This window comes from Oreochromis aureus, linkage group 10 (genome assembly GCF_013358895.1).
Source record: "Oreochromis aureus strain Israel breed Guangdong linkage group 10, ZZ_aureus, whole genome shotgun sequence".
Taxonomy (NCBI): Eukaryota; Metazoa; Chordata; class Actinopteri; order Cichliformes; family Cichlidae; genus Oreochromis; species Oreochromis aureus.
In genome coordinates, this window is record NC_052951.1 from 19,406,892 (window position 1) to 19,551,070 (window position 144,179).

At 39.7% G+C, this 144,179-nt stretch overlaps 9 protein-coding genes, 1 long non-coding RNA gene and 1 pseudogene across 10 annotated transcripts; 3 read left to right on the forward strand and 8 right to left on the reverse strand.

Annotated features, from left to right (window-relative positions):
• Positions 1-4,598: 4,598 nt before the first annotated feature.
• LOC120442216 (claudin-4-like) lies at positions 4,599-5,147 on the reverse strand. The gene has a single exon (XM_039618156.1). The coding sequence runs from the start codon at positions 5,145-5,147 to the stop codon at positions 4,599-4,601; it is 549 nt and encodes a 182-aa protein (XP_039474090.1).
• Positions 5,148-13,345: 8,198 nt separating this feature from the next.
• On the reverse strand, positions 13,346-33,848 carry LOC116326903 (claudin-7-A-like). Its single transcript, XM_039618157.1, has 5 exons — positions 33,553-33,848; positions 33,286-33,419; positions 29,173-29,309; positions 13,864-14,013; positions 13,346-13,519 (listed from the first exon to the last, which is right to left on the reverse strand). Exons 1-5 carry the CDS (start codon positions 33,846-33,848, stop codon positions 13,346-13,348), a joined length of 891 nt encoding a protein of 296 aa, XP_039474091.1.
• Positions 33,849-45,331: 11,483 nt separating this feature from the next.
• On the reverse strand, positions 45,332-45,904 carry LOC116325793 (claudin-4-like). The gene has a single exon (XM_039618158.1). It carries the CDS (start codon positions 45,893-45,895, stop codon positions 45,332-45,334), a length of 564 nt encoding a protein of 187 aa, XP_039474092.1. The 5' UTR covers positions 45,896-45,904.
• Positions 45,905-47,359: 1,455 nt separating this feature from the next.
• Positions 47,360-49,768, forward strand: LOC120442217. Its single transcript, XM_039618159.1, has 5 exons — positions 47,360-47,434; positions 47,511-47,614; positions 47,703-47,847; positions 48,659-48,779; positions 48,948-49,768. Exons 1-5 carry the CDS (start codon positions 47,360-47,362, stop codon positions 49,250-49,252), a joined length of 750 nt encoding a protein of 249 aa, XP_039474093.1. The 3' UTR covers positions 49,253-49,768.
• An 876-nt stretch (positions 49,769-50,644) lies between these two features.
• On the reverse strand, positions 50,645-52,343 carry LOC120442218. Its single transcript, XM_039618160.1, has 5 exons — positions 52,162-52,343; positions 52,025-52,070; positions 51,507-51,598; positions 51,048-51,158; positions 50,645-50,927 (listed from the first exon to the last, which is right to left on the reverse strand). The coding sequence occupies exons 1-5, from the start codon at positions 52,341-52,343 to the stop codon at positions 50,645-50,647; spliced, it is 714 nt and encodes a 237-aa protein (XP_039474094.1).
• A 21,904-nt stretch (positions 52,344-74,247) lies between these two features.
• LOC120442133 (claudin-4-like) lies at positions 74,248-75,059 on the reverse strand. Its single transcript, XM_039617869.1, has one exon. The coding sequence runs from the start codon at positions 75,046-75,048 to the stop codon at positions 74,431-74,433; it is 618 nt and encodes a 205-aa protein (XP_039473803.1). The 5' UTR covers positions 75,049-75,059; the 3' UTR covers positions 74,248-74,430.
• Positions 75,060-91,403: 16,344 nt separating this feature from the next.
• On the reverse strand, positions 91,404-91,986 carry LOC120442172 (claudin-4-like). The gene has a single exon (XM_039618014.1). The coding sequence runs from the start codon at positions 91,875-91,877 to the stop codon at positions 91,500-91,502; it is 378 nt and encodes a 125-aa protein (XP_039473948.1). The 5' UTR covers positions 91,878-91,986; the 3' UTR covers positions 91,404-91,499.
• Positions 91,987-105,720: 13,734 nt separating this feature from the next.
• Positions 105,721-122,615, reverse strand: LOC120442219. The gene is made up of 3 exons (XM_039618162.1): positions 122,362-122,615; positions 110,344-110,446; positions 105,721-106,016 (listed from the first exon to the last, which is right to left on the reverse strand). Exons 1-3 carry the CDS (start codon positions 122,563-122,565, stop codon positions 105,721-105,723), a joined length of 603 nt encoding a protein of 200 aa, XP_039474096.1. The 5' UTR covers positions 122,566-122,615.
• On the forward strand, positions 113,880-120,409 carry LOC120442205. Its single transcript, XR_005614569.1, has 4 exons — positions 113,880-113,981; positions 115,760-115,792; positions 119,699-119,858; positions 120,072-120,409. It is a non-coding gene; the product is annotated as an uncharacterized LOC120442205 (long non-coding RNA).
• A 13,496-nt stretch (positions 122,616-136,111) lies between the features above and the next one.
• On the reverse strand, positions 136,112-137,556 carry LOC116333023 (claudin-4-like). Its single transcript, XM_039618113.1, has one exon. The coding sequence runs from the start codon at positions 137,479-137,481 to the stop codon at positions 136,897-136,899; it is 585 nt and encodes a 194-aa protein (XP_039474047.1). The 5' UTR covers positions 137,482-137,556; the 3' UTR covers positions 136,112-136,896.
• Positions 137,557-142,061: 4,505 nt separating this feature from the next.
• Positions 142,062-144,179, forward strand: part of LOC120432728 — a 3,282-nt pseudogene continuing 1,164 nt past the window's right edge.

The following is a 144,179-nucleotide window of genomic DNA, read 5'->3' on the forward strand; positions in this document are numbered from 1 at the left end:
TTTTCAGTGATTCTGGTTTAGGGTTTTGTGTCTCATGTTTTGCATAATTTGAGTTCCATGTGTTATATTCTGTCTGCCTCTCTGTGTCGAGTCTACATCCTTGTGTGATGGTTTCTTGTTTCCTGTTTTATTTTAATAGTCCCAGTCTGATGTCAGTGTGTTCAGTTTTACTTCCCCCCTGTCTCATTAGTCTAACTTCTCCCAGCTGTGTCTCCCTCCTGTTGCCCATTCCCTGATTACTCCCCTGTGTATATAAGCCCTGTGTTTTTCTGTGCTCTCTGTTGTATTGTACTTTCTCCATGCTTTGTGTTTGTCATGTTCCAGTTTTCCAGCACCTCTGTTCGTGAGTTTTTGTTCTGTTTTTGTGAGTCTTATTTTATGAGAACGTTTTGCCAGTAATAAAGCTGCGATTTTGAGTTCCAGTCCTGTTTGGAGAGTGCTGCATTTTGGGTCCTTTTTCCTGCCTGCCTGCCACACAGCCCCCCATGACATATTGTTTGGCTTTTTTTCAGTGTTTTATTTGTTCCTGAGTAAATCGTTTTGGCTGAGATTAAAGTTATAGTTTTCACACAGCTGAAAAAAACGTTAAACAGAAGTGTGAGACGTTTGAGAATTTATGCCAGTGTCCTGATTTAATTTACATAGTAAGTAGCAGAAGGCTGATTTATTAAACTTCAATGAGACAGCTGGTGACGCAAAACTGAAGGCTAGACCATCCAACTTCAAAGCTGCTCACTTCCGGTCTACCCGGCCTACGTACACCCTGAAGGAGTCCTCAGAAGGATGCAGCCTATGAATTTGGACACCCTCAAAGCCTGGGCTTTTTTCACTGTTGCTATGGTGTTGAGAGCAGTATTGGTCAAGTTACTTGAAGAAAGTAATTAGTAACAGTAACAGACAAAGACCTGATGAAGAAGGGCCATTGAGCCTGTTATTACAGGTCTGATGAAGGTCTGATTGCAATAAATTGGTTTGACAACAAATGTGTCAACCTCTTAAACAATGCCTGTGGGTTCATGCCTCTTTCATTGGCCAAACAGTGGAGCAAAGAGTCCAATGCACAGATCACCATTCCATGCCCATCACTCATCCCTGTATATAATTAGCATTATGGGAGGAATTAAACTTTCTGATATGCTAATACAACTGTATAAGACAAGTTATAAGTTAGAAGTTAAGGAGATGGCATATTCCACTGTTCGGATACATCCTTGACTTGAATACCTAGTCTACAAGAGGGACTGTGCCCCACTGGACCAGAAACCGATGGCTCTCAAAAAGTTTCCACCTTGCTGTGTCTGAACCAAGTTAACAAGCCAGCATCTAGAGTTGGACAACCATGATTCAGCTCCCCAAGACCACAGAATAGATGCTACACCCTAAGACCCCAACGACCGAAACCACAAGCAGATGTGCTTGATTTCCACTGTTTTTTTATTTTTAAAACAAAATGATTTTGCACAGTAGCATTCAATAAGAAGTGGCCTGAATGTGAGTATTTTGTGCTGTTGCACATTTTTCACAATTGCATAATAAAAAATATGCATTTTGTTGTTTGATATAATACTTTCCTTTGATTGAATTAAAACAGCAATGGTCACTGGCATGCTCCTAGAAATAAACTGTATCCAATGCCCTGAATAGTTTTTGTTATTAATTTAGTTATAATTTGGCCCTTTATTTGATTTTTTTCAACTGTATTATCTACTGTACTTGTATTTGCATGACATTTCATACATTTACCATGAAGTGACATCTTAACCATTTGGTAGAGATCAATATTTTAAAAACTACAGGGTCTATTGAAAAATAAAATGATTGTGGTTATTACTCACCCAAGTCAATAAGAAAAGCAAACAACAATTTTTCCATTGCTGTTTTCTTGGTGTGGACCTCAAAGGGTTATTCAAACATTTCATACCTCAGCTGTCTCACTCTTACTATAGCGTTCTGCAACTGTGACTAACGTGAGGAGGCTTGGCTTTGGCTGCAGGTATTCCTGTATCCTTCTCAGCATCACACATGTGGGGACCATATAACAGTTCAATAATACTTCTTCCTGAACTTTGCTTCCTCACAAGACCAAGCTGGCATCCTATGTTACACAATTTTTATCCCCTGGATGAAGAAAAATTTACACCAAACCTTATTTTTGTTTTCTGATCCTGCAAACGACTGAGATGAGCAAAGCCCAGAGAACACAAGATACACAAGATCCAACATTCAGACTCAGACAGCCTTCATAAATGAAGTGCACCATGTTGGTCCAATACCAGATACCATTATACATCATATTACTGTGTATAAATAATAACCACGAAGCAAACTTTGAATATGCTGAGCATGAGGTCCCATCAACAAACTGTAAACAAACATCTACCAGACTTCTGTGTTGGAAGAGGTCATGCCTAAAAATAGGACTGTTTCTCCCATCAAGGATCTGTGAAGTGTGTTAAACTGGCAGCAGTCATTGAAATATTACCGACCAAAGCCAAATGCAGAGGAAAGGGCAGCTCATACGTACCAGGCCCACTGAACTACTCCACCTAGAAAGGAGAGGAGGGCTTCCCAATCCAGCAACAACAGGTGACACATCATGCCAGCAATTTCTACCATGCAAATGGCTCAAGTCAAAGATTAGGTCCAAAACGACCAACACATCAAACATTCAATGCATACCTCTTCTGTTGTATTATGCTCGGCCGGACAGCGAGTGGTAAACCTCACATCCCAGTACAAACAGGAGACACCCCAAGCAAGAGGCCTCTAAGTGCACAAACAAGTTGGATTAAGCAGACGGGAAATGCGACTGCCAGTGAGCACAGAGCAATGACTGTAGAAATCAGATAACGGATTTTCTACAGTCATTGGCATAAAGAGGCAGGTGACAGAGTCTTATATACACAGCGCACCTGCTTGCAATAGGTCAGCAGATTCAAAATGCTGTAGATCACTCATTGAGAGCAGGTTTAAATCATCCTGCTACATTATTAAAACCTTTCCCCCATGAAAGAGAGAATGCTCTTGCTGTGAGTGAAATGCACAACGCTGAACTGTTGCTGCATTTTCAGTATAGTTAAATTTTATGTATAGTCCACCTGGTTAGTACAACCACATGTGTCAGTTCACTTAAGTAGCAGTTTTAACATGTTCATTTCCACAGAAAATGAGCACAGCGGGTAACAATTACAGGTTACCTGGGTTACCTGTGGTTGTTTACATCCTCTGAGCGCCTGCTGATGTTTCTAGTCACAATGGGGGGTATTGAAGATTTGATCTATTTTCAAACAATAAGAAAGCATATAGATGTACAGTATTTTTTGGATATCAAGCACGTGAAGCAGACTTTGTAACCAGTGTCTAATACATGTAGGCTAAGGGAAATTAATAATGTGAATAGAAAACATGCACAGAAAGTGTGAGAATTTAAGTTTCTTTTTTAATAATTAATAGAGAGACCATGCTGTGTGTGCAGTAAACATGAGCATTGGTCAGTTATAAAGGGATGTGCAATGTGTGTAAAACGTAATCCACTAGCTTAGGACTATTGTGCCACTTGGTTTTCTCAGAAATTTACCAAGGAGTCTTTGTCAGGTTGTTGTCATTACGTTTTCTTGTGCTGACCTTTATGCTTTGATTTATTTTATTTGCTCAAAGATTTGTTGTCATTGTGCAGACTCCTCTTTTAGTTCTTCTTCTTCTTCTTATCATTATTATTGTTGTTTTTGAGTTGCCTTTCTGACTGACTGCAAGTACAACCTGATTTTCTTTCGGTGTTTGAGTTGAACAATCTAGTTTAGAAGATACTAAATGTTTATAAGTGTAAATTGTAGATTTCTGTCAGTGTTAATTACATTTAATTACTTATTTAATTAAACAATATTTTTGTTCAAGTGGAAATCTAAACTGAATGTCATGAGCACATATTAACAAATGTACTTAAAAACAATAAACACATCTGTGCTGTACTTGTTCATATTTGTTTTCTTCAGGTCTTCTTCAGTCTTTTAAAGATAGAAAACATGTCCCGAACAAAAATATTTTTTCAGAGTTTTTATTTAGGCTTTTGATATTAAAACAGAGACAATGACATAACGATATTTGCAACATATGATCTCTCATGAGAATCCAATAGAGAATTGAGAAAAATGAATCTTGATTTGACCTATGGTATATAATCAAGCAATAAGAGTTAAAAACAACAACAACAACTCAAAAGAAAAGTATTCAAAGAGTAAATGAAAATCACATTATCATCAATATTGAAGCAGTTTTTCAAAGAAATAGTTATCAGGCTTAGACTTAGACTTAAACCACTTGATACACATTCTATAGGAATATTAGATGCACAGCGTAATAATATCACAGAGATCCGGGGGGTTGGGGGATAAAGGAAGAACGTAAGTTACACACTCAGTGCTAACATTTCTCCTTATTTTCATCACATTTCAGGCTGTATTATTGTACTGAAGGGAAAAACAGAAGATCATAATTATGAAATAATTCTGAAAACATTTCTTTTGTTTCCAATGGGCTGGCGGATGTCTAAAAGCAAGCCTTACACTGAATTACTTAACTGTACATTCAGTATGACAGTATCATTCCTGCCGGTACAGGAGCACGCCTCCTCCCAGGAACAGAAACCCAGTAGTGAACCAGCCAATGTAGAGTGAGGCTCCCAGCTTTATACTCTTGTGCTTGTAGGACTCACGAATGATGATGTTGGCCATCCAGCAGACAGGTATGAACACCAAGAAACCTGCAATGATGAAGACAACTCCGGAAGCAAAGCCCACTTTGCGTTTTTGCCCATCATCCAACATGAAGTTAATGCGCTTGTTCCCGGCCACACCAAGCAGGATTCCAAAGATCCCACTGATGATCGCGATAATCACGAGTGCTCTGATAGCTTTCATGGTGTCATCTACCAGTTCTGGAAATACAACTTCATACCTAACGCATTCGATCTTGCCTGTGACGTATATTGTACAAATTTTCCATAAACCATGCCATGCCCCATAAATTCCATGAAGGTACTCAGTATTAATGAAGACTTTCCAGGCAGGGAGAGCACAGATCATGATGGTCCCCAATACACCGTTGATGGCTAAAGCCAAACCCAAAATCTGTCTTCTACCACCATCCATAATGAAGCTCTTAATCTCTTCAAAACAGTAAGTTGGTGTGTGCTTCAGAGCTGCAGTAATTGATCTTGTTAGTAACTGCTGATCAGGCAGAGTTTTTATGCGTCCTAAACACTCAGCGCAAATGGGTTGTGGCTTTCTCACCCACTTGGGGGTGTGTCCATATGAAGCCTGTGTTGAGGCCCTTATCATTATCATACATCTCTCTCTCTCTCTCTCTCTCACTCTCTCTCTCTCCATCCATCTGGTGGAAGGAGGCGATACTGCAGGTCACTCCCAGCCCCTGGTGCACACAGGGGAGCTGATAATAGATAATAAGATAAGATAAACTTTGATTAATGGGAAATTTCTTTGGTCACGGCGGAAAGTGGACAGTACAAAGTTAAGAGCACCAAAAATTAAGAAAAAAAACTGAATAGAAGATAAGATAGAATAATATACTATACTGGAGCAGCTACCGACCTATTTCTAAATTACCGTTAATTGCTAAGCTTCTAGAAAAGGTTGTGGCTAAGCAGCTTAGGGCAGCTCTAGATAAACATAGCATTTATGATAAGTTTCAGTCCGGTTTTCGTCAATTTCACTCCACGGAGACAGCTCTTCTTAGGGTCTCAAGTGACATCTTGGTGAATAATGATGCAGGAAAATGCTCTGTTCTACTTATGTTGGACCTCAGATCAGCTTTCGACACAGTTGACCATCACATCCTCATTGAAAGGCTAAAAAATTGGGTTGGTGTATCTGGAACTGCTTTAGATTGGTTCTCCTCGTATCTCCATCACCGATCCTTTTCTGTGGCAGTTTCTGATTATAGGTCATCCTCTACTTCCCTTGCTTATGGTGTCCCTCAAGGGTCAGTTTTGGGGCCTTTATTGTTTTAATTTATCTTCTCCCCTCCAGCATATAATGGGCTCTTTTGAGGATATTTCTTATCATTGCTATGCTGATGATATTCAGTTGTACGTTTCTTTTATGCCTGAGGATTTGTCTAAGCTTCAGCGGCTGAATGATTGCTTAGATTCGATCAAACGTTGGATGGCTGCAAATTTCCTCCAACTCAACGAGGGAAAACCGAAGTCCTCGTATGCGCCCTGATAGATTTCTATCGCAGATAGTGAAAGCCCTGGGTCCTCTCTCACTCTATGTTAAATCCTCTATCAGGAATCTAGGTGTCACCTTTGACTCCAGTCTCACATTGGATGGGCATGTCAATTCTCTGGTTCGGTCTTGTTTTTATCATTTAAGAAATGTGGCTAGGCTAAGCCCGATTTTATCTCGTTCTGAACTGGAGATTGCTATACATGCATTTATTTTCGTCACGGTTGGATTATTGTAATTCGCTGTTCATGTGTCTTAGCAAAGGTTCTCTGGATCGTCTGCAGGTTGTGCAAAACGCTGCAGCGAGGCTTCTGACTAAATCCTCCAAGTACTGCATGTGACACCATTGTTATCTCAGTTACACTGGCTTCCTGTTAAATTTAGAGTTGATTTTAAGATCCTGGTCTTGACCTACAGAGCTGTGCATGGACTAGCACCTGCCTACATCTTTGATCTGCTACAGCCCTATGTCCCTTGCAGGTCTTTGAGGTCATCTGATCAGGGCTTACTTGCTATAAAAAATACTAAGAGGAGGACTAAGGGTGACAGAGCCTTTGCCAATGTGGCCCCGAGACTGTGGAACTCTCTCCCCAAGCATTAAGAACTGTGGACTCAGTAGCTGTTTTTAAAAACAACTCAAAACGTACCTTTTTAAAACTGCTTTTGGTTAATTATTTGCCTGTTTTATTTTCTCTTTTTAAATCTTCTTATGACTTTTAATCTTATGTGCAGCACTTTGTGATTCTGTCTTGAAAGGTGCTATATAAATAAAAATTTATTTATTTATTTATAAAATAGAATAAAACACTGTTGCATCAGAAAAAAATGCACTACTAGAAGGAATAAAAAAAAAACTAAATAAATTTACATTTAAATTTAAATTAAATTTTAAGAAAATAATTTGGGGATAGGACTTAAAAGACTTAACATTTTTTAAATTAATTGATTAACAAAGACCAGAGTAATAGTAAGGTATAAATAAATACAGAGTATAAAAAACAACAGTAATGAGTGAACAGGATTATTATTAATAATAATAATAATAATAATAATAATAATAATAATAATAATAATGACAATAATAATTAAACAACAAATGAAGTTGAAATAAATAAAAACAAATTAAAAGCAGTAAATAAAAGGGTTCAGGGAGGTCTGTACACAATGAGAGAAGTCAATGTTCAAAAAGAGAACAAGGAAACACAAAGAAATCACTAAGCAAGCTGGGGTTATACTGACAGAGGTTAGCACAACAATCCAGCAAAGAACTCCACTGAGGCCTTAAGCAGGGCAGGAGGAATCAACGGTGATAGATGGCAGGTGAACAATTAGCAACGATGGAAAACAGGTGAGTTTGAATTTAATTCTGGATTTAACAGGAAGCCAATGAAGGGAAGCCAATATAGGAGAAATATGCTCTCTCTTTCTAGTCCCTGTCAGTACTCTTGCTGCATCATTTTGGATTAACTGAAGCCTTTTCAGGGAGTTTTAGGACATCCTGATAATAATGAATTACAGTAGTCCAGCCTAGAAGTAATAAATGCATGAACTAGTTTTATCTCAGTTGTTCTTCTGGCTGAAGTTTAGTCCGTTTACAGCATCCTGACATGTGATTGCATTTGTTCCTAATCACTGGGAACCAGGGGCGTTTTAGCCCATTTTGGGTGTGCTGAAGCATCCCCAAAATGAATCAAAAGCACCCCAAAGATTTCTTACTCTTTTTTTGGACAATATTTACTGTTTGCGTGACACACTACTAAAAATATAAAACCATAAGTTCATACAGATTGAGACGTAATATTTTAACAACAAGAGTATAGATATCCCCCCAAAAAAAAAAAAAAAAAGAATGGTTTGTTCCAGCTTGCTCTCCCTGCTCTGGCTCTATCGCCCTTTCTGCCACAGCGATGGTGGCTGAGACGCAGCGGAGCGGAGGTGTGAGTGCCTGGCTTAAAACAGGACATATTAGCTGTATTTAACCTTCAGTTACTCTTTATATAGTTAGGTAGGAGTCAGACCATGTTTCTTTTTAGCTGAAAGAAATTACACCCAGGTAACCTGCAATGTTGAAAACGTGTTTTCCGACGATGGTGGAGGTGGTGGTGGTCAATGGTAACTTTATTGTCCTGAATGGGAAATTGATTTGCAGTATGTCCATACAGTGATATAAAAAAAACCAACAACAAACAAACACAACACATACACACAAAAAATATAAGCCCCAACAAAACAACCTAAATTTTATTATCAAAAAAAAGTGCAGTGTGCAATGGCAACAACACTTATGGTTTAGTGTTATCAACCATGATAATAGCAGTAGGTACGAAAGACAATCTATGTCTCTTTGTCTTCACTGCAGGCACTTTAGAACGACGACCTGATGGAAGCAGTTGAAAATCATTAAAGAGGGAGATTATTGGATGATGGGGTGGGCGCAGTCTTCTCTGCGGTGGGGTCGGGTGGGCTGCTCTGGACTCTGTGGGGCGGTGCTGCTGCTGTGGGCCCCGGTCCGGATGGGCCTGGGCCCCCTTGCCCTGGTGGGTTCCAGAGTGTGGGGGTGCCTACTGGAGTCAGGAGGGGAGCTGGCCCCAGGGAGGGGCCGTTTGCCCCTCCCTTTCTTCCCATCCTCAGCTACCTCCCTCTTCCCGCTCCACCACACCCACACACACAGGGCTTGGGGTGCAGGTGTGTCACCAGGTTGCAGAAGAGGCACTCCCCCTCTGTCCCTTTTTGGTCGCCTGTGCCTCAATTTTATTCCGCAACCTAGACAACCACATTACTCATCCTCTCATAACCAGTGTTGGGAAGGTTACTTTTAAAATGTATTCCATTACAGAATACCGAATAAATGCCTCAAAATGTATTCTGTAACGTATTCCGTTACGTTACTCAATGACAGTAACGTATTCTGAATACTTTGGATTACTTAATATATTATCATGCTTTTTACAACTACATGAATGCACTATTGCTGTGTGATTTATTACTATTACTGAAGGTCCGCGGCTCCGAACCATAGTAAAGGGACCTCTGGCTAATACGTCGGGTTCGTGTCAAGCTCGTAGCCGAAAACTAGCTTTACTTTGTTGTCTGGGTCACTTTGCTAGTGAGAGAGAGAGCGAGGCGTTGAAAGACTGCTCCAACGGAACTTATTGTTTCGGAGGAAAACACGAACACAGTGTACAGTCTAGTCTTAATAGCTTACTTACAGCTGGGCTCGTCAGGCACTCTTCTTGGCTGCAGTGGTTATTATTATATTTACATGCTTCCAGCTCCCGTTTCTGCTCGATGACAGCTCGTACTTTTCCTTTTTCTCCCTCCCTCGCTCACAGACACATAACGGGTATGGTAGTCCATTCTCCCTGCAGCACGGACTAAACTGCCCATCAGGCTACATTCTTTAGAGCTATACCTGTAGCATTCTGCCTATTAGCTTAGCACAACAACAACAAAAAGGCGCTCTCTCCCCCAGGAAACATGCAGAAAGAGAGCGTCACCCCGTAACCATGGCAACCGTGACGCTGCCGCCTGGAACAACAGAACATAGCTGTCAAACAAAACCCAAACAGTCCTGACCCGCCACAATATGAAACAGGGAAGTACCGCCGTGTAATCCATTTATTTCAACAAAGTAACTGTATTCTAAATACCACCTTTTTAAACGGTAACTGTAACGGAATACAGTTACTCATATTTTGTATTTTAAATATGTAACGGCGGTACATGTATTCCGTTACTCCCCAACACTGCTCATAACACATACATATAGGGCCTTGGGGGTGGGCACGTTATTAGAGATGGGTATCGTTTAGGTTTTATCCAATACCAGTACCAAACCGGTACTTTTGAAACGGTGCGGGTGCTTAAACGGTGCTCGAACCGGTGCTTAAAGAATGGAGAACACAAAATTTGTCCAAAAACCTCTCATGTTCAGCTGTTTTTTTGTAAAAAGATAACAATGTTAGCCTTTTCTGCAGCTATAGGGCATATATGGTATCACTCTTGGCTGGAAGCAGTGCTTAATCAATATGTCTGGGGCTGGGCGCTCATATGTACCGACTCACTCCTGGTGGCCGATTGGCGGGGCCTTGCGCCTGTGGCCCGGCTGGGACCCTTCCGGGGGGTGAGGTGCCCTCTGGGCCTGAGGCACGGTCCTCTCTGGCACAGCTGGCTGCCGGCAGAGCCCGCGGGCACGCCACTGCAACCCCTCTGGCCTCTGCTCCGTGGCTGCTGGGTGACCTCTCGTTTGGGGCTCTCCTCAGCTCTTTCCAGGAGGGTGGCACAGTTGCCCCTTTGGTGGTCCTCCTTGGGTCCTCGTACTCTGGGGCCTCTGGATGTCTGGACCACACAAAGGCAAATGTGTCCAACAGTTAGAGGTATAAGAATATGGAATTCTCTTCAAGATAATCTCAATCTCAAATATGCACAGTTTTAAAATGTGTTAGATACTTAAAACGATAAATCAATATGAAGAACACAAAAGTAATTTGGGCTAAATGTGGAAGGAACAATATTTCTTTGCCTTCTAGTAGTGTTGTATATTGTTGATTATAGTGATTTGTTGTTTAGTTTAACATGTCTCGATATGTAACAATGCAAGAGTGTTTTTGGGGTTGTTGGTGCCCTCTTGTAAGAATAATTAGATTTCAGATAGGGGGCAGGTGCTAATAAGAATTTATTCTTCTTCCTGTTCCTTTTTCACCCATGGGTGCAGTGTTATATTAATGGGAAAGAAGATTTGTATGTAGGAAATGAAATTCTGTTGAACCATGTGTGAAACAAATAAATAAATGAAATATATATTTAGTTTTATAACAGAGAGTTGGACACATGTTTTAGTATGTTTAGTAATTTATTTTTTTTATTATTTTAGTAACTTTGATTAAGACTGGATCCAAGTTGTTTTACATATTTAAACATTTTTTAAAGTAATACAGTTACTTTTCCTAGTAATTAATTACTTTTATAATACTGTAACTCAGTTACTAACTCAGTTACTTTTTTGAAGAACTAGTAACTGTAACTAATTACTTTTGTTTTTACAACACATGTAAAAACAAACACACACATTTAGTTTTGTTTTTTTTAATTATACTGCACTATAATTATACTGCTAGATAGATAAATGTCATTCCTCTCAATGGCCTCAGAGCAGTGAAAGGCAGCTTATACCGGTAAATACCAGAGTTTCATCCACAATGCGCATGTGCAAACCACGGTGGGGGGGAGAAGCTGCTGGTCTCTCAGCTTGCCCAGCTCAGTCAGTGTAATCGGGAGATGGACACGCCCACATTAAAGTGACAGTCAGACTGTGGCCACAAGATGGCAATAATGTAAAGGTTAGATGTATCTAAGGAGAAAGATTGCTATACTTTGGTCATTTCTTCTCTCTGCCCCTGAAGGAAATATTGTTTTTCCTACTTTGTTCTTCCTGTCTGGATGCGCACTGCACGCCTGGTTGCACACATTATTTCAGCAGTACTTTAGGCTTGGAGCGGAAAGGCAGTATGTTTTTTGGGAGGAAAGGTTTTATTCATTTGATAATATAGGAATCATCACACACATACATAAAGCAATCAAATAAATCAGCAAATGAATCACTTTGGCTGCTTTATTGCTGCTTTGATTATGGGTGAGATTGTGTTATATTATAAAAACTAGGATATGACATGTAAAACTTAGTTATTTCATAGTATTTCCTTAACTCTTGAGCCACCATGATTTTATTGGCTCAGTTTGCATTTACCATACTAATTCTTTAAAATTTGATAAAAATCTAGCTGCACGGTAATGAGCAGTAAGCATAGGGACCACTTAAGGACGTTGGGCATTCTTACAAAGTCTGTTTATGATCACTGTTTAAAGACATTCACATCAGTGACCTGCTGGGGAAAATTATCTCCACCTCCGTCATTCCTGTTCCTCTTTACACAAAGGAGCAGATACCGGCCCTGCCGATGAGTTAAGGACCTTCTACAGCCCTGCCCAGCTCTCATAGAGTAACTGTCTATCTCCTTGAAACTCCACCATTTTCTTTAGGTGCTGGGAGACACAGCAAACCTTTTGGCAATGGCACATATTGAAGTGGCATCCTGAAGGAGCTGGACTAACTGTGCAACCTCCTGTAGGCTCCAGGTATTCCTTCATGCTACCAGTAATGACACTGACCTTAGCTGAATGCAAAACTAGTGAAAAAACAAACAAACGTAAAAGTTGAGGAAGGAAAAATATCAGAGGCCTCCACCTGAAAAACTGTTTGCTGTTTTAGGGTTGCGGCTTGAGGAGGAACAAATAGTGCAGCAGACGTCATCAAGTCATGATGCCATGCGTTTGCTATTTAGTTTAATTTAATAATGAAAAACACACTGTTAAGACAAGTAAAAGACGCTTGATGCATACTGACACAGAATCATATAGGGTCATTTGGCTTGTACTTCACAATAATCACTACAGTAACTGGATAGTGTTAATTACTGCATGTGTTATGTTTTCTATGTGTTAAAGTATACAAGCTTTGGCTTGGTTCAGAATAATTTAAATAATTTCATCAAAAGTTGAAACATGAGGCTTTGAGCAGATGTCCATGAGCCCGCCAGGGAATTTTTTTTTTATGACACAGCACTACCATGCACCTACTTTGAATTGTTCAGGTAAACTCAAAGCAAAAATGAAAATAGTCCCTCCCTCTTCCCGCTCCACCACAACCACCCACACATGCGGGGCCTTGGGGTGCAAGTGTATCACTAGGGTGCAGGGGGAGGCACTCTCCCTCTGTCCCCTTTTGTGCCTCAATTTCATTCCACAACCTAGACGTCCACATTACTCACACTATGATTACACATACATATAGGGCCTTGGGGGTGGGCACGTTATACGGTGCCCAGAGGACAGTGTGTGTATTCAACCTCACCTCTGGTGCCCACTTTTCAATTTTAAATGCACAGACCTTGAGGGCCCTCGGTAGGGGCCATGCTACACCTGCTGCTCTCTGGCAGGAAGCACCATGCCCTCCCGTGTTTAAAATGCACTTTAGAACAGCATGCAGCAACACTACATGAGTGGGCAGAGGGAAGTTTGGGGTCTTTACACACCCCCGTTCTCTGTTAGCCATTGGGGCAGAGGGGCGGAGAGGAGGAGTTGGCCGTCCGATTGTCTGGGATGCGGGGCCTCCCTTCTACTGCGAGGCCGGGGGAGTCTCCACCCCGGGGAAATGGGTAGCATCTCCTGGATCTAGGTGTGTTTCCCCCCCTGGGGGTGGTGGTACCTGGACCTGGGGGCTAGAGTATGTTCAGGGAGTGTAATTGTGTGTACAGTTTCTTTTTGTGTCTGTCTCCATGTTGGGTGAGTGCCGAGTATTTGTTTATGTGTGCATGAGGGTGGGAATGCACGTCTGTGTCTATATGTCAGGTTGGGTCCACCTCAGGCCCTCCAAGGTATGGAGGCCTATCTCCCACCACCACACCCCCTGCTGGTGGCTGATGCCCTCAGGTGTCGGTGCGTTGGTGGTTCTTGGTGTCCGGAGCTGGGCGCTCAGGTATGTACCGGCTCACTCCTGCTGGCTGCTTGGGGCTCAGTACACTCTGGCACAGCTGGCTGTCGGCAGAGCCCGCGGGCACGTCACTGCAGACCCCTGTGGCTTCTGCTCCGTGGCTGCTGGGTGACCCCTCGATGGGGCTCTACTCAGCTCCTCAACCGAGGGTGACACGGTTGCCCCTCCGATGGTCCTCCTTGGACTCTTGCACTCTGGGGCCTGGATCTGCTGCTTCATGCGCTGGGGGACGGGGGACGGGGTGTATGAATAAATTATGCTAGCTTGGACTGTGTTTGGTTTTTTTAGTTTTTTTTTTTATAAATGGTGCTCCCACACAAACGCAAAGCAGAAGATGAAGCATCACCAAATATGTTTCCAAACCAACTTACTTCCAAGCCAAATACTAGAAAATATGATTAAGTAGGGGAATTAGTTTCCCCTGCCCCAAAAAAGGCAGACACCTTTGACGTTGCATGACGAACACCGTATTCCTCGTCCACATGTAAACGCAAAAACTCAGTTTTCGAATATCTCCAACCTGACTGGAGTGTAGGGATGGGTATTGATAAGATTTTCACGATTCCGATTCCGATTCCATTTTCGATTCTGTTTAACGATTCGATTCTTTATCGATTCTCTTATCGATTCTTTTTAAAAAAGGAGAACACTAAGGTCGATTAGCTTAGAACTTTGTTTTATATCTTCTCTTTGAACAAGATAGAAATTTAGGAGTAACATGGCCTTACAAACCCAACAGTGAGATCTTAAGAGATCCAGCCAACGGCTCTTCAATGGGGTGTCACAGGGTCCCCAGGAAAAAAAATTGTAAATGTAAAATAATAAAATAAATATTCTTCTGTAGCAATAACAAAGTATAACATAAATTATTCTGTAGCAATTACACAAGAATATCCAGTAATGTCCCTGCCTACAATTAAACACATTCACTTACCGAAAATCGAGGGCATCTGCTGTGGCAGCCTTTTACCACAAACTTAGTCACTGCTCGGTGACATTCGTCTATCCCGGCCTGAAAGGAGACGCTACCGGTAGACTGCAGCGACAACTGCCAGCATCTGAGCCAGCCAGACTCTGTCTGTCTCTCTCATCATGGTCACCTAAATGCAGCGCACAGTAATGGCAGGTTTTGTAATGAGGCAGATCGCGCTAACATAATATGCACTGTTAGTTGATTATTTACCTGCCGACAACGGGAGAGGACGCATAAGCGTTACCGCTGCTGCTGGGTTGAGATTCACGAGTCCGAGTGGAATTAAAAACACGACATTCATTTGAGGTTATCGCGTGTTTTGTGAGCAAATGCTTTTGCATATTTGTAGTGTTTCCTCCCTTAAATGAAATATCTACTTTGCAAGTATTGCAAGTTGCCCTGTTGTCATCCGTTCTCGTAAAGTATAATCAAACTTTTGAGCGTTTGAGCTGCCATGTTTCCTGCCAGGTAAATGACGCTCCACAACGTGGTGACGTCATTCGGGGCGACTGGAATCGATAAGGGAATCGATTGCAAAAATGGCAAACAATTCCAAGGAATTGAAACAGTGGGAACCGGTTCTCAACAAGAACCGGTTTTCGATACCCATCCCTACTGGAGTGTTTTTAAAGTCTCTGTTTTCGGTGAATCAAAACGCAGTTTTTTGTGGACGAAAGGCCCAAACGCATAAAGAAAGCTGCGTTTTCAAAAATACCCATGTAGGTGTGGATGTAGTGTAAAAGAGTTAGTAGTTTACCTGTAATTTGTTGCAGTTTACTTTTATTTGTTTAATTGTTTACTAAATGTTTGAGGTGTGAAATAAATTGGAATCGAGTTAGCTGCTTTCTCACTATGTTTCAGTATTATTTTTACACATCCACAATGGCTGACAAGTTAATGTCACAGGCGGTCAAGTTTCTGCAAAACCTCAATAGGCTGTACATTTGACGTAACAATCAAATTAACTTCCAAGAGCTCCCATGCTTTTCTGATTACAGAATACTACTGGATTTTTAAAATACAGCCTTATTACCTTAAAACTGTGCTGCAGTTTTTACAGAAATTTGTTGCAGTGCTCCTTTTTTCAGAGGAAAGAACAGGACCCATATTAATACACTAGCACAGAAAAAGAAAGCGGAACAGGAGCTGAAGTGATTCATTTCCATTCTTTGGAAGTGAATCACTTCAGCTTTCAGGAGGTGATAATCACTCACCTCCTGAAAGCTGCACTTGCTGGATGCCTTGAACTTCCTGATGTCAGTATACCAACTCCTCCTTCAGAAAACTCCAACATGATAATGGCAACTATACCAGCACGAACAAGTCCAAGGGAGCGTACTCCACTCTACATTTAATATGTAGTTGTAAGGGTGTAATAGAGTGCTGTGCAAAATTCTGGAGCCACATCTCATTTTTCTGTTTTTTATGAAAACAGTAAACAGGTACAACAATTTAGCCAGAGGGTCCTTTTCATAACAGTCCCTGCCTCCACTGCAGGCTACCTGCCAAGCCACTAAAGGACCATCGCCAACCTGCAGGTCTTTTTTGTCACTGGCTGACAGTCAGACCTCCAGAGGGGCTCAGATCTCTTTGTCATTGCCAGTCTCCTTCTTAGACTCCTGCAAAGCTCCATTCTAACTGCCAGCTTCCAGGAAAGTCATTTGAGACTCTCGAGCTGCTGTACATGCTATTAAAAAGGGTATTGCTCACTCATGATATTACACGAGCAAGAATTTAGTCAATATGAGCAAGTGTTCATGACCACAGAAAGGTATAGCATGCAGGCAACCAATGTTCAAATGTTAAAGTTGTCAATTAGTTTTGCAGCTGGTATAAAATAGTGATTGCATGCTCCTACTTAACATTCTGGGAGGCTAAACAGTTGTAATTTAATTTTGCCATTAGTGTTAAAGAAGTTGTTTGGTTTGTGAACCACAGTAGTGAGATCTTTAACCAGGTCTTCCCATTAACACCTGACCTGTCCAGAGGTTCAGTCAATGAGCTCGTCACCAGCTTCAATGCTAAAATGTTAAATGTAATGGACACTATTGCTCCCATTAAGGTGAAGGTTATCTCTGGAAGGAAGAAGTCTCCATGGAGAAACTCCACACTGGTGAAAAATGAAAAAAGAGAGTGTAGGAAAGCTGAGCGCAGATGGAGAAAAACAAACCTCCAGGTTCATTATGACATCTATAAAGAGAAACTTCACAATTATAATTTACAACTGAGGAGTGCAAGGAGGTCCTACTTCTCTGACATCATCACTAAAAACAGTCATAACGCTCGGGTCTTATTTTCTACAGTTGACAGGCTAACAAACCCTCCTGTGTCAGTGGCAGCTGAACTTCATTCGACCATGGCCTGCAATGACTTTGCCAAATTCTTCACAGAAAAAATCCAAAAAGATTAGACAAGCAATTGGTACATCAACAGCAGATCCAGGATATGTACTGTGTCCACCGCAAAACTGTCTAAATACCATGAAACAGTTTCACCCTATTAACAGCAAAGACCTGGAGGACATCTTAGGTCAACTGAATTCCTCCTCTTGCTGTTTAGATGTCCTGCCAACAAGTTTTTTCAAAAAGGTCTCAAAGACTTTGGAGTCAGACCTGTTACAGATCGTCAACTTTTCTTTAATATCAGGTGTGTTTCCAGAATCACTAAAAACTGCTGTAATTAAACCTATACTGAAAAGGACAATCTTGACAAGACACAAATGAATAACTACAGGCCGATCTCAAATCTCCCATTTTTAAGTAAGATCATTGAAAAAGCAGTTTCTCAACAGCTCAATTACTTCTTAAAACAGAATAACTGCTATGATGCCTTCCAGTCAGGTTTTAGACAGAACCACAGCACTGAAACCGCTCTGACCAAAGTGTTTAATGACATATGTCTGAATACAGACAGTGGAAAAATGTCAGTCTTAGTTTTACTGGATCTCAGTGCAGCATTTGACACAGTTGACCACAACATATTACTCAAACGACTGGAGAACTGGGCAGGTCTTTCAGGAACTGTACTAAACTGGTTCAAAACATACTTAGAAAACAGGAAATACTTTGTATCAATAGGTAACTTTACATCTGAGCAGACAAGTATCACATGCGGAGTTCCCCAAGGTTCCATCTTGGGACCCCTTCTGTTCAATATTTACATACTCCCACTGGCACAGATTATAAAGAACAACAAAATAAACTACCATAGCTATGCAGATGACACACAAATATATATCACAATGTCACCAGGAGACCGAGGCCCTGTACAGGCTCTTGGTAAATGCATTGAGGAAATTAATGACTGGCTGTGTCACAATTTTCTCCAGCTAAACAAAAACAAAACTGAAGTAATAGTCTTTGGAGCCAAAGAAAAACGATTACAGGTCACCAGAGAACTTCAATCTATACACCTAAAACCACAAACCAGGCGAGAAATTTGGGTGTAGTGATGGATGCAGACCTAAACTTAGAAAAACACATTAAGACAATAACAAAATCAGCTTACTATCACCTCAAGAATATTTCAAGGATAAAAGATCTGATGTCTCAACAGGACCTGGAAAAACTAGTCCATGCATTCATCTTTAGTAGGCTTGATTACTGTAACAGCATCTTTACAGGTCTACCTAAAAATCAGTCAGACAACTACAGCTCATTCAGAACTCTGCTGCTAGAGTCCTCACTAAGACCAAAAAGTGGACCACATCAGTCCAGCTCTGAGGTCTTTACACTGGCTGCCTGTCCGTCAGAGGATAGACTTTAAAGTTCTGATGCTAGTCTATAAAGCTCTGAATGGTTTAGGACCAAAATACATCAGTGACCTCCTGACCCAGTATGAACCTTCCAGATCTCTCAGGTCATCTGGATCCGGTCTTTTATCAGTTTCCAGAGTCAGAACCAGACACGGAGAAGCTGCATTCAGCTTTTATGCTCCTTATATCTGGAACAAACTCCCAGAAAGCCTCAGATCAGCTGAAACACTCAGTTTATTTAAATCCAGGTTGAAGACTCACCTGTTCTCAGCTGCTTTTGAATAAAGCACCAAATCCACACTTTTAAGCTTAAATTCCAAAACTTACATTTTAACTACTGATTTTATCTACTGTTCTGATTTTATCTCCTGTTTTGATTTTTGATTTTATATACTGTTTTGTTTGTTTGTTTGTTTGTTTGTCTTAATCAATTTTAAATCATGCTTTTTATCTATTTTGTTTTTAATGTCTCTGTAAAGCACTTTGAATCACCTTGTTGTTGAATTGTGCTATATAAATAAACTTGCCTTGCCTTGCCTTGCCTTGTGGAAGCTGTCCAACTCAGCTTTCAAGTCTGGACAGACAAAGGTCAAATGAAAGTTAATGTGTAGGTTTTCTGTACCTGTTTACTTTATTAGGCAAGTCTGTTTCCTCTATCAGGGAAATTTTATCAAAAAACCACTATATACGATTCAGCTTTGACAAACTAATCAGTATCCCTAATAAAGCAGGGCATTAAGTCAGCTCCATTGTCCAGGAAAAATTATTTAACTCCAAGGCCTTTCAGCTTTTCAGGCACTTCTGATCCCATTTATGTGTTATTTACATTTTTTAAAGCAAATTCAACAAATGCAGCTCCAGTTTCTGATTCATTCGGTGTTATCTTCAGCATCTCATTCTGCTTTTACATTAATGCATGGTACATGTTTTCATAATGCAATGCAGTTGAGCTGGGTCAATAAAATAAAGCTTCAGACATTTCAAATGTTTAAAGCAATGGCAGGCAACAACCTTCAAGCTTTCAGCATTGAAGTTTTTAATAATTATGTATGCCTGTGTGCCCAGCCACTATATTAGATACATCAGTTGCAGCTTTGGCACCTATCTCCTCACATACTATTAGTCATAGGGACATCATTCAAATACTAAAATGATTAACTTAGTTTTGTGACATATGCTTCTGTAGACACAGTTTATTTTAAATCTCAAAGATCACAAATGCCTGCAGAAAATGAAAGACTTCATATGTCAGTCACAGCAAGTGGTATGATAACTCAACTTTGGGTTTCAAGCCAAGCTGTTCTTTCTGCCAAGTTTCTCTTTTACATCACAGTGGGTTCTAAGGAAACTTAAGGATGTGTCTTATCTAACACGTCCTTTAGTTTCCATAGAACTGAAGAATGTTTAAAGAGGTTTTATCTCAGTAAACCTGTGAGAAGCGTGTTATTCAATAGGCTGTATTTGACTTTTGATGGTGTTTTGGCACATGCCTGAATTACTTTACTAATGTTTTGAATTTAGTTTTTTTATTGACGTTTTTTCCTATTTAGAATTGTTTGTTTGTTTTTAGTTCCCTTGGTCTTTTCTATTTAGGTTTCACACGCTGTTGCTGGTATTTTGGCTCATTCCTCCATGCAGATCTCCTCTAGAGCAGTGATGTTTTGGGGCTGTTGCTGGGCAACATGGACTTTCAACTCCCTCCAAAGATTTTCTATGGGGTTGAGATCTGGAGACTGGTTAGGCCACTCCAGGACCCCGAAATACTTCTTATGAAGACACTCCTTCGTTACCCAGGAGGTGTGTTTGGGATCATTGTCATGCTGAAAGACCCAGCCATTTTATTTTCAGTGCCCTTGCTGATGGAAGTTTTCACTTAAAATCTCATGATGCATGGCCCCAGTCATTCTTTCCTTTACACATCAGTCATCCTGGTCCCCTTGCAGAAAAACAGCCCCAAAGCATGACGTTTCCATCCCCCATGCTACAAAGTAGATATGGTGTTCTTTAGATGCAACTCAGCATTCTTTCTCCTCCAAACACAGCAAGTAGAGTTTTAGCCAAAGCGTTCTATTTTGATTTCATCTGACTATATGACATTCTCCCAATCCTCTTCTGAATCATCCAAATGCTCTTTAGCAGACGGGCTCGGACATGTACTGGCTTAAGTAGGGGGACACGTCTGGCACTGCAGGATTTGAGTCCCTGGCGGTGTAGTGTGTTATTGGTAACCTTGGTTACTTTGGTCCCAGCTCTCTGTAGGTCATTCACTGTGTGGTTCTGGGATTTTTGCTCACCATTCTTGTGATCTTTTTGACCCTCTGGGGTGAGATCTTGTGTGGAGCCCCAGATTGAGGAGATTATAAGTTGTCTTGTATGTCTTCCATTTTTTAATAATTGCTCCCAGAGTTTACCTATTGCAGATTCAGTCTTCCCAGCCTGGTACAGGTCTACAATTTAGTTTCTTGTGTCCTTCGACAGCTCTTTGGTCTTGGCCATAATGGAGTTTGGAGTGTTACTAAGCTTGTGGACAGGTGTCTTTTATACTGATAATGAGTTCAAACAGGTGCCATTAATACAGGTAACGAGTGGAGGACAGAGGATCCTCCGACAGAAGAAGTTAGGTCTGTGAGAGCCAAAAATCTTGCTTGTTTGTAAGTGACCAAATACTTATTTTACACCATAATTTGCAAATAAATTCTTTAAAAATCATAATAATTTAAAGATGAATATGTTACAGAAAGATGGATTAACCTATTCAACAAACAAACAAACAAAAACAAAACAAACAACAACAAAAATCAACAATAAAGTGCTAGTACTTATCCTTATAGATTAATATTACCATTAATCAACATTAGTTAATATTAACTATTGACTGCTTGCTCCTCGGTCGAAGCAAATTAATAATGCTGGAATATCTTAAATGAAGTACTCTTATGAGGCGGTACTGCCAGCAATAGCAGGAAAATTTGTGCACGGTCATGTGTTGGACTACAAAAACAACTTTTCTAAGTATTTAAGTAATGGTTTCCAGTAAGTAAAAAACCTATACGACGTGCATCTGAGGGAGAATTGTTTGTATCTTCTCCAATTTTAGAAGTCCTAGGAAGTCGTGTAACCAGACTTTGTTTAATGGTGGCTGAGATGATTTCCACAACAACAAAATTCTTTTTCGGGCAATAAGAGAAGCAAAGGCAATAAGGTTATTTTGGATAGCTGTAATACGAAGGTTATTTGGTGGTTTGCCAAAAATAGCAATATGTGGAGTTGGAGTTAGATTTATACCTAATATATTTGAAATTGTTTTGAAGAATTGATGCCAAAATTAAGACAGCCTGGGACACGCTCAAAACATATGAGTAAGGTTGCAAGGTGTCTGTGAGCATCTATTACATTTATCATCAAATTTTTCTGGATATAATTTTAACATTTTTTTCTTTACTGTAGTGTAGTCTGTGGAAAACGTTAAATTGTATTAATGAAAGTCTGGCACAACTAGAAGACGAATTAATGGCCCCTACAGCTTCCTCTCAGAAAGACGCATGTGGAGTTCTGACTCCCATTTCATCTTGGTCCTATGGTAAAGAGATTCGCTAGGTGGAGAAACTAGTTTGTAAAGGTAGGAAATATGGCCCTTTGACAAAGTCATCTCTCTCTCATCTTTTTAAGTGGGAGAACTTGCACAATTGGTGGCTGACTAAATACTTTTTTGCCCCACTGTATCTATAGAGTAACTTCTTATTATGCTCATAGATTTAAATTACTCAAGTATTATAAGTCGTTATAAAGTATTATAAGTCGTTTTGCCAGAGTGCCAAGCATGTTTCAGAGAAATTCTAACAGTTGCATCCTTCCAGTTCCACAAAATGCCATTACCATGGTGACTCACAGCTATGCAATTGAAACAGCTGGGAAGAACTGATAGTTGACAGCTGACTCTCTGGGATTTTGACAATGGATATACAGTATGGGATATACAAACATGCCTATATTTTTGAGTCAATTATCTATGCTTCAGCAAACTGGCATACACCTTTGGTTAAATTTATAAGGCACACTTATGTCGCTAATAAAGTGGACGCCCATTTTATTAGGTATGCCATTGTGCCTAGCCACTACAGCTGTTAACCTGTGTACCCAGCCAAATTATTAGGTACACCCATGGACAATTTATCAGGTACAGGCCTTGCTACTTTTTTAAGTGCCAATTCTCCTCGGCTTTTTTAGCTAACCTATTTACTTTCAACCTTTTAGCACCAAGCCACGGTCCTATGGAAGTAACAAACCCATTGCAGTTTCTCCAGAAATTGCATTGAGTAATATTTCTGCTTTTGTATGTACACACAGTTGTGGAAGGAGTGTTTACCAGTGGCTTTACTAGAATCATTTAGTGAAAATCCAAGTAAACATAGTCCACAAAGTCACAGTATCAAAGTGAAATGTTGCGAGGCCATAGTATAGGCTGTCTGTTGGCTGCCCACACTAAGCAGATCTAGCCCCACAGTGGGTCCAGCAGTGCAGGGCATGGATGTGCCCTACATTTCACATCGGTACCAAGGCCCACAGTGGGCTGCCCAGAAAGTTGTTAAAAAACAAAAACAAACCAACTAAAAAACAAGAAGAGCTACTTTCAGCTATTCCCTCATTCACAAGGGGTTATAACAGGTAACCCAGCTGCCTGCATATTTTCTTTGAAGTATACTATTTCTTGCACAACCCCCAAGGGTTTTATGTCTGCTTCCAGGGAAAGAGACTTCAAACAGTTCTTTCACATATTATGCAAGGTTCTATACCACTGCACTATGAGCTCACTATTAAAAACAAATGACAAATTTTATCTTATCAAACGAGTTTGTCTTAGTAAATGGAATGCAGCCTGATAACTTTAACTTAAGTTCTTCTACAGTATATCATAAGTATCCAGGTTAACTTCCTTTTACTAAGGTTTTGAATCAGCTCCCTTTGCTCAGCTTCATATTCCAGGAAATGTAGTGATGTGGTTTGGTGTGTTTTCATTTTCTCTACAATAGTCAACTTCATTTGGCCAATAGCAGTTTTTCCCCTTTCAGGGCCCTATGAGGGTTTTCTGTGAGCAAGCCCTCTATGGGTTGCCCATAGAAAACCCTCATGGAGATCCAAGTGGTAGAAATATCGTCTTCTAACCCACAGAGGGGGCAATGAGAGTTTTCTGTGGGCAAGTCCATTATGAGGTGCCACATAATTCCCCTTTGGGGAGTATTCTGGAAAAACAAAAACACAACAGAGATTTTTGGGTAAGTTGTGAACTGTTGTTTTTCTTTTGACTAGTGATTTGAGTTACTGACCTTTTAAAAAAAAAAAAAAAAAAAATATATATATATATATATATATTTCTTTGTGGAATAATATAGTAAATTACCATGGAAAAAATATGAATATCTGATTCCTCATGCTCCCCAGCAAATGTTAATCCCATCTAAATAGGGCTTGATTCATTTTAATTTTACTTTCTCTGTGTCATGGCCCGGGGTCTGTGGTCCAGTGAGTTGAATTATTTGTTATTTATTTGCCACATTATTGCTGTCGGTGTTTTGGTTTTGAATTTCTAGGTCCTAGGTTTTGGTCCCTTTGCCCCCTCATGTTACTCTGTGCTCCCTCTGTTCTGTGCCTAGTCTACCCTGCCTGTGTGTTCCCTCTGTTCCAGTGTAGTCAGGTCTCTGTATAAAGTCCGTGTCTCTGAGTCTGTGTCTTTGCATGTGTGTTCAGTTTCCTGTTTTATTGTGAAGGTTTGTGTCTTATGTTAGTGTGTGTTGTTTCCTTCTGCTTGTTGCTGGTTCGTCTGTATTGTCTCCGCGAGTCTGTTTCCTCTGCGTTCCTTCCTGTGTTCCTCTGCATGTCATCCCGTGAGTTTTGGCTTCAGTTTCATTTGTTAGGTTTTTCCAGTTTAGGTTATTTCTTAGTTCCTTTCCTCGCCATCTCCACTTTTGTCAGTAGTTTCTTCACTCATAATTAAAAGCTCACTTGTCTCATCAATGTCAGTGCCTGTATCTTGGGTCCTGATTTTCACACCCCACACGGCTTGCCCTGGCAAACTGTGAAACTGTAAATATCAGATTGCCTAAATGTCTACCCCCCTGTCTGCTAGATGATGCAACACTAGAAACTGTCAGTATAATTTAATCAGCAGCCACATCCATTAACATTCGCTCCCCCCGAATGATCTATGGTTTGCCAGGTTTTACTTTTGTGGCCTGGAAAATAGGCCCCAGAACCCTGAAATGATGTTAGTACTCATTCACAAGTTTTACCTTTACTTTTAAAAAAGAACCCAAAAAAGGGAATGTTCACAAAATTAACTTTAATTGCAGATAAGCTATTTTAATTAAGCAGCTTTAGCTGGAGTAAAACAAACAGCTCAACAAGATAATAACAATGAAAACATCTTAATCATCTTAAAATGTATAAAAGATTATAAAATTTAAAAATAATCAAGTCTAAAATGTTTCTAAATAGCTACTACTGGTCTTGATGTTGTTGTAGAAGAGAAGAGAGAGAACACCTTAGCAGCAGATGGAGTCTCTTCCTCACCATGCAGAATGACGCACATTCAAAGAGAGAGAACTCTGTACAAAGTTCCCAAAACTTCCTCGAAGTTCCAATCCAACATGGTGGCAGTGAGCAGAGAAAATCCCCAAAATAGTCAATCCAATTTATAATCCATGGTTGTTTGGAAAAATAAGGTTAAATCTTCTGGGTTTCTTGCAGAAAATCCTAACTGTGAATTCCAAGGTCTTCTAATTCTCCACTCAACAGCACTCTCCAACAAAAAACAACTTATTCCATCTGCATGGGATTTTTATACATGTTGTTGTTCTCATCTCTGCTTCCCCTCTTTGACACCACCATCAGCCCACATGACATTCACATTGTCCCAAAGTTAAGCCACACCCTCTTGTTCTCTCTATAACCTTTCAGACAGATTAACTAAAGAAAAGTTTAATCATTCATTTCAGTGGTTACATTTTCTCATACATATACTGTATTTAACTGTACATTTATATGCTGTAGCTCAGCCACACATGAATATGTTCTTCATCATGTCTCATTCAGTTTATATGCTGTTTTATTTCAACATGATTTCTCATTAGCTCAATCACACATGAACATACTTTTTCTCTTTATGACTGTGTTATGACTCTGTCTTTGACAATCTTACACACTCACTCACAAAGAAAGAGCAAAGGATGCACTATAGTCATAACAATACTCCCACAATCTAGGTGAAAAAGCAAGGCATCAAAATTATTTCATTACTCAAACAACATAATCTTACTCCTCATATTGATTAGATTTATTCTTGATTATACTATGATTAGAATTAAGCATGATTAACTATTAGCAAAAACACAAGTAAATAAACTCAGTTTTAACACTTTTCCGTTACAAAGGCCGAATGTTGAGTCCTTCTATTCAACTTTTGGGTAAAGATAAGCTGGGGGATTTCAATCTTTCAATCAATTTTTTTGGCTGCTCTTCTTTTTTTTTCAATTTTATTCCCCCCTTCAACTTTGGCCAGGATTTCAACTTGCTCCTCAAGGCCAGCAATTTTCCCGACCAGCCTGGAAGCAAGCAAGCCACCATGACTCTCAGCAGCTTTAGCATGAGTCTCAGCAGCCGTACAAGCAACCAACACATCAACTGGAAGGCATGAGAAATTAAGCAGTACCAAAAAATAACCTTGAGAAGCCACTGTGCAATAAAGATCAGTCCTTCTGGGGTGACTTTGCTGATGGGGAGATCAACTGTGGACAACAAACACAAGCAATGACATTTAATATAATAATCCTTTATTGTGTGTTTATTAACAGCTTTCCTATAAAGCACATCGCACTATGATTTGAATTGAATCAATTATTTATTGGGAATAATCATCTGAATGCGAGTCTGGTAGGTCCGATCAGCAGGTGGAGTGAAACACAAACACCAAGACTTTTCTTTAGTTTTACATTGAACAGAACATCTTACTATAGATCAGTTTCTACATTTAATATTACTTTTTGTTGTTGTTTGCTTATGATTTGTTTTGAGACTGTATGGCAACAGCACCGCTTACAACCGCAAAGCTCTCCAGAGAGTAGTGCGGATAATTGAACGGATAATTGGAGGTGAGCTTCCCTCCCTGCAAGACATCTACAGGAAGCGGTGCCTGAGGAAAGCGGGGAGTAGGGATGGGTATCGTTTAGGTTTTATCCGATACCGGTGCCAAACCGGTACTTTTGAAACGGTGCTGGTGCTTAAACGGTGCTCAAACCGGTGCTTAAAGAATGAAGAACACAAACTTTGTCCAAAAACCTCTCATGTTTAGCTGTTTTTTTGTAAAAAGATAACAATGTTAGCCTTTTCTGCAGCTATAGGGGATTTATGGCATCACTCTGGGCTGGAAGCAGTGCTTAAACAATGGAAAAAACACAAACTTTGTCCAAAAACCTCTCATGTTTAGCTGTTTTCCACTTTTTCTTTGCTCATTTTAGCCTTTTTGGCCAGGGTGAAGGGAGTATCTGCCATCAAACAAGAAGACAGCCGCATGTAACTACGACGGTGTTTGCTAGTTCACCTTACATGCATTAATTTAATAACATGGTTAGCCTACTCAATGTAAATTACACACGAACAACATTAAGCTACTCACGCAGAGAAGAACGGCTGCTGCTGCCATCATCATCCGTCATCATTTCTGCTACGCTGGCAGGGCTAGGGGCCAGGACTCTCCTCTTCGGGTTTTTGGGGGATGTTGCTAACTCCGGGTCCGATAACAGGCAACCCACCCGCAGTAGATGTACTCGATGTGAGGTCTCGCAGCAAGCTATCAAATACGGTGCATTTCTCGGCTTTTAAAAAAACGCTATGTGTCGCCAGGTGTTTCATCGGATTCGAGGTGTTACATCCTTTGCACAGTATCACCTTAAAGCACTTGTTGCAGGCTGCTGAGTTTGCATCTTTTGCTGTGAAGTACAGCCAGACTTTTGACCGCTTCGCCTTGGGCATTTTTAATCTGTAGCTCTGCTCTAAAAGAAGGTACGTACCTGGGCCCGCCTACTACGCTTGCAAAGGTAAAATGATTGGCTGGAATCCAAAGTGTATGACATCTCAGGAAAAAAAAAGCACCGAAATAAAGCACCGAAATGTGCGCTGCTTTTCGGTCTGGTTACTACCGTTTATGTCAGATGGCACCGGATACCGGTACCCATCCCTAGCGGGGAGGATCATCAAAGACTCCAGTCACCCCAGCCATAAACTGTTCAGACTGCTTCCATCAGGAAGGAGGTTCTGCAGCATCCGGTCCCAAACCAGCAGACTGAGAGACAGGTTTTTCCATCAGGCCATCAGACTGCTGAACACTTCATAGACACCTCACCCTTACTACTGGAACTTCAACATTATGCACTCCACACTGCATATAAATGCCACTTTTTTTGCACATGTCCAACTACCAACCTCTGTATATTTTATACATTTTATTTATTGTTTACTCTATTTAATTTGTAAAATATGTATACACACACACACACGTAGAAAAACATATTTAGTACACACATCCAGTAATGCATACACTCTTATATTGTACATATATTTATTACTGTCAGATTTAGCCATTCTTATATTTTGCTTGTTTTATGTTATTGTATTTTTTGCACACCTCTGTTGCTTGTGAAGCTCGCACACAACAATTTCACTCGCATGTACTGTACCAGTGTACCTGCACATGTGATGTGACAATAAAAGTGATTTGATTTGATTTGATTTGATTTGAGACTCATTCTTACATCCTCACCCCCTGCTGACGTTCACCCGCACCAGTTTGAATATCGAGCATAGAGACTGACAGAGGATGCAGTCATCACAGCTCTCCATCAGCTCTTACAAAACTAGACCAGGATGAATCAATCAATTGAAAAACAATCCAAGGCCTTTTTGTTTCCATTCTTGGTAACAATTATTACCATGCTGACACCACCCAAGACGCAAAAACCTTAAATGACATTACAGGTTTTTTCCAGCTGGGCGGTTTGTTTGATATACCTTTATTAGTCCCACAAGGGGAAATTTGTGTGCACATGTGAAGCCTTGAGAAATGAAAATCTTCCTGAACCAATTTGATGGAAGGACCCAACATTTCACAAGGCTTCACCTGGCCATCTCTACTAGACCCAAACAGCAACATTCAGAAGCAAAAGGTAAACTAGAAAGCAGCTGTATTGCTCAGTAAAGTAACAATGCAGGTCAAAACAACAAAATTTTAAACTATAACTGTTCTTAGAAAAACACATGAGGGACACAGTACATGTCAAAGTGCAAGTGAACACTCTGCTGAAGTTGCTTACTAGCACAAAGCACCAGAGACAAAAGACGGCCAAAATAAAACAGGAAGAAACAACACGCTGGAACAGACACGAAGAGAGAAAGATAAACAAACACGGAGACAAATCAAAACTTGATTCTCAGAATAAAGAATTAAAAACAAAAATAATTTCAACTACAATGAGAAAAAAATAATACAGAATCATAGCCTGAAGAAAAACTATACTAAATCAATGAATGAATGAATAAATAAATAAATAAATATATAGAGATAGTTTTTCTTTAAGATAGATAGATATAGATAGATAGCAGCTACCTTCTCCACCGACAGCAACGTCTGCTCCCCTACCAGCCTGCCCAGGTAGGTCCTTCCCTGCCAGGTCAAATCAGCCACGGTTGCCCGAATCTCCCGCATCTTCTGGGGTCGACCCTCAAACTCTGTTGCCTCCAAAACTGCAAGCACGAAGAAAACCAACGCAAAAATTCTGCTAAAACGCCCTCGTAGGCAACGGAAGAACATTGTCGATATTGGCTTTATCGCTGACAGCTAGTAAATAAAATACACCTCTTAACAAAAAAGGATGCGATGCGCGACACTGACGTTAAGGTGCCGTTCTGACTGTAAAGCACTTTGAGGTACAACACAGGTGTTTGGAAACCCTCCTCCTAACTGTAAAAAAACTCTGAATGCCCGCCTCTTTTTATCTTCATTTTCCATGAGTGTAATCACCTAACGTTTATTCGACCAATTTGAGTTAGGAGAGATATCTGCCATCTGCTGGACCGAGTCTGAAACTTCCTTTTGTCTCTCTCTCTCTCTCTCTCTCTCTCTCTCTCTCTCTCTCTCTCACACACACACACACACACACACACATCTATCTATCTATCTATCTATCTATCTATCTATCTATAGATATAGATATAGACATATATAGATATATATTTATTTATGTATAGTTCCTATTTTTTTGCTGTGGTCAAGTGCTGGTACAAATATTAATAATAATCCATCCTCAAAAACGGTTCTATTTAGCTTAAGCCCAGGCACATGCACAAATTCACTCTACCCAACACAGAGACACTGCTGACATTCTTGCACTGAAGGATTATGTAGCGCTGATCCTGATTGTGCACCAAATTCCTGTTTAATAATGCAGAAAAGGGGACCTGCCAAATGATCAATCCTGAAAAAAATACTACTGCACTTTCAGTTTGATTACAAGTTGTTTATTTATTCAAGATTTTGTGATAAAATACAAAGTGAATCACGAAGCTTTTCCAGTATAAATGAAAGGATCCAGAAATTTCTTCAGAATCCCTGAAATATGTGAGATTTATTCATCGCATGTTATTATTATAGAGTTGCCAGGAAGAACGCACACTTTCAGAGTGACTTTACTAATAGTTGACAGTTGTAGCTCATGGAAGTGTTTGAGTGATACAAAGTTCATCTTCTTCACTGGATCCTCTATTTGCAGTTTGTTGCCTGCTCGGCTAGTGACAGTTTTCATTTAGCTCAAGCTGTCACTTTTTATTCACTTTACTGAACATGCAGATGCTGTGACACTTAATGGAGTTTCCTCATTTGTTGGTATATATAATCCATAATCCACAGTGACCCAGACACTTCTGTGTCCATAAATAATAATAATAAAATATTAAGGTGCATTCTTGAAAAGTACAGTAATTTGTAGAGATGGCTGAGCAGGAAGTGGTTTTCATACCGAGACGAGAAGTTAACTGAGGTTTGCTTGTTTACTTGTTACTCTGCTCAACAAGACATACAGTAAAATGATACTGATTGCACAATATTAAAATATGAACTGAGATGTGATGTAAATGAATAACTTAATTAAAAATGAAAAAAATCAAAGTTTGATAAATAATGTAAATCAGTGCCATTAGTGTTAATGTTACTAAATAATTGGACATTAAGACATAACATTATGCACACATACTGATGAGCTGCTGCTCATCATAAAAAAAATGTAATGAGTGAAATATATTTTTCTTTGAAGATATTGTATTCAAATCTTTTCTCACTCACCATCAGCAGAACACATGTGAAAAACAAACCTGACCTGAAATGTCCAGTGTGACTCCAGATGAGAAAAAAAAGAGGACTGTGTTTCTGTTTCTCTTGTTCTCTTGTGTGGTTACTTCAAAGAGACAAAGCTGTTCCCATAACATATTATCTCATTTTAGTAATAAATTTTAAGTTAAACAAAATGGTCAAAAATAACAGTATTATCTGTAAATACAAACATCATAACAATAATTATATTATCTTTCAGGCTTTTATGGTTCTTAAAATGAAGTCTGTCATGTTCTGACACAAAGTCATGAAAGGACTAATCAGTTTATTTGTAAAACAGGAGTACAGTGATGAAAGACAAATGATCACATTGGGTGGTAGCTCATGAGGTAGAGCAGGTCAAGTATTAATCCGAAGACTGATGGTTTGATTCCTGGGTGCATGTTAAGCATCCTTGGTTAGATCTCATGTGAGAGATGTGTGTGAATGAGAGAAGTTGTATGAAGTGCTTTGAGTGTTCAGGTACTGTAGAAAAGTGATATGAGAAACAGTCCATGTGAAAACCAGTTTTACTCCAGCAACATGTACCCATTTAACCAAAGCACATTCTTCACTCGCAGTCACACACTGATGAAAAAACAAAGTAAACATTTGTAATCAGGTCTAAAAATCTTTAATATTTTTGGTCCTTTTAAAGTTTATGTTGACAGTTGTCATAATCTTTGGATGATCCATGGTTCTGTTGATGTTATCATTAGTTTATTCTCCTTTACTCTTACTCTGTTATAAAATATTGATTCTTAGATTGATTTTTAAATAAGTCTTGTCTGTTCCCCTTTCTTTGAGTTTGGCCTCCTTCCCCCTTTCTGGCTTACTTTGCAGGTTGTGTAGTTTTCTATATTTTCACTTTTCTCCTTTGTTCTTTTCGAGTCATCACTGATGTCTGATTAAGTTTACATGTTGTTATAGATGCTTTCTTTTCCACATATGTATTAAATCTGTGTCTTTGTGCTCAGTATTTTCATACTTTTGACTCATTAGGTTGAATTATGCTAAGTACACCATTAGTTTTTGGTTGCATCTACTTTGTATCAGAGTAATTAAACATTTTTAAGTACTGTGTATTTGATTTCATTCAGGATCATACAAATTCAACAGAATTGTAAAAAAAAAAATGCTTGAAATTTAAACCTGGTTTAAATGAGTAGTTTTAATCAGAAATGTGAACAATTACTTTAACCCTATAAAATCTGAACAATGACATAATTGCTAGAATATTTTTGGGAGTGGTGTGTCTATTAAACCTTGTGACAGAATTTTAAAAAGAAATTCATTTTTCATTTCCATATATTGTATTAGGTTTGATACATTTAAACACAAAAATTACTATTGAGTCTTTTTTAACAAGTATGTTCTAATAAAACTTAGTAGTAAAGTAAAGTAAGAGCTAAGTGTGGTAGCGTTGTCTTTCATCTCATTCTTGATTAAAAAAAAGTCTGCAAAACTCATTAGTCTTTCAAAAAAGAGAGAAGTCTATATAAACAGAGTTGTTCACTCATTTTTTTCACCTTTTGACAAAAAACCCCCCACTGTGATAAAAAAAAAAAACACATGAACTCACCTGCTTGTAAAAATGCTTGCTAATATCATCTATATATGCATTACAACAAACGCAAAACAAATACAATCTGAAAACTATTCAACTACAAAATGCAAATCTGTGACATGATCATTAATATTGAACCAGTGTAATAAAGAAAGACTAGTTCATATACAAAAAATCAAGTACAATAACAAACAAAAAAACCCCAGAAAGAATATAATTAAAACTGATTTAAATTTAATTCGCATATAGAGTTAGTTCTAGACCCATAAATATAACAACAAAAAAGACTTGTCAAAAATGAGGCCTAGATTTCTAGGCCTGAATCACTGACTACACACAAAAAAATTCAGTGTGAATAACCTATATAATATATATTACACAGCGTAAACAAAAAGAAATGTGAACTAAATCTCTATCATGGTCTAAAATATATTAGAAAATTTATTGTAATATGTTCTATTTGAATCTCTTTGAGCACATAAAGAGATTCAAAACACTGAACTGTGTTCCCTCAATATATTCTGGATGCAAAAGTAAAAACTTAGATTAAACACTTGCACTGCAAACATGGCTGCTTATTTGAATCATGTTACTTTCCTGATTGACAGAAATTGATGTGATTTCTGCTGCAATACAATTTTCCTAAAGCATACAAATAAAATATCTAATTTGTTGTTTTACCCGGGGCACACAAAGGAGGTGAAAATCTTTTTTCTTGTTCTCAATAGCGGATTGTGCATTTAAATGTAGGACTTACACAGGGCGGCTGTTGGAGTACCTAACCTCACAGTCATTGTCATTCATACGAGGACGGAAGCTGCAGAGGAGGCCTCCTCCCAGGAACAGCAGTCCTGCAGAGCCCCAGCCGATGGTAAAGCGATGATCCCAGCTCCCTCCTCTGAGGACTTGGGTTGTAGGAATTCTGATTGATAATGTGGGATGTCCAAGTTACAGGGATTAGGAGCAAGACACCTGCAATGATGATGATAACCCCAGAAGCTATAGTCACATTGCTATTTTGTCTTTGATCCATCATACAGTTACTGCAGCTGTACCCAACTACACCAAACAGGATCCCAAAGAACCCTAACAAGATGGTGATGATGATGAGCGCTCTGCTAGCCTGCAGTTCTTGAGGTAAGGCCAACATCGAATCATAGCCCTTACACTGCTTCTGGCTCGTACTCTGGACCACACAACTCACCCACAAGCCCTCATGAATTGCCTGAGCTGTGACGATTTTGGAACGAATGAAGGGCGTCACTCTCCACATGGGGAGCACACAGGTGATGATGCTCCCCAAAAAGCCGATGATAGCCAAGAACAAACCCAGAAGCTTACAGTCAGCCATCGTGATGAGCTCTGCTGATCTCTTCAAAGAGGAAAGATCGTGTATTTTTGAGAGCTGCAGTAATTTATCTGCATGAAAGGAGTTAAGCAGGAAGTGGTTTTTAGGTGCGTGTAATAATTAAAGGAGAAGTTGACTGCGTCTTCACTGATGTATGCAAAGTTACATATAAAGACCAATCACCCCCCAAAAGAACATTTCATATAGAAAATCTGTATATTAGATATTAGCAGATTTTAAAAAAATCAATCAATCAATCATTTTAAAAAGACATGGAATTATTTATTGGATGACGCACACAGACTTTTCAAGAAATCTGTGAAATGGTAAATGGACCAATTCTTCTTTTCTACTTTCCCAGAGCACTCAAAGCACTTCAGATAACATGCCTCTTTCACTCATCCACATAAGCACTTTTTTCTGTTCTTAAGTGCTTTCTAACAGTCACACACATTCAAACTGCAATGGATGCATCGGAAAGAAACTTGGGTTAGTATCTTGGCCAACAATATTTGGCATGCAGCCAGAGATTAAACCACCAAGCTTCCAATCAGAGCTTGTGGCGGAGGTTTGGTCCCTGTCTCAACTGCAGGGGAGGGGTGGTTCAGTGAGCTCAAGGGGCAGTGCCAGGGAAGGTGGAGGGATGGGTGGAGATGATCGGACTATTGAGGTTTTTCTTTTCTTATAGTGAGGTGGGAGAACAGAAGAGAGGAGTGTGTGGAGCCAAATGGAAAGTTGGCTGTCATTGTATGCATAACCAAGGAAGTTGTTTGTGTGCAAAATCAATAAAAACTCATAAATCAATCGCAAGAATGGCGTGTTGGTTCATTTACAGAGCTAAAGCCACAGTTATCAAACTTGTTGATCATTGTGAACACATTTGAACATCAATGCTGATTCTCCATATCACAGTCATAAGTTATATTTATAAGTCTTAAAATATTACTCTATTACATAATCGTTATGACTCAGGAGGAGTTACAGCTTAAGGAATCAAATCAAATAATAAGACTTTGGAAAAGATTAATACATTATGACTTTGCTAATTGCACTCTTGTTTTTAAGGCTTTTAAATAATGCATGCTGTCATAATCATGGGGTTTTTGGCACAGCGTTTTCAGTTTTGGACTTTCAGTTTCTGTTTATTATTCTCTGTTTGACTTGGTTTGTTGTTGTTTTTTCAGTTTTGAATATTTGCGTTGCTTAGGTTGAGTTTTCATTCATATTTGGCAGAGGTGGTAAAAATACAGACATTCGGTACTTATGTAGAAATACACATACTAGTGTTGGAAAACACTCAAGTAAACATTAAAGTACTGATTCAACTTCTTTAAACAAGTAAAGGTAAAAATGCACAGGCTGTGAACTGTTCTCAGAGTTAGAAAGTAAAATTAAGTCTTTGGATGACGTTTCTATCAGCTGATTTCATGCAAAGCTAACTGAACAGTGTGCTACATTAATGTAATGACAAAATAATATTAGTAAAAAGGAATAAAAACTTTATTTCAGTCTAAATTTTAATTCTAATAAATATACTGAGCTTGAATCAGAAGAAAATGAGGGAAAATCAAATTTATCTCTACTTTCTGCTGCTCACATTGTAGAGGGGGACTTTGCCCCTAAACAGGAAGATGAGTATGAAAGGGGTTAAAGTGGATTTAGTTGGTGGAGGAACCCTAAAATCAGCTTTAATGGCTTGGGTTTGTGGTCGCAAATTTTGAAGCCAATATGATAACCCTATTACACCAATGATGTGGAGGTCCAGCTTTTCAGATCCAATTAAAATCAAATCACTCAAAAAGATCATCTGGAAAAGAGTAGAATTCTTGGGACAGAGTTCAATACACAGAATCATATGAACAGCAAAACCGTACATTTTACAGCAAAATAATAGCAGAAAGCAAAGCAAAGCAAACCCCGGGGTGAAGAGCCTATAAGCACAAACAACAAAGACACACAAAATGACAGACAGGAAAAAAAGCAGCAGCAGCAGCAGACCGGGGCATCTCGACCCTCCTCTTAATATCGGGTCAATAACCCCTCCTCCTGCTGTTGGGTATTTTTCATTCCTTGTTTTTTACTTGATCTGCATTAAATTTAAACTAATACGTATTTCTACAAATGTCAACATTACCCCGAATTATCGATATAATATATTTGTCAATGCTTTTCCCGAATCAGTTGTCAGTTTGCACTTTGTTTTTCTTAAGTCTCTGACACTTGTGTTAGATAACTTTCTGGCACTACTCCATAACTCTCTGAGCGCTGTTCCCAACATCAATCATTTTAATTGGGTCCTTTTGACAGTTTTAAGGCCAAAAGTCTGCAAAACTACAGATATCAAACATACTGCGGAGAGAAAACAATTAATCCTCCTGACAGCTTTGTCAGGTTTGCTGCCAGGGGTGGGTTACTATATCTGTTAAAGAAGGGGTTTTACAACTTTGGCAACTGGAGACAGGCAAAAAGTGTCCCAGGTGCTCTCTCAGGCGGTCAAAATTTGTTTAATTTATGGGTTAGAGATGGGTGGTTCACCACCTTCTGCAGCGGAGAGGCTCCCAGGTGCAGCTTAGTCGGGCCAAGTTTATTTAACTCTTTGTTTGGACTAGTTACCACTGGCCATAATACAATCAAAGGTTACTTTTTGTTCCTAATCACTACACTTCAGACAGTATTGATCACATATGCTTATTCAACAAGTGGCACAAACTATACTTGTGAGTAATATTTGATCTAAAGATGTGGGTCTTGTGATCTTAAACATGCAGGTTAAATGCTTATCACAGTGATTCTATTAGATAAACACTCAAGTGTAGGTATGTATACAGTGTATACGAGTATATATGGTGACATAGTATATATGTGAGTATATGTTCAGTGTAAACAGGTATATATGTCATAAAAAAATTCACAACAGTGTAGAGAAAAGAATTACAACTCTCAATAACTTCTAGTGAGAGCTCCAGTAGATTTTCTTAATATAAGTTGTGATCAGCTGACCTGCTGCTTTTTGTGGATGTACACACCTGAATTCATCCAGATGTCAGCAGATGTTTTATAAGTTGTCCTGGCTTATTTCCATCCTCTACACCGAGAGCACACTGTTTATGCTGTCTTTATATTGGACACTCTAAAGTTGGTATAGAGGTGGAATTCAGTGAATGGATCTCAGCATCATCACCTAAAATTCATACATCTCTGCTACACTTAATGTAACACAACTCTGACCCAACTCTGCGCACAGGTGATGATGCGCCCCAGAAAACCAATGATAGCCAAGACCAAACCTAGAATCCGCCCACAGCCAGCTGTCATGATGAAGCTAAGCTGATGGTTTTTCCTGAAAGCTGCAGAAAAGACTTCTGCAGGAAGTGGCTGAATCTGGGTTCCTCACTTAAGCATTACATTTTTTACTTTACACTCTGAACCACATCTCTGTATAACCAACCTGAGTGCCTTCTTGGTAATTACCATAGTGTTAAACTACAGATTATCTGTTTCAAATTATCAGTGTGACGTTGTCAGGTTTTTCCCTATAATTGTGAAGCTTTCAGACTCCCAGTCACCACACCACTGCCTTTGTGTTTGTGACATCATCATTTGTTCCCTTTTCTCTTTTTCCCTCACCTCACCTTTTTCCTCGCCTTGCACTGCCACAATGTCTTTGCTTCAGTTTCACTGAAATGTGAGATTTATTGACAGCAGATGGTAATGTTAAGTTCCTGGAAAGGACATATGGGACAGTTGGGAGTTCGCCTTGTAATCGGAAGGTTGCAGGTTCGAGCCCCGGCTCGGACAGTCTCGGTCGTTGTGTCCTTGGGCAAGAAACTTCACCCGTTGCCTACTGGTGGTGGTCAGAGGGCCTGGTGGCGCCAGTGTCCGGCAGCCTCGCCTCTGTCAGTGCGCCCCAGGGTGGCTGTGGCTACAACGTAGCTTGCCATCACCAGTGTGTGAATGTGTGGGTGAATGGGTGAATGACTGGATATGTAAAGTGCTTTGGGGTCCTTAGGGACTAGAAAAGCGCTATATAAATACAGGCCATTTACCATATGGCACACATGGACTGACATGTTGGTGGTTTGAATGATATCAGGTTTATCTTTATCTCGGGAAGCCCTCTTTGCAATTTGTTGCTCCATTCCCTGTTCAGCTTGTGATCATTTTGTTTTAGCATGGGATAGCATACAACTATTACTCACTTTACTGAATTGTAGAGGGGAACATCCAAATGCTCTGTGACTTGTGTCAAAGTTATTTGATCAGTACATTAACTCCACATTAGTATATAAAATATGTGAACACTACTTTTCTGCATTTACAGAACAAAACAAAAAGTATAGCAAAAACAAAAATCCTTAACAGCCACATTAGCAAATGCAGACCTTGATTAATAAACAAATTTAAAAAACAAACAAACAAATAAATAAGCAAAAAAAAGGAAAATATTTTCAGAAACAGACAATCAGATAAGACCATGCAACTTAAGATAAATATGTGTATTATAAAATATTGTGTATTGTTATGACTGTTTGTTTTTTCTTTACTAAAGAAAGGCATAGTTAAACCTGCTCCACTGTATGTTTTTGATGCTTACACTTACACATCCAACTCCTACTACATCATTTTAATATTGGAAATGATCTATACAAGAATGTGTGTGTTTACTTCCACACCTATAAACAAAACATCAAAATAGTAAAAAAAAAAAAAAAAAAAAAGGGGTGGGGTGGGGTGGGGGGGCTAAAATTTCTTTGGAAACAGACAAACAGCAATAAACAAATTAGATCAGTCAGTCTTCACATGTAAAAGCTGGGTTTCATTCTAATCTGTTTAAGCATGAAACATGTAGCAGAGGAAATAAGCACTGAAAGTAGGCTGAACTATATAAAGAACAGCTTAGAGATAACCGCAGTCCAAACAGGAAATGCCACAAATGTTTGTAGCAATAGTTTGATGCTCACTTTACTTTTTTTTATTTCAAGCTATGCCTAGAAGAATAATGAAAAAATAATAAAGCAAAGAAAAACATCTTACTTTGGCTTTTATTTGATTTTTGATTTGAGGTTTTCTCATTAAAGGATGATTGTGTCTTTAATAGACTAATAATCAGACCTGTTTGGCACTAAATGATATTCTTAACTGAAAAAGAAGTGGCCTCGTGGTGGTTCCTGAATTTTCCCCCACTTGTGAGGCTTTGCCTCGTAGATATTCTGTGTCAACACTGTTATCATTATTATTAGTATTATTATTAGTATTACTTTTTGGCTTTTCATTTCATTTGTACATAATGGGAATTCCTAAGGTACCTCAAGGTACTTTGTGCTACAGTAATAGAATAGCCAACACTAGTGTGTGCCCTCATAAAGATGTATTTCATGTTTTTTGTTTACAAATAGTCTGATAATGGAACACAGTATAATACGGTGATTAAATCACTACAAACTAACATATGATTAAAACTCCAAAGCTAATTTTAGCAGTTTAAGTGTTTAATCAAGCCCTTCCCGGTGTCATTATGAGAATGGTGAAAGTTTTGCTTTTTAAATCACCCACTACACCAAGGGTCTCAAACTGAAATGAGCCGTGGGCCACGGCTGGCAGCGTCATCTCATTGGAGGGCCACTTTAGTGTTCAAGAAGCATAAAAACAAACAAACGCTCACCAATATTTCTGAAAAAGTAGTGTTTTGTTTGTTTTTTTAAATTTCGATTATTGTATAACAAAACAAAACTGCAAACATGAACACAATTTCTTTTTCTCACTCTTAACTAACCAAAGCCTTTCATAGAAGTACCAAATAAACACACTGGTGCTCTCATTCTGGCCAGACTTCTGCTATAATTTTGTTTGTATTTAACAAAATAAAAATGCAGACATAAGTGTACACATTAGTTTTTGACTGTAGTGAAAATTGTTTTCTTTAGAAATAAGTCTCTCACTACTGAACTAACACTGCGAATCCCTCAACAGGTTTGTGCTCTCTGCTCATATTGCATTCATATAATTTATTTATTTATTTTTGCTTTTTAAGAACTTATTTTAACATTGCACTCAACAACAAACAAACTCTCGTACACTCTAAGAAATGACACACTGATGTTGGTAGCATTATGTAAATGTTTCATGTTAAAACTAATGCCACCAATTGATTTTTAACTTTAAACACAAGTATGTTGTTTTGAATTTAATTAACAACATAATATTTCAATACAACAAAATGCAGTAAATTAAATCCAACGTAAAAAGTTCATTTCAAATGAAGAGCACGATAATTTAAAGAGGATTGTCCTAATAGGCTCTCCATACTTCTGAGTTTGCACATGTGCAGTGTGGAAGTTTGATCATCCGCCATTTTCAACTGAGACTTGCATGTGCTTAGCATCCTGGATAGATTGCCATCTGAGGATTATTTGGTAAGTACAAAAATTTAAGGATGACAAATTTGATTAATGTATACTAACTGATAAACATCTGACACTTTCGGGAATACTTTTGCATTTTTTTTAAACAAATGATGTCTGGTAAATTTTTTAACACTCTAGCTTGTATACCTCTCTCACATGTTAGAAGTATGAAAACATTTAACAAATATTGTTGAACCTGCTTCGGTGTAATTTTCCAAAATCTTTTGCGATTCCTGTTAAGGTGAGACTTGCCTACTAAGACCGACAGTTTTAAAATTACTCCCAACATCTACCGCACCTGCTCCCTGACATCAGTAATGACCACTGGGAGCACCAGCGATCCTGTAGTTTGAAGAATGAAATGAATGTGTAGTGTATTATAGAAATGTGCATCAATTAAGTTGCTATCCAAGTGGATGAGTGACGAAACGTTTCTCCCACAAAACGCTACGTCCAGATGAACAGATTCAACTTTTGGAAAGTTGCTACATTGTTTGAAAGAATTCGACTCCATGTTGATTTCTGGTTTAGTGTCAAACGCAGGGATTTAAGCGATTAACACTTTGATTTGTAAAGTATAAGACATGTGTTCATCTGTTGTCATTGAAGTGCAGAATAATGTGTAATACTGTTATATATAATGCATTTAACTCCTTGTATCAGTTTCCATTGGTTATCATCGCTACCGAAGACAGGAAATCATCAAAGACATGCCATTCATTGCAGAGGTCAACAACAGTTGGCCTGCCCTGTTTTCAGAGACTGAGGTAATTTGAAGAAGAACAAAGTACTGTAAATTGTTAATTTTAAAAGATACAAAATGTTTGACTGAAAGTTGTAACATTCTTGCATGTGGCCTCTAATAAAATTAATAGAGAATACTCTCTAGTTGTAATTTTTAATATGTTTCAGGTTGTTGCTGAGTTCACCCGCATCACCATGGTCCCTTTGTTGTCGACTTTCATGGCCAAGTTGGACCACTACGCTGACCACCTTCTTAGAGTGTTCAAAAAGAAGGGGGGACAGCTAAACACAATATCAACTTAATCATGGCAGCCATGGATGGGGTATGTATTTTAGTTGACCTTGATTGAGCTCTGAAATTATTTGAATGGTTCTTAAACTTCTGTCTGTCATTAATCAGAAATTTTTTTCAACTTAATATGTGTATATCTGAATATTTTGTAGATACATGTGAATCAGTGACATGCAGTCAAGTGAGGCACCTTAATGAGAAGTAAAATACTAACAAAAGAGAAATTCAATTTGTACACTAGATTTTAAATTTGCTTTCTGTGCGATTTCATTTTTATGGTGAAAATTGCTGTCATTACGGATTTTCTGTTCAAATACAAGGTAAAACGCCGAGAGGAGGAAATGATGCTGTGTCTCACCGCGGACACACACATGCGCAATCCCACTGCTGTTTCTCTAAATCGCCAACGTACATGTTTGATTACACATGTAATACAGATGATGACTTGATTGCAGTCTACCTCATTTATTTGACGAGTGTGTGTTACATGTTTAATGTTATTGGTCATAAATGTGCTGCAAAAATGCATGGAGTGAGGCTAATGGAGGGCAGTGCTGAACCCTAAAGGCAACATGTATAAGAGGTACACGTATATGAATTCACAGTGTAATCACATTACACTGAGAGCGCCATTGACACAGTGGATAAAGCAGCGCGCTTAGGGAACATCAGTAAATTTCACAAAGGACAAATTGACACCAAATCAGTCCTAAGCAATGAGACGCACCAATTTTATTTCAATGCATCTCCTATTTATAAATTAATAATTAATTAAATTAAAATTAATGATTTTTCTATAATTGCTTCCAGGTCATTTGACCAATTTATTTACTACACACAAAAATGAGACACACCAAACCTAAATAAATTGTAATGCATCTTCTGTAGGGGTGGGCACTTATTGCATCGCTTATCAATATTGTGATAACACACGTCCTATGTGATTAAAATGATAGACTGCTTTCAAACCTCTAAAAAAAATATATGATAATTTAGTTGAGACTATTACTTCCATCAATGTCAAACTTATCATCAATTCAACAAGATAAATAACTGCTGGTTTGTCTAAATAGCACATTTGCTAAGTTTAATTTGCAGTATTTGTATTTGTGAGGCTGCATTGATAGATTTATAGGCAAAAATACTATTATGATCTTTTATTGTAACTCTTTTTGTTAAGAAGCTTGGAAAGAAAAGCGTCTGGACTTCTTTAAGTTGCTTGAAGACGTTTCATCTCTCATCCGAGAAGCTTCTTCACTGAAGAAGCTTCACTTTTCTTTCCAAGCTCCTTAGACTACGATGACCTGGATGACTGAGAACCTTCACAGACTTATTGTTATCGCAAAAAATACCACAAAATGTCGTGATAGGATTTTAAGTCCATATTGCCCATTTCTAATCTTCTATTTAATTTTAATATTTTTAGGGGCACAATTATTAAATATATTGTTGAACAATCTAGAATTGATTAAAGCAAAAATGAAAGCTTTCGCGTAATGTCAAAATTGAAAAGCTTCGATTTTTGGGTTCATATATTTGTTGATCTGACTCAGCGGAGTCAGTGCCTTACCAATCATGAACCTCACTGCACATCACGGATGTGAGTTATGAAACATTGCTTAATCACATATCTGCATTATGTGTTAATATTTTTGACTTTGTTTTGTAAAGAGGTTGAAAGGAACCAAAATAGGAAACTTCTCTCATATTGAGTTCTTATCTCCACCAGAATCCCAGCGTTGATGTTCGACGGAATGCATTCTGAAAGCTGTCTGTGTCTACTTAAATGAAAAGCCAGATGACCTGTTCAAGGAATTCTTGGTAAGTTAAAAAAGGAAAACGATCAGTTATTTTCCTTTTTTAAATTTGGGATTGGAAATGGAAGGTGGACTTACTTGTCCATATGTATATGTATGCAATTAACTTATCTTTTTCTTTTATTTTTATTTAAAGGATGTGGATCTTGGTGCAAGCAGAGAAACGGAGCAGCTGACTTTGGGAGTCTATGTTGTCAGACATGAAGGAGCAAACTCTGCAGATACACCTGAGGACATTGGTGTCATCATAGAAGGATGCACTGTGCTGCAAGCTCTTAGTGATGTGGCAAAGGGGTGTGCCCTCCTGCTTGGACTAATCTACAGTCTAAATCTGAGCTACCCAAAGCACCTGAAATACACATTTGAATTTCTTCAGAAGGTGCTGATGGAGTTGGATGGGAACAACCTATCCATGAAGGTGCAGGTTCTGAAAAACAAACTGCTTGAGTGAAACCGCCTGCACTGAACTATAGAGGACACTGAACTTTAAGGTTCTCGAACCCTTCTCCTTGAACTTCATAAACTGTTCAGTTTGAATTGCCACAAGAACTTCTGCAAGGCCTTTCACTTTTCTGCGTTCTTTGTTCTTGAACCTTTACCAACATCCAACTACACTGAAAAAGACTGCTCCTAACTTTGGACTTCAGTTTAAGTTTTGAAGCAAAGGTTATTTGTCTAAATATGGACAAAAATGACACTAAAGTAATTTCTACCTGCTGTATTGTGGGATTTTCATTGTAGCCCAATCAAGTTTAAATTAAGTCATGTTTATGGTAAAAATGTTGCAATCACAACACTTTCCAGTTTTAATCATTTCAGTTTAACATGACATTCTGTATCTTGTCTTCCTGCACTTAAAATGCACTTGAATATATGTAAAGATTGTTTAGGAAAAAAGATCTAGAAGCATTTGAATTGCTCATAGTGTGCTTCAACAAGTTTTACACAAAGTGTTATTAAAGTTAGGTTACGTTAACTGACTAAACTTGTTCGATATTCTTAATTTACAAACTTAAATAGAGTAAGTTGCAATTCTGTTAAAGTGATTTAATCCTATAGTTTCAGTAGAGCATGTTTTGGGTGAGTAGATTTATCAGATTTACTTAAAATTTCTTGTTCAAATTAAATATATCATACATTTTATATTTCACTAACCCAGTTGTGTGGAACCGGTTGACATAACTGGGTGGAGTAAATACAACATGTTATTTCTCAAAGTAAGTACAGCTTGTTTTGGTTGAGTAGGTTTTATTCAGTCTTCTCAATTTAAATCAACAAGGTTAGTTAGATCAACATTATGATATTCAGCTAATGCAACATGATTCTTTTGATTTGCATTTAATTATCCAAATGTTATCAGATGTACTTAAAATTTCTTGTTCAAATTAAATGTATCATACATTTTATATTTCACTAACCCAGTTGTGTGGAACCGGTTGACATAACTGGGTGGAGTAAATACAACATTTTATTTCTTAGAGTGTAACAAAAAAAGTAACTTCAAGTAACAAACTGCTTTATATTTCGTCACATCAATATATGGGCTGCAAGTAGGGGTGACATGTGCCACAAGTGGCCCCTGGGCCACGTGTTTGAGATCCCTGTATTATACTGTATTCCATTATCAGACTATTTGTAAACAAAAACCATGAAATACATCTTTATGAGGGCACACACTACTGTTGGCTATTCTATTACTGTAGCACAAAGTACCTTGAGGTACCTGCATAAATAAATACAACTGAACTGAATTGAATATTTTTCTCTCCCTTGACCCACTCTTTATGCAAAAATATACACAACTCCTTAGTATCTTATAAATGAATACATAAAAACAAACACAAATTGTAATCAGACTCTTTATTTAGATGTTTGAAAATAAAGAGCCACTGCTATCAGATTCAACAAAGAAATGTCTGCTCTCACATGCTTGTGAGTAAATTTAATGTACATTTTAATGGTACATGATCACACATTAAACAGACAAGCAAAAACCAAATATAAAGAGAAGTATTTAAAAACAGCAAGTAAGACAACAATCCAAATCACTATCAATATCGAACCAGTTTAATAAATCATAGATTTAAACTTGTGGCTGCTCAGTCAGACTTTACAGAAAGTTTAAATACACAAACTTTACTACTCATCCAAATCACACATTTAAGTTTCAAAGAGCTTTTACTCTTTCTAATTAACTGCTTTTTCTTTTTCTTTTTACAAGACCCTGATTTACACAGAGGGAGGTTGGGAGTACTTAACATCATAGCTAGTCTCCTTTTTGAGTGGACGGGAGCTGCAGAGGAGACTTCCACCCAGTAACAGCAGCCCTACAGACACCCACCCGATGTGGAGCGCAGCTCCCATTCTGTCCCAAGTATTGTAGGATTCATTAGCTATGGTGATTGTGGTCCAGCAGACTGGTATGAGCACCAAGACACCTGCAATGATGAAGGCAATTCCAGAAACAAAGGCCACTTTAGTCTTTTGCCTTTCATCCTGAACATTGGTGGTGCAGTTGCCCCCTACCACACCAAGCATGACCCCAAAAACACAGATGATGATGGCCATGATGGTGAGCGCTCTGGCAGCCTTCAGTTCTTGAGGTACATCCAGAGAATTATAAGCTTCACATGCTGTCTTGTAGTAATAGTCCCGACTCTCACAGTACTTCCACAAACCCAGCCCCTTATTCTGAGTAAGTTTCCAAGTGGAGCCGATGCAGATGGCCATGCTGCCAAGAGAGCCGAAGATGGCAAAGACCAAACCCAGAAGCTGCCTTCCACTAGCCTTCATTATAATGATTTCTTGTGTTCTTCTAAGACGAAAATGGCGTATTCTTGAGAGCTGTGAGCAAAGAGCTGAGTAGGAAGTGGTTTGTAGGTGGTTTTTATAATCAGAGATGTCTGTAGCTTCCTCAATGAGTATTCACATGTTTAAAGTTGGCTGATTATTTAGTACTACCCTTTATGGAGTTAAATCAGGGCCATAATGTTTGTGTAGTTAAAAGAAAAATTTGAAATCGAAAATATGTAAACTGAAAGCAAAAGTCACATTTTTAGAGTGAACTTTGAAAAAGAAAGAGTTGGATTTAAAATAAAATCAAACGTTTTGAATATTTGTATTAACTGAAAACCCAATGGTTCTTTTATCTATAATTTCTCTGAGTAAACTTTATTTAAAAATTTTCAGTAATCTTTTTTTCATTATTATTTTTTAAAAATCTATTAAGTCTCAGATTACATTTTTTCAGATTCAGATCTTTTAAATTAATGTACAAAAAAAAATTCTTCAGGTTCGGATTTTTCTCTCAGCTTCAATTTTTTTTTTTTCACTTTCAGATCTCTATTTTTCAGTTACAGACTTTTGGCCCTGTTTTGGCGTGGTGGGCGTGGCTACACAGAGAGGGGCGGGAATCATGAGTGACAGCAGACCGCTGCAGGCTCAAGATGGTCCATTTTTCATGTTGCCTTCAGGAAACCTGGGAATGAACATAATTTATCAAACACCTCCTGCACTGTATTATTTGATAATGTTTAGAAAACATGTCATGCATAACTGCTAAAACTCAGTTACTAAAGCTCTTTCAAGCAGTAATGTGTACAAATTACGCCGTAACTGATCAATTATGAGACGTTTTCCCAGCCACTACGTGAGAAGTGGTCATTTCCCATGCTCTCAAAGTAGCGCGCATTGTATCGGCTGGGGCTGCTGTTAACTTGTCCCTCAGTGAACGATGGCGTCGTCTTCCAACAACACTGCTGGCGCGAACAATCAGGTGAGTGTTTAAGTTTGGAACAATTACACTGCAGTCTGTGAATACTATGAATTTAAGAAGTGGCTATTGTTACGGTTAATTTTTATATATATATATATATATATATATATATATATATATCAGTATTGCCTCAAATGAAAAAATACTGTGATATGAAAAAATCTTATTTCACCCAGCTCTAAATGAATGTTTTACATCGGATAATTCATAACTTTCTTCTCTCAATAGAAATGGTCGCCGAATCGTTTCTTTGAAGGACCACCACACCAAAAAGTCCACGCTATTCCCTTACTGACTTTGACAGTGGACTCTTCAGGCATGTTTATTTTAAAGAAAGGAAAACTGTCATGTTTTATACTATAAGCAATACACTCATGCTGTTTGTATAAGTAGGACTGTTGGTGAGATTCTGGCCGTCAGTTTGGCACAAGGAGGTCCTGCCCCTACATTTTTCAGCCAGTGGGTTTACAGTTACCTCTGCAATGGGCAGATCAACCCAACACAGCTGGATAAAAAATACAGTGGCAGATTCACAGTTGCGGTTACTGATTGACCAGGTGCTGTATAACTAGTAAAAATATTGCCTTAGTACACATTGCAGCTATATAATTTCATCTGTTAAATTACTTTTAGGTGGAATCTTCAACTGAGCAGTCACTTCAGGGCCTTACTGATGAGATTTTAAACTGTGGATTCACTGGAGCCATCTCGGTTCAAAACAAGGAACCGATTGTCCGGTATGCTGTGACATGTTTTCGTTTTTCTATATGAATGTAAGAAAAATAGCATCTGAAGATGTCGTTTAATCTCTTTTTGTACCCACAGAGCCATTACACTCCATGCTGTGCTTAGATTGCAGCCAATGTTGGAACAACTCAAGGAGGGTTTGCAGCTGTATGGCCTCCACCTGCTGATTAAGCAATACCCAGAAATCTGCCAGCCTCTCTTCGTCCTTGGGGGAGATGTGAAAGTGAGTACAAACGTATTTTCAGTTTTACATGTATGTATTACATACATTTACACATTTTGTTACATTACAGACACAAATATGAATCTATTTTATTTGAACTCTAAATGAAACACCTACACAAAGTGGTGTACATTAGAGAAGTGGAACAAAATCATACATGATGCCAAATATTTATTACAAATAAATAACTGAAAAGTGTGGTGTGTGTAATTATTCAGCCCCTTTGGTCTCAGTGTAGTCAGTTGCCCATAGACATTTCCTGATGATTGCTAAACATACAGTAAAGCCAGGGCAACAATAGAAAAACAAAACATTTCCATGTGTTAGAACGGCCCAGTCAATGTCCAGATCTAAATCCAATCCAGAATCTGTGGCAAGATCTGAAAACTGCTGTTCACAAACGCTGTCCATCTAATCTGACTGAGCTGGAGCAGTTTGGCAAAGAAGAATGAGCAAGAATGTCAGTCTGTAAATGTGCAAAGCTGGTAGAAAAATACCCTAAAAGACTGGGAGCTGTAATTGCAGCAAAAGGTGTTTCTAAAAAGTATTGACTGAGGGGGGCTGAATAATTACACACACCACACTTTTCAGTTATTTATTTGTAAAAAAAATGTTTGGAATCATGGATGAATTTTGTTACAATTCTCAATTGTTTACCACTTTTTATTGGTCTTTTATGTTGAATTCCAATAAAATATATTCATGTTTGTGGCTATAATGTGACAAACTGTGGAAAAGTTCTAGGGCCCGAATAGTGCAGCCCTGAAGTAATCAAGCCGTTGGGTTGCTTTGCTTTCTAATATCATCATAGGTTAATGCCGAGTTTGTCATGGCGTCCATTCACCCTCAGCTGAGTGAGAAGGGAACCTCCAAGCATCAGGTTGAGCTGGACCTTGTTAACTTCATTCAGGACTTGCTTTATGAGTCAGAAGGTAAATGGTTATTTTTGTCTAGTTTATAGTTGTCACATTCCAAAATTATATTGTAAGGTTTTTGTGACAAAAGTTACACTTGTGTCGAATTCAAATATTTAGATATTTTTTTTGTCCAAAAGGCCAGGGTTCTTCAAAACGTCTTAAAATTCACTCTTATTGTAATAGAAGGTCAAGAACATGTAGCTGACGAAGATGGCCCAAGATCTATCACACCTGCCAGGTTTCTGCAATGGATCACCGGTCAAGGCCATGTTCCTCTCCTCCCCTCAGAAAAGAAGGACTTTGCTGTGGTGGTAAAATTTAATCACAATTGTGAAGCTGACTTTGGAAATCACAGCATCTGCTATCCTGTTGTGTCATCCTGTGCTAAGACCATTGTCCTGCCTGTGAAACATATGAAGTCCTATAGTCAATTCAGAATGGTTCTGCTGGAGGCTTTTCATCTTGGCCAGGAATTTAACAATGTGTAAAGCATAGCATTGTCTATCAATAGTTTTGAGGTGTAACTCAAAATGCTGCTCCTTCCATTTAATGTTCAGGAAGCACATTTCAAAGTTGGAGATTGACAGCCAGAGTTCTTTAATGAGTGGCATGAAGCACACAAAAACATACAGGTTCACTGTTGAAAAATGTGCCAGAGACAAAAAAATAGTTTGTAATGTGATGTTTGAGTGTTCACATAAAAATTTCCTGGCAGGTTCATTTTACATGTATATCAAATCAAATAAAAGTCTGAGCTATTCATGAACCTTCTCTGGGTTGAAAATTCAAAATAAAAATGTTGCCGCCTAGGAACGGTGAGTTAGTACAAAGTTAAGTACATCCAAATAAATGTCTCGGCCATGTGACTGAGAGGGCCTTGTTACATTGACAGTGTCTCTTAGTCTTGCCATGTCCTCCTCAGATAGAGGACATTCAACAGATGGAAGAATTACTCCAGGATTGCTCCCATCCAGCTCACCAATAGAGTTGACATCCAAGTACGCATCCTCTATTTCCTGTGATGATTTAAAAAAAAAAGATATTTCAAATGACAATTCAAAAACAGTGTTGGGAAATTCAAGACAAACAGTCAGCTCCATAAATATTGGAACATGGGAATTCTACTTTTGGCTCTATATGCCACGACGCAATGGATTTGAAATGAAACTAACACGATTGGCTATAACTGCAGAGGTATTTGAACTGTTTTCATATGTGCCTTCCACTTAAGGGACCAAAAGTAATGGAACAATTGGCTTCTCTGATGTTCCATGGCCAGGGATGTGATATTCTTGTATTTAGTGAAGCAACTCCTGACAAAAACAGCAGGATAAATTTTGAAGTGTTTTGGGCAATATATCTGCTCATATTCAGCCAAATGCTTCGAAACTCATGAGGCAGCACGTGATGGTCCAGATGGACAATCACTTAAAGCATTCTGCAGAAAAAAAAACAAATAGTTAAAAGAAGTGGAATGTTATGAAGTGGCCACGTCAATCACTTGACCTGAATCTGACGGAGCAGTGTTTCATTGCTGAAGACAAAATTGAAGGGCAAATGCCTCAATAATAGCTGGAAGTGAAGACAGTTGCAGTAGAGGCCTGACAGAGCATCAGCAGGTATGAAGCCCAACATCTGCTGAAGTCTCTGCGATCCAGTTTCAGTTATGATTAATGTTCTGTCTCATTACTTTTGGTAACTTAACAAGTGGGGGTACACATGCAGACTGTTGTAACTCCTACAACTTTTAACTGATTTGGATGCAAATACCCTCAACTTAAAGCTGATAGTCTGCAGTGACAGCACACCGTGTTTTTTTCAACATCTCAAGTGCACTTTTTGAAACTTGATTAAAGAGGATTGTATAATTTAGATTTGTTTTAGTACCTCCACTGTGTCTGGAGTATCAACTGGATTCTGGTGGAGTCCCAGTGTCCACAGTTGTTGTGGGACAGATTCCTCTCTGTCCTTAGAGGGTGGTTATCCCAACCCTGTCTAAAGACATCCAGATCCCTCTGCAGACGTGGAAGAAATGTATGTTGGGCACAAAACATGTGGACACCATCAGTTGGATCCAGAAGGCCTTCATCCTCGAGGTTGTGAAGGGTTTCATAGTGCACGCTTGAAACGGCCATCCACACATCTCGCCACAAGCGCTCTATTCTGTTCAACATCAAAATATGGCAACGTTTTCAGAATTTTACCCAGAAATTCACTGAATTGAAAAATATATAAGAACATTTTCTTATTTCCATGGGACATTTATACAAATACTACACATACCTTTGGTTGTGAACACTCTTGCCTGACAGAAAGCTTCCTCTTCCACAGCCCCGGATGGTGAACATGCATCTTGCTATTCCAACATTTTCCACCCCTTGATCCCCTCGAACTCTGAAACAAAATTAAACATCAACAGTACAATTTGTTTTAAATCTAAAAAACATGTCACTCTTAAAATTTATTGCAGCCTTTGTGTTTTTAATATAATTTTACTTTAGACTGGTTATTAGAAGTTTATTGTTTTGGTCATTCAACAGTGTGCAGCTCTGTATAAGCACACCTTTCAAGAATTCTAAATGTTTGAACCATTTAAACAACTGTATGGGGATGTATAAACAACTGATCATATAGGCTACAGTTTACATATTGCATGTCAAAATAATTACACTGCTAATCAAGGGGGATCATATTTACACATTTGCACAATCATTGTGAAAATTAATTTTGTGTAGATTTTACCTCAATGGAAAGCCATACTTTTGTACAGCCTCCAAGAAGAAAGCAAGTGCAGTTGATGCTCTGTTGTTGGCAGCAGCACCCAGGTACATGATCTAGAGATGTAAATATCATTAAGTGGAAACTTGGTCAAGTCAAGTTACTATAATTAAAGATAGAAACATGTTTATCAGGTATTGTAGCTTGGTACATTTATTTTATATTTATAAGTACAAGAAAAAAGCAGGCTACATAATTCCCAAGGTAGCAAGCTGCCATGAGATGTAGCAGTACTTGTAATCAACTATTCACCCAAATGCAAAGGGTAAAAAAAAAAAAATCCTTTTAGCAACTTGAAGAATTAGTTTACCAAGCATTTATAGTCACCAAATACTGACAAACATAAACAGATTAGGAACATTTTGTTCTACAGAAGGATCTCTATATTACAGTATATGGTAAGTTTTATGGTAGACCAAAACACAAGTATTTCACTTTTCAATTAACATCTCATTCAGCTCAATTTTGAAAGTGAAAATCACCTTTCTTGAGTACCCATCTATCCCTCCGAATATCACCAGGCCAAATCTGTAAAAGAACAACAAAAAACAACAACTAGGGCATTAACAGGTATAAAACATAATTCAGTATTTAGCAGTATTGTCAGACTTCATCCTACCTTATTAGTTTATGGTTTGTGTCTATATGCATCAAGTAAAGAGGACCTTGCACTGAATATGTCCTTCGTACCACAAATCCCAGCCTTGTCATTCTTGAGAAAATACCAGCAGAGTACACTGACGAGTACACTCTCTTCCACTGTACATGGTGGCCCATGGCTTGAAGCATCCCTTTCATCATCCTGTATCCAACATGAGGTGTTCTTGTCTTTATAGATCTTACTAAATTGTCCAGCTCTTCATCACTTGTTGTACTGTAGCACTGCTTTATGGAAATGCCATATTCATGCAAACGACGTTTCACTGTCCTCACAGATATTCCAAGAAGTTTTGCAATTTGGGTGATTGATAAGAACATTTCTGTCAGTATCTGGAGCTGTACAGGCGATACATTGTAATTTGGACGTCCCAGCTTTCCTTCTGACACTGACATCTGAGAGGGGTTTGTTCATTGACGTCCTCCATACTGAGCACAGTTGACAGCTCTATCAGAGCATTTATAATACTTTGAGGGATCTCAACCTGATCGGACAAAGATCTTAAAAGGACCATCTCATGGTCGATAACAAACTGCAAATAGTCCACATCGAGGGGTTGTCTGTGCATGACCTGGGAAACTTTATGCAGTAGTCGCTGAAGCATCTCTCTTTTAGCTGCTCCTAAATTAAATACAAAGAATTTTACGTTACTTCACTAACTTTGTTGTTCTCCAAGCTTACAGATCAACTAGGACGTAAGTTTCAGCCGAAAATGATAGCGAGGCGTTTCTGTTGAGCTAGCATTTCGGCAAAAAACGTTATAAAATAAAAAAACAGAAAAAAAAATTAACCGTAACAATAGCCACTTCTTAAATTCATAGTATTCACAGACTGCAGTGTAATTGTTCCAAACTTGAACACTCACCTGATTGTTCGCGCCAGCAGTGTTGTTGGAAGACAATGCCATCGTTCACTGAGGGACAAGTTAACAGCAGCCCCCAGCCGATACAATGCGCGCTACTTTGAGAGCATGGGAAATGACCACTTCTCACGTAGTGGCTGGGAAAACGTCTCATAATTGATCAGTTACGGCGTAATTTGTACACATTACTGCTTGAAAGAGCTTTAGTAACTGAGTTTTAGCAGTTATGCATGACATGTTTTCTAAACATTATCAAATAATACAGTGCAGGAGGTGTTTGATAAATTATGTTCATTCCCAGGTTTCCTGAAGGCAACATGAAAAATGGACCATCTTGAGCCTGCAGCGGTCTGCTGTCACTTATGATTCCCCGCCCCTCTGTGTGTAGCCACGCCCACCACGCCAAAACAGGGCCAAAAGTCTGTAACTGAAAAATAGAGATCTGAAAGTGAAAAAAAAAAATTTTGAAGCTGAGAGAAAAATCCGAACCTGAAGAATTTTTTTTTGTACATTAATTTAAAAAATCTGAATCTGAAAATTTTATATCCAACTCTTTCTTTTTCAAAGTTCACTCTAAAAATGTGACTTTTGCTTTCAGTTTACATATTTTCGATTTCAAATTTTTTTTTAACTAAACAAACATTATGGCCCTGATTTAACTCCATACATTGCCAGGAGTCTTGTGTTGTTGCTAATCTCAGTGCTTCTGAAGAAATGCTGTGTTTAAATTAAAGGGGAATCTATGATTAAGAACTTCATGTATGTGTGAGATCACTAGTCTATGTGTGTGTTTAATGCATGGGAATAATTATTGCATACAGAATGTATTTCTGAAGCAGAGACAGAAAGATGAGAAACACAATATCCTGTGTGAAAACCAGTTTCACTGCAGCAGGATATAGTATGAGAAATACAACCACAAAAGGCCACCAACATATTAAGCACCAAACCAAACCTTTTAGCACACACTCATAATCTCTCATCATATATTGCAAATATTTCTGCCTATTTTGATCAGATTTTAGATTTTCTTAGTCATTTAAAGGACAATCCAAAGTTAAATGTCATAAAACATTTGTCTTGTTTTCAACAGACTGCTAACTTTATGCTTTACAAATATATATAAGTAAGGCCTTACTTAAAAAGCGTGAGCATCGGAGCACCTAATGTTTTAGTCAGTTTCATCTTGGCAGATAAAGGAGCTGCAGATGAGGCCTCCTCCCAGAAACAGAAGCGCTGTGCATATCCAGCCAATGTACACTGAAGCTGTTACGTCCCAGCTCTGCTAGGCGACAGGGGAGGTAACATAAATGAGCCCAGAGACAGGAGGGTCATATTTAAAAATCACAGTGTTTCTTACCACAACTGAAAACCGTTAGTTAAACGACTCACTAGGCAAGTGGTTCCCAAACTTTTTTCGCTAGGCCCCCCTTTGTTACACAAGAAAAATGTCCCCCCCCACCAAAAAAACCCCACGTCCGCCAACCACACACACACCCATATTTTGTTTTCAAACTCGATTGCGGTTTATTTCACGCCTCAAACATTTAGTAAACAATTAATCAAATACAAGTAAACTGCAATAAATTACAGGTAGTAAGAAAATACACGACTAACTCTTTTATGCTACGTCCACACCTACACAGGTATTTTTGAAAACGCGGCTGTTTCTGTGTGTTTGGGCCTTTTGTCCACACGAAAACGGCGTCTCAAATCACTGAAAACTGAGATTTTTTAAGTCCTTTTTTTGCGTTCACGTGTGGATGTGGAATGCAGAGTTCGTCACGCAACATCAAAGGTATGTGCCTTTTTTCACGTCACGCTGTGCGCCATGTTATTGTTTACATGAGGCGATTTGCAGAATGGCAGATAGAGACAAAATACTGTTACTGTTAATCTGATGATCTGCAGGTTTTACACGCTTACATATACACACGCAGTTACTGTCCCTCCATTTAGAAAGGCAGAGGCGTCATGGTGTAATTATTTTACGTGTATTGCTATCAAATCAATTGCCTCTGTGCAAAATGGGTTCAAAAACATAAACAATTGTGGGATACTGTTTGTCCGTGATTTGGACAGGGGGAACAAATTACAGCAGGATTAGCCTGATATTATTTATATCCCGCTGTAACTTTACTGTATAAAGAGCTAACATCTCCAAAATCTCAGGAGTAGTTATTTATTACAACAAGCATTTGTGAACTAAAAATCAAGAATGTGGCATACTGTTTGTCCGTGATTTGGAGAGCCCAGCACGTGCTCCCGACGAAGGGAAAACCACTTGCAAAAGTGAAGATATTGGGAAGATATGCTTCATCATATTTTCTAGTATTTGGCTTGGAATGAAGTTGGTTTGGAATAATGATGGGTAGATGAGGCCTCGTGAAGCGTTTCAGCACATTCCCCAAACTGTATCGATACTGTGTCGACACAGTGTTGCTGTTTTGCTCCATACTGACACCTGCTGGACCTTAAATATCATTGCAGGCAACTTACTTGAGACTCACAACAGACACTGATTCAATGACCTAGTCATACTTGTATACACTGTAAGGTATTGTACTTTCCATGGAATCATTTTATATGTTTTACATTGCAAATATTGTAGAAATCTTTAAAATATACTGTGAATTACATTAAGTGAAAATTAAATGAAAGTAATGTGAATATAATATTACCCATTTAAATGTAATTGACTCAGAGTTTATTATAAATTTCTATTCGGAAAAATAAGTTTATCCAATGTTTTTGCATTCAGTCTATTGCGTTTTGGGTTTTGTTTTTTTTTTTTGACACCATTTCCCCAGCTTTGGAAAACTCACAGGCATAGATGAAGCTGGGGTACACAAAAACTGTAAAGCCAGGTGGAAAAGGTTCTGATAAGATGTCTTCCTATTCCCCAGCACGTTAAAGGATCCTCTGATCTCGAATTTTTCTCTCCGACACTCTCCACAATACTAAGGGGTTGGCAGTCCTTTATAATAAAATTCAGGACTGCCTGGTCCAGAACAGTCTTCCTAGATGCTTGATTTCAAAATAATAAAACACATATTAATAAAAAAAAAATGATGATAAAGCTGTTCAGTGTCAATATAGGCCGACCTGTGTTCATTCTCGGTGTGTTTGTCTCCTCATTTTCACGTTTGGCTCTGTAATGCCTAAACACTGAGGAGGTGCTTTTGTTTGTGTAAGAAAGCTCCGCAGAACAGATGCGACATTGCATAAAATGAAAAAAATTAACACTGCAGGTCACATTGCTGTTTTTCCTATTGTTTCAGTGTAATCTATCAGAAAGACGGACAAACTATTTGCAGTTAAAAGATCAAAATGATCACACACAGCAGAAACATTTCTTTTTCTTTCTCTTTCGAGCTCCATTTTGTTATGGAGAGATGTGTACTTTTATTTATCTTTGCGAGAGTAATTTTGTGTGTTTTTTTTGGTGGCGACTCGTTCCGTTGACAGATGCGGATGCGGTACCTTTTAAACACAGTTTGGTTGCGTTGGCAATGAGCGATACAGTAGCTGTATCGATCACGTGACTTTTCTTAAAGCGACGCGCGCACCAACACAGGCTTCACTCTGTGAGCTTGATACAAGCGCCGGTGCGTCAGTGTTGCTGGACCCATCACTAGTTTGGAAACATATTTGGCGATGCTTCATCTCCTGCTTTGCGTTTGTGTGGGCGCCCCGTCAAAAAACCTATCCATTATGCTAGCAGTGTCCAAGCGTTCTTTTTTTTTTTTTTCCCCTTTTCATACCGGCCCCCCCAGCAATGGTTCTGGGCCCCACACACATATATTCAGATAACATAAGAACACTATTCATCTCAAAAGCAGCAACTTAAAAACAGCATATTCTTCTTCTTCTTCTTCTGGTTGTTGTTCTTTTGTTTTTCTTCTTAATTCAACACACTTTATTTATTGAATATATATCAAGAGTTTGATTTGACAGGACAACAAAAAAACAGTAGAAACATGTAGAAAACATGGACGACGCGACAGTGCCTCCTCCCATTGTGAAAAAATGAAGCCAAAATATCCCGCTTGTGGAGGCTGCCATCTTGCATTTTTGGAGCCAGAGTCTGCGCAGTAGTGACTTGAGGTGGAGCGACTGTGTAACGGCTCCTGCCCACACACCCGCTGGACGTGTCCGCAAACATGCCCCCCTTTTGCAACAGTGTCAGCACCTTCAACCAATCCACTGCAGTTGTACGATTTGGTTTTGCTTGCAAAACACCCAATGACAATCACAGTTACTTGTAGTCAAGACCGCCTAAACCAAGACCAAGACAATACCAAGACCAGAGGGCATCGAGACCAAGACAAGACCGAGTTGAGACGAGATCAAGACCGAGACAAAAAAGTCTTTAAACTGCAAAATTAAGTGAGGAGCCGGGGCTTAGTCCTAAAGGGTAGGATACACGTCGGATGGGGGAGATTTATTAGGCTCTGTTTTGAGTCTTGTTCAAAAAAGAATGAAAAAATTAGGGGTGGGCGATAGAAACGATATACGATAGAAACGATATAAATTTGGCCAATGATAGAGATTTTGACTATAGGGCTTTGGAGTTGACGTCACGCCGCAGTGCATTGTGGGATCGCGGCGCCATGTCAAAAGGCCACAAATCAAAACAAACACACTGTGTTGATAGCAGAACTGCCAGAACCACGCTTAAAATCAGCGCAAAGGACAAAGGGCTGTATCGCTGTCAGGGTCCCTGGGTCTGAGCGACCTAGGGACCCTGAGCAGTTTTGGACTAATATTATAATATATGTATTTTGTATTGCTGTCCCTCGTTCTTCCTGCATATGTGGGTGTGGCCCTGGCAGGTGATTGACCACACCTGAAGACCATGTCACACCTGCAGCTGATCAGGCCTCGTCGGAGGAGCTACTTGAGAGTGTGGTGGAGCTCTCTCCGACGCTGGATCATTGCGTGGCTTCACGTTAGTCTCTCGACCAGTTCTTAGTTTGAGTCTCCTGCATTATTGTGTGTCTGACAGCTGCCTCTCTTATGTCCCCAGGAGTAGCGAGGCGAGAAGGCAGCGAGCACGGGTGCTCATCACAGAGAAGCGGAGACAGGAGCACTAACACTGGGAAGAGGACACGTCACGGGAGTCGGGAGAGCACGGGATTTATTGCCATGTTTTTCCATCAATGTAAATAAACGCACTGCTTGTACTAAGAGCACCGCGCCTGGGTCCTCCATTCCCCATATCCCCACGGTCTGCCATGTCAAACCGTGACAGAATGATCCAGCCAGACATGGACCCAGCGGTCTCTGAGGAGAGGCTCAGGAGGGAGGTTATGGACAGAGTTTATAGACTGTGTGAATTGTGGTGGGAGAAGCCCACGGAAATGTTGCGTCGCGCCGTGGAGAAGCGGCTGCAGGAGACGCTTGTTAAATTCCCCTGGCTGATGGACTCCCTTAATTCAGTAGTCCTGGACTTCCTGCTTTCTACCCTCCACCTCCACTCTCCTACTCAGGCTGCCCACCAGCCCGGCGAGCTGGGGATTCGCAGCCTGACACGCCGGCCCGACGTCTACCCGAACGACGTTCGCGCGCCGCGGCGTTCCTCACCGCAGCCGACTTCCGGAAATCTCAAGAGCCGGCTGTGGTGAGTAATACGGACACTCTTTCCTTTCCCTCACCATCTGTTTTTGTGTCTGCAGTAGACGATGACGCCGCTGCCGTAAGCCAGCCGACAGTGCAGGTAACATCACCTCGGTCAGAGGTCTCCACACCACTCGCTGCTTCACCATCTGTTGCTGTAGCACCGCCGTCGTCTCATCTGCCTGCAGCCACCATTCTGCCATCTTCGCCACCACCTGCTGCTACGTCGCCACCCGGACCTGCCCTGCCCGAGCAGGAGCTCAGCGAGCCGGAGGAGGTCGCGCCGCCCGAGCGGGAGCTCAGCGAGCCGGAGGAGCTCGCGTCACCAGCAGAGGAGCCCGCGCCGCTGCTGGAGGAGCTCAGCGTGTAGGAGCCGGGGCTGGAGCCCTGCGAGCCGGAGCAGGAGCTCGGCGAGTGGGAGGAGCCCGCACCGCCAGCTGCGGAGCTCGGGGAGCAGGAGCTCGGAGAGCGGGAGGAGCCCGCACCGCCAGCTGCGGAGCTCGGGAGCAGGAGCTCGGAGGCGGGAGGAGCCCGCACCGCCAGCTGCGGAGCTCGGGGAGCAGGAGCTCGGAGAGCGGGAGGAGCCCGCACCGCCAGCTGCGGAGCTCGGAGAGCAGGAGCTCGGAGAGCGGGAGGAGCCCGCACCGCCAGCTGCGGAGCTCGGAGAGCGAGCCGGAGCAGGAGCAGCTCAGCGAGCCACCAGCTGAGGAGCCAGCGCCGCTGCTGGAGGACCTCAACGAGCCGGAGCGACCGGCGTTGCCAGCCGAGGAGCTCGGCGAGCGGGAGGAACCCGCGCCGCAGCCGGGGCAGCTCGGCGAGTCGGGGCAGGAGCTCGGCGAGCAGGAGGAGCTCGGAGGTCTGGAGGGACCCGCTCAGCCGGAACTGGAGGTCGGTGTGCCGGAGGGACCTCCACGTCTAGCGCGCCCTCCGCGCCGCCCACGTCTAGCGCGCCCTCCACGCCATCTACGTCCAGCGCGTCCACGTCAGCGACCAGCGCTTCATAGGCCACGTGCCACTCCTCGCTGTTGCTCATTGGAGCAACGTCGTCGCCGTCACTGGACCCGGGGCAAGCTGCCGGAGGAGCAGCAGCGCCGCCGCCGCCGCCACTGGACCCGGGGCAAGCCGCCAAAGGAGCAGCAGCGCCGCCGCCGCCACTGGACCCGGGGCAAGCCGCCAAAGGAGCAGCAGCGCCGCCGCCGCCACTGGACCCGGGGCAAGCCGCCGGAGGAGCGGCAGCACCGCCGCCGCCGCCACTGGACCCGGGGCAAGCCGCCGGAGGAGCGGCAGCGCCGCCGCCACCGCCACTGGACCCGGGGCAGGCCACCGGAACCGTTTCGCCGCTGCTACCGGACTTGTGGTGGGCCCCCTGAGCTGCAGCTTCGCAGCCACTGGATCAGTGGCAGGCCCCCAGAACCGTTTTGCTGCTGCTGCCGGACCCATGGCCGTCCGCCAGAGCTGCAACGTTTCCGCCATTGGACTCGAGGTAGGCCTCCTGAACTCTTTTGTTGTAATGGTGGGCCACCTGAGACTGTTTTGTGGCGTTTTTCTTTTTTTTGCGCCGCTGCGGGATGCGCGGTCTGACTTTGGGACTGTGACCTGGGAGGGGTTGTTGTTTATTGTTTTCTGCTTGTTTTGGTTCCCTATCGTGTGATCTAACGTTGCAACACAGCACGTACGAACCATAGCTGAAGCTTCCGTGTGCTTTCTTTGGCCTACTGTCATGGCGGGAGGGGGCGTGGCCCCGCTCCCGTGACATCACGCTCCAAAGCCCTATACCGTCGCTACCCGATCGGTACCGGAAACCCGATCGGTACCCCGCATGCGCAAACCTTACGTCACTTCCTCTCTTTGCCAACATTGCGACATTCAATATATTTGAATGATACGGTTAGCGCCCAGTTAGCTCCTAGCATTTCTCAACAGCTCTGCCTCCTTTTTGACTACCGGGACATTTAAACAACGGATACCTCCGTATACAAACAAATTCATGCTTTTCTCCTCAACAGAGACCGTTCCCCGATTGAACAACAGCGCCGTAAAATAAGAAGAATGGCGCCTAATTACAGAGTTAATAATACAGACTTTGTAATATCTCACGTGTAGATTCATCAGCCAGATGAAGTTTTTACTGACAATTGACAGTGATAGCTGACATCATCATCACTATTCCAACAATCCTCTCCTCACAGACAAGCATAAACACACTTGACTATCGCTAAATCAAATTTAACACGCATTTGAAATAACGCTAATTCAGTTTATAACAGGGTTCATTCGCTCGGTCAGCAGGTGGCGGTATCCTCGTACACTGGGGAGTAAACTGCCATTAAATGAACAGAAGAAGAAGAAAACATCTGCACATGCACGGTACGGATCGGGTAGACCCGATTTGTACGGTCCGACTTTACACATGCGCAGTAAGGATCGGAGAGTCCTGATCCGTAACTATGTTTTTATTTTTCGTTTTTGTCTACATTGTACTGAAATGCTTCATTATTGCAAACATTTTAAGATATACTTATTATTCTTAACATCTTAACAGATACTCTGACCTGTAACTATCGTAAAACGCTTCGACCGGAAGTAGACACCATTCGCGCATGCGGGGTACCGATCGGGTTTCCGGTACGGATCGGGTAGTGACAGTGACATACCGCTCTATCGCGATAGCGCATGTTGATGATGTCATCAAGCTGCGCCTGTTTTGGTCGAAAGCATCGCAGCGGCTACAACCATTATCATCTGCAAATTATGCCGGGCGACAATAATCTCAGTTTTTCTCCTGACTGAAGTTTGCCCCGTGTATAGCATGCTGCTATGCGATTGCATTTGTCCCTAACCAACAGCCGTCAGAACATGGTATGTCATGTTTAGGTGGAAACTAGCGAGCTAACTTCCTGTTAACTTCTAACTCCGTTAAATTTAATAACTTCTGTTTTTATAGATGCCTTGATGTTAAACTTAATTGTTACACCTGGTAAAGCAGCAACGCTGATGATTTTATTAAAGATGAAGGAATTTATACCGTTTTTATCTCTCAGTGTTCGTTTCACTTTGGGACCTGAAGCGGACGGAGTTTTGGACCCAGATTACTCCGCGAAGCTTCTCACTACGGCAGCCGTAATGCTCTGACAATCCATCAAGCAGTGCGGCTTACCAAAGTTGTACTAAAACATTTTTAACAGATTTCTGCACGCCAAAATTGGTTCGAGGTCAGTAAGCACAACCAGAATTCATACATAAGGCACACTCTCGATTTTTGAGAAAATTAAAGGATTTTAAGTGTGCTTTATAGTGTGGAAAATACGTTATACAGAAGAAAAGAATATATCGCGATATATATCATTACCGCACATGCTTCAAATTATATCGCGATATGAATTTTAGGCCACATTGCCCAGCCCTAGGAAAAATATATATATATCACATATGCAGAACACCTTAAACTAGTTTTTTAATTAAGCAGCAAGGCAGAACAAAGTCGGGGCTGTATCAAGACACAAGGATTAAACCCCAATTCAACCAGACCGAGAACTGATCCGGAATTAAAACAGGACTACAACAGTTCAAAATCAGGACTACTTAGGATTTAACCAAGACAGAACCAGAATCAAAACTAGATGATAGTAGCACTAAAAATCATCATAGACCTGCACTACACTCATTTTTTAACTCTATCAAAGTACACTATTTAGATTCAGAAACGTTTATATAATTATTTAGCCTTGTTGCGCAAACAAGCTGGCATAACTTCATAAATATAGAATTTTAAAAGTAACAAATGGTATCTAAAAAGTTACACTAGGCACTAGATACATGTTCTGATGAGTTTTGGCAAACAACCATTTGACTAACATGTCTGTCTCACCTGCTCTTGTTCCATCTCTGTTCTGTCCTCATTCTCCTCTCTCTCTCCGTTCCTCTCTCTCCCTCTCTGTGCTGACAATCAAGCCAAACACCAACATCATCAAATATACAGTTGAAACCAGATATTTACATACTCTTCAGATAAAAACACAAACACTTTTTTAATTGTAACATCAAATCGGACTAAACGTTTATTTTTTTTAGATTGATAAATATAAAAAACATATTTGTTAAATTTAAGATTAAAGAGAGAAATTGTATGTATTTCTAAATTGCAAATGGCACCCAAATTGTATTCAAAATTGAGCCACACTTATGGAGGTCCACAATTCTTTTCCTGGTGTTTTGTTTGATATCTCTTGATTTTCCCATGTCAAAGAAACAGGCTCTATGTTTTGGGGGTGCCTTATATGCGTCCACAGGTGTGCCAACAATTTACTCACATGGACTCTACTAACCTATCAGAAGCTTCTTAAGCTCCAAATGGAATCGTCTGGAGTTTTCTTATTAATGAACAATAAACTTAGTGTATATGTACTCCTAAATTTGATGAAAGTGATAAAAAATACACAACTCTCTCTCTCTCTCTCTCTCTCTTTATTCTGACATTTAACTAATTCAAAAGATATTTCAATATTTATTTATCTAAAACAAAAAACGTTTACTCTAAATTGATGGGGGGTTTTTTGATAATTTTATTTTAAATTTTCAAAGTATAACACAGAAACAAACCCCGCAAAAAAAAATAAAAAATAAAAAAATAAAACAAGTAAATAAATAAATAAATAAATAAAAAAGACGCAAACAGACTCAGGTGCGTTACAAAAAGAACAATTAATTCAAACAAACTTGCACTTCATACTATATGTATATATACATACGTATACATATACATATACACATACATACACATACACATACATACACAAAAAGCTGAAGTTGATGAAAGTTTACAAATCTAGTTTAGCCCAATCTGGCTTTTGCAAAATGTTCCAAAAAGGGGTTCCAGACATTCAGAAGAGAGTCTTTTGAGTATTTACTGAACCTTTCCATTTGTATTATGGACATCATGTCTGTTACCCACAACTGAAAGGAAGGAGGGGTGGGGGACTTCCATTCCCTCAGTATTAGTCTCTTGGCGACAATCAGCCCTAGTTCCAGTGGCCTCTGCAGTTTAACCGGGAGTAGCTCTGACGTCGGAGAACATCCAAAAATTACAAGTTCAGGTTCAGGCTGTAAAGGTTTCACATATGCCTTGGAGTACCAGTCAAATATTTTAAACCAAAATTGATGTTTAACAAAAAAATGGTTTTATGTTTTCTCCCTAAAGTGTATCTGGTTTCAACTGTGAATATACTGCTGTGTACTGAAATTCCTCTCGTTTTGCATAGAAATATACTGAACAACATACAAAGCATAATATATAAAATAACATCTACCTGAGTTTTTTCTTTGAAAGAAGCCCCTTATGTCCATTGTTGTGTTCATCAGTACATAACTGAAACCGATTTAGAGTGCTTTGTTTAGCCGTGGAGGGTAACAACGGAAAATATGAAATAAGAACACATGTAAGCTAAGACTCTAAAAAACAGCATTGTTGTTGTTTGGCTCTTCATTTCGCCATTTGTTGATTCACTCGAAGAGCGAGTAACGTAATATGGGTCAAGTGATCAGTTTGATATCAATCTTTTGTGATACACCGTCATGTTTACATTATTTGTACAGCATGAATGATTTGCTTTGGTAACTGGTCAAACTTAATCTCTCCTCTGTCTGCCTGGCTGCACTTCTACAGCAAATTCGCAGGCAGCAGCTTCTCCCCCGTCGCTCACATGCGTAAGTGCTGTGCTCAGTCGCCTAGAGCTCGGATCGTACCAAAATTAGGGGGAATTTACGACTGTGCGCTATGTGCTTCGAATATTGTGTGTAGTTTTTGTTTTATAAAGTTGTCAGCAGTGTTGGGCAAGTTACTTTGAAAAAGTAATTCAATTATAGTTACTAGTTACTTCTTCAAAAAAGTAACTGAGTTAGTAACTGAGTTACAATATTCTAAAAGTAATTAATTACTTTAAAAGTAACTATTGCGTTACTTAAAAAAAAAAAAAACTTTTAACCCTCTGGGGTCCAGGGTATAATTGGCCATTTTTTACTACTTTTGATTTTCCCTCCACATTTCACCTTTAAAAACTATTTACTTTGCCCTGTATCATCCTTTTCAGCACAACCTCACATGTCTGAATTTACGGTTACTGTATTAACACAATTGATCTAAAATCAGACAAAAACCATAAAATCAGAGTAAAAAAACTTATATTTTTACTGTAACAACCACAAACATGTTTAATGAATCATATTTCATAAATTTAAATGCAAATATAAATTGTCAATTTTAAAATCCTATGCACAAGTTTTGCAAACAACAAAGTTATTTGCATCCATTTACCTTTTACCTTGATTTTTTAAATAACCATTTCAAACTATTTACAGAACAATCAGCTGTTCTTTAATAAGATGCCACACAAATTATTTGTGCCACTCCAAAAAAATAATTTCTGTCCACTATAAATGAGAACATCACAGCCTGATACCTGCAAGTCTGACAGCAGCAGGTGTATCTCTCCTGTTTCTACCTGGAGACGGCCTCATTGTTCTGACACACAACACAAAACTATCCACAACACTACACACTAACTACACAAGACAACACATTAACTACACACCCCAAACACGCTAAACGTCACAAATCTCTCACATCTCAAAACTCGCTCTCTCTCTTTTTCTGCTCTCTCTTTTTCTGCTCTCTCTCTTTCTCTCTCTCTCTTTCTCTCTCTCGCCGTCACTCCTAAAACTTCCCCTGTTTTTTTTTTGTGTGTGCTCATAAGCAGAGAGTGCTTGCTAGCGCTAACGTGGCGAAACTATTGAGGAAAAAACGCAGCGTATATATTGTTTATCATGACTCTGGTTTTACGTGGCCTATCAACACAATTTAAAAACTGGCACCTTGTTGCTTTGTCTTTAAGTGGTCATGTGATTGACTTACCACGACTACTTTATTCTTCCTCAGTCAAACAGCAGCACACATGCAATTGTTTTGCCCCCTTAGCTCCAGGTGTTGTGCAGTGATCGTGATTACCGTCCGCGGGAGCGCGCAGCTGCTTAAAGCTGTAGCGTCCAGATTACTTACAGCTACTTCCGTGCAACTGATATAAGGCTACGTTGACACTGCAGGTCTTAATGCTCAATTCCGATTTTTTTTATCAAATCCGATTTTTTTGTCTGCTTGTTCACACTACACATAAAATGCGACATCAAACGCGCTCTAGTGTGAACGCTCAAAGCGTATGGGCTCAAAATGTGGTCATAAATATTTTGTACTTGTAAATCAGGATTTGTATGTGTAAAAAGAATTTGTGTGTGTGTAAAAAAAGATTTGTATGTGTAAAAAAGATTTGTGTGTGTAAAAAAGATTTGTATGTGTAAAAAGAATTTGTGCGTGCGTAAAAAAGATTTGTGTGTGTGTAAAAAAAGATTTGTATGTGTAAAAAAAGATTTGTGTGTGGACTTAGCCAAAAAAACCCCTGCAAGTCACAAGTATGAATTTTGACCCTATTTTTCTTCCTTTCATCTGATTGGTCAATGTCATGTCAATCACAAATGTAACAATCCAATCAGAGAACAGATGGGTTTGGCTGTTGGAGGGCGCTTTTTGAACTGCAGGTCTTTGAAGGAATAAATGCCCTTTACATGCCAACCCAGCGTTTTCCTTCATCACCACGAAGGAAAACAGTCTGTGGTCGTCCGAGTTTGGTGATTTTTGTGTCACAGGTCTACGTGTTTAATACAGCGCTGCGGACCGCGGGGGGCGGGCAGTGTTTTGGAAATGACAGTCTTCATTACAAAGCTTTCTTCATTATGAATTAGCATACATGTTTTTATTGAACATTTGAAGAACTAGCAAAAAAACCAGAAACTCTTGTAGAGGACATAAAGTCAGAGATAGAAACGACAAGGAGCAGGTGCATCTAGTACAGGTAGAGCTGCTGCAAAAACCCACAGAGCTCAGCAGCCAGCGCAACAAATTCTGGATCCTTTGCTTTTAGTTAGCATTAGCAGCACATCTTGCGTCTGATGTGAAAGGACCTTTATGCTGCGCACTGTGACTCACAGCAATGGTCCCGGGTCAGCCCTGACTTTGTGTTAAACTAATCCTAAAGTAGTAATGGTATTTCTAACCACTGACATACCACAACTTTATCCTTTCAACAGCTGCGGACCTAGCTGCTATCGGATATTTATATAGAGATCCTCCAACTTCCAACTGTATTACCCTTCAAGGACCTGCAGTTCAAAAAGTGCCCTCCGACAGCCAAACCCATCTGTTCTCTGATTGGATTGTTACATTTGTGATTGACATGACATTGACCAATCAGATGACAGGAAGAAAAATAGGGTCAAAATTCGTACTTGTAACTTGCAGGGGTTTTTTTGGCTAAGTCCACACACAAATCTTTTTTTACATACAAATCTTTTTACATACGCACAAATTCTTTTTACACATACAAATCCTGATTTACAAGTACAAAATATTTATGACCACATTTTGAGCCCATAAAAGCGGCCCGCATGCGCAAAAGAAGATGTCACACACAACTCGCTCGGTTTAGACCCAGAGCAAACAATATTGTTTGACTGATTGCCCTTAATATAAAGACTTCGGACTTTATGTTTCCAAATTTTTGCTTTAAGTTATTTTGTTATTTACATAATAATGCAAACAACCTAATAATGATCCTTTTTGCTGTTTTAGAGGAGCGGTGCTTCAAAGGATAGTTGCAGATTTCTGTCAGAATCTGCAGAAAATACAGTAAAAATAAAATGTTCACATTTCTCCAACGTGGTCTTCCTAACAGTTTCACCGGATGGCAAGAAATCGTTCGCGATGTCCTATCGGGCGCTTCTCCGGCGCTGATAATTGGCGTCTGTCTTGTGTCAGTGATGTAAAAGACGGATTTAATGCGACATGACCGTTCACACAGCAGTCCCTTTCTAAAACATCGGATATGTATCGGATTCAGTACCACATACGAAAGTGACCCAGATCGGATTTGAAAATATCGGATTTGTGCCGTTCACACTGTCATACCATGATCGGATATGGGTCGCATAGGGTCAAAAAAATCGGATTTGATGCGCTTTCGCCTGCAGTGTGAACGTAGCCTATGATGCGGTAAGCTGAACACAGTGTAACAACCCTTTTGGGTTATAGCACCACTAGAGGGGGTTGCCCTACTATTGTAGTAGTTGTGGGAGTCTCCTAGTGGGTGTGCTGTTGTTAGCGGCAGCCATTCCATGCTGCTCATGTTCTTTTCTCTAAAAGGAAAACCTTACCGTTGTGACCAACTGGCGACGGCGACTACCGATCCCCGCACATGTATGTACGGACAGAGTAGAGCCGTGGAGACCAGGCTTGTATGGTCTTATGTTGCTGTCAATGAATAAAGGTCTGTTATTGGATTTAACCGACTGGCTTCGGGTATTTCAACTAACCTCCACACCACATGCCTGCTGGACCTGCTAGCCGCTCCCGCCTCGCCAGACTGCTGTTACAAAGTGGCGCCCGAACATTGTTCTCTGGATCTTCATTGTCATCCGGACCGACTGACGGTGGGCTCGGATATTTTTCCCGTGTTTTTCAATGATCGACACTTCGGCTGAGGTGGCGTGTTTTTTTTTTCTCTTCGTCTGGCTGTATTGGCCGGGCCGATAAGCCCCGTGAAGGAGCCTACTCCCCGCGATTTCAACGATATTTGCAGGCACGGAAGAGCGCCGACCCATCGCTTGACACGCTCGCCTGCCGAGGGAGAGTGCTCCGTGAGTAACTGTATGGTCCGTCGGACCGCTAACTCAGTGCTATTGGACCGTTAAGACATCGGCGGTGCTAAAGCTAAGGCTAACGCTACGGTGACTTTGACTCAGTGTTCATTCAGAGGGACGTATTGTTTTGTGTGAAGCATCGAAGCATCAGAGTGTGCACGGACGCTCTCTGTCTGACGGATATTAACGCTTAGGTACTGTGTGTGAACGTTCTTTCACTTTGCCATAACTTTTGTGGGATAGAGAGTTGTTTCGGCCATACTTTTGAAATGGCGTCCCACCCAGACACAGGGAGCGAGGGGGACAGCTACGACTCGGATGCTGAAGCTCCCAGCCTGACAAAGTACATCATCCCTCGCTCTACCCCTCATGACCTCAACCTTAAGGTGGAAAGCTTGCAAGAAGAGGTGGAGAAACTGCGAGTCTGCTTGCACGATTTGCTGGAGCTACAAAAGAGCCTTCTGAAGCACTTGGATGGTGGCACGAGAGGGGAACCGGGGGAGCAAACATCTCCTCAGAGAACCCCCAACCCAGTGGCTTTTTCCACACCGTTCACGCAGAAAGGGATTAACATGGAGCCCCCTGTGCTTCTCCAGCGTCAGTCGGCAGAACTCTGCAATACATCGAGGATGATCGCTGCAGCGCTGCACCAGGCCAAGCTGGAGCCCCCAGTGTTCGCTGGTGACGGTGGAGTGTCACCGGAGGAGTGGCTCCAATCAGTGGACAGCTACAGATCGTCGCTGCGCCTAACCGACTCGCAGGTTCTGAGGGAGCTCCCTCACTTCCTCAAGGGAGAGCCCAGTAAATGGTTTAGGGCCCTCAGCTCTCACATTACTACATGGGCACATTTTTACCAACTTTTTGAATCAGTGTTTGTGTCAGCTGATAACCAAGAGCACGTTTGGCGGGGCATCCTCGATCGCGTCCAATCACCGGAGGAGCCCCTCCCGACGTTTGTAGCTCACATGCTCGGTGAGTTTAATAAGCTAAGGTGCCCGCCGCCGGAGCATGAACAGATCGAGCTCATATGTAAACATTCATTGGAGAAGTATCGGGTTGCGTTGTATGGTACGCCGGTCCGTCGGTTATGGACCTACTGCTTGGCGCAACGAGCTCCACACAGCCTTAGGGCCAGTTGGCCGCTCAACCCCTACTTCATCCCCTAGTGTTGCAAGCGCGAGAGAACCACATTGTTTTAAGTGCTCCCGCCCGGGGTTTACCACACGCACGTGCCCAAGTTGCACCTGGGTCGCCCCAAAAGACCGAGGTGCTACCAGACCCAGGGCAACCTCCCACCGACCTCTCCCAGGCCCACCGCCGGGCCTGGAACCGGCCGATGCAGAGGGGCTTGATTCGCTGCCGGCAGCTCGTCATGACCAGTCAGCAGTCGGGAAACCCCGGGGAGGACATTTCAATGAGGCAGCCCTCCCCCATTCGCATAAAGTATGCCTTGCCCGCATGATGCCCACCATATTGTGCAAGGCATCATGGGGCACATGGAAGATGTAGAGTCTGGAGCACACTGGAATACTCCACTGAAAGCCAAAATTAACTTCAACTCAGTGGCAGTGAACGCTACGCTAGATACGGGGGCATCCCTGTCTGCTGTGCGGGCTGAACTCATTTTGGAGAACAACTTGCCTCCCAACAGGACCCACCAGTGGATGGGTCCACCGGTGAGCCTAGTAGACGGTGCTCGCTGTCTTCCGGAGGGTGTTACAACAGCTTCAACCGTCTGTTTGTTGAAAAATAGTAACGGACCGTGTTTCCTTGTTAGTAACTGTAACGGCATTGTAACAATAGGAATAGTAATTAGATTACTCGTTACTGAAAAAAGTAATGCTGTTATTCCCATCACTGGTTGTCAGTCAGGCATCTAACTATGAAACAAATTACACTCCAAAAAACCACAGGCTTCTGAAAAAATGACACGGGCTTAAGCCCAGTAAGCCCCCCCCCGCCCTCTCCGCCGATGGTTGACTCCAAATCTCCCGACCACTATGTCGATCTGAGAAAGCAAGACTGAGTCAGCCAGACCAAGACAAGACAGAGTCCACGTAAAAGTGGTCTCGAGACATCCATATGAGCAGAAATCTCAGCCATCAGAAACTGAATTTTAGTTTAGACTGGAGACATTTCAAAAGTTGTTTTGTTGAATGTCGTCATTAAATTTTTAATTTTTGCAGTTCACACTGCAGGCGAAAGTGCATCAAATCGACTTTTTTGACCCTATGCGACCCATATCCGATCATGGTATGACAGTGTGAACGGCACAAATCCGATATTTTCAAATCCGATCTGGGTCACTTTCGTATGTGGTACTGAATCCGATACATATCTGATGTTTTAGAAAGTGACTGCTGTTTGAATGGTCATGTTGCATTAAATCCGTCTTTTACGTCACTGACACAAGACAAAAGCCAATTATCAGCGCCGGGGAAGACATCGTGAACACTTCCTGGCCATCCCCTGTAGATTTTAGTGAAACTGTTGGGAAGACAACATTGGAGAAACGTGAACATTTTATTTGTACTGTATAATCTGCAGATTCTGACAGAAATCTGCAACTATTCTTTGAAGCACCGCTCCTCTCTGAAACAGGCCATATGTAAATAACAAAATAACTTAATGTCACGGATAATGGGAAAAACGGACTCAGTCGCGGAGCTTTTGATGCGAAGCAGACAGTGCGTTTATTTACAGTGCCCAAAAACAATCCCAAAACAAAGCGAAGTGCAAAGTCCAATAGTGATCTCCTCCAACTCCCAGTGGTGTGCAGGTGAGTTTCCACAGTGGTCATCTGAGTGTGTTTCTTCTCCTCCGAGGGCTTTATCCCGCGGGCTCCTTCTCTCCAGCCTCCTGCTCCGTGTTTCCTCCTCCTGAAAACGAGCGACACAACACCGGTGAGAAGGCTAGCCGGCTGAAGCTAAGTTGAAGTTTACAACACTTTTAAACTACCGAGCTTCAAGTACAATCCAGCGTCGACTGCCGTCTGGACACACAGTTAAATACCCCAGCTCATGACGAAGGATGATCAGTGACAGCTGGGTGGTCGATTAGGTGCAGGTGTGTCAGCCGCTGGGTGGAGACAGCAAGGGTAGGGAGGAGGAGAGAGAGACACACACGCACACTCACACAGGCAGGTCGCCCCAGGAAGGACCGTCTGGTCATGACACTTAAAGCAAAATTGGGAAAGTCCGAAACAAGTCTTTATATTAAGGGCCATCAGTCAAACAATACAGTTTGGTCTAGGTCTAAACAGAGCGCGTTGTGTGTGACGTCTTTGAGGGTTCACACTAGAGCACGTTTGCTGTCACATTTTATTTGTAGTGTGAATAAGCACACAAAAAATCGGATTCGATCAAAAAATCGGAATTAAGCATTAAGACCTGCAGTGTGAACGTAGCCTTAGTGGCAGCAGTGGGGGCAGGCACTAAGCCTGTGTGAGCACAAAAAGGTGGCAAACACATACTTTCTTAATTGCATCTACCCAGGTCTAAAACATAAAAAAAAGAAACACGCTATACATATAGTTATATTTTATTGTTATTAATTAATCAAACAGCATAGTTTTTTCACCCAACAAAATACATTGTAACAGCCGTAGCCCGCTATCAGACAGAACTGTCACATGATATTAAACAGAAGATGTCAATTCAGCTCTTTAGGGTTATAACGAGGTAGTTCAAGTTTCAAGCTGCTCTTAATATTTTTGGCCGCCAGGTGTCGCCAAAGAGAACTGGGTTGAAAAGCTTTGAGTAATTCGGTTTTCAGTACAAGAGTCAGTTGCTTCAGGAATCTTCATTTGCCCATCACTACTTAACTTTATACCAGATGTAATCACTCCATTCAGAAATGGAGCATGAAGTTCTTCTAAAGCAGGCATAGTTCTCCTGTGGGCAGACCATCAGAACAGAGCAAGAACAGCAACACCAATTGACACTGACGGGAAATGGAGCTAGAGCAGAGAGACAAAGAAAGAAAAGAAAACCCAACCCTGACAGACTAGGTGTGTACTACCAAGTATGATTTGCTCTTTGGGGTGTCACTGTGCTTTTAATATTATTTTATTTGTAAAACCAGAGACCTGAAGGCAATGAAGCAAAGGACGGAAGCGTTTCTATTCCTTTTATGTCTGAAACGCATCGTTTTAGCTTCTGAATCTTTAAGACGAACACGGTTTGCACTGTTGAAGGTCAGGACTATTCCTTTAAAAAGCTGTTGTTAGCATAAAAGTGTAGTGTTGCAGTCTCGTGCTTGTGTCAGTTGCTAGTGTAGTGTTTTTATCTTACAATATAAAGAATATATGCAAATATATTTTAACTAAATTGAGAGAAATGTGAATATATCTTTACACCACTACAAGTACACGTGATTGTTTTTTCCTTACATTTTCACACATGTATTTACATTTATTCTGAAATGTACTGATAAATATATTGAAATGTATTAAATGTGATAAATTCCTTGATTTTTTTTTTCGCTTTTGTGTAAAATGGGAGTAAACGACCGTCTCGAAGAAAACATACAGAAAAAGCCTGCTGAAACGGATTTTCAGTTAACGGAAGAACATTGCTGACAGCGGCTTTAATGATGATAGTCTCCAAATGAAATACACCTTTTAAAATTAAAGATGGGATGCTCGATTAGGTTTGGACTTTTGTTTAAGCCGAAAGACTAAGCGTCGAGTTTAAGAAGTACAGCTGCTTGGAAACTCTCTGTGTTCACAGAGCGGAAGGTAACTCCACCTGTGTGTGGAGCAAAAACAAACAAACAAAAAAACGACACCAACAAGAAAAAAAAAAACCCAACCTAGAAAGACCAAACAAATGTGCAACAAGTTTGCGAATTTATCATCATTATTTATTTATTCTTTTTAATAAGTTAGGAGTGGTGATTTATGAAAAAAAAAACCAAAACAAACCGTAATCTTCATTTTCAATAAGCTTAATAACATTCATTACACCATAGACGAAGTATTGCCCACAAACAAAATTCAATATTATTTGTAATTAAAACTTTAATGACAACGTTCAACAAAACAACTTTTGAAATGTCTCCAGTCTAAACTAAATCCCTTTGGTAGTTACTGTTTGACACACCAGATGTGTTGAACGACATAAATTGACAACTCTGACTTGTCTTCCATTACTTAAAAACCTAAAAACTTAGTTGTCTTTTTTAATGTATCATTTGTAAACTTAAAGAGATGCTGAGTCAAGTTTGGCTGTGTGGTCTTTGTTAACACTTGTCATTTTATTCTACAATGTGAAACTCTCAAATGATAAGTCTTTTATGAACTCATTCACAGCATGTTATTGACCGTTTTCTGTAATATTTGTTTTTGGCCTTTTTCACCTTTATTCAATAGGCACAGTGTAAAGAGGACAGGAAAGCGGAGGCAGAGAGAGGGGAAGACGTGCGGCAAAGGGCTGCGAGTGGGACTCGAACCCGGCCGGCCGCTGGAATGTGATCGCCCGCTCAAAGTTCTGAGCTAACCGGTGCCCTATTGAGCAACAAAAAGAGATGTAAAAAATATTTTACATGCTCAGAAATATTGATTTTTATATAGAGATAAATTTCACTTGTATACAATCATAGGCAAAAATATATTTATATTAAGAAATGTAAAAACAATTCCATGATCATCAATTTTGAGTCAATTTAATAAAGAGATGGTAATGAAATATAAAACATGGACTTAAACCAGTGGATACATAGTCAGAAATCATAGCAGTTTATCAAAAAAAAGTCTGTCTCCACACAACAGAGTAAACTACATAAACAATAAATGAAAAAGCAAACTTGGAAAGGTGGTTATAATGGTGTAGGATACCTCAAAACAGATTCAGAAGCAAGTTACACAATCAAACTGTAAATATTTCTTTCTATTTGAATCTGATTTTATACTTTGTTAATCTACTCATTCAAATGACAAACTTAAGGGGAAAACTTTTAAAACCCTTTTTCTTATTTCCAAAATACTGCTCAATGTATAAAAATAGGCCTTATTTAAAAAACAAAAAAGTAAGGCCAGTTCCATTTCTGCGGAAAAAGGAGCTGCAGACGAGGCCTCCTCCCAGGAACAAAAGGACAGTGGTGAACCAGCCAATGTAGAGCGCGGCTCCCAACTCCATCTTTTTAACTACCTTAGGATCATTAGGATGAAAATGATCATTGATGTTGTTGGTGGTCCAGCTGACTGGTATGAGAACAAAGAAGCCTGCAATGAGGAAGGCAATTCCAGAAGTCAGAGCCATTTTGCTCCTTTGCCTTTCGTCTGGCACAAAGTTCATAAAATTTCTCCCAGCCACACCAAGCAGGATCCCAAGGACCTCAATGATAATGGCAATGATGATGAGTCCTCTGGCAGCCTTCATGTCTTCAGGTAACGGTATATCTTTATACCTCGTGCACTGCGTTTGACCTGTTGGTAAGATCGCACATGTCTTCCATAAACCCTCCACCATTTTGTTATATTTTGAGCCTGTCAAGAATGTGATAAATGTGAAATTTTCGAAGGCTGTCAAGATTCTCCATGTGGGGAGAGCACAGCTAATGATGCTCCCCAGTAAGCCGATGCAGGCCAAAGCCAGGCCTAGAAGCTGTCTTTCGCAAGCCACCATAATGAAGCTCTGTGACTCTCTTCAAGGAAGATGATGTGTTCAAAGGAGGTTCACTAATTTATCTGAAGAGCTCAGAAGGAAGTGGTTATCAGTTGGTTTTAATACTCAGAATTTGACTGTGGTTTCCTCTGTACGTGTTCACACTTTTTAATGAGATGACAGTCTTATTGTTGCCTCTGAGTTGAAACCGATTTCTAAAGAAAGTGGCACATTATGACAAAAAACAGCACACAGAAACTTAAATAACATTGAAATTAAATAATTTGAAAAATGCAAGTAGTATTTAATTGTATCATACTAAATATGAATTATGAAACATGCTACATCTCCATTACAATTATCGTTTTACTGTTAACTTTTTATTATTTCGAACTTCATGACAAACTAGTCACTAAGTTAATTCAGTGCAAATAAAGAAATCTAAATTTGTTCATTATCACAGAAATGTGTGACATTTATTCTGAGCAGATAGTAATATAGAGTTTCCAGGAAGAACTTGTGACTTTCAGAGTGACTTTGATGGTTGTAGGTCAACTTTTTGAAAGAAAGTTTTGAACAATAAAGTGTGTTTCATGGAGAGTGGCCAAAAGTTCCCTGCCTAGATGCTGATTTTGATTCCTAAGCAAAAAGTGCAGCCTAGCCTTGCTCAAAGCCCATAGAAAATGTAATCCAAGTACACCAATGTAACTTTCTGAGTGTATTGGTGCACCTGGGCTACATTTTTCATGGGATTTCACTTTGCTGCATGATCGTCAGACAAGCAATCATCTGTGGGCCAGTGGATTTTGTAACATAAAATCTTACTATGACTGTGCTGACTAGCTATGATTTGGTGGTCTTTCTAAAAAAAAAGGTCAAACTGAATAAAAAGGAATCTGATTTGTGAGATCAGGGGCCTCTGCATGCAATGTGTGTAAATAAGAACCACATGTGGTCCTCTTTGCTCCATATTCAATGTATACATGCAGAAACAACCGTACAAACCAGTGACCACAAGTGCAACATGAAATCAAACATTTTACCACACGCTCAGAACAATCATTTATCTTTTTAATTTCTTTAATTTTTTTCTCCTTGTTTGTGCTGTAAACAACTCCAGACTGTCTCAGTCTGGAGTTGCCCCTGGTGAGCGGCGGGCTGGGGTGGGTATTTTAATATCCCTCGGCTTGCTGCCGATACGATGGGGTTTTTCCCGGTGGATGAGAGGGTTTGTTCCCTGCGCCTTAGGGTCGGGAGCGGGTCCTGACTGTCATCTGCGCTTATGCGCCGAGTGGCAGTTCAGAGTACCCAGCCTTCTTAGAGTCCCTGGGGGGGGTGCTGGAAGGTGCCCCACCTGGAGACTCTGTTGTCCTACTGGGAGACTTCAATGCTCACGTGGGTAACGACAGCGAGACCTGGAGGGGCGTGATTGGGAGGAGCGGCCTCCTGATCTGAACCCAGTGGTGTTTTGTTGTTGGACTTCTGTGCAAATCACAGTTTGGCCATAACGAACACCTTGTTCGAACATAAGAGTGTCCACAAGTGCACGTGGCACCAGGATGCTCTAGGCCGCAGGTCGATGATCGATTTTGTAATCGTATCACCAGACCTGCGACCATATATTCTGGACACTTTCGGGTAAAGAGAGGGGCTGAGCTGTCAACTGATCACCACCTGGTGGTGAGTTGGATCAGGTGGCGGGGAGGACGCTGGACAGACCCGGCGCACCTAAGCGCGTGAGTGAGGGTGTGCTGGGAACGTCTAGCAGAGGCCCCAGTCCGCGAGATCTTCAACGCACACCTCCGGCAGAGCTTCAACAACATTCCGAGGGAGACTGGGGACATTGAGTCCGAATGGACCATGTTCAGCGTCTCCATTGCAGCTGCTGCATTGAGCTGCGGCCGCAAGGTGGTTGGTGCCTGCCATGGTGGTAATCCCGAACCAAATGGTGGACACCAGAGGTGAAGGGAGCCACCAGGCTGAAGAAGGAGTCCTATCGGGCTTGGTTAGCCTGTGGGACTCCAGAGGCAGCTGACAGGTATCGACAGGCCAAGCGGAATGCGGCTCGGGCAGTGGCTGAAGCAAAAACTCGGGTGTGGGAGGAGTTCGGAGGCCATGGAAAAAGACTTTCGGACTGCCTCGAAGAGATTCTGGCAAACCGTCAGGCGTCTCAGGAGGGGAAAGCGGTGCTCTACCTGCACTGTGTATAGTGCTGGCGGGGCGCTGCTGACGTCGACTGAGAAAATTGTCAGAGCGGTGGAAGGAATACTGAGGACCTCCTTAATCCCACTGACACGTCTTCCGAGGAGGAAGCAGAGTCTGGGGATGAGGGAATGACCCGCCAATTTCTGGGGTCGAGGTCACTGAGGCAGTTAAACAACTCCTCGGTGGCAGAGCCCCTGGTGTTGATGAGGTCCGCCCGAGTTCCTGAAGGCTCTGGACGTTGTAGGGCTGTCCTGGTTGACACGCCTCTACAATGTTGCGTGGAGATCAGGGCAGTACCCTGGACTGGCAGACCGGGGTGGTGGTCCCCATCTTTAAGAAAGGAGACCGGAGGGTGTGTTCCAACTACAGGGGATCACACTCCTCAGCCTCCCTGGGAAAGTCTATGCCAGGGTGCTGGAAAGGAGAGTTCGTCCGTTAGTCGAACCTCGGATACAGGAGGAACAATGCGGTTTTCGTCCTGGTCACGGAACACTGGACCAGCTCTTTATCTTCTCGTGGATACTTGAGGGTGCATGGGAGTTTGCCCAACCAGTCTACATGTGTTTTGTGGACTTGGAGAAGGCATTCGACCGTGTCCCTCGGGGTGTCCTGTGGGAGTGTGTTGGGGAGTATGGGGTGTCTGGCCCATTGCTACAGGCCATTCGATCCCTATACAACCGTTGTAAGAGTTTGGTTCGCATTGCCGGCAATAAGTCGGACTTCGTTTCCGGTGGGTGATGGGCTCCGCCAGGGCTGCCCTTGTCACCGGTTCTGTTCATAATTTTTATGGACAGGATTTCTAGGCGCAGCCAAGTGGCGGAGGGCTTTCACTTCGGTGGCCTCAGAATCTCATCTCTGCTTTTTGCGGATGATGTGGTTCTGATGGCTTCATCGGTGAGGGCCTCCAGCTCGCACTGGAATGGTTCGCAGCCGAGTGTGAAGCAGCGGGAATGAGGATCAGCACCTCCAAATCTGAGGCCATGGTTCTCAGCCGGAAAAGGGTGGAGTGCCCACTCCGGGTCGGGATGAGTTCCTGCCCCAAGTGGAAGAGTTTAAGTATCTCGGGGTCTTGTTCGTGAGTGATGGGAGAAGGAAGCCGGAGATCGACAGGCGGATTGGTGCTGCAGCTGCAGTGATGCGGACGCTGCACCGGTCCGTCGTGGTGAAGAGGAGCTGAGTGTAAAGGGAAGCTCTCAATTTACCAGTCGGTCTCACGTCCCTACCCTCACCTATGGCCACGAGCTGTGGGTAGTGACCGAAAGAACGAGATCGCGGATACAAGCGGCAGAAATGAGCTTCCTCCGAAGGGTGGCTGGCCTCTCCCTTAGAGATAGGGTGAGAAGTTCGGCCATCCGGGAGGGGCTCAGAGTAGAGCCGCTGCTCCTCCACATCGAAAGGAGCCAGTTGAAGTGGTTCGGGCATCTGACAAGGATGCCTCCTGGGCGCCTCCTGGGTGAGGTGTTCGGGCATGTCCCACGGGAGGAGGCCCAGGGCAGACCCAGGACAGCGCTGGAGAGATTATATCTCTCGGCTGGCCTGGGAAGCGCCTTGGTGTTCCCCGGATGAGCTGGAGGAGGTGGCTGGGGAGAGGGAGGTCTGGCCTTCTCTGCTTAGGCTGCTGCCCCCGTGACCCGACCTCGGATAAAGCGGATGAGGATGGATGGATGGATGGATGTTTGTGCTGTTAAATATTAATTCTTGTATCTTTATTGTAATCTTTATGTTTATGTTTTACTAAGAGTTTTCTTCTTTCGTTTGCCTCCTGAATTCCTCTCTGTGCCCCTCTGTGTCTCTCTACGTGAGTGTGGTTTTGGTCCCTCTTTCTGTTTGATTCCTTCATTTTAAACATTAGATCTACATGTAGGTTTCATAACAAAGACCTGAGACTTTGTCAGGTTGTCAATGTTTTCTCATGCTGGTGTGAAACACTGTGGGGAAAAAGGTTAAGAAAGAAATGAGTATTGTTGAAAAGCCATCTGTTTTGATGCAAGTTTTATATTATTGTTACTGTCAGACATCACTGAGGTGATAATTCAGTCAAGTATTGGCTAAATTACTTGTTTATTCCCTTTATTCATCACTGATTTTTAACTAAAAGTTTATTTATTAAGGTAGAGCATTGTTATGAGCGGAGGACTGTAGCAGCGAAGACAATTCATGAATCAACACGCTGAGCTGAAGTTACCTACCCCATAAAAGTGGTCACCTTTCAGAAGAAATAAGTCGAAATCTTATGAAATTAGAGAAACTTTGAGTTAGTATCTTTCCCAAGAAAAATGTAAAATGCATGCAGACTGAGAGCAGCCAGGGATCAAACCACCAACTTTCCAGTTAGTAGAATTTGGCATATCGACATTACAAATAATAATAATAATAATTATAAAAATACAACTTACATTACAAATAAGTAAAGTTTGTACAACAATACAACATGTTTGGTTTCCTGTATGTGTTTTCCAGAATCCATTTTATCGTCAAACTTCATTACATTGTTCATTAGGTTCTTGGAAATGATAGATTTATGTATCGACTTCCTTGTATGGACGCTGGCAAAATCGGAGTCTACAGACAGACCAAAATGTTTTCAGTCACAAGAGTCTGAGGAATATTTTCAATTGGAGTTTGGAGTTTGGTTTAGAAACACAGTCAGGTACTAGGTCACCTCTCCAATCAACAGGATGTATTACTCCTGTCATGGGCCTGGGTCTGGGGACCCATGGTTCATGTGTGCGTTATGGACTTCTGTACTTTTGCAGGTCTGTTTTGAGGCTGGCGGTCCCCACTGGTTACCTGGTTTATTTGTTGTGTTCTCATGTTCCCTGTGTGTGTGCGTGTGTGTGTGTGTGTGCGTGTGTGTGTTCTGGTCTCTCTGCAAGTCTGGGCCCAGAGAGTGGTGTCCCTGTCATGGGGCTTGCCGCACCTGGAACGCAATCACACACCTGCAGCTGATCAGCCTCATCTCAGGAGCAGTCTTAGCAGAGTGGCTGGGCACCCCTCAGTGCTGGATCGTTGCAAGACTTCCCGTTAGTTTCCCAGCATGTCAGCTGAAAGGCTGAGTCTGTCACTATTGTGGGTTTTCAAACAGCTGCCTATGTGAACATATGGGTTCAAAATAATCACATTTACTTTTTCTTTGCTATGACAACTATCATAACTATAGTTTTGGAAAGGCCTTTGCCATCTCAAGTTTAGCTTGATATGGAATTTGCTCTGTCTTGGTCTATCTGCTTGATAACACTGTGACCATCTTTGCCCTCTTTTTTTGGAAAATTTTGGCTGTTTCTGACTCTGGGCCAAGCTTCTTTAGCAGTGAAATCACAAAATTTCACAATTATTCAATTTCACCTCCTGTGCTTTCTGTAGGACTCTGAGTAATAGATTTTTACAAACCTGATTATGTCCCAGCCTTCACGACCTTTTGGTGCTTAATATATTCTATGGTTGCTATTGTCATGATCCTGAGCCATTTTGACCCAGTGTGTGTGGGGTTCGTTTTGTTTGTTTGTTTGTTTTGTTTTTGTTTGTTTTTTTTGCTTATTTTGATCATTCTGAATTATTTTTGAGTTCATTTGTATTCTGTGGTTCTTAGGTTATTCTGGTGAGTTTGGTTTATTAGATTTCCCCTTGTGTCTTTGCTCTCTCTCTCTGCATATCTGTGTTTTAGTTGTGAGTCCTTGTGTCTTGTTTCCCCTCCTTGTTTTATTCTGTTTACCCAGCCAGTCATGTCTGTGCTCTCCCTCGTGCTCCTCGTTCTCTCTCCCCCTCCAGTCTGCGTATTGTGTACATCAGGGGTCCCCAATCCCAGTCCACGAGGGCCGGTGTCCCTGCAGGTTTTAGATGTGTCCTTGATCCATCACAGCTGATTTAAATGGATAAATTACCTTCTCAACATGTCTTGAAGTTCTCCAGAGGCCTGGTAATGAACTAATCATGTGATTCAGGTGTGTTGACCCAGGGTGAAAACCTGCAGGGACACTGGCCCTCGTGGACTGGGATTGGGGACCCCTGGTGTACATCCTGTTTTACTTTATTAGTCTCCCATCAGTGTATGTCATCTTGTGTTTGGTCCTGCTCTGTCTCTTTATGATAATTCATGTCAGCTGTGTTCCCTGTATGCTCCCAAGTCGTTGTCTTTGTGTATTTATGTCCGCGTCTCCCTTACTTCCATGTCACATCCTCCCTCATGGTTGTGTACCTCTGTGTTTCCCCCAGTGGGTTATTATTATTAGTTTTGTATCACCTTTTCCCTAACAGTGAATAAAGCTGCATTTTGAGTTGAAGTTTCATTTCCCGTGAGTTTGCGTTTGGGTCCTCTCCTCCCTCTGCTACACAGCCAGTTCATGACAGTTATGCCTAAATCAGTCAGTTAATACAGAAAAAATATGTTCATTGAAACAGCCACAAACGGTACAAAGCCACAACCTAGTGCCTGTGCCGGTAGTCAAATGGATGGACACGTGTTTCTTAAACTACTCTAACTTCTTGATAAGACATGAATGGCCAAGTTTTTTTTTCTTTCTCAAAGATCATTGAGTTTCTCTATAGTATTATGAAGGCAGAATATATGATCAAGCCACGAAGTGGCTCTCTCTTGGTGTTGGCTCTCTGTGGTATGACTTCCTGTTACAGTGAACAGTAAAGTTTTTGTGTGGCTTATCTCTGTAGGCAATTTTTATTAGGTCTTATTTTTTAGTGTAATTTCCATGGCTTTATCCAAAGCACACTCTGTTGATTCACTTGTTAGTTATATTCAAAGTATTCACTCATGGTGTGTTTAGGGATTTGCTAGCTCAGCTCATAGCACACTGACTAGCAGCATGGCCTCTTCACCTGTCCCTCCTGCACTTTCCTGCTCAGTGTGTCAGATGTTTAGTTATTCCTCAGTCTCTTGTAGTAATAACGTTAGCTGTAATAAATGTAGCCTGTTTATAGGTCTGGATGCCAGGATAACTGAATTGGAGACCTGGAGTTGCACCCTTAAGAAAACCCTGTAGCTACCCAGGCCCATTATCAGCATCCCCCTGGTGGCAAAGCATTACAGCCCCAGAGGCTATCTCACCCCCCATCATCACCTATACAACCTGAGCCTGCACCTCCAGAGAGTCCCAGTGCTATGGAAAACATCATGCCTGGTCCCAGTACCTAAGAAGAATCTGTCATGGCTGTGTGCGGGCAGGCAGGGAGATAGGACCCAAAATGCAGGACTCGGAGGCAGACGTGAAATCAAAATACACAGCTTTATTGCTGGAGCAAAGGAACAGAAACTAAACTAAACTGAGAATACACAAATAAACTATGCTGGCAGGCAGGCAGAACACACAGATAACGTGAGGGTATGACGCGACACTGAGCAAGGGCAAACACGGGGCTAATATACACAGAGAAGTAATCAGGGAATGGAAGACAGGAGGGAGACACAGCTGGGAGAGATCAGGGCTAACGAGACAGGGGGAGCAAAGCTGGACACACTGGCATAGTACACAGGAAAAAAACAGGAAACAATAAAGAAAGATGCAGACTAAGAAACACGGACTTTACACAGGCAGAATTAAACCTAAACTAAACACGAGACACAACCTAAGAGCTCATCCCTCACCAAGAATAACTGAAACAGATCTATAATAATAATAATAATCATAATAATCATAATCAACAACAAAGCACCAGAGCATCAGAAAATAATCCATAATGCAAAAATAAACCAAAACATAAGAAACTCAAAATGCTGGGTCAACACTGACCCAGAACCGTGACAGAATCATCCAGTGGCACTAAATGACCACAGGCCTGTAGCACTAACCTCTCATATTATGAAGGTTATGGAGAAATGAGCAGAGCTGCTGTAACAGGCTGCCACACACGGGGGCTCCGGAACCAAAACAAAACACTTCACCATCTATACAGCCGACTTAAAGTACATCACAGAAACTTGTCTCCTCCAGAAATTCTCTGAATACACGGTACGGCTGCCACAAACGATTGTTTTGACTAGTCACCAATTATTTTTGCGATAGTTGACTAATCAGATCGTGCATCCATTGGACATAAAATGTACAGCTTATTGCACCAGCATGCATCTGCTCTTGTATAACTATCATCCACTTACAGCTTTAAGTGTTTAAGGTATGTGCTAACTAAAAATAAAGACAAGATCATAGTTTATTACACTTTCAATGAAATTTGCAGATGCCGAGGTGTGCATGTTGTTGGCTTGGTGACAAATTCGTCCATTCAAGACGAACATGGTGGGTTTTTTTGTGTTTTTTTAAGCAGTACTGTAACATAACATTTACAGCTATCAATATGAGTAAGTAGCTCGCTGTTTACACTAATGTTGGCAGCTAACTAGCCAGTTAGCGTACGGAGACGACTGTACCACTTTGTCATCAGAAGCCACCTAAGTCTCTTCAGTTTTATTGCTTTTTCAGCTATAGTCTTCATGGCTATAGCCGTTTCTTCACTTTGTCAATGAATCCTTTACTGTTTTACGTGTGTCTTGAGATTTGTAGCCTTGGTACACGTCTCTCCTGACTTTATTTGCTAGACTGTTTTGTTCATTTTCAAGCACCATTAGTGTAACAGTGGTGGCTTGTTTAAAAGCATGAAATAAAACAGATGGTTACAGAGGTAACACTAGTTCTATGAATGAAGGTCAGTGAACCAGTTGGTGTGGTCACTTAACAGACTTAACTGAGAATTAGTTGGCACAGCTGTATATGTGCTATATTAACAGGAGAGTGGTTAATTTGGTATTTTATTTCTTCAAAACAGTCCAACCACAGGCTGATGCATACTGTGGTATTTCATACTTCACTTGAAAAACCACAGTGACGTCTGGAGTCATCTGTTATTTCCAAACAGAAAAAAAACGCAGCAAATAGTTTTGAAATACAGTGGTATGAAAAAGTGTTTGCTCACTTCCTGATTTCTCTTTTTTGTATATGTTTGGTGAGGTTAAATATTTCAGATTATCTAACAAATTAAAATATTAGAAAAACATAACAAATTAAACACAAAATGCAGTTTCTAATTTGAGATGTTCATTATTATGGGGAAAAAAATCCAAATACGTGGCTCTGTGTGAAAAAGTGATTTGGCTCTCAAACCTAATAACTGGTTGGGCCTCCCTTAGCAACAACAACTGCAAGTGTTTGTGATAACAAGCAATGAGTCTTTTACAGTGCTGTGGAAAATTTTGGCCCACATCTTTGCAGAATTATTGTATTTCAGCCACACTGGAGAGAGCACCAGCTAATTTAAACATGTGAAACATTAAAAAAAAACACTTTCAAATGCAGCTTTTTATTAAAAAATATCAGTCTCTTGCTATGTGGGTAACTAATATTACAGGTCTTTCAGTGTCTGATCTTTTTCTCCATATGTTTATCTTCAGCTTCTGTCACCTACATTTTCTCCCCATTAGGTTACAGCTGAACAATTCGATTTAAAAAATTTAGGGGGCTCATGGAAAATCAGACAAATTGATCAGCAATAAAACTTGATGAAAGGACTATAAAATGGTTGCATGTTCAGTTTTCTACAATCTTTTGCATCTCTGCATAATCATCAGAGCTCTGCGAGCCAATTCATCTTCTGCTTTTACAGTGTGGTGTAGACAAGTTAGACCAAATGGCGTGGATGTATTCCGTAAGAGCAGCAACACGCAGGTGGCCAGTAGCGGTTTTCTACAATATGCTGGACCTGGCGGCGGTGAATGCCTACATTTTGTACAAGGCATGTACAGGGTGGACAGGCAAAAGAAGATTGTTTCTCAGTCTTCTAGCTCAGCAACTTCATTGCCGATTCATGCAGCACAAGGAAATATTAGCACAGAGGCAGGCTGCTGAAGCTGCTGTGCCAGGTGCAAGAGAGCTGCAACAGGAATCGCAGCAGGTTTACCTGTGCAACATGTCAGAAATTCACCTGTGCCAAATGCAGGGATGATGGACACTGGGTCTGCAAACGCTGTAAAGTTTGAAACACTTTGAAATAAAACAGACTTGTGTACCCATATATTGTGAATGTGTGTCTTTTGTATCAATATGGCAGGAATTTCTGAAGGTTGTAACACAAAGGTTTGGCCTGCCTTGGATCTGAGTAAACAAATGCCAATGTTGCGCACGCACGCAGCAAATCTGCATTTATTAGTCCCACAAATGGAAAATCTGCATTGTCATTGCAGAAAAGTGGACAGTGCAAGACAAAAGCAGCAAAAATAAAAACTGTACAAAGAGTACAGTATAGAAAGTGCACTATACAAACAATCTGGAAACATAAATATGGACGCGTGTATTGAAAAATATTGGTGTGTGCGCATGCACGCGCACCCGCACACACGCACCCGCACACACGCACCCGCATGTACGCACACATGTGTGTATAACTAGACTTTATGCATATTATGTAAGGTGTGGCTATATAAATATATGTACAATTCTGTGTATATATGTTTATGGACAGGCATGCAAGGTATTGACAAGAACTAATATTGCATATGAGAAATATTGCACATAGAAACTACTATGGTGTATTGTAGGCTGCAGGTAAGGAAGGAAAGTAGCTTTGCAGGTAAGGAAAAACCTGAATCTCTCCAGGTTGGGGGTTGGGGGAGGGTGTGTTTGCACAACAAATGCAGGAGAACAATGGAGCTGAAGGCCTGTGAAAATCTCAGCGGGGTGCTAGGAGGTGTTAGGTTCAGGGGAATTTACGCAAATTTGCGCACGGCTAGTAAATCTAGTAGTAGGGACTTGCACCAGGAAAAAAAGGCTCAGTAATTCTAGTATTAAAAAAGAAGAGGAGAGAGGAAAATTGTATGCAATGCATGCATATAATGTGTGCATGCAGAATGTATTTAGGGTGGAGTGTTTGTCATAGTTGCATGGTATTACCAACTATTTATAAAAATATGTTAAAGAAGCAATTAAAGCCACATTTACTGATGCAAGTTTTTGTGGGTGTATTTGTTTCCTTTTTTTAAAAAAATGGGATAGTGGAGCACAGATGATGATGCTCCGCACAAAGCTGACAATGACCAAGGCCAAGCCTAGAAGCTGTCTTACACCAGCAGTCATAATGAAACTCTATTGATCTATCCTACAGAAGGGCTGGTATGTAAATGAGATCTGCAGTCATTTATCTATGAGAAGTTGAGCAGGAAGTGGTCTTTGTGTTTTTTACTCTGGGCCAAAATTGACTGTGGCTTCCTCACTCATCCTCTGAACACAGAGTAAGAAAACTGTACATTTTGCAGTCAAATACTGGCAGCAGAGTTTACAGTAAAATGTATCTTTGATTTTTTCACTGTAATTTTTTTATTGTGATTTTTGGTGTTGTAATTTTTGACAGTTCCAAAAAACATAAAATATTTTTTGCAGAAAACTATTCAAAAACCGCATTCTAATAATAACTGACAAAGGTTTTCATGGCAGCTGCTATGCAAATTACACAAAATACATAGAACAAACATTTTTGACCTAGCGTGAAATTCTTAAACCTGCTTATTTAAAAACTATGAAAGAAAAGATAATATTGCTCCTCAAATAGGGTGAGTGAAGCATACCCTTTGTACTGTTGTTTTACTGTTGTCAGAGGTTTCGGTGAATACATGGGTGCATTTTCCACATGGTTATATTCCATAATGAGTGCACTTGGTTGGTATAGCAGAAATGCAAGGCAGGATGAAAATGATGATGGCTCTGGATTTAAAACATTTTTATATTATGCATTGCTGCAACAGAGGGTCTGTTTTGTTGTTATATTGTTAATCTGATCCTTCTGAAGAAATCCTGTATTTAATTAAAGAGGAATCGGATTTACCCAAGATCTTTATACATGTGAGATGAGTGGTCTCTCTGTGTGTTGCATGTGACTGATATGTGCATACAGAATGTATTTGCCAAGCAGGTGGAGAATGATGACAAACACCTTTCCTATGTAAGAACAATTTTCACTGAAATGTGGCTCTTGTGTTCACTTCTGTGTCTCTATGTGACGTGCCCAATCAATCCCTTTTTCAGTCCTTCCAATCCTATTTTGAAAGTTAGTTCATCAATTGTTTTTTGTGTTTAGTGTTGCAGTGGGGAGAGGGGGATTTAAAGACAGCGAGTTACCCAGGGTCAATTTAACGTGTGTGTGTGTGTGTGTGCATGTGTGTGCATGTGTGTGTGTGTGTGTGTGTGTGTGTGTGTTCAGTTTTGCTCTCCCTGTCTCGTTAATGACATTTAGTTCGCCTGTGGTCCCTGGTGTGTTCCATCTCCCCGATTTCCTTGTTTGTATGCAAGTCCTCAGTTTCCCTTTGTTCTTTGTCACATTGCTGTCTTACATACCCTTAATGCTGCATGCATCCCCATCCTGATCCTAGCTATGGTACTTCTTGGTTTGTATTTGATTCCTAAGTTCCTAAGCCCCTACAGAAAAGCTTTGTAAAATTCATGTTTTGTCTCCAGAGTCCTGCACTTGGGTCCTCAGTCTGGCTGTCACACAGCCAGCTCATGAAAACTAAACTTAGAGAAAAATATTATAGGGAATAAATGCATCATCACCATCAGTATTAGTAGTACCAGTACCCTCATCTATCATGCTTAACATACAAGTAAAATGGCTGCCAAACCCTAGCTTTTTAAGAAACTTTCTTTAATATAGCTTAGAAATACAAAGAGTCAAATTAATGTGTACATTATTACACATTATGGTCATTGTTCATAACCACAACAAATATCAAAAAACACTCTTACCGTTTATTTAACCTTTTTTTTTTCAGGGTTGTTTGTTGTTGTGTGTGTTTTTTTAAGCAAATGCAATTTTAATATGCCAAGAATTTAGATCAAGCTTAGATGTCACTATTGTTTCTAAAATGTTTGAGACTTTTTCGTCCTATGTTGTCTGATATGCTGAAGATTCATAGGGCAAAGGTTACTGTTGCCCATTAATGTTGCTGTGGGCGATTTTTACCATGTTCATCTGAAAACCGTGCTCCTACATTTGATCCAAATATGACCTGTGTGACACTGGATGAGGTGTACACTACTGCTTATAATGTCCCAGTTTTACACTGGGAAATGAATGCAACTTACATTTGTGGATCTGTACGAAGAGTTCAATTTGTCTCAAAACCCGACACGACAGATGTGAAGTGATCTGTGAGTATATGTGGGGCGATCGTGGCTCAAGAGTTGGGAGTTCGCCTTGTAATCGGAAGGTTACCGGTTCGAGCCCCGGCTCGGACAGTCTCGGTCGTTGTGTCCTTGGGCAAGACACTTCACCCGTTGCCTACTGGTGGTGGTCAGAGGGCCCGGTGGCGCCAGTGTCCGGCAGCCTCGCCTCTGTCAGTGCGCCCCAGGGTGGCTGTGGCTACAACGTAGCTTGCCATCACCAGTGTGTGAATGTGTGCGTGAATGGGTGAATGACTGGATATGTAAAGCGCTTTGGGGTCCTTAGGGACTAGTAAAGCGCTATATAAATACAGGCCATTTATGAGGTGATTTGTACACAAGCATTTAACATTTTTTAAATGAGTGACAGGGAAATTAAGTTTCAGACATTTATATGCACAGCAAGTGATTTAAAAAACAGAATTATCCAATTTGTGAATCTGAATTTGAATTGTGTGTAATTGATGAGTATTAATTCAGCTTTGGGTAAACACATTTGTAAGATGGTTTTATATGGCGTCAAATTGCTTTATATTTGTGTGTGGATTGAAGCATTTGTTTGAGTCCTCAAATGTTACACACAAATCACTGCACACATCTTTATTTTACTTGTGGATTGTATGTGTATATAACCCTTTTGAGCCAAATTTCTCTCCATAAAATTGTTGGAAAAATAATCAGGACAGAGCTACCAGATATTACCACCATCTCCATCTCCAGCTGTTGGCAGCAATCACTACGTATCCTTACTGACTCTTCTCACCCTGAACATTTGTCACGGATCACGACTCTGGCTCGACTAAAACACAGGACTTTAAGATCAAATTCAATGTATTCACTTACAGTAATAATGTTGCCCAACAAAACATTATCAATTGTGACAGTCCCAGTCTCCTCAAAGCAGGGTTTTCCACACATCCAAACAATTCCACAGATTCTCACTGCAGACACAAACAGCTCACCTCTGACCAGCATGGGTTTCTCCAGAAGGATTTGACCACAAGGAAAAGGCAGATACTTTTCTCTCTCACAGCAACCTTCACAAAAGGTCATTCATGACCTGGGCTTTAACTATAGCAATACAATGATCCAGCGAGGACGGAAGGTCTACCATTGGCTTAAGCAGTTGAAAACAGGGTGCATATGTGTGAAGGCATAAGGCAAGGACCTCTTCCAGCTGCTCTCAACAGGCAAGAAGTTCTTTTCAATTAAATGAAGGATTTCCTGGATGACAAGAGATCAGACTTCTTAATAGCTCCCCTTCACAACTCTCCTTGAATTACATTACATAAACTGAACTGCTGGATGCTATATTCACCGTTTTAACTGTCATTTATGTATCCTTTATTATAATTATTAATCTTTTTCTTGTGGAGATGCTGTGCTGTCTCATTTTTCATTCATGTGGCAAAGACAATGAAAGGTCAGTTGACAGTGATTAATTTGAGTTAAACACATAAGCCATAAAAATAATGCTTTTTAAGTCTAGAGCTTGGTGTAAAAGATTATGCTTGATTCCCCCTATGTTTTATTCCTGTCTGAAGTTCACAGAGCCTGTCATCTCTTCCTGTTAATGTTAGATTGACAGGAAGATTAAGTGGAAACCTAATCTTGGGACAAGTAACCGAAATGTATGAGGGATACCTCATCCAGGATACCTTTCTTTGTTTAAGAAACTTATGTCTTATTTCAATTTACAGATTTAAAGGCCATATTGCTTCTTTGTTTATGAATCCCAGGATGGTAGGCTTAGGCTATTGCACAACTGATGTTTGTTGTACCTGTTTTAAATGGTTTTAATTAGTAGGTCTTGATAAAGACAGATACAGATTTTTAATTATTGTTTGTTTTAGTATTTCATCTTTGGAATATTACGCTAATAGACTAACCAACTATGTGTTTTTAGGGTTTCCTTTTGGTTCTAGACAGGAGAAATGGGGGAAGTGTCTGGAATTTGTGTGGTATTTTTCACCACTTCTTGCATTTCATACAGTGGGTCTGAAAAGTGGAGACTTCTTCACACAGACATTGCCCCTTTGGGGCTGCATTGTAGGATAAAGTGCACTTGATGTGTGGACAGCGTGGTGGTTTTATTTTATTTATATTTTTATTCTTTTACATGGCCAATAACAACCATGTCTTAATTGTTTAGTAAGACCACTCACTGTTGTGAAGGACCAGATGTTCTTTACCATTCTATTTAAATTATTCAATAAATAACCTCTTTTTTCTATTATACTTTTTATATATTGCTGGTTTTATATTTCCTTTATCAAAATTCTAATTTTGCAACCTGACAGCATTTCTATGGCTCCTCCTGAACCTAGAAATTGTTGTCAAGGCTGTGCTAGTTGGGACAGGTGATAAATAAATTATAGATACTAGTCACACCAATATAGCATGTCAAATAACACCCGTTCATCTATCCATTTTCTTCAGCTTATTCAATTCACAGTGCTTCACTTGTTTCAGATTTTGGCATGTTACAAGTCTTTTCAAATATAATGCTATAAACTTGGCACACCTATTTTTGAGTAGTCTCTCCTGTTCTTCTTTGCAGAACGTCTAAAATAAACATTAGAGCAGCAGCAGCAAAGGTCAGCTGATCACAGCCTGTATGATTAGAAATATGTTTTAATTAGATCTAAATTTTATTGGAATACAATCAAGCATTTTATAAAACAATAACAACAAAAATTAAACAAACCTAAAGAAAAGTATTTAAAGAGTGAATGCAAATCACATTATCATTAATATTGAAGCAGTTTATAAAAGAAATAGTTATCAGGCCTAAACTTAAACCACTGGATACACAGTCAGATTCTATAGGAAGATGCACAATCTAATAATTTCACACAGATTCAAGAAAAGGAAAAAAAAAGAAAAAGCTATACACTCATATTGCTAACATTTCTCCTTAACTTCATTACATTTCACACTGTATTATTGTAATAACTGAATGGAAAAACAGAATATAGCCTTTTCATAAAATATTTCTCTTGATTCCAATGGGCTGGTAGATATCAAAAAGCAAGCCTTACATAGCTGAGATAATTAACGCCTTACTTACACAGAGCGAGCACTGAACTACCTAACTGTATATTCAGTATGACATTATCATTCTTGCGGGAACAGAAGCCCAGCAGTGAACCAGCCGATGTAGAGTGAGGCTCCAGGATTCATGCTGGAAACCTGTCTGTCCATTTTGTATGACTCACGAACAGAGATGTTGGCGATCCAGCAGACAGGTGTAAGCACCAGGAAACCTGCGATGATGAAGAGAAGTCCAGAACCAAAGGCCACTTTGCTCTTTTGCCCGTCATCTGACATGAAGTTAGTGCGCTTGTTGCCGGTCACGCCAAGCAGGATCCCAAAGACCCCAACGATGATCGCGATAATGACGAGCGCTCTGGCAGCATTCATGGCTTCAGGCATCATAGCAAAATCCAAATATATTTCGCATTCCATCTTGCCTGTATCCCACATTAGACACATTTTCCATAAACCATACCATGCACTAACAACGTTGTTTTGGAGGAAGGAAGGCTCAGGGTTTAAGTAGTCATCATCATGGGCTCATCCGATTAGAATGAGAATAAGCAGTCATCAATCATTTGCAGGTTTTGTCGTTTTATTGAATAATGGGTAAAGGAAAGACACACATGGACTGCTATCTCTCAGCTGCCGCCCCATGTGGGAGTGAAGAAAGAGTGAGGGGTAGGTGAGTGCAGTCCTTATATAACGAGTGACAGGTGAGTGCAATTAAGGCCAAGCACCACACCCAATCAAAGGTCAGGAAAAGAAACAAGGTGCATCTGGTGAAGTGAATGTGCTGAAAGGTGAGCCTTTACAACAGCCGCCCCCATATTTCTAGTGAGAAATATGTTGAAAGGGTTAGAGTCACTCTTTTTCATGAAGTGGGGGCAGGAATCAGACATGCTACAGGTCCGATATAGGTTCAGGGGGTCAACCTGGAGGTCGACAACGCAGGCCAGACAGTTCAGGGGGCCGACCATGTAGCCAGCGGTGGCAGCAAAGCAGGTCCAAATGCCAACCGCGTGGGATGCAGCTGCAGGCCCAGACATGCAGACCGTCGGGCAGTTTTGCAGGCGCTGGGGGCATTGTACGAAACTTGGCAGGGGCAGGACCAGGTGATGCAGGAGCAGGCGGCGCCCTGACCACTGGCAGAATGGCAGCCACAGGCGGTGGAACTGGTGATAGCGGCACTGCAGGTGACGACGTAGACACTGCTGATGGTAGAATAGGAGGTGGCTGAACGAACTCAGAGCCATCAGCAGACACGAGGATGTGCTGGAGCGGTTCTCCTGAACCTGAACTGAAAGATGTGAACAAACATTGGGCATGCTTGGAACTGCTCTGGGGTTGGAAGTCTGTGATCAGACCTTGGAGTGTCCATCCTAAGCGGGTTTTGACTGCTGCAGGAGATCCAAATGGTCCATGTCTAACTGGTGCTATAGGCATAATAAGGTGGGTATGATCAGAGCCTATGAGCAGTAGTGGAGCTGCTTTGTTGATAAAGGGTAATGGGATACCTTGGAGATGCTTGTATCTCCGTTGGAGAGATGATACGGGGTAGATGTGGTCTGAAAGTGCTAAGTGACTTGTAGCGAAGGCATTATTAATTAGGTAAGTTTTCTCTGGATGTGCGATGGGAGAAATCTTGAAACTCACAGAAGAACCTTGAATAGTTTCAACTTCTTGACGGACAGTTCTAAGTGATAATTTTTCAGCTTTCCCAGTTAGGTGGAGATGCTGAGCTGCAGATGTCAGAAGCATGGTACGTTGGGAGCCATCATCAAGTATTGCATATGCTTCCAGGGTTCTTTTGCCATTACGCAGGAGCACTTTCACAACTTTTAATAGTACACTAGGACAGTCATTAGGTTTATCAAAGTACAGTGTCCTCACTACTGGATTAACTTCAGTTCTAGGTCTCTGATTCACCTCACACAGGATCTGTAGATGTCTTCCCATGCAGGTGGCACATGCTTTCCTGAGATCACACTTTGCAGCCTGATGAGTCCTAGCACAACGTCAACACCGTTTGTTTCTCTTTATCCAGTTTATTTTCTCATCCTTTGTCTTGTTAATGAACTCAGGGCACTTGCTAATGTGGTGTTCAGGTGAGCAGCAATATGCACATGTTGCCTTAGTCGTTATGATGGGTTGTGTTGCCTGTACAGGATCAGATGGATTTGTCCCATGTAATATTGTTGTGAGTGGAGAGGTGTACTTACGGGCAGGTCGTGGCTGGTTAAAGGATGAGACAGGACTGTCCTTTCTTAGTTGACACTTGCACTCCATTTGCAACCAGGACGAGAACAAAGGTAAGTTATACATCATATCTCCTTGTTCCCTGTAAATGTGCCGTTTGAAGCGACTGGAATGCTCTGCGGGCAACTTTTCAAGTAGGCAATCGACATGGGAGCCACAATTTAGTTCTGTCCGTCCTTGATTACCCATAGTGCTACACAAACCAACTAAAGCTTGCACACGAAGAGCAAAGTTATCCAGAGTCTGACCATCACCTGCTCTGATAGGAGGAAGCTCCAGTATATTCCGTAGCTCTTTCAATGCTAGCTGTCTTGGTTGCCCATAACGCTCATCAAGGGCTTTGATGGCTTGAGTGTATGGGTCAGGAGCATAGGAAAAGGAAATAGCTAACCGTTTAGCTTGGTCTACTTTCAGATGATCGAGAAGGACATGATATTTGAAGTGCTCTGTCTCATGAGGGTCAAGAAGGTTAGTAAGGGCCATTCGTAACAGCCTATACTGGATTTCATCTTCACTGGTAAGGTCTGGGAAAGAAGGACCCTCAAGCTTATACACATGTGTTCTAATGCTAGAGGAGTGACCCGAGCTAGCAGTAACAGGTACCAAAGGTTTTTGTGCATGCAAACCATCAGATGTAGCTGGTTGCGGCTTTACAGGAGGGTGCTGCCTTGGTTCTGGAATGCAAATGAGAGGTTGAGCGGGGTCTTCATCTAGAGGAACAGCAGGTTGAACACAGGAAATCTGGTGCGGACCTTGCAGTGGTGTGGCCAGGAAATTAAAAGGAGTCTCATCTGGTGTAGGAAAAACTGGTCTAGGCAAACCACTTGAAGGAACTGCAGCATCTAATATTGTTGAATTAGGGAAAGGAGGGCTAGCAGCCGGAACTGCACCAGAGTGACGGCTAACCTGTGGGGGCTGAGAGAGTGATTGACATGTTGCTGGATCAATCACTGGGAACTGCTCATGTTGCTGATGCGTTTGGGGAATGGCTTGTGAACCGCATACAGATGATTTGCTTTCATCAGATAAGACAGTGTGAATTGAAGATCTGGAGGAACTACGAGAATGGGGAGGAGATAATTGAATCATAAATTGCCTAATCTCCCTCATCGTCACCAGGAGTTCCCTCATGACCTCATCTTGGTTGGTAGGTAAAGGAGCAGGGCATGTCTCTGGTTGGCTTTCTGACTCTCCGTCAGGATGCTGCAGCCCATGTGCGTATGTGTCACTATGCTGGCAATCTGTTTGACTCTCTGTATCACATCTAGCACTTCTACTTCCAGGATACTGAACGTCATACTGCTGCAGGTGGGCAGGAGGTCGACTATCACGGCTGGAACGTCTCAAACCTTCAGTCAATGGCTGCTGTGAATCCATGACGCTAACACTACTCCGGCTCGGAGGACCATGTTTTGGAGGAAGGAAGGCTCAGGGTTTAAGTAGTCATCATCATTGGCTCATCCGATTAGAATGAGAATAAGCAGTCATCAATCATTTGCAGGTTTTGTCGTTTTATTGAATAATGGATAAAGGAAAGACACACATGGACTGCTATCTCTCAGCTGCCGCCCCATGTGGGAGTGAAGAAAGAGTGAGGGGTAGGTGAGTGCAGTCCTTATATAACGAGTGACAGGTGAGTGCAATTAAGGCCAAGCACCACACCCAATCAAAGGTCAGGAAAAGAAACAAGGTGCATCTGGTGAAGTGAATGTGCTGAAAGGTGAGCCTTTACAACAAACGTGATTAGCTGGTATGTTATGAGAACTAAAACTCCAGACTTTCCCGTTGGGGAGAGCACAGATTATGATGGTCCCCAATACACCAATGATGGCCGAGGCCAAACCCAAAATGTGTCTTCTACCATAATCCATAATGAATCTCTTTCAATCTCTTCTAAACAGTAAGTTGTTGTGCTCTTCAGAGCTGCAGTAATTTATCTGTTCAGTAAGTGCTCAGCAGGCAGAGTTTTTATGTGGGTTGTGGCTTCCTCACTCATTGGTCAAACTATTAACTGACAATATGTCACAATCCAGTGTGTGGTAGGCAATTTAGCATCCAAATACAGCACTCACAGAGCACAATGTGAAAACTCAAACAAGTTTATTGCTGCAAAAACTATGCAGGAACAGGGAAAAACATATAAACTGGAAGAAACCATGAGCAGAAATGACTACACAGTTAGAGCAACAGAGCAACATCAAACAGTGGAAAGCTGAGGACTTAAATACACAGGAGGATAGACAACAGTACCAAAAACAGAGGCCAGGACTAAGACAAGACAGCTTGACACTGAAACCGGAGAGAAACAGACATATATACAAAAATATACAAAATTCAGTCTTTTAAAAACAAAACAGAAACCCATTAAGTTTAACATACAATGTTGCAAATATGGTATGTGCTATGGAAATAATGAAATAATAGACAGGTTGCACATTGGTTGTTTTGCCCACACATTTGATTTGATTTAGCCTCACAAGCAGGTCTGAAAGTTTCAGTTGTTGCTCAATCGCTTGGCTGAGTGAAAAGCATAGCATCCATCCATCCATTCGCTTCCGCTTATCCTTTCCGGGGTCGCGGGGGGCGCTGGAGCCTATCCCAGCTGTCATAGGGCGAGAGGCGGGGTACACCCTGGACAGGTCGCCAGTCTGTCGCAGGGCCAACACACAGGGACAGACAACCATTCACACTCACATTCACACCTAGTGACAATTTGGATTATCCAATTAACCTATCCCCTCAAACTGCATGTCTTTGGACGGTGGGAGGAAGCCGGAGTACCCGGAGGGAACCCACGCAAACACGGGGAGAACATGCAAACTCCACACAGAAAGACCCCGGCCTGATGGCGGAATTGAACTCAGGACCTTCTTGCTGTGCGGCAACAGTGCTAACCACCGTGCCACCGTGCTGCATAGCAAAAGCATAGCATCTTGTTTTTATTGCAGCACTACTGCAAGTAACAAGTTCAAATAGAGGCAAATAGCCCTGTGGCTGGGGTTATAAGATGGAACAGTGCAATGTATGGAGGACCACAAGAGCCACGCACATCGAAATAAAGATTTCTGTGCTTAAATAATGAATTGTAGAATAAATTCTGCATTTGTAAATTCATTTTTGAATTCCAATTTAATAAACTGCATTTCAAAATCCTTTTTACAATTGCACTTTAATAAACTGCATTTCAAAATCGATTTCCCTTTCCTGTTCGCTCAGGGATTAATTTCTGAATTAGCTGCTGGGTTAGCTGTTGGATTAACAACTTCATTTTAAAAATCCTGCTGCTATTCAAATTAGCTACACCGTGGGACGTAAGGAGCTCTCTGATTGGTTGGACAGATACAGGCTGTCTGCTTGGATTTTTCTAGCTAATAGCTTCGCCTTGCTACGAAGCGTGTGTGCTTGTACAAAGGCCGTTCAGTTTCAGGATTGAATGAAGGGACCCTGCAGCGAAACGGAGAGTTAACCTCTGACTGAGTGCCTGTTTTCAAAGTCTGACCACCTGTTGAAGGTAACGTGCTAACATGGCTAACGCTAGCATCACCACACGTAGCTCCGTTATTTTAAGGTCATCTTAGCTTATGAAAGTTTTACGTCACAGCTGTACGAGCTAGCTACATGTTTTGTAAGCTGCTGTGCTCTTCACAAATAAAGCTGGAAGCAGCTCAGACTATTAGAATCAGCACTGAGCCATGTTACATTCATAGTGTTAGAGCAATGGCTGCAACCTACAGCCTTTAAACTAGCGATTAAAATGCTGACAGTAAACTCGTCAGTCCAGATGTTACCACATTAGTTTATGATACTTAGAGTTAAAACAACTAAGACAGGCTGATTAAAATAACAGCTGTCAGTTCTCTCATTCAACATATAAAGACTGGAGATCACACTACTGATTTCAGTTCATTTAATATGTGAGTGCACAGATTCATTCTCAACTGGACATAAATGATGATCAAAGGTTGTATATATGATGAATTCATCAAACCCCAGCCTGTAACACAGTGCGCTGAATCTTAGCTTTGAATATCCAGTATATTCTAATCAGTGCAATTTAAGCATTCACCGAACCTATAGTATCTACACCTGTGTGCCAAATGTGTGATAAAGACACAGATAATGAAGTTTAATTATTAATACAATATACATCATGAAAAACTAAAGCTGAAATTGATTCAGTTTAGTACTTTTCTCTGTATGCTCTGTGATTATAAAGGTGTTAAATTCTGTGATATATACTGTAAATGATTTTCATAGAGGTCTTAAAGTAGTTAAATCACTGCTGATAGTCTGGTTGTTTATATTTTCACATGTTTTTGTGTCTGTAGGGCTGTTTGATGACGATTTGGACTCCTCTGGGAGATGAGGACACACCCACATCTGTTCCATACTGCAGCCATGGATGGTATTACATCTCTGAGTCAGCTTTGGGCCATCAGATGCACACACTGGAAAACCAGTACCTGGACTTCATGCAGGAGAGACGGCCTCAGTGGCCTCTGGTAGAGGAGCCGAGCTTGAAGGATAAACCACCCGTAGGGGCGTGCTGGGTGTTTTTTGTTGTTGTTGTTGTTTTTATTTTTATATCAATCATTTAGCTTCAGCAGTATTTCTATTCGTCTTATGAATTCCAGTTTAATGTCAATTCACTGTTTGAGTTTGGTCTTAAACTCCAGAGAATACCACCTGGTTAAACAATCTTTTTATCTGATTATTTGCAAAACGGTTTTCTTCTGAGAGATGCTGCTGAGGCTGAAATTGAGCCCAAAGAAACAACAACAAAGTTTAGTTCCTCTGGATTTTCCATGGAAAATTGTTTTATCACTCATCCAGGTGACTTCTCCAGTGTCACGGATGAGTGATGAATGTATCTCCCACTGGAAACCATTGTGTCCAGTTAAAGTCAATCGACTTTTAAGGAGAGTTGTTAGATGCTGTGCTCATGAGGACAATGGGTTTTAACTTGCAGCACAACACAAAGCTGCCATGTTGGATCAACGATCAAAACACTTAATTGAGCAGAATTAAGTCAAAATGTAATATCCTCATATGATGCCACATCACACATGACCCAGCATTGTTCTAAGAATGCAAACTTTCTTATTGGAAGTTTCCACAGCTGCCAGAAAGGGACAGATTTCTGGCTGGTCTTAATGAGTGGTCTCTCGTTTTCTCTGGAATTGCTGCACAGAGGATGTAACACCCATGATAGGACTTGTGGTCCTCCATAGCAATGGGGTATAAAATAAATATATAAAAATATGTATCAAATTTTAGGGAAATAAAGTAGTCTATTATTATTGCTGTGTTTACATGAGTGTATATAACTGTGCAAGCATGTGTATATCCACTGTAACAATCAAATTGATTTAAACGTGCAGAATCTCTCTTCATGATATGATATATACTTGAAGAACAAGCCGTGCAAAGCTTCAGCATTAGGTCACGGCCCATATGGAGGGCCACAAGCGCTAAAATGAATTCAAAATGCATAATTGAATAGTTAATTAAATGTATCAATAATTATTTAAAAGAAATACATTTGTTAATAATTAATAATTAATTAAATATATCATTAACTAAATAATAAATGTCATTAATTGATCACATTAAGAAATGAATAATTAAATAAGTTATTGAATGTTTTAAATAAAATGAATTCACATTCAAATAATCATTTTTGTGTTTAATTAGATGAATATTTTAATGTGTCATTAATTTTAATTAATGACACATTTAATTTTTTTTAAACTATGTATTTGTTTAATTTATTTGGACACTTGTGGCCCTGCATACTCGCAACTATTTATTGTATTGTAGTTAGAAGGCTACACTGTCCTTTGCACAGCTCTTGTAACATTTTTATATCTTTTATTTGTTTGTTTATTTAATTTTATTGTAGCTTGGTGTAGCCAACCTGCTTTCTGTAAGTGTAAGTACATACGTGTTTATGTGAGCTGTGTAGAAATTTCAATAAAGTATCTATCTATGACGGAAATTATGACTAATGGTGCTGGTGGTCCAGCAGACGGGTGACAAAGATGGCTGCAATGAGGAAGACAACTGAGGAAGGCATAGCTATTTTGCTGCTCTGCCTTTATCTAGCACAACGTTGATAAACTTGGTCCCAGCAGAATCAAGCTGGACCCCAATTACCTCAACAATGATGGTGATGACAATGAGTCCTCTGGCAGCCCGCAGGTCTGCCGGTACCATTATATTCTCGTACCCTGTGCATCTCACTCTTGTCTGCCAGTGAGATCATCTCATTCCTGAAATCCTACACCACAGAAATGAGCATTTTGAAATCACTGAAGACTTTCCTGACTCGCCATATGGCGAGAGCACAGCTTATGCTCCTAGGAAAGCAGATGATGGCCAAGGCCAGGCCTTGAAGCTGTCTTCCACAATCCACCATTGTTGAAGCTCTGAGAAGAAGGAAGAAAGGCAGCGTGTTCAAAGGAGGTTCAGCAATTTATCTTAAGAGCTGAGCAGGAAGTGATTATCATTTGGTTTTAATAATAAGAATTTGACTGTGGCTTCCTCAGTCTGTCTACACACTGTTAAAGCTGATGGTAGATTGCAGTGTTTCCTCTGCACTGAAACTGGTTTCTGAAGAAAGAAAGAGAAACTTGCCATCATCAATGCTGAAAAATGCCACGTCTCACTTTCAGTGTTAACTTTCTATTCATTTACAACTTCATGCAAAAAATAGAAACAAAGTCACTACGTAATTATTTCAGTGCAAATAAAGAAATCTAAATTTGTTCATTATCACTGAAATGAGTGAGATTTATTTACAGCAGAGGGTAAAATAGAGTTTCCATGAAGAACTTACAGCTTTCAGAGTGACTCTATTGATGGTTGTACCTCAAGTTGTGGCTGTATTGTCTGCTCAGCTTGTGATTTTTTTTTTTCTTTTGGCATGAAGAACTTTAGAAGGGAACATCCAGATGCTGTAACAAATGTATTCAGTTCTGTTTCCTAATCTGTTGGCATCATGTGACCCTCTGTAATCCAGGACATTCTATGTGCTAGAATTGCATAGATTTTATTACACTTCTTTACTCACTAAAGTGAAAAAACAAAAATTAAAATAAAATAAAACATGTTTAATAAAAAAAATTGCATGGTTACAATAAGTGTACCAAAATTATTGTAAAAGGTCAGCTATGGGTGAAGGCACCAGGTACAGTAGTAACTTTTAACACAATTGTTTGATTTTATGTGGCAGACCCTCTTCTCTTAGCTTAGGTTAGTAACAGGAAATGGTCTGCTGTTGTGCCATACTTATTCTAACCTTAACCAAAGCACTTCAAGCTCTGTTTCTTAGTGACCTATTGTTTCTTAGTGACCTATTCCAGCATACACTCATAAAGGTAAACCTTATTCTCATGACGTTTCTGTGGCCTGTCAGCTCTTTGTTCGCTTTAATACCTATTAGTATCACTTACTCCTTCCTGTGTAACACTGTTGAACAAATCCAGGTTTTATAAGTTGTGTCACTTACACTATCTTGTGCTGTGATTCTTGATGATGTTGCTGTTGCTTTCCTATTAATGTATGCACAATCTTAATTTAGGAAGTTTTCTTTGTTGTGGTTGTATTTTTCTGGCAGTTGCCACATACAAAATTGGTGTCTTTGAGAAGATCACGAAGATTACTTCCTAACACCATCTTGCATGAGCCAACATAGTTGTGGACAACAGAAAACATGTTTAGATTTACTGAGAGGTAATTGAAAATTAAACAATTATGTGTTACACAAGTAGGAGTGCATACTTAAAAATTAAAAATTTATTGTTTTCATCTATATTTAATAAAAGCTTTCAGGTGAGTCAGTAATTATTGAAGGGAATAAACAAGCAATTTACACAATACTTGACTGACACATCAGTGAATTCTGACAGTAAAAATAACACCAGTAATTTATTAATTTCTTTCTTAACCCTTTTTTAAACAATGTTTCACACCAGCACGAGAAAACATTGACAACCAGACTCGGGTCACAGAAACCAAGTAAACACTAAACATGAAAACCACATGTGGGTCTAACATTTAAAGCAAAGGAAGTAAACAGAAGAGGGACTAAAACCACACTGACGTAGAGAGACACAGAGGGAGGTAAACGAAAGAAGAAAACTCTTAGTAAAACACTAACTGATGATTACAATAAAAATACAAGAATTAATATTTAACAGCACAAACAAGGAGAAAAAAAATCAAAGGAACAATAAAGATGAACACTTGTTCTGAGCATGTGGATTCACAACAACAGGATCAGGAGGGGGATAAAGGGGGACTGGGGGGGTCAGCACCACCCCTTTAATCTAATTGGCCCCCATTGTGTTGTCACATTAGTGCAATTATGGACATAAATTAAACGGGATGATAAAGGGGATCTAGCTCTAGCTTTGAATAATATTTTATGCAATGAAGGTTAATATTTTAATGCAGAGCAGTGCTATGAGTGGAGGAGTGTCGCAGTGCAGACATTCATGTCTCAACAGGCTGAGCTGCAGTTTGCAATTTCATAGAAGTGGTCATCTTTCAGAACAAATAAGTTGATAAACCTTGTTGAAATAGTTGTTGTAGTTCACTATTTATCAGACAAAACTAAAGAAATTGTCGTGCAAGAGTCATAAAATTGCCAGGAGTGCCACACACTGGAGAACAAAATAGTTGCAAAGTGCATAGAGGCAGTGCAAAGAAATATGTGGGTGTGAATGGGTTGTTTTTAGCTTTGTGTTTCAGGGGCTGGATTTTTACTGGGATCATTATTTAAGGCTTTAAAATTCCCCTCAGTTGATGCCAGATCATTCCACTAAGTGTGGTGGTGCAACGACTGGCTCCTCATGCGGTGCTTTTATCTCAAGTTTACCTTTTTCTGTCTTGGAAATCATTCTTGTGTCTGCTGTGAAGAATCGCTAAGTTGAAATGTGTGATGAGACGTATATATATATATATATACATATATATATATATACATATATATATTACTACTGTACACTACTATTCTTATTGTATATATTGTATATCTTATATCTTATTCATCTGTTCCTCTGTCTCTCCTGCTGCTTTGAGCATGTACATGACAAAAGAATTACCCTCGGGATAAATAAAGTTGTTCTTATTCTTATTCTTATATATAGATATATACACACACACACATATATATAAAAAAAAAAAAAACACCCAGCACGCCGTTTATCCTTCAAGCTCGGGTCCTCTACCAGAGGCCTGGGAGCTTCAGGGTCCTGCGCAGTATCTTAGCTGTTCCTAGGACTGCGCTCTTCTGGACAGAGATCTCCGATGTTGTTCCCGGGATCTGCTGGAGCCACTCGCCTAGCTTGGGAGTCACCGCACCTAGTGCTCCGATTACCACTGGGACCACCGTTACCTTCACCCTCCACATCCTCTCGAGCTCTTCTCTGAGCCCTTGGTATTTCTCCAGCTTCTCGTGTTCCTTCTTCCTGATATTGCTGTCATTCGGAACCGCTACATCGATCACTACAGCCGTCTTCTTCTGTTTGTCTACCACCACTATGTCCGGTTGGTTAGCCACCACCATTTTGTCCGTCTGTATCTGGAAGTCCCACAGGATCTTAGCTCAGTCATTCGCCACCACCCTTGGGGGCATCTCCCATTTTGACCTCGGGACTTCCAGGTTATACTCGGCACAGATGTTCCTGTACACTATGCCGGCCACTTGGTTATGGCGTTCCATGTATGCCTTGCCTGCTAGCATCTTGCACTCTCCTGTTATGTGCTGGATTGTCTCTGGGGCATCTTTACACAGCCTGCACCTGGGGTCTTGCCTGGTGTGATAGACCCCAGCCTCCATTCAGTACCTGAATGCTACTACGCAAGTAACCCTGGCGGAAGGGGCTACATGAATTGGATATATATATGTGTATATATATATATATATATATCTGTATTTCTTTGTGGAATAATGTAGTAAATTACCATGGAAAAAATATGAATATCTGATTCCTCATGCTCCCCAGCAAATGTTAATCCCATCTAAGTAGGGCTTGATTCATTTTAATTTTACTTTCTCTGTGTCATGGTGCGGGGTCTGTGATCCAGTGAGTTGAATTGTTTATTATTTATTTGCCACATTATTGCTGTCGGTGTTTTGGTTTTGAAATTCTAGGTCCTAGGTTTTGGTCCCTTTGCCCCCTCATGTTACTCTGTGCTCCCTCTGTTCTGTGCCTAGTCTACCCTGCCTGTGTGTTCCCTCTGTTCCAGTGTAGTCAGGTCTCTGTATAAAGTCCGTGTCTCTGAGTCTGTGTCTTTGCATGTGTGTTCAGTTTCCTGTTTTATTTTGAAGGTCCGTGTCTTATGTTAGTGTGTGTTGTTTCCTTCTGCTTGTTGCTGGTTCGTCTGTATTGTCTCCCCGAGTCTCCCTGTTTCCTCGGTGTTCCTTCCTGTGTTCCTCTGCATGTCCCGTGAGTTTTGGCTTCAGTTTCATTTGTTAGGTTTTTCCAGTTTAGGTTATTTCTTAGTTCCTTTCCTTGCCATCTCCACTTTTGTCTGTAGTTTCTTCACTCATAATTAAAAGCTCACTCATCTCATCAATGTCAGCGCCTGCATCTTTGGTCCTAATTTTCACACCCCACACGGCTTGCCCTGGCAAACCGTGAAACTGTAAATGTCAGACTGCCTAAATGTCTACCTCCCTGTCTGCTAGATGATGCAACAACACTAGCAACTGTCAGTACGATTTAATCAGCAGCCACATCCATTAACATTAGCTCCCCCCGAAGGATCTATGGTTTGCTAAGTTTTACTTTTGTGGCCAGGAAAATAGGCCCCAGAACCCTGAAATGATGTTAGTACTCATTCACAAGTTTTACCTTTACTTTTAAAAAAGAACCCAAAAAAGGGAATGTTCATAAAATTTACTTTAATCGCAGATAAGCTATTTTAATTAAGCAACTTTAGCTGGAGTAAAACAAACAGCTCAACAAGATAATAACAATGAAAACATCTTAATCATCTTAAAATGTATAAAAGATTATAAAAATTAAAAATAATCAAGTCTAAAATGTTGCTAAATATCTACTACTGATCTTGATGTTGTTGTAGAAGAGAAGAGAGAGAACACCTTAGCAGCAGATGGAGTCTCTTCCTCACCATGCAGAATGACGCACATTCAAAGAGAGAGAACTCTGTACAAAGTTCCCAAAACTTCCTCGAAGTTCAAACCAACATGGTGGCAGTGAGCAGAGTAAATCCCCAAAATAGTCAATCCAATTTATAATCCATGGTGGTTTGGAAAAAGAAGGTTAAATCTTCTGGGTTTCTTGCAGAAAATCCTAACTGTGAATTCCAAGGTCTTCTAATTCTCCACTCAACAACACTCTCCAACAAAAAACAACTTATTCCATCTGCATTTTTAGACATGTTGTTCTCATCTCTGCTTCCCCTCTTTAACACCACCATCAGCCCACATGACATTCACATTGTCCCAAAGTTAAGCCACACCCTCTTGTTCTCTCTATAACCTTTCAGACAGATTAACTAAAGAAAAGTTTAATCATTCATTTCAGTGGTTACATTTTCTCATACATATACGGTATTTCACTGTACATTTATATGCTGTAGCTCAGCCACACATGAATATGTTCTTCATCATGTCTCATTCAGTTTATATGCTGTTTTATTTCAACATGATTTCTCATTAGCTCAATCACATATAAACATACTATTTCTCCTTATGACTGTGTTATGATTCTGTCTTTTACAATCTTACACACTCACAAAGAAAGAGCCAAGGATGCACTATAGTCATAACAATGCTCCCACAATCTAGGTGAAAAAGCAAGGCATCAAAATTATTTCATTACTCAAACAACATAATCTTACTCCTCATATTGATTAGATTTATCCTTTATTATACTATGATTAGAATTAAGCATGATTAACTATTACCAAAAACACAAGTAAATAAACTCAGTTTTAACACTTTTCCGTTACAAAGGCCGAATGTTGAGTCCTTCTATTCAACTGTTGGGTAAAGATAAGCTGGGGGATTTCAATCTTTCAATTTTTTTGGCTGCTCTTCTTTTCTTTTCAATTTTATTCCCCCCTTCAACTTTGGCCAGGATTTCAACTTGCTCCTCCAGGCAAACAATTTTCCCGACCAGCCTGGAAGCAAGCAAGCCACCATGACTCTCAGCAGCTTTAGCATGAGTCTCAGCAGCCGTACAAGCAACCAACCAATCAACTGGAAGACATGAGAAATTAAGCAGTACCAAAAAAGAACCTTGAGAAGCCACTGTGCAATAAAGATCAGTCCTTCTGGGGTGACTTTGCTGATGGGGAGATCAACTGTGGACAACAAACACAAGCAATGACATTTAATATAATAATCCTTTATTGTGTGTTTATTAACAGCTTTCCTATAAAGCACATCACACTATGATTTGAATTGAATCAATTATTTATTGGGAATAATCATCTGAATGCGAGTCTGGTAGGTCCGATCAGCAGGTGGAGTGAAACACAAACACCAAGATTTTTCTTCAGTTTTACGTTGAACAGAACACTATTGTTGAGTTTCTATATTTAATATTACGTATTTTGTTGTTTGCTTATGATTTGTTTTGAGACTCATTCTTACATCCTCACCCCCTGCTGACGTTCACCCGCACCAGTTTGAATATTGAGCATAGAGATTGACACAGGATGTAGTCAAACAGCTCTCCATCAGCTCTTACAAAACTAGACCAGGAAAACATCCAATTGAGAATGTTGTTTGTAGATTGGAGCTCAACTTTCAATAAACCTGTGCCTCACAAACTGGTTCAAAAACTGAACAATCTGGGCTCAGTCAATTCGCTGTGCATTGGGATACTGGGTTTCCTGAGTAACAGGGCCCAAATTATCAGAATGAGAGATCATATATACAGTGGGATGCAAAAGTCTGGGCAACCTTGTTAATAGTCATTATTTTCCTGTATAAATCGTTGGTTGTTACAATAAAAAAATGTCAGTTAAATATATTATATAGGAGACACACACAGTGATATTTGAGAAGTGAAATGAAGTTTATTGGATTTACAGAAAGTGTGCAATAACTGTTTAAACAAAATCAGGCAGGTGCATAAATTTGGGCACCACAAAAAAAGAAATGAAATCAATATTTAGTAGATCCGCCTTTTGCAGAAATCACAGCCTCTAAACGTTTCCTGTAGGTTCCAATGAGAGTCTGGATTGTAGTTGAAGATATTTTGGACCATTCCTCTTTACAAAACATCTCTAGTTCATTCAGATTTGATGGCTTCCGAGCATGGACAGCTCTCTTTAACTCACATCACAGATTTTCAATAATATTCAGGTCTGGGGACTGAGATGGCCATTCCAGAACGTTGTACTTGCTCCTCTGCATGAATGCTTTAGTGGATTTTGAGCAGTGTTTCGGGTCATCGTCTTGTTGAAAGATCCAGCCCTGGCGCAGCTTCAGCTTTGTCACTGATTCCTGGACATTGGTCTCCAGAATCTGCTGATACTGAGTGGAATCCATGTGTCCCTCAACTCTGACAAGATTCCCAGTCCCTGCACTGGCCACACAGCCCCACAGCATGATGGAACCACCACCATATTTTACTGTAGGTAGCAGGTGTTTTTCTTGGAATGCTGTGTTCTTTTTCCTCCATGCATAACGCCCCTTGTTATGCCCAAATAACTCAATTTTAGTTTCATCAGTCCACAGCACCTTATTCCAGAATGAAGCTTGCTTGTTCAAATGTCCTTTAGCATACCTCAAGTGGCTCTGTTTGTGCTGTGGGCGGAGAAAAACTTCCTCTGCATCACTCTCGCATACAGCATCTCCTTGTGTAAAGTGCTTGAATGGTTGAACAATGCACAGTGACTCCATCTGCTGCAAGATGATGTTGTAGGTCTTTGGTGCTGGTCTGTGGGTTGACTCTGACTGTTCTCACCATTCGTCACTTCTGTCTATCCGAGATTTTTCTTGGTCTGCCACCTTTGAGCCTTAACTTGAACTGAGCCTGTGGTCTTCCATTTTCTCAATATGTTCCTAACTGTGGAAACAGACAGCTTAAATCTCTGAGACAGCTTTCTGTATCCTTCCCCTAAACCATGATGGTCTTCAGGTCATTTGAGAGTTGTTTTGAGACCCCATGTTGCTACTCTTCAGAGAAAATTAAAAGAGGAGGAAACTTACAATTGATTTATAAATACTCTTTCTCATTATTGGATTCACCTGTGTATGTAGGTCAGGGGTCACTGAGCTTACCAAGCCAATTTGAGTTCCAATAATTAGTTCTAAAGGTTTTGGAATCAATAAATTGACAACAGTGCCGAAATTTATGCACCTGCCTGATTTTGTTTAAACAATTATTGCACACTTTCTGTAAATCCAATCAACTTCATTTCACTTCTCAAATATCACTGTGTGCGTCTCCTATATGATATATTTAACTGACATTTTTTATTGTAACAACCAACGAATTATACAGGAAAATAATGACTATTAACAAGGTTGCCCAAACTTTTGCATCCCACTGTATCATCTAGTGTCATCATAAACACTCGTTCAGTGTGTGTTCTCAGCCTCTCAACCCTCACTTCCCTCATCACCTGCTTGACCACCTACTATCAGTCAGCAATATCTGCATTATAAATACTGATACCAATATATCCAACAAAAGCGAAAATTGATTAATACATATCGGCTGGGCCCAAATATTGACTTTCAAGCTTGTTGGAATTGTGCAGTCTCTGTTGGTCCCCTATATATTGTATTTTCATGCAGGTTTGCAAATTTCAAAAAATTCCATAACCCATGTTCCATTTTCTTAGCAAAAAAATAAAGAAATGTGATATTGCTCGAGACTTTTGCGCAGCACTGTAGCTAGTTAGGAACCAAGCATTTATTAATCATTTCTTATCTAAAAAAGTAAGGCTCCAAAACAGCAAGGAAAATTCAATACTGCAGCAGCAGGCCTATGTATATGTCAAAGGCTGCAGGTACACAATCCTTGCTTTGCCAGTCACAATTAGAGATGGCACGATACCACTTTTTTATGTCCAATACCGATACCGATATCATAAATTTGGATATATGCCGATACCGATATGAATCCGATATATTGTATTTTTTAATCAATAAAACAGTTTTTTTAATATCTTGCTGCATTTTGTATAAGTTCATGCTCAAGTTTAAAAGACAAAAAAACACTAAAGCTATTCTGTTATACCTGGATGTAAAAAATACACTGCACCCAAAATATTTCATAGTTCAGCAACACTGATCAATCTAATAAACTTAAACCTGCTCCATCCTCCCTATTCTGGTATTTTAAAGAGTACTTAGCAGAAATATTAAACAACCTAACTAATACGGTTGCAAACTCCCAGCAAAAAAAAAAAAGGGAACCACCCCCCACCCTCCACCTCGTGATGCTTAATCGATGTGATCGACTTTAATTTAATACATGTGTAAAACAAATGCACAGACATCAATTATTTTTCCACAATAATTAAATAGATTCAACATCTTTCTTCAACAGAATTGCAGACTGCACAGATGGTATCTTCCTAAAGGGAAAAGTACTATAGCTTACTAGGGTATATTAGACTTAATAGTTACTATTTACAGTAATGGACTTCTATACATTTTACATCAGATTAAAACTTTGGGTGTAAGATTCAGATCATTATTTATTAAAAGCTAGACATTTTAAATGAGAATAAGAAAGAAAAGTATTTATTTGTGCCCCCCTTTGCCTGTTAATGCCCTACCCGCCCCCTGGCTAAACTTTGCTAGACCCGCCCCTGCACAGTTACCAGCTGTCAGCTACATAGAAAAGGATCCTGGTGTAGAAAGTAATATTAAATAAATTCTAACAACGGCTTATCAAGCTTAAATGTGCTGCTGTTGTTCATCCGCTGGTTTCCTCTTTCTGGTGCAAAGTCGGCCAAAAACAAAGAAGAGAGACGGACTCGGGACAGAAAAGCCAATCAGCTGATCATTGATCAGTTTCATGATTGAAGAAGCAGCAGAAGAGGGAGAGAGAGAGAAGAGGCACTCGCTCCACATATCGGTTGTTAAGCTTAACGTGGGAATGCTTTACAAACATTCAGAGATGAACTTACACACTTGCTTTACTTCTCTCTGGGATACTTTTCTCTGAGATGAAATGCCGGTTTATAGCAAGGCTCCAAATGCTCAACCAGACCACCGAGAGGTCTCGCACAGCCGCTCTACGTGACTAATGCTCCAACATGCTAAGGTTATGAGCTGGGTTACGCTATGTCGCTAGATTTGTCAGGTGCTATTGTGATATTTAATGGATCGGATTACATTTTTTATTTCTCTCCGATATCCGATCCAGTAATTTAGGTCAGTATCGGACTGATACCGATACGTAATATCGGATCGGTCCATCCCTAGTCACAATAGCAGTGCTATTTCTTCCATGTTTAAATTACCCTTTTGTGCAGAAGGAAGAAGTCTTCCATCTTTACATACAGCCTATGCTTTGTTGGTGCTATCAAAGCATCTGCTCCCCAGAGCCTGGTGAGTGTAGAATGGTAGGTGAAGGACAATGCCACTTTTTCAGCATGTCTAAAATTAAAACTCCAATGTAGTTTTCTAGTCACTGGCCCATTAGAAAAAAAACATCCTTACCTTGAATTTCATTAGCCTGCAGGAATTGTGAGATGTACTGTAGTACTGCATTTAGATGATTAGCCACACTTTCAGCAACCACACCTGTAACCTGAGAGAAATCCTGGAAGGTGGGGAAACAGGGGTTAATAGAAGTAAAAAGAAAAAAAAGAAGAAGAATCAGCATTGCTCTACTCATGTGAATTGTCAGTGTGATCTTGTTAGACATATATACACTAGAGAGATTATTGATATTCCATTTAGGAATAGCCATAGTCATTGAATCTATATATGCACACCATGCATTAGCATTGGGATCACAGTTAGCCTCTGCTTTTTGCCACTGAGACACTGATAAAACAAGAATGGAAATTTCTAAAAACCGTGTTGAGCCAACCCGAATATGTACTAATGGAAAAGTGATGTTGCCAGAGTAGAGAATTTTCTCTCCAGCACACATTATGTTTGCAGTGTTTCATTTACAACTGTAAATTACTTCTACACAATTCTCCACTTTTCACTGCCTTCATGGCTCTGCTTAGTGCCGCTGAGTCACACTGCAGGCAAACTAAATAGGCAGAGCAAGGAGTAGGAGTTAGAGCAAAGTGAGAAAACCCTACCTGAATGATGGCCTCTTGTTACAAGGAAGTACCTGAAAGTAGCTGAACCTGAACCTGAGAAAACCTGCTGGCATTCTTCCAGTATTTACATTGCCCCATTATTCAACTGCACTCATGATATAGTTTGGATATTGTCCCCAGCCAACATGTATATATGGGCCCCACCTGGTTTTTGCTCGGGCTGGATGGGTAGCATGTGGGCATGGGCTCAAACTGGGCTTTTTGTATGGGGCCTACTTGGGTTCTTCACATTAAACCCGTATGGGCAATCCCAAGTGGGCAATTTTAGTAGGTCCTAGCTGGGTCAAACATGGGAAACACTTAACTTGGTCCAAAATGGGAAACACATGTAGGACCCACTTGGGTTTTCCACCTTGGATGAACATGGGCAAACACAGTCATTTAAGGATAGGCTTTTGTTGTGGGCCCCAGGTGGGGCAAAGTGAGGTAATCAATATATGTTTTAGTATCGATGACACAGGTGGGGACCACCTGGTCAAACTATATGGGTCACACATGGGCAAATGCAAGTCAGACCCTGAAAACATGTCTATGTGGGCCCCAGGTGGGGCAAAGTGAGATAATCAATATTTTTTAGTACTGATGACGCAGGTGGGGCCCACCTGGTCAAACTATATGGGTCGCACATGGGCAAATGCAAGTCAGACTCTGAAAACATGTCTATGTGGGCCCCAGGTGGGGCAAAGGTGAGGTAGTCAATATATTTTTTAGCACTGAAAACACAGGTGGGGCCCACCTGGTCAAACTATATGGGTCACACATGGGCAAATGCAAGTCAGACCCTGAAAACACATGTCTATGTGGGCCCCAGGTGGGGCAAAGGTGAGGTAGTCAATATATTTTTAGCACTGATGACACACGTGGGGCCCACCTGGTCAAACTATATGGGTCGCACATGGGCAAATGCAAGTCAGACCCTGAAAACATGTCTATGTGGGCCCCATATGGGTTATGTTAAGTTAATATGGGCATATATTTTACGTGGGCTCAAGATTGTTTAGTATATATGGGACCCACTTGGGTTTCTCACATGAAAGCCATATGGGCAAAACCAAGTGGAAACATGTAGTAGGTCCTGGCTGGGTCAAACATGGGAAACACTTCATTTGGTTCAAAATGGGAAACACACGTAGGACCCACTTGGGTTTTCACTTGGGTTAGACATGGGCAAACACAGTCATTTAAAGAAAAGCATTTGCTGTGTGCCCCAGGTGGGGCAAAGTGAGGTAATCAGTATATATTTTTGGTACTGATGACATAGGTGGGGCCCACCTGGTCAAATATATATGTGTCACACGTGGGCAAATGCAAGTCAGACCCTGAAAACATGTCTATGTGGGCCCCAAATGGGTTATGTTAAGTTAATATGGGCATATATTTTACATGGGCTCAAGATTGTTTAGTATATATGGGACCCACATGGGTTTCTAACATTAAATCCATATTGGTGGGCATCCAATGTAGGTCCTAGTTGGGTCAGTGATGGTAAATGTGTACATTGGTTCAAAATAGTAGCACATGCTTATGTGAGGATTCTTCTTCTGTGAAGAGCCTGAGAAAGTGTTATTTGAATAAAGGAGGATTTATTCCAAACAAGCCCATCACAGATTGCACACAACCCAGGGAGTTCTGAAAGTCAAATTGTAAAAAGAATCTCAAAAGAAAGTATGAACATAACTGTCTTTTATAACCTGCAGGCGGCACCCATGGGGTACCATTCTCTAACGAATCACCCTAACTTTAACATATTTGGCACAACCTCAGTCTATCACTTTTGCTATCCTTACGTACAGTCAGATGTTCTTTACCCTTCATTTTGACCCTCTCAGTATTTAGCCTTGGCTAGTGAATGTACTTAAAGTCCACGTTGAGACCTCAAGATGTTATGTGTTATCAGACACTACAACCCAGCTGTCAAGTGAGACTATAGGAACTTTGATGTTTTTGAACATTCAATGTTACTCAAAACACTCTGCACACTATTCAAAGAACTGGTTTGAAACTGGTTACTTTTTAATTTTAGATTTCATTTTAAGTACTTAATTTGAACTTTCAGCGCTCTGCATGGTGAGGCTCAGATAAGATAAAATAAGGACTTCATGATTCTTCATAGGTAAATTCACTTGTCACAGCAGCAATAATAAGTGATTAAAATGGACACAAGAGTAGAAAAAAGAAAAGCAAAAATACAAATAAAAACCTAAGATAAAGTGAATTACACAGACAAAATCCAGATTTGGCATTTGCAAATTAAGGATTACTGGTTGTTCAAACAACTAAGACTATTTACTTGAGCAAACATGCAATTGAGGATTTTTAGTAGATCAGAGACACTCTACTGTATTAGAGAAAAGACAGTTAGCTACATGGAAGTTGGAAGTTTTGGTTAATCAGATCCAGTAAAGCTCCTGAAGTATATTACCGATCTGTTAAAATGTTACTCTTCAAACTTGTGACCTCAGATTATATAACCAGAAATAATTTATATTTTCTTTGAACTATTGGAAAGGAGAGGAATGGGGTCTTTCAAGCAGTCACACTTCAACTGTGAAACTCCCTTGTCCTTATGGTGTATTGACACTATTGAAACTTTTCAAAAGCAGTCTAATGTTAGAAGAGCTTTTAGGTAAACTGTTATTATTATTCTTATCATTATTATATATTTTATTAATTATATTTTTATTATGATGTTGATTTGGGTGACAATTATTTGATAAATATTATGTATTAATTTTTCAAACAAATTAACCATCCTATGCTTAAATAAATAAAATTGTTCTTTTAAACTTGTGCATTGTTTGACTTTTAAAATTTTTGTATCAGGTGTAAAATGACTTTTTAAATAAAGTTGTTTTTAATGTGAGCAGCTCCTATTGGCTCGTTTAAAAAGAGGAGGAGCAGATTGCACCGCCTAGCGTCTAGTCTTCGCGGTCTTTCATCTGTTGGGCCTTTTCTCTCCCTGGTGTTTGAGAACGTGGAGGACAAAAGGATACCAAAGAATCGAAAACTATGACAAAGGTAAATACTTAAAGTTTTCTAAGTTTTCATCAATGGTTATTTTAGTAACTTTCTACAGTCGTCCTAAAGCGGTAATAGGGGAGAAGCATAACATCTTTAGCTAGCAGGTAGAACTGGGTTAATTTACTGCATTGTCTTTGGCAAACATAATTTAAAGTTAATTACAAAACTCTTACTGCCTATATTCTACTCGAAAAAAATTCATCTTATCTTATTCTGTTTTATTGCGCCATTCTCTCTATACAGTTTTTGAATTTACATATTATAACGTACCACGGCAGTTTTTTTCTGTGCTTCTGCAACTGTTTCTTAGGTTTTCCTAAAAGGTTTTTGTAATTAATTAAAAAATATATATTATTTTTGGGGCTTTAGTGGATTCCTGCTCAGCTAACTCGGCCATTATGCACTACCCAGTAAACAAAATGGCTGAACAGTATCTTAAATGTTTGAACATGAGCTAGTCATACCATGTCACGTAATATTCATGTGCAGTGTAGCAAGCCCACCTTATAGGGGTGTAAAACATGAGGTGTATGAGGTTATTGTTTAAATTACAGGAGTAGATGCCTGCAGCTGAAACAGTTTTCTGATCTGAACGTGAACCTACTGGTCACGTTTACGGTAATGTTACCAGATATGCATTGTACTATAGGAAAACGTGGTGGATCAGTGTGCAAAAAGCCCCCAAAAGAAACACACAGCTTCTTTAGCTCAAACACTGTCTGATCTCTTAGATACTGTGCTGTTCCATCTAGTTATTGGTTACTGAGAAATGTTAGGTTATTAATTAATTAAGAGAGTGCAGCTGTTCAGATCAGATGGTGAAGTAGGAAAATGCAGAACATGTTACTATAGCTGAATGCTGTGTAAAAATACTGGTAATAAATCTAACTCCCATTTATGGCTTTTACTACTGTGGGGCTAAATAAAAAATTACAGACATAATGAAATCTGCTACACTTACAAAGCTTAAGTTTAAAACAATTATTATATATTAAGCATTTTTTTTGCTCTTTTTTAAAATTCTTTTTGCTAATAATGGACTCAATTTTATTATCAAGTTCAAAGACCTATTAAACTTTTAAACCATTAAATCCAGGAAATTAGATGCCCGTAAATGTACGAGACCCTCTATATGGCTAGTATCCCCAAATATTTAATAATTCTTTCTAAAAGTACACAAATTTTGTTCTTTTCAATTAAATAGTGCATGTTTAATGTATTCTTGAGCAGGTAAAAATTCCACTAAATTAGTTTTTGCATATTTTTAAGTATAATCAAATTTTTATAGTTTGCGAGTACTTTTAATTTGGAGATTTTGCCACTTCTTTTGAAGTTTGGATAGTGCTTTATAGTAATTTGTAAATGTTTTGAAATCATCTGGCTTCTTAATAATTTAATAAAAAATTAACAAGCCATGTAATAATTTGTAAACCACTAGGGACCACTTATTACTATGTCACCAATTTTTTACTTAAAGGAATTTAGGAATTATGTCTGTCAAGACATTTGTTCTGGCATAAGTCACCATTTTGATATATCTTCCTGTGACTTTAAAGTCTGTCAGCTAGTTAGATACATTTTTGCACTGCTAGTGTTTGCTGCTTGAATTAGTCAGTTTACCATATAAACACATGCAGTGCCTTTCAAACTTTTAATTACACTGTTCATTTTGTGCATTAGTAAGAGAATCTTTTATATTGAATTATCCTGGGAAAAACGAAAATGTTTTGTATTTTTTTCTCATGCACTTTCTTTCATTTCCTTATCACGTTTAGATTCTTCAAGATCACAAGCACCATCTTTAACATGTAAGTAACTTTCATATTATTTGTATTACTTATTATTATTATTATTATTATTTTTGAAAAGTGATGGTCTTTGGGGCATCCTTGAAAGGAGGTGCATTTCTTCATTTTTTTTTTACTGGTATTCAGTAAAAAAAGGGCACAGGAGGCAATGATCAATTTTAAAATTTAACATTTATTTAAATTTCCATCTTTTATGCTAACAATAATGCCAACAGTGTTCTCTTCACTTGTCCCACAACTCTGACAGTTTTGGTCCTCTGCTCTCCTCACAATTGGCTGATTTCCATCTGAGCTGCTACTGCAAACTGAATTAAATTGATTTTACATTGCCTTGTTATTCTAATCTTTATCTGCGTTTTGGACTACAAATATTCACACCTGCTGCTAGTAACCAGAGCTCACAAGAGTGCAAGGCGTGTAGTTCAATAAAGTGATCGATGTGTTCACTAGCTGATTTCAATAAACCGGTAACTTATCAAATCTATATTTTATAGAAAGTACATTACTGATAAAAGTGGTAATAAACACGGTAACCAATAAAATTTAAATTTCCTGTTAAAAAAAAAAAATACTGCTGTGAGCTCGGTTTTCTAACACCAGGTGTGAACATCTACAGTCTTTAAGCTCTGGTAAAGATTTAAAAATAAAAGCATTAAGTAACATAACATTAAACACTAAGTTAGTTTGATGGTGTTGACTGCAGCAGCTCAATGTTAATCAGCTGATCGTGATGAAGCAGATGGCGTTTTTCATCATAGTTGCTGGTGATGTGTTGGTCGAAACGAAACGGCTCTTAGAGCCGACTCTTTGAAGTGAACAACGCGAGCGTGGGGTGTTTTTCCGCTTCACTCCGCACGCGAGCCTTGTGCTTTGTGCTGGGAAGAGGGAGAGGCGGTAGTTACACTCGTAGTAGCACAGTAACAGAGCAGGAGGGAGAGAGAGAAAGAGAGCCAGGGACAACAACGTCACATTAGAAAGGTATAGTAATCATCCACAACTACTTTCAATTGCGGATGATAAAGGATTCAGAAAGTTTATTCATGCAGGCCCATATGACAGAGAATGTGCATCTTCTTTTTGTTTTCATATTTTAATTTATATTTGTGTTGTGGTTTGCAGTGTTTTGTGTTGTTTCACTTTAAATTTCTTTAAAAGGAAAAAGCTGAAAATTTAAATAGTTAAAAGTTGAAATGTAAATACTTGTTTTTGTATTATATGATTTATTTATTACATTTTATGTGGAGTGAATAAATAAAAAGTATATTCTGGTGCCCGCTAGAGACAAAGCACGTACAAACCCCAAAACATGTAAAAAAATTCCAAAACACGTAAAAACTCCATAACATGTACAAACTCCGAAGCACTTACAAAACACAACAGAAGTGCTCCAGGATGCTAGGCACAGTGTTGAGCTTTTGTTACCTAGTGGCTACACAAGCCAGGAAGTACCAACGACCCGGATTTGGTGTGTGGTAGTAACAGGTAAATGAACAGTTTTGGAATTATTTGAATATATATGAGTGCTTGTGTATAAATACACAAACAATACACATATGCTTTCAATTGTGTAATTTAAGTGATCTAGGATAGCTAGATCTAGGTAGCTCTGTTTTGGAAGTTCAGTTAATGCTAGAAATGTGTTTTAGGGTTTGTACGTGTTTTGTCTCTAGGGGCCACCGTATATATTTATATATAAACATATATAAATACAACCACGTTTCTTTTTTACATGAGTAATTCCTTTTGTGCATAATTTTATATTGTTGTTAATAATAAATTAATTAAAGCAACAAAACAACCTGAAGAGCCGGTTGGGAGCCAAAAGAGCCGGAAATCCCATCACTAGTTGTGTAATATGCTGGTATTGATATGATCAAAAATGAACTGAGTTGTTTCGTATTCTATAGAAATTGTACATCTAATTAATAACAAGGCTTTCTGCTGATGTTATTAATTAAAAATGTATTGTTTTATTTTTAAGCAACAACTTTTTAGCATGCAATCAGTCCATGCTGTACAGGACAGATTTGTAAACTGTGCATACAAAAATAGACTATTTTACAAAATTGCTCATTCAACAAATGTAAATCACAGCAGATTTTTTGTTGTAGTGTACTGTCACAACTAGAAATGTGGGGAAGTCCTCAAAATTGAAGGCAGAACAGGAAAATACATGGAAATAACAATTTTCCTTTAAGCACATCAGTAAAGGTCGATCCAGATACTTGATAACTGTTGGTATAGCTATGACATGAATTTGAATCTCCATTATCACAGGTTTTAATTGGGAGGCAACATGCACATATACAGGAGGACTATAAACAGCAATTCCTATTGCATACAACTGTTTTAGAAAATACCAACAACACTGTTAATTTATCACTTGCTGGTCTATAGACTTTACAGTGTGGATGGATGGAAAATCCATCTGGCTCCACTCTGGCTGAATTGGTGCTACAAACAACTCTGCGCTCGGCTTTCCTGGCTGTGTGTGGATTTATACTTACACATCCAAATTTTGACCCTATTTTTCTTCCTTTCAGCTGATTGGTCAATTTCATGTCAGTCACCAATCCAATCAGAGAACATCTCCAGAAGTTGATTCTCTTCATCTGGACGTAGCGTTTTCAGTGGGAGAAAATGCTGAAAGCGCTACATCCGGATGAACAGAATCAACTTTTGAGATTTACTTACCTGGATGATTGAGCATGCATCAAGACAATCAGACAACAGATAGGTTTGGCTGTTGGAGGGCTGCATTACAGAGCTTCAGGTCCTGGAAGAATAAATTCCCTTTACATACCAGACCAGCATTTTCTTCATTACCAAGAAGGAAAACAGTTTGTGCGTGTCAGAGTTCAGTGGTTTTTGTGTCACAGGGCTTATAATATGTGTATAAATCTGGCCAGGGACCATCACATCACACTGCTATCATATTTTCTGTTGCTATCATGTTTCTTTTTTCTGAGATGTTGTTACTTTTATGACAGATGTAACAAGAAATCTTCCAGAAAGTTAAATTTTTTTATTCTAATCAAATATTTGATTCTGATAACAGATAAAGTTTTTTTTTTTACTTTTGTTCTGCTATGATAGTTTATACAAATTTTGGCCAATTCCTATTTATTGTAACCCTTTAGCCCCCAAAAAGTCGCCAGCGACAGGTTTTTCCAAACCTGTCTCGTCAAGCCTGGACTTTTAGAAGAAAAGAGATGTCCAAAAATAAACCACAGGGTCAAATACTTGATTTTGTTCAGTTTTAGAGTTATTAATTTGAATTGACTAATTTAAATATTTTATTCATGTACATTTTGATTGCCTTCTGTAAAAATGGCAAAATTTCAATTTCTTTTTTTTTTCTGTTATTAATCCTTGATTACATTCATATAGTATACAGTAGAGGAAAATACCTACCAGATGTGTAAAGTAGTAGTAATACTGAAAAAAGGGACAAAAGCACACACAGTCACAGCTGATTTTATGACACTTTTACAGCTAAAACAATATATAATTCCGGTTATCCTGCGTAACATTATTGGGGATAAAGGGTTAAGGAAACATAATTAATTTTTTAGTTTAGCTTGTGTTTACTACCATATTTTTTATCACACACAGTAAACATTAAGTAATATGTAAAGCGTCCATTTATCCTCCATTCCGGTCCATTATCTTAAGCTTAGGCTGCTGCCCCTCAACCCAATCCGGTACTAAGTAGAGAGGCCCAGACTTCGCTCTCTCCAGGCACTTGGCCCAAGGCAGTCCCAGGCCAGCCGAAAAACATTGTCCCTCCAGCATGTCCTGGGTGTTCTGGGTCTCTTCCTGGTGGGACATGCCCAAAACACCTCACCAGGAGGCATCCTAACCAGATGCCATTATCTAATCTGTCCTTTTGTATGTTCCCCTCAGGTTGCCATGGTAGCAGATACAGGCGGAACAAGTGTAGACGATGCCACAAGAAGGATGATGAAATTCCTCATATGACCTGAGCTGGCTGTGGAGTACAACATGCTTGGCCGACATGGGAAAAAAAAGTTCAGAGATTTACGTCTTTTTAATGTTGTGTATGGTAAGTTAGTTTCACTTGAGACATTTGAACTTTAGAAAACTAAACTTTTTAATAAAGTGTTTGAAAGTGTAACTGAGATTGGTTATCATGCAATTTATATATATTTTTGAGGCAATAAAGTGAAATAAACATTGTTCTTTGCAAATCATCACCAAATTAAGTAAGCTAAGATTAACTTTACTTTGGCTTGCCCATTTTCTTCTTCATTTGCAGAGGCACTGAAGAAGAATTATTTAACATCAAAAGTCAACTTGCAAGAAGCAGAGAAGGCTCTCTCCAAGTGGTTCACTGGAGCTAAAGACAGAGGAGGACCGAGGGCTGCAAGGGTACAAAATAGACTTACGGCTCTGTAAAAAAAAAAAAGAAACCCTGCTGATTCAAGATAAGCTTTTGAGTTTTCCATCTGACTTTTTCTCACTGTTGCAACAGTTCCGAATATATAAGGAATTTTGATGTAGTTTGACATTTCTAGTTTTTTAAAAGTTTACGCACTTTGGAATACAGTTACGTAAAATCACAGTTGTTGGACAAAATAAATGTGAAAAATATTGTTTTGTGTACCCTCGTGATTTTTGAAATGGTTTTATTTACAAACTAGTTTTTGTTTGTGGTCAGCTTTAATATATTTGGTGTCTTTGTGTCACAGAACCCGTATTAGCTGTCTGAAAAATTGATTTTGTGACTGTTTTACTACATGGGGCCCACTCAGTGCCAGAAATTAGCCAATTCAAACTAGAAGTAAGATGCAACTACAGAACCCACTGATAATGCCATTCCAACTTTTTAGCTCGCGTTTTCCTCATGTTGTACCCACTAAGAACTTGAAAGATGGGGCCCAGGTGGGTTTCTGTGTACTTTGCCTAGTTGGGGCCCATTTAGTTCCCAGATTTTACCAATATAACACCGAGATGGGCTTTTAAAATGGGGCCATTATGGAACCCATGGACAATCCCACTTAAAACCCACTTTTTAGCCTATGTGGTAACCACATGGTACCCACAAAAAAACTTGAAAGGTGGGGCCTGGGTGGGTTTCTGTGTACTTTGCCCAGTTGGGGCCCATTTAGTTCCCAGATTTTACCAATATAACATCGAGATGGGCTTATAAAATGGGGCCATTATGGAACCCGCGGACAATCCCACTTAAAACCCACTTTTTAGCCTTTGTGGTACCCACATGGTACCCACAAAAACTTGAAAGATGGGGCCCAGGTGGGTTTCTGTGTACTTTGCCCAGTTGGGGCCCATTTAGTTCCCAGATTTTACCAATATAACACCTATATGGGCATTTAATATGGGGCCATTACGGAACCCGCGGACAATCCTATATGGGGCCCATTTTTCAGCCCATTTCCAAACCATATGGGCCCCACATATAAATGTTGGCTGGGTCTTTTTTTGTGAAGGTTTAATTCATTGTTATCATACTGTTCTGCAGATGCATTTGTAAACCACTATAATTCTTTTATTAATAGAATTTTTTAAAATCTTTTATAGGTATGGGTAAATTAAGCAAATCAAGCAAATTAAGCAAAGCCCTGAAGAACAGTCCTACAGTCATACAGACTGTTCTTCAGGGCTTTTCCTTTTTATTTCTTTTTCTATTCAAAACACCACTATTATTGGTCCATACTTTCACTTTGGGGAATTTTAAAACAAATTAACATTCTTTAATGTTAATGAAAACACGCTGACATGCTGTCGGATTAAGTTAACGGTTCATCTGCATGTTTTAGTACAACTTCGTCAGGCCTACTGCAGATTTTTGTTGTGTAAAACAAACGGCGGAGGACGGAGCAGCTAAAAAGTTCGCTTTTTCCTAGTGAAGATCTTGTTGATTACAAGAACAGCAATGCTGCTTTGAACGCTAGAAACACGTTATTTCACTTTACCTGAGGTAACCGCTCCGCCTCTTTGCGGTGTGTAAACAGACTCCGGCTCCACTTTAAATTGTGCCAGTGTCGTCATCATCACTGCTGCTGTTGTGTTATCAGTGTATTTGTTTAAAAAGTGGGTGGGCTGTGTGGGCTTAATGTCGACATTGATAAACTTTTATTATCAGTATTAATCCAAAATAAACTGGATGAATGAATCAAACGATTAAAAAACAATCGAATTAAGGTCTTTTTGTTTCCATTCTTGGTAACAATTATTACCATGGTGAAACCAGCCAAGAGACAAAAACCTTAAATGACATTATAGGTTTGTTTTTTTTTTTTTGTTCCTGAACCAATTTGATGGAAGGACACAACGTTTCACAAGGCTTCACCTGGCCATCACTACAGGAAGAAACAGCACACGGGAACAGACACGAAGAGAGAAAGATAAACATGGTTCCCAGAATAAAGAACTAAAAGCAAAAATAATGCCAACTATAATGAAAAAAAAACAAAACAATGCAGAATCGTAGCCTAAAGCAAAACTATTCTAAATTAATAAATATATAAATAAATAAATATATATAGAGAGACACAGAGTTTTTCTTTAAGATAGATAACAGCTACCTTCTCCACTGACAGATACGTCTGCTCCCCGACCAGGCTGCCCAGGTAGGTCCTTCCCTTCCAGGCCAAATCACCCACGGTTGCCCGAATCTCCCGCATCTTCTGGGGTCGACCCTCGAACTCTGTTGCCTCCAAAACTGCAAGCACGAAGAAAACCAACGCAAAAATTCTGCCAAAACGCCCTCGTAGGCAACGGAAGAACATTGTTGATATTGACTTTATTTTATCGCTGACAGCTAGTAAATAAAATGCACCTCTTAACAAAAAGGATGCGACGCACAACACTGACGTTTAGGCGCCGTTCTGACTTTAAAGTATTCTGAAGTACAGTACAGGTGTTTGGAAACCCTCCTCCTAACTGTGAAATGCCCCCTCTTTTTTCTCTTCATTTTCCACGAGTGTAATCACCTAACGTTTATTCTACGATATATGAAACATTACTCACTGTTCAGTCTTATTTATTATTCAAATGGAAAAAAATTGGTTTGAGTGAGCAGAGATGTCTGCCATCTGCTGGACCGAGTCTGAAACTGTCCAACACACTTCCTTTTGTTTCTCTTAGCAGACTCTTGACACAATATATATGTATTATGGAATGCCGTTTAGGAAATTATTATATATATAGAATGATTTTCTGAATATATAAAATGAAACTTGAATATATTGAATGAAACTTGAATATATAAAATGAAACGAATATATAGAATGATCTTCTGAATATATAAAATGAAACTTGAATATAGAATGATCTTCTGAATATATAGAATGAAACTTGACGTCACGGAGGCGCTTGCGCCATCTAGTGTTTTCCTTGTTTGTACCTGCGAGGAATGGCACTATGAGCCAGTCCGCACGGAATCTTGTGGCTCAAATTCTAAGTAATGGGAGCTAATAAACACCCTGGCAAATGCATGTTCTGGCCAACCTAATATTAGTACCAGTGTACCGCATCGTACTGATGAAGAAATTTATTCACTGTTTCAACGTGGAAGACCAAATGCAGTGAACCTCCCCGGTCAGATAGCCCCTGGTTATCCAGCTAACGTTATAGAGAACGTGCCTTCCACATCACAGGAGTCCCCCACAACGGGTCTCATCTACAATCTTAGACCTTTCACTCGAAAGGGCCCAAGGCAGAAGAGGTAAGAACGGAACTAAATGCACTGAAATTACTAGTGTAAGGTTAGTAATTGGCAGGTTTCAATTGCTAGACTAAGCTAAGTAAACAAAAATATCACAGTAAAAAACAGTGTGCAATAGACTCACAGCGTGTGATTGTGGAGACTAAACTGTGCACAACAGTTAATTTGTTTAATTGTGGAAACATGCGATTTCTATAATATTTCACGCCCCGTAAACTTAATCTGCAAACGTTGTGTAAAAGCAAAGCACATAATTCAGTTGTTACAATACATAGTTTTTGGCAGTATATAATTTAATGAAACTTTTTTTAAAGCAACAAAAAGTACTTCGTGAATTTAAGAAAATTTTTGTGTGATTGTTAAGTTTCTCCACCCACCCATCCCACTATCTTACATCATCTACCCATCCATTCATCCATCCGTTCTCTTCCACTTATCCAATTCAGGATTCCAAGAGCCTATCCTAGCTACCATGGGGCTAGAGGGTGTTTATTAATGCAAATTGGACATGTGTACAGCATGGTGTATTTTTTTTAATAAAATGTACTTCATTGAACAGACAAGTGTGAATATATCACATGCAGAAATGTTTACTTTTCCTTTATCCTCTATTAGGTTTCCAGCACAGCTAAGCAGGTCACATTCTGTGGCTCAGTCATTCACCAAAGAAGTGATTCTCTTGCAGGACCACCTAACTGCACACATGCCAAGGTGTGATGGCTGCACTTACAGCCACACAGTGGTAATATCCACCATGTTAGTGTAGAGGCTTATAAGTAACATTGCATTCACATTTGTCTTTCTTTAAATATAGGAATTAATTTACAGGACAATAAATAACTGGTTTCGGTTTAGAGTTAATTCACATATCCACATAACACTGCATTCTAAAATAAGTGCGCACATTTTAGTTTACACTGTTATGTATGATTAATCTTTGTTTTCTGAGTTACCTTAGTTGCAGCTGTTCCAGTCCCTTGATTAAGGAGCCAAGAGGGTGGAAAAGGCGGAGCGAGCTTTAAAGGAAAACTGCAAATTGGTTCATGCCATAACTCGGGACCATGGGGGGGGGGAATTGGAGTTCATTATGTTTGGTTTAGTTAGGTTTTGTGTGTTTTACCCCTTCTTGTGTTTTTTGTGGGCTGATCAGCCACTATTTAAGTTTCCCCTTTGTCTCGTTAAGTTAGGTCAGTTTGTTTGAGTTATCAGTAGTGTTGTCAATTTTGAGTAGAGTTCTGTTATTTTGACCTCTTTTATGGGCCCAAGATTTTGATTCTTTTTGCATGATTTAACCAATTATGTTTTGGGGTTAAATAAATTATTTCTTTGGACTTTAACCTGTGCCTAAGTCTCTTTCACTGCTCAGTCCATCACACAAGGCGTAACAAAAAGCTTGGCTTTTTGAAAATGGACATATAAAATCTGCACTGGAGTTTAGCTGTGATTGGGAGTCAGACAAAGTAATGCAGGCAATAAGGACTGCCTTCCAGCAAGTTGTTGAAGGATGCAGGTAAGCTTTAGATCCTTTTTCATAAAAAGATTTTTTTTTTTGTTACTTAGATTATTATACTATTAAAGGTCAGCTTTGGGTATTTCCAAAAAGGATCTATGAGCACTGATCAGATTGGACTGGATTGATATCTTTTAGAGTTAACAAAAATTAAACCTTTTAATCTATTGTATTGTAGTCTGTTATCATTAACAAAACTTTCATATACACTGTTTTCTTCCTCCCCTAGGCTACAGATTTTGCTGGCATGCCACACCAAACTAGTTGAGCCATCACTCACTTCCAAACAGACTTTGAATGGAGACCTTGTAAGAAAAAACTGTGTCATCAGAAGTGAATTTATGTCAGACCTGACAAGGTTTTTTTTTTTTTTTTTTACGTGAGGACAATGAATCAGTAAGTAATCCTGAGCATTTCAGCAAATGTATGTATGTTCATAAAATGAGAGTGAGGAAGGCAAAGATGGATTTTAAAGTCCCTTAAACATTGTCACTTGTATTATGTTTTAATACATAAACATAATATTAATATTTACTATGCCATTTTGTTGAGTAGCCATACAAGCAGGCAGGATTTCACAGAAACGTTGAATTCTGACAAATGTGGTAAATATTCCTATCTAAAAGTAGGTCTAAATAAACTGGAAACCATGGTGCATTTATAAGTATATAAAAGATATATCTGAGAGATGTAATACTAGAAATTACAAATAAATAACATGCTAAATTTGGGTAAAATTAAGGGATAAAAAGGTACTAATTACTAACTATACAACACTATAATCATAGCTGTATAATACTAACTGTACAATAAACAAAGACAGGACAGAGACAATACAAAGTGGATTGTGCAGTAGGTATAGAATACCAAGTACCGACGCAAGTGCTGAATTTACAAGGAACATTGTACCCAAATGTGATTTCAGTTTCACTTCAGTGTATTAAAAGCGTAGATAAATGCATTATTACCAATCCTGTTTACTGAGTACAAATAATAGACTATTTCTGCATCCACCTAAGCTTAAATTGTTGTGGTCTTCACTAACTTCTTTTTTCAACATTATGGTTTCACTGTATAGATTAAATGCTAATTAGCTTCATGTGTGACTTCAAAGTACAGCTTAATTTTCAAAATATGCATGTTTTACTTTTGCATTAATCTTTTGGTATTTTAATGTATCAGTATACCAATAATCATAGTTAGAATCTCATTTTGATTTTGTATTTTTCTATCTTATAGTTGAAAGTGATGTCTCTTTGGAACATATTCTTGTTTTCTGCACTGGATTATGGAACGCCAGGACTGCCATAATGAATTACTTAAATACACCATGAAATAATTAATTAAATGTGTCAATAATTAATTAAAATTGGAATTAATTAATTAAATAAATAGTTATGACACGTATAATTAATTAATTATTGACACATTTAATGAATTATTTATGTATTTCACATTTTAATTAATTATTGACACATTTAATTAATTAATTATTGACACATTTAATTAATTATTTATGTATTTCACATTTTAATTAATTATTGACACATTTAATTAATTAATTATTGACACATTTAATTAATTATTTATGTATTTCACATTTAATTAATTATTGACACATTTAATTAATTATTTAATGATATATTTATTTATTTCATTTTGGCAGTCCTGGCGCCTGGCTCTCACCATGAATTAATTTTATCTGTCAGCTTCACCCATCAAACTCAGAGGGTGGGGTTAACGCTGATCGACTCAAAACCATTGCTTTGGCCTGGTGGCCATTGTTTATAGCCCACAACAACCGGCAGAACTGAACTTTGAAAAACCCTGTTTGTGTGTCACCAAATACAGTTTTAATATTTTTTTAGCCGAGAATGTAGTGGTTTAATCTTCATATGTCTGGTCGGTTTGTCAAGATACAGCCTCTTTGCAAAAGTGCTTCGATGATTTCGGAGATGTCTGCCCAGCCCAGTCTCACGGCAAAGCGTGGGATAGACCCGCTCGCCTCGCAAGCAATCGAGCTGTTGTTACCGCCGACAAAGCGCAGGCCCCGGTACACAGCTGTAATAACCCCCGCTGACACTGACTTATTTTACTGAGGTTATATTTATCGGGGTGTTATTTCCTGATGTTCGTATGTGTCCTACGTGTTTCAGTCGCCAATTCTGAATTATAACTAACATTAAAAACATGTTTAAGGAGGAGAGAGAGCAAATAAATTCGATTAACAACTGATCTTTGGGTTTCTGTTCAGTAATCAGCGTGACCTGTGTATAAACGTATAAAAGAGAAAACGTTGGTGTTTCCGTCATGTAGTAACTGCTGGCTTTAACTGTACAAAGGTTGTTCGACACTATGAAACACATACAGACTTAATGATGTTCGGCTAATATTTTTATCATGAATATTAATCATGAGGGTAAACGGCTCTGTACACCGCGGAGCGAGGTCAGCGTCTCCACGATATCTTCAGCTCTCTGAGTTAACTCAGAGTTTCCCAGCTGACTATCTAACTGTCATCTACGAATATGTCACGGGTCATATCAATATGATTTTACAGAAAATCATCCTTATTACTGCCAACTATTCCAGAGACGTGGAAATCTACAGCATAAAGAACACAAAAATATAGCAGTCTAACGCAACAATGTAACAGAGATGAACGCATCAGTTTGTCGCAGATCAAAGTGGAATGAAAGTGACTGGTTGAACAGGTGCTCGTGATCTGTGTTTTCTGCATTTTCATCAGCGTAAGACACTCAGCAGCAGATTAGATTAATATTTATACATTTAATAAATCACAAAATTAATACACGCAAGAAACGATGAAACCTGTTCCAACAATCTGAGTTTGTCTTCCCTCAGCTCCAGACTCGCTGCTGTTTAAATGTTTGAGAGGAAGATTAGATATAAAACAAACGTCAAACATAGACTCAGTCTGCGTTCACATTTGATATGAGGCCAGGACGGATAGTGGCTATGTCCTGTTTTAAGATCATACATGTAAAATTGTTGTCTGACCTCCGTCGATCCAGAGTCCGTGGTTACCATGGTTACTGCATAAGCAGCTATAATGTAAACATTACGCAGCATAGGTGTTAATGTTTTCATTGCAAAAGAACTGTCTGAATGGTTAACTGAAGTTAACTTGGATAAATTATAGTTAAGGAGGATCACAGATAACGCCCATGTGAGCTGTGTGACTGTTCACCACTGCACTGAAATCAGTAGGCTATTACTGAAATACACGTGCTATATCATAAACTATGATATAAATAGGGAGGTCCTACTAACATGTTTAGTTTTAAAGGACACTTTCCTGCCTTTTAGTCTCATTCATGAGCAGTATTAGTTTTCTTCTAACATCCAGAAGTCTGCACGATGTATTTCATAGTTTGTAACAAACCTTTTACAGTTAAACATAACATGACCGAAAAAGAAAAGAGAGTGCGAGCGAGCGAGAGAGAGAGAGAGAGAGAGAGAGAGAGAGAGAGAGAAATCACACAAATTATATGTTAACCTCATTTATTTTTAGTTAAGTAAACTCTAAAAAATTCTAGCAGATCGCTGGTGCTTAGAATACAGTTGAATAACTATTAAAAACAGATGATATAATATTTCTGTCCAGGTTGCAGTCTTCATGATGAACATGCTGTTGCAAACTCTGCTCCTCTCGGTGGAAATGCGCCGTCTCTTTCCTCTTTGTATAAAAACATTTTAAAAGTCAGTTTAATCTCAAAATTCACTTTTAAATCCAAAACACACCAGATAAAGAAAAGCGAATAGTTCAGTCTAACACATGTGCCAGTGAACCATTAAACGTCTGTAAAACTATGCAGTTGTGAAACGTAACTTTAACCTCAGCCAAACCGATTTGCTCAGTTGTAAATAAAACAGCGAAGTAAACGTGACCCGACAGACAAAACCTGAGTGAGTTAAGTCCAGTGTTTAACCACTGAGAGCTAAAACTCAGGTGAGGTTTCAAAGCTGTGTGCCGGTGATTGGACATCAGCCGCCGATAAAGTGGGTTTGCCTATAAATAGCCTATAGCTCCAGCAGCTCTGTCCTCTGGAAAATACTATACTTTACTTATCTTGTGCAGAAAAATGCGCTGACATTGCGTTATATCGAGCACCGACTGCCCAGTTAAACTGTGACTATCACCAGGTAACGTGGGCGTGTTTCTTGAATTAGCAGCAGGTGTTAAACAGCTGACAGGTGAGGAGGAGGATGCATGCAGGTAAACTGAGGGTCTGTTGAGCTGATCGCTGGTTTCGTGAGAAAAATGTCAGCTCGTTCTTTATGTTACAGAAGCACAGAGACACAAGACCAGGCGGAAAGAGACGATCGTTCGGTGAAAATGATAATATGCGAATGCAACATGTGGAACACGGAAAGTGGAATATGTAAACAAACCGGTTGACGTAACCCCCTCGGTGCACTCTGCATGCTGACTGTTAGCAGAGCAGTGAAATCTCTGAAAACATCTGAGCACTTTTGCAAACATGTTCTATGTTGACAACCTGACCAGACATGTGAAGATTACGGCGCGACATTCGCGTGTAGTTGGTGACAGAAAAACGGGGTATTTTAAAACTACACCACCACCATTGCTGCCTGTGATTTGAAATGCATTGTGGGACACCTGACTGCCTCAAGTCTACAGAAGCAATCGATTATCTAGGATCGACCTGTTTTGACTTACTTTGCACGGCAACCAATCAAATGTTAGAGAAGCTGCATGGGCAGCGTTAACCCCACCCTGGGTTTGATGGGTGAGGCTGACAGATAAAATTAATTCATGGTGAGAGCCAGGCGCCAGGACTGCCAAAATGAAATAAATAAATATATCATTAAATAATTAATTAAATGTGTCAATAATTAATTAAAATGTGAAATACATAAATAATTAATTAAATGTGGCAATAATTAATTAATTATATGTGTCATAACTATGTATTTAATTAATTAATTCCAATTTTAATTAATTATTGCCACATTTAATTAATTATTTAATGGTGTATTTAAGTAATTCATTATGGCAGTCCTGGCGTTCCATACTGGATGTGACAGCATTTCAGCCCTGGGTTTTCTCCATAGCCAAGCCTTGAGTTCATCACTAACTGCAGATTTCCAGTGACCAATACTTGTGAAAATATCCTTCGTATCCCAGTTCATGTAGTGTACACTACTTTCAAATCAGACATTTATTTTGCAATACAGAATTCACCAGGATTTGGAAGAGCATGATGTGTATTCTCAAGGATTGTAGAAATGATGAGGGTTTTGTTTTTGTTTTTCTATTTTGCATATGCATGTTTAATTTTCTTGTTTCTTGTTAATGTTGTTAACCCAGCATCAGATTATCAACCTGTCCAGGGTGTACTCTGCCTCTCATCCTGTGGTAGCTGGAATAGGCTAGCAACACAGATAAAAATAAGCAGAAGAGAATGGATGGATGCATTTGGTTTCAGTTTATACATATGAGGCATATTTTGTTTTTGGATTGTAGTTTATCTGTTTTCCTGCCTATATGGCATGTTTTGTCTCTGTTCTCTGATATGACCCATAGTAACATTAGATTATTTAGTACCCCTGCAGGGAGCAAAAGAATATGCCACAACCTGGGGGCGATCGTGGCTCAAGAGTTGGGAGTTCGTCTTGTAATCGGAAGGTTACCGGTTCGAGCCCCGGCTCGGACAGTCTCAGTCGTTGTGTCCTTGGGCAAGACACTTCACCCGTTGCCTACTGGTGGTGGTCAGAGGGCCCGGTGGCGCCAGTGTCCGGCAGCCTCGCCTCTGTCAGTGCGCCCCAGGGTGGCTGTGGCTACTACGTAGCTTGCCATCACCAGTGTGTGAATATGTGTGTGAATGGGTGAATGACTGGATATGTAAAGCGCTTTGGGGTCCTTAGGGACCAGAAAAGCGCTATATAAATACAGGCCATTTACCAGGCCATTTTAACCTCACTGTTACATAGAATTCAATTTTCTCAAATGCTTCCTGTGTCCAGCTATTCCACATAATGCAAAATGTCAGTGGTAATCTCATAACATACAGGTTTATCAGCCATGTTTTGTATTTCAGATACCTTTGTTTATTTTTAAATACTATAGCTAGATGTGGTCATTGAAAGATCTGCCACCTAGAGCAACTTTTCTTTACATTTTCAAATGAGATGAGTTAAGCTTTATTTCAGTGTCCCATTTGAACATTTATGCTTTACATTGAAATTCATATTAATTTTCACTTGATTTCTAGCTTAACTCACAGCTTTAAATAATAGTTTTTGTTGAGTATCTCCAACACTGCCAGGAAGTTGTCTATAAATGTGACAGACATGAAATATATAATAATATATAGCTGAAATATGAACATTATATCATCATCGCACTATATGACATTGCATTCTTATCAAATAATGATACTACTACTACTACTACTTGTCATGATCCTGAGTCTGTGACTCAGTGATTTTGTGTTTGGTGTATTTATTGTTATTATTTGTGGGCTGTTTTGGGATGGTTTGTGTTTTGGGATTTTAGATACTGGGTTTCTGGGTTTGTGCTCCCTCTGTTGGTCCCTGGTGTTAGTGTTCCCCTGTCTCGTCAGGTTAATCAGGTCCAGCTGTGTCTCCCACCTGTGTGTGATTTCCCAGTGTCCCTCTGTGTAGTTATAGTGTGTGTTTCCCTCAGTTCCTCGTCGCGTCGTCTGTGTTCATCCTCTGTGTCACCCTGCGTACTCTGCATTTCTCCGTGAATCCCTCGTGTTCTCCCTGCTGTCCTCCCTCCATTTTCAGGTTTGCTACTCTTTGGTTTAGTTTCTCCCAGTTTAGTTCATCCTTAGTTCTGTTTGCCATCCCACTTTATGTTCAGTATTCTTAATAAATCACCCTCACATCTGAATAAGTGCTGGATTTGAGTCCTCCTTCTCCACACTTCACACGGCTGCTGCCCCAGTCGTGACACTACTACTACTACTACTACTACTACTAATAATAATGATGATAATAATAATAATGATAATAATGATAATAACTGTTAAACATAACCTGGTTTACATTCTTTAGGGAATGTTTAAGGAATTTGTTTACTTGATTAGACAGGCTAATTGTATTTTGTTTGTTTTTTTCCTTTCCCTTTCTTTTCTTTTCTTTGTTTTTTTAAGGTCAGTGTTGCCCTGTTACTACAAAATACTCTTTTCTTCCTCTGGGTACTGGAAATACACAAATAAAGTGTTCTGTGTTCCTACCTTTTATGTGTCATTTTTTTCCAAATTTCAGCCTGTAAGAGTTTAAATAAAAACATTTCTCTGTTTGATAGTTAAAAATGTATAACAGATATTTTATTTAATAAAAGAATTACAATTCGTGTTTATTAACAGATAAATTAGTACATCATACCATGATATGTAACATATAGTGTGACATTTTTTTACTGTGACAAGTATGGTTTGTCATGAAAGAAAAGTATATTTTAAACACTTTATTTGACTACTTTTATGATTTAAATGGCACAAAGGAATATGAAGATAAAACCAGTCTTATCAACCTTTACCTAAATAATAGCCTTGGAACTTTTTCAATATTGTGATATTTCACAATTTTTAGTGTCTGGCACCAAAAACAACCCATTTTCTAATGAACACAACCAAATTTACTAATAACCTAATAATAATCATTCTATATATTCAAGTTTCATTCTATATATTCAGACTTTGATTGTAATGTATATGTTCAAGAAGTATAAAAACAAACAAACGCCCACAAATATTTCTGAAAAAGTAGTGTTTTGTTGTTTTTTTTTTAATTTCAATTATTGTATAACAAGACAAAAGTGCAAATGTGAATGCAATTTCTTTTTCTCACTCTTAACTAACCGAAGCCTTTCATTGAACTACCAAATAAACACATTGGTGCTCTCTTTCTGGTCAGACACGTGGCAGCACTTCTGCTATAATTTTGTTTGTATTTAACAAAATAAAAATGCAGACATAAGTGTACACGTTAGTTTTTGACTGTAGTGAAAATTCTTTTCTTTAGAAATAACTCTCTCACTACTAAACTAACACTGCGAATCCCTCAACAGGTTTGTGCTCTCTGCTCATATTGCATTCATATTATTATTATTTTTTTTAAACTAACTTCAAGTACCACACTGCATTATATTTCATCACGTCAATATATGGGCTGCAAGTAGGGGTGACGTGTGCCATAAGTGGCTCCCGGGCCACATGTTTGAGACCCCTGTACGACAATGTTTTTCATTATCAGACTATTTGTAAACAAAAAACATGAAATACATCTTTATGAGGGCAGACACTACTGTTGGCTATTCTATTATTGTAGCACAAAGTACCTTGAGGTACCTGCACAAATAAATATGACTGAATTGAATTGAATATTTTTCTCTCCCTTGACCCACTCTTTATGCAAAATATACACAACTCCTTAGTCTCATATAAATGAAGACATAAACACAAACACAAATTGTAATCAGACTGCTCTCACATGCTTGTGAGTAAATTTAATGTACATTTTAATGGTATATGATCACACATTAAACAGAGAAGCAAAAACCAAATATAAAAATAAGTATTTAAAAACAGCAAGTAAGACAACAATCCAAATCACTATCAATATTGAACCAGTTTAATAAATCACAGATTTAAACTTGTGGCTGCTCAGTCAGATTTTACAGAAAGTTTAAATTCACACACTTTGGATTTTACTACTCATCCAAATCACACATTTAAGTTTCAAAGAGCTTTTACTCTTTCTAATTAACTGCTTTTTCTTTTTACAAGACCCTGATTTACACAGAGGGAGGTTTGGAGTACTTAACATCATAGCTAATCTCCTTTTTGAGTGGACGGGAGCTGCAGAGGAGACTTCCACCCAGTAACAGCAGCCCTACAGACACCCACCCGATGTAGAGTGCAGCTCCCATGTCGTTGGATTTGTGAGTGATGGTGATTGTGGTCCAGCAGACTGGTATGAGCACCAAAACACCTGCAATGATGAAGGCAATTCCAGAAACAAAGGCCTCTTTAGTCTTTTGCCTTTCATCCTGAACATTGGTGGTGCAGTTGCCCCCAACCACACCAAGCATGACCCCAAAAACACAGATGATGATGGCCATGATGGTGAGCGCTCTGGCAGCCTTCAGTTCTTGAGGTACATCCAGAGAATTATAAGCTTCACATTCTGGCCAGTAATAGTTCCCACTCTCACAGTACTTCCACAAACCCAGCTTAAGAGCTTATCTGTGAGAAAAGAGATGGTTTTTATAATCAGAGATGTTATCTGTAGCTTCCTTACTGAGTAATCAAATTTTTAAAGTTGGCTGATTATCCAGTGCTACCCTTAACCTGAAAATTGTTTCTAAATGAAACAGAGATGCATGTAAATTCACATATAATACCAAAAGAGGCCCAAAGATATAATTGTATATTTTATGATTTTAAATATTTTGATAAAGATCTGTATTTAGTTGAATGACACTAACTATGCAAAATGGACTGCCATATATCTCCAACAGATAATAGTGAAAAAATAACTCTACTCTGGGGGTATTTTAGTTTCAGTGTCAACTCTTCATTTATTCAGAACTGAGGTGATAAAACACAACCAAAATCAAAGGGTAAGTTATTTTCAGTGATGTTAAAGGAATCTCACTTCCTTTATTGTCACAGAAATGTGCTCAGGCAGAACACATGACTTTCAGAGTGATCTCAGCTCATGAATGTTGGTGTGTGGATGGCTCCAGGCTCATCTACTTCATTGGATGCTTTCTTTGGAATTTTTGATTTATTACCTGTTAAGGCTGTCACTCTTTCTTTTTCAATGAGATAAGTTTAATTAAACATTTCACAACATATGTATTTAGATACATTTTTTGTCTTTAGATAAAGACAAACATGTTCTTTATTGAAATACATTGTGTGAGATACTGAATGATATTTGCATTCAGTATTTCACACACTGAGGTTTTAATTTGGCATGCAAAGGCAAACTACTACATCTTTTTAATGTGAAATAAAAACTCTACACAAGAATGTTTGTGTTTACTTCCAGAGCTAGAACAAAACATTAGCATTAAACAAATGTTATCAGTCAGTCATGACGTGTGAATGCTGGGTTTGATACTAACATGTTATTTCAGTGTGAAACATTTAGCACAGGAAATGTGTGCAGCAAGTAGGTTGAACTATTTATAGGACGACTTGGAGATAACAGCTCAGTCTTCTGTGGCAGCATTTTGTTATTTAATGTCAGTTTAGTTTAGCTTTTCCTAGCAGCACTTTCAAAGTAATAAAGCAAATCAAAACTGTCTCTTCTTTCATTTAATTTTTAATTTCTGGCTTGATGTATTATGAGATAACTGTATTTGCTTTAATGTTGAACTAGAATACATATAAAATGCATTTTAATCTGTGCAAAAAATTCATTTGATTAAATTTTGAATTTTGTATTCTCAGAAGATGAGCAATTGGACTCCTGACCTAAATTTTACCCTAAATAAAAAATGTTTAACTGTCATACTAATGACTTGAGCCTTTATTTTTTCACTTCTTTATTTCCATGGATTTGAATTTGTGAGCATGATCACAATAAATTAACTAACACATGTGATCAATAGCCTAAAGAAAATGTTAGCAGGTAATGGTTAATCCAGACATTTCTTCAACTGTTAGTAAATATTTTGAGCTCAAAACTTCTTACTACAGTGAAAATCAATCATTCAAGTATTTCTTTGTAGGGAAAAAAACACAAAGTACGACACGTAACACCTGGATGTCAGTTTCCAAATGCTGAATGTGTGTTTCTTGCATCTAACCCATTGATTGAATGATAAAGTCTGTAACCACAAACACACACTTAATACAGCAGCCCGTTCTCACGCGACGATTTGTCACCTAGTGTAAAATATTACGCTTTGGGAGTGAGAACGCGTTGAATACAGACACAGATCAAAACCAATAAAAAATAATTTTTTGCAGTTTTACTTTGTTTTAATAAAATAACAAAATAACAATAATAATAATACATTTCAAAATGAAGATGTTTATCCATGAAAAAAATTAATTTAACATGTTGATGATGTTGCGCTGACACACTGTTGTTCCTAGGCTGATAAAACAGATTTAATTAAATGTAACACATTGGGTGTTTATAACACATTTTTATACTGTAACTTGGAAATGCAAAGAATGAAGCTCAACAGTGTTGTCTTTGTTAACAATATTTTCCTCTTAGACTTTAACAAGAAAAAATCTTTAACTGTCATTAGTCTTTTTAATCCTGAAAGAACTACATAAACACAAACACCTTTCAATTTTCTTCATTAAACCTTCACAGAAAAAGATCCATCGTGATCAGATTAAAAGAAACATGATATCACATGCTTGTGAATATCCACCTTCACTTACTATAAAATTTTACTGTCATGCAGTAAAAAGAAAGAAAAAGAAATCAAACCAAATACTGGAACACTTTTCAAACTGTGGATACAAATCAGTGACAGAATCATCAGTACTCAACAGTTCATTAATGAAAGAGTAATCACAGACCGTGCCTACACTTACAAAGGTTCAACTGTCAGTTTTTTTGTAAACTTGAAATGAAAATAGCTAATTTTACACAGAACCTAGAAAAACCTGTTTTTTTATAACTAGCAATATAAAAAGAGACTAAAAGAAATATTTGTTATACACACTTAAACTGCAAACATGAAAACAGGCCTGTTTTCATCACATTTCATGCTTTATTCTTTTATGCATTCAAGGCAAATACAGAAAGTGAAGCTTTTCTAAAACATGAGCCTGATAGACTTATATATGATTTAAATGTAGGCCTTATTTAGTTTATAGAATTTATATATGTTTACACAGAGCTGGGTTTGGAGTACTCAACTTTAATGTCATTCTCATTACTGCATGGACAGGAGCAGCAGAGGAGGCTTCCTCCCAGTAACAGCAGCCCTGCAGAGGCCCAGCCGATGTAGAGTGAGGCTCCCATGAATCGATAAATATCATAATGGTGTCTCGCGATAAAGGCAGTTGTGATGGTGCTCCAGCAGATTGGAATAATCACCAAGACACCTGATATGATGAAGGTAATTCCAGAAGCTATAGCCACTTTGCTATTTTTCCTTTTATTTGACACCAAGGTGGTGCAGTTGCCCCCGACAACACCAACCATGACCCCAAAGATCCCGACAATGATGGCGATGACGATGAGCACTCCGGCAGCCTGCAGGTCTTGAGGAAGGTCCAGCAGAGAATCATAAGATTTGCACGGTGTTGTTGTGGTATAGTAACTATAACCAGAGTTACAGGACTTCCACAAACCCTCTGATTTCCTCCACTCAGGGGATCTCCATGTGGGGAGAGCACAGCTGATGATGGTCCCCAGGACTCCGAAAATGGCCAAGACCAAACCTAGAAGCTGTCTCCTACCAGGTTTCATGATGAAGGTTTCTTGAGCTCTTCAAAGAGGAAAGATGGTGTGTTCTTGAGAGTTGCAGTAATTTAGAAAAGAGCTGAGCAGGAAGTGGTTTTTAGGTGTTTTTCATGATCAGAGGAGCTGACTGTTGCTTTCTAACTCACTAATCATGCTGTTAAAGGAGATGACAGATTGTTGCCTTTAAGCTGAAAATGTTCTCTGAAGGAAACCCAGACTCTCAGAGAGGCATAAAATGCAAAAAGTATAATTAGAAAAAGGAAATCGCATATATTTGTAAATGAAATCTAAAAAATGTAATAATTGGATTATACTATTTATTTATTTATTTTTTTAAAAAAGGTCTGTGGCAATCTTGGTTTAATTTAATTTAATTAAACTCTTTAATGATTCAGCATTTTGTGACTAAATTCAAACAAAATCAAACATTATTATTTCATCATAAATAGACGAATATAAACTCCTCCAGTATCACTGAAATGTGAGATTTATTCATAGCAGATGCTAATGTAGAGCGCCTAGGAAGAAGACGTGACTTCAGAGTATCTTCAGTACCAGTAGATACTTGTAGTTCAATCACTGAAATGTAGCTGCAACGATGATAACAGGCTCATCTTCATCACCAGATGTTCTCGTTGCAATTTGTTGCTTTATTCCTGGTTCAGCTTGTGATCATGTGTTTTAAATGAAGTGGTATGTGCTTTTTACTGAGTTTACTGAAATTTAGAGGGGAACATCCACATGGTCTGACACTTTTGTTCAGTGCATTTACTCATCTGTTGGCTCGGCCTCAGATCAGATAATCTAAAGCTCCTCTGTGATCCATGTTGTTCTGTGTGCTCATAATTGGATACATATCACACATCACTTTGCTGTTACTGGTGCTTGTCGCTAGAAGAGACTGGAACTGCCAGCCACGAAGCTTCAGCACCAGTGACAGAGGAGGCTGGACAGCGTTGTGTAAAACAGTCAACAGTCCAGTTGTGAAGTTAAAATAAAACTGTGAAGTCAGCTGTAAACAGCCATGTTGGCTGCACTTGTGTTATTATTTTCTTGAGTGTCCTGCTTTAACAGACAGGCTGCTTTAAATGAGCAGCCTAGCAACAAGAAAACAAGCTCTGGATGAGCACTTCGAGTGACAGATTTCCTGGTGGCCAGCTGTGAGTTTAAATAAGTTTGTGGGCCTCTTAAAGTCAGCTGACAAGCTGTGATTCTGTCAACCTGTCATTTGTTTTTCATGTTCTACCTTACAGTATTTATAACATGTGGATGCAGATGCAGCCTGTCCTTTTCTCTCATTATCTCTCTCTTTGCAAGACATGCTTTTCTACACCTACATTTGTCTATTTTAAAAGTTTTTATTTATTTGTTAGTGATGTATATAGTGTCTCTGACTGTCTACCTTTCTTCGCTCTCAGTTTGTGTTTAATTCTCTTTAAAGTTCCATTAATTTATTGATTGATAGATTTATTTGTATATAGGGAAACTGATGATGGCTGAGGCCAAACCAAGAAACTGTTTTCCACCACTTCAAAGAGGAGGGGTGATGTGGTCTGAGTGCTCCAGTTATTTAACAGTGAGCGACAGCTGAGCAGGAACTAGTTTTTATGTGGTTTTCATACTTGGAACCACTCGAGTGGCTTCCTCACTCGCTGGCTCACATTGCGTGAGAAAGCACACATTAAATTGTACTGATGCTGCAATCTCCAAGCCACAAAATAAATAAAGATATATTACTTAGAACATGTGAACACCAATATTGTTGACAGCCATAAGACGCATTTTTAAGCAATAAAATATGATTAGAAAATAGTTTTGACTTCTCGGGAATTGTGGATAAAAGATGAGCCTAGTATGAGAAGCAGGTGAAAACAAGACCTTTGTGCAGTGACTTTTCTTTTGCATCAGAGTTGGAGTGAGTTGATAGAGCTGTGAGAATTTGCACATCGTGTGGAACTGTCATTTACACTTTATGCTCTCGCTGCACTGTTTATAGCTGGCATCTCAAAGTGCATATATTTACACGTGCAGCCTCCTCTTCTCACACTGCAAGGCCCACGTCTCTACATGTAGGACATTTAGACGAGCTGCACAGTGCACTGGACGATCAAAGCAAAGGTGGAGGAGCGAGGGAGAAAATTAAATAAGAGATGGAGCTATAACGTGGCATGCCATTTAGGGAGCAGGTCAGAGAGCAATTGTTAATTACAGACAATATATCATTTTAAATAAATAAAATTGTTATAATAGCCAGGAATCAGGGATGCAAAACTACACATTTCCAGTAATTTTCCTAGCAATATTTCTAACAACAGTGGACCATAAAAACATATCTGCATTTGCCAAAAACAGACACACAGCAACACACTGACACAGTTTGTCAGTGTGTTGCTAACTAAAGGTCCAGCTGCTGTATTTCACAGGCAGAGAAAAAAAAGAGAGAGCCACCATCACTTAGAGATGGAGAAAGATAAGAAAGAGGACAGGAGAGGAAGAAGAGAGGTTAGATTTAAAGATAAGGATAGCTCATTTAAAGCTCGCGTGTAAGTCCTCATGTTTTTAAATGTTTTTTTTTATATTGTGAAACATGCTGCAAAACAAACTGAGGCACACTAACAGCTATTTAACCCTTTCATTATGACAACCTCAATCAGGATTATTCATCTTTAGGCATGAAAAGATTGTAGACTGTACCTAATCAGTTTCAATATTTTATTAGTGTGTCCTTACTTGTAGCTGGGAGTGTATGATGGATTCAGTACGGGGCAGGAAGTCAAAACAAAATAAATGGCATATATGTAACCATTTTAATGTGCAGAAACATGCTTATAACCTGTGGAAAGTGCATGTGCTGTATAATAGAGAGAAATGATTAAACTCTACAAAGACATTTAAAAAATTTGAAAATGAATGTGGACAATGTGGACAGTGGTGGTAGGCACTGTTGCCTCACAGCATCTGGCTCGGGCTTTTCTGTGTGGAGTTTGTGTGGGTTATTTTTGAGTACTCTGGCTTTCTACCATAGTCCAAAGGTTAATTGGTGATTCTATAGGTGTGAGTGTGAAGCGGTTGACCTGCGGGTGATGGGTGACCTGCAAAGGTTGTGCCCGTGTCTCTCATCCTATAACAGCTGGGATAGACTCCAGCCACCCTGAATTGGATAAGCGGAGGAGAATGGATGGATTTGCTAGGCCGGGATAAGTGTGGAAGTGAATGGATACAATATTGTAATCAAAATTTCAACTATAGGAGTAAAAAGGTACAATGGGCTTTATTTCACATCTAAACTTCTCAACTGAGTTTATCTGTATCTCATATTGGTGTCAGAGAAGCAGCTTTAGAGGTGTTTCTTTAATTTTCTCTTTCCCTGCATGTTTCTTATAGTATGTGCAACTTTTAACTTAGTTTTTCTTTCTGCTCCTTGTTTTTTTATTTCTACAGCACATTTGTCTGTGAGACTGAGATCATTTAGTGCATTCAGTGACCGTGTGTGTGAGTTTCAAGCTATAAACCGGTTGCCTGCTCAGTAGATTCCTGGGTCACACACTTGGCTAGGTGATATTGCCATCTCCATCAAAATTTAATAAAAACAGATGCTGTTGTATTGTTTTGCTCCCCAGAGCTCTGCTCTAATTTAACCTTTTTTCTCCCTTATATAAACTTTAATTCATTTCATGAAAGTGTACAGTGATGTTTTTCTCCTAATTTTTTTTACAGGATCAGGATCTCTGCAATCTGATCTCACTCACCAGATTTCAGAAAACTCGGGCATCTACCTGGAGGACCAAGGACACACCGAGGTGAAGTTATAGCGATCATCAGTTTAACAGCTGAAACAGCTTAAAGAAGCATTTAAAAATTTATATAGCACTGTTATGCTATATAGGTGAAATGTTTTATTTGCAGATATGAAACTAATATTTGTGATTGATTCAGTAACACAAATTTATACAAATGCCTTTACAAAGTGGATAAACATACTGCAGAAACTTATAGGTCATACCTAAAATGGCATTTAAACTACCATTTTAACTGGCAGGGACCACATCCTCAGTTGGACTGAGAATATTTCTTCAAAGACATGTAGGATGGAACAGAAACAGATCAAGGCCTGAGACTGTGGTTTGGGAAAACATCAGTATGGCAGCAGCTCCCAAGTTAGATAGATCCTTTATTTATTTATTTATTTATTTAATTATTATTATTATTATTATTATTATTTTAAGCTTTAAAACTTTAGCCCTGAAATATTTTTCTTTGTGCTTGATAAGAACTTCTAACTTATTTTAGATGATGGCTTGAGACTACTGGAAACTGTGACAGTCTGCTTAAAGACTGTTCAGTGTATGGCTTAACTATAAACCAGGTTCTATGAAGGACAAATCATTACTATATTGGCTTGTTGGGGAAGGAACCACTAGTGTTTTGGATGAGTCCAGTGGAAGCATTGAGTGGCTGATGATTAATGGGGAACAGCACTCTAGAGAAAATGTGTCTTGGAAGCTTCATGATCTCTGTAGTTGTCTCAGAATATGACATGCATTGCTTTTAAAGACTAAGTGCTTGTATTGGTTTTTAACAGGGGGCTGCACTGATTATGTCAGCACGCACATTCACTGATTTCACGACCCAGGCTACCTTTGAAATAAAGGTAAGATTGACATTGAGGTCTTGAACACAGACTGACACTTGGCACTTTGACTCATGGGTGTTTGCTTCTCCAGAAATGTGACCTCTTCAAGCTGGATGAGGGCCCTGCCACTCAGGTGGTTCTGACTCATGATGAGGGTCTGCAGTACTACCGCACAATGCAGATCATGAGACATATGGAGCTGAAGGCAGATCAGCTGTACAAACAGAAGATGATTAGAGGGTTCTGTCACTTGTATGATGGGCAGGTTGGTTTTGTCCTGATCTACAATGAAACTCAGGGCTGGTGGTGTAATTTTTTTGAATATCTGCCGAGTATGTTGAACTGCTATCTGATGTGAAATCTGTACTTTAACACAGTATCTGAGGGGCAGAAGTCTCTAAGCATTGCCCTGTGAAATATTTATTGGCTACTCTTTGCAATAAATCTCCCTTTAGGTCCAGACATGTGAAGCTGTTTTCTCATTATAGGAAGCCTGTGCTGTTGGTCTTGAAGCCTCAATTAACTTGTCAGACCACCTGATCACAGCATATCGTGCGCATGGCTACACTTACACCCGGGGAGGGACTGTCAAGGAGATCATGGCTGAGCTCACTGGTGGGTTGTTGGTGAAGACACTAAAGATCAGTAAATGATGGACTCATTTTGACTACGCCACTCTTACAACTGCCACTTTTCAATGTTCAGTTGCTGCTAGAGTAACTTGACAGGTTTTTAATCTTTCCCAAAAGTCAAGCTATTGAGGTTCAGAAACTTAAAGAATATCCTAAAGAGCCCAGTACATGGAGTACTACAGTTACAAGATGATGACAATAGAAATGTCTCCCTAATTCGATGAAGGTGGCACACTTGTGGCTTGACCTTGGTGGTTTATTCCCTGAGATTAAGGCTCCAGGAAATGTGTTTGGTATCACTGAGTCTAGGAACAAATATCAATAAGTGTACTCTGAGATGTAAATGCTTTCATTATATCAACAAATGTTTTCCATGCACAGGCAGAAGAGGCGGAATTGCAAAGGGCAAGGGAGGCTCTATGCACATGTACTGCAAAAACTTCTATGGTGGAAATGGAATTATTGGTGCTCAGGTAAATGTCATCTAGGTGCTTTGCTTTGTTACTGTTTTTGCTTTCCATGGTTTAAGTATGTCAGATGTCATTGGTTTGGAACTGACACTGGCTGTACATTTAGACTTAAACACTGACGTTCACACTGGGACTTCTCTAGGTTCCTTTGGGTGCTGGTGTAGCACTCGCCTGCAAGTATCTTGGCAACAATGAGCTGTGTGTCTGTCTCTATGGTGATGGTGCTGCCAACCAGGTATGTAGTTTTTATTTCGTACATAAATGGGTTGAAGAGCAACACTTGGCTGTGCACAGCCAGTATTTACTTTGCTGTACATTGCTCATTCCCATAGAACGTTAAATCTGTCAAACTTGTGCTAAATGCACAACATGACCAAACTGTGGAAAGTTTTGAAGCTGTAACTTGACGACTTTACAGAACTTTTAAAAGTCTTGTGTATATTCCACATTCGAAACATACAACATGGCTGCTCTCTGGAAGCTGCCTGTTATCTTTGTCTGTGAGAACAACCGGTATGGCATGGGCACCTCAGTGGAACGAGCTGCAGCCAGCACAGATTACTACAAGAGAGGAGAGTTCATTCCTGGTCTGAGGGTAAGCGTCTGGCATACTTGAGCACATTTCTCCATAAATGATAGAATAGTGCAGCTCAAAATGACAGTTGCTCTCATTTTGCAAAACCTGATGTCTTGCACTCTTTAATTGGAATGCCAGTTATTCAATCCGGGTTTGTTCAGTCACAATTACAAATGCATGCCTGAACTCTTTGTTTCGAACACAATGCACACTAGATGGAAGTGAGATAAATGGCAGCCTCAAATGTTCAGGTAGTCTAATGTTAAAGTCCTGCAGAATTCTGAAGTACACCTATTCTGACTCGTTGTAGAGCTGACAAATTTCAAATGTGTCTGGTGCAACCATAAACTTGCATATGGACCCTGTCAGTTTTTTGTAAGATGAGATTAATA

What these genes read in the sequence shown, in the direction of transcription:
- LOC120442216 (XM_039618156.1), bottom strand. Translation starts at nt 5,147, where the DNA reads ATGGATGGTGGTAGAAGACAGATTTTGGGTTTGGCTTTAGCCATCAAC.
- LOC116326903 (XM_039618157.1), bottom strand. Translation starts at nt 33,848, where the DNA reads ATGGCTGACTGTAAGCTTCTGGGTTTGTTCTTGGCTATCATCGGCTTT. An exon ending in CGTTGCTGTCGGTGGAGAAG is followed by an intron (nt 14,014 to 29,172) that starts GTAGCTGCTATC and finishes CCCGTCCCCCAG; the next exon opens with CGCATGAAGCAGCAGATCCA. An exon ending in AGAAGCCACAGGGGTCTGCA is followed by an intron (nt 13,520 to 13,863) that starts GTGACGTGCCCG and finishes AACATACTCTAG; the next exon opens with CCCCCAGGTCCAGGTACCAC.
- LOC116325793 (XM_039618158.1), bottom strand. Translation starts at nt 45,895, where the DNA reads ATGAAGGCTAGTGGAAGGCAGCTTCTGGGTTTGGTCTTTGCCATCTTC.
- LOC120442217 (XM_039618159.1), top strand. Translation starts at nt 47,360, where the DNA reads ATGGGCAGATCAACCCAACACAGCTGGATAAAAAATACAGTGGCAGAT. An exon ending in TGCGGTTACTGATTGACCAG is followed by an intron (nt 47,435 to 47,510) that starts GTGCTGTATAAC and finishes AATTACTTTTAG; the next exon opens with GTGGAATCTTCAACTGAGCA. An exon ending in TCCTTGGGGGAGATGTGAAA is followed by an intron (nt 47,848 to 48,658) that starts GTGAGTACAAAC and finishes ATATCATCATAG; the next exon opens with GTTAATGCCGAGTTTGTCAT.
- LOC120442218 (XM_039618160.1), bottom strand. Translation starts at nt 52,343, where the DNA reads ATGATGAAAGGGATGCTTCAAGCCATGGGCCACCATGTACAGTGGAAG. An exon ending in ACAAACCATAAACTAATAAG is followed by an intron (nt 52,071 to 52,161) that starts GTAGGATGAAGT and finishes GTTCTTTTACAG; the next exon opens with ATTTGGCCTGGTGATATTCG. An exon ending in AAGAGTGTTCACAACCAAAG is followed by an intron (nt 50,928 to 51,047) that starts GTATGTGTAGTA and finishes GATGTTGAACAG; the next exon opens with AATAGAGCGCTTGTGGCGAG.
- LOC120442133 (XM_039617869.1), bottom strand. Translation starts at nt 75,048, where the DNA reads ATGGTGGCTTGCGAAAGACAGCTTCTAGGCCTGGCTTTGGCCTGCATC.
- LOC120442172 (XM_039618014.1), bottom strand. Translation starts at nt 91,877, where the DNA reads ATGTGTCTAATGTGGGATACAGGCAAGATGGAATGCGAAATATATTTG.
- LOC120442219 (XM_039618162.1), bottom strand. Translation starts at nt 122,565, where the DNA reads ATGTTCTTCCGTTGCCTACGAGGGCGTTTTGGCAGAATTTTTGCGTTG. An exon ending in CGTATCTGTCAGTGGAGAAG is followed by an intron (nt 110,447 to 122,361) that starts GTAGCTGTTATC and finishes CCCACCTTCCAG; the next exon opens with GATTTCTCTCAGGTTACAGG. An exon ending in GCAGGCTAATGAAATTCAAG is followed by an intron (nt 106,017 to 110,343) that starts GTAAGGATGTTT and finishes TGTTGTCCACAG; the next exon opens with TTGATCTCCCCATCAGCAAA.
- LOC116333023 (XM_039618113.1), bottom strand. Translation starts at nt 137,481, where the DNA reads ATGAAACCTGGTAGGAGACAGCTTCTAGGTTTGGTCTTGGCCATTTTC.